The sequence below is a fragment of the Anarhichas minor genome, unplaced genomic scaffold, assembly GCF_050575085.1.
Source record: "Anarhichas minor isolate MPS153535 unplaced genomic scaffold, ASM5057508v1 ptg000073l, whole genome shotgun sequence".
Lineage (NCBI taxonomy): Eukaryota > Metazoa > Chordata > Actinopteri > Perciformes > Anarhichadidae > Anarhichas > Anarhichas minor.
Window position 1 is genome coordinate 7,876,518 of NW_027466519.1, and position 128,496 is coordinate 8,005,013.

The 128,496-nt window shown below is 42.5% G+C and overlaps 4 protein-coding genes across 15 annotated transcripts; 2 read left to right on the forward strand and 2 right to left on the reverse strand.

Annotated features, from left to right (window-relative positions):
* Window positions 1–63,365: 63,365 nt before the first annotated feature.
* LOC142935379 (lysozyme C-like) lies at window positions 63,366–66,586 on the forward strand. Its single transcript, XM_076079720.1, has 4 exons — window positions 63,366–63,492; window positions 63,914–64,069; window positions 66,355–66,433; window positions 66,520–66,586. The coding sequence occupies exons 1-4, from the start codon at window positions 63,366–63,368 to the stop codon at window positions 66,584–66,586; spliced, it is 429 nt and encodes a 142-aa protein (XP_075935835.1).
* A 3,912-nt stretch (window positions 66,587–70,498) lies between these two features.
* On the reverse strand, window positions 70,499–97,245 carry mbd2 (methyl-CpG binding domain protein 2). Of its 5 annotated transcripts, none has more exons than XR_012947849.1 (9): window positions 96,747–97,245; window positions 95,063–95,116; window positions 93,054–93,213; window positions 88,440–88,580; window positions 85,952–86,042; window positions 85,684–85,861; window positions 80,728–80,855; window positions 78,438–78,487; window positions 70,499–71,258 (listed from the first exon to the last, which is right to left on the reverse strand). XR_012947849.1 is itself a non-coding variant. In XM_076079676.1 (9 exons), exons 3-8 carry the CDS (start codon window positions 94,819–94,821, stop codon window positions 80,738–80,740), a joined length of 723 nt encoding a protein of 240 aa, XP_075935791.1. In that variant the 5' UTR covers window positions 94,822–94,845; window positions 95,063–95,116; window positions 96,747–96,833; the 3' UTR covers window positions 70,499–71,258; window positions 80,728–80,737. The 5 variants fall into 5 exon arrangements, 4 of the variants coding, with proteins under 4 accessions (XP_075935791.1, XP_075935788.1, XP_075935792.1 ...); XM_076079676.1 differs by lacking the exon at window positions 78,438–78,487 and adding an exon at window positions 94,787–94,845 and having other exon boundaries at window positions 96,747–96,833; XM_076079673.1 differs by lacking the exon at window positions 78,438–78,487 and having other exon boundaries at window positions 96,747–97,243.
* A 6,603-nt stretch (window positions 97,246–103,848) lies between these two features.
* Window positions 103,849–115,428, forward strand: cunh18orf54 (chromosome unknown C18orf54 homolog). 8 transcript variants are annotated; one of them, XM_076079752.1, is made up of 15 exons: window positions 103,849–103,936; window positions 104,868–105,003; window positions 105,390–105,546; window positions 105,634–105,801; window positions 106,026–106,173; window positions 106,288–106,357; window positions 106,570–106,768; window positions 109,090–109,178; window positions 109,375–109,489; window positions 109,799–109,891; window positions 111,317–111,410; window positions 111,505–111,562; window positions 111,698–111,856; window positions 113,031–113,122; window positions 113,450–115,428. In XM_076079752.1, exons 2-15 carry the CDS (start codon window positions 104,869–104,871, stop codon window positions 113,598–113,600), a joined length of 1,728 nt encoding a protein of 575 aa, XP_075935867.1. In that variant the 5' UTR covers window positions 103,849–103,936; window position 104,868; the 3' UTR covers window positions 113,601–115,428. The 8 variants fall into 8 exon arrangements, with proteins under 8 accessions (XP_075935867.1, XP_075935866.1, XP_075935873.1 ...); XM_076079751.1 differs by having other exon boundaries at window positions 103,867–104,196; XM_076079758.1 differs by having other exon boundaries at window positions 103,867–104,196; window positions 113,067–113,122.
* Window positions 115,429–116,316: 888 nt separating this feature from the next.
* spag16 (sperm associated antigen 16) lies at window positions 116,317–119,303 on the reverse strand. The gene is made up of 3 exons (XM_076079469.1): window positions 118,392–119,303; window positions 117,060–117,164; window positions 116,317–116,982 (listed from the first exon to the last, which is right to left on the reverse strand). Exons 1-3 carry the CDS (start codon window positions 119,301–119,303, stop codon window positions 116,317–116,319), a joined length of 1,683 nt encoding a protein of 560 aa, XP_075935584.1.
* Between the last annotated feature and the right edge of the window lie 9,193 nt (window positions 119,304–128,496).

The following is a 128,496-nucleotide window of genomic DNA, read 5'->3' on the forward strand; positions in this document are numbered from 1 at the left end:
CAGTTCGCAGAGCCCTGATGCCCCGCCCCCTCTACTGCATAGAGCATTATTGAATGTGTCGTGTGTCCAAATTACATCAACCTCAACAGTGCACATTGTTGGGTCTCTTGCAATACACCCGCCAAGTGTGAAGTCAATCGGAGAAAAAGTTCTGTAGATATTCAAAGGACACACACAGACACATGCACACAGCCTGACAGATCCCTTGCTTTATAACTACATGTTGGATGATAAAGCTGGCTCTCACCTCTCCGTCGGGTGTTGGATGGGGTTGAGGTCAAGGCTCTGCAGGCCAGTCAAGTTCTTCCACACTAGACTGTGAAAACCATTTCTTCATGGACCTGACTTTGGGTATGAAGGTGTTGTCCTGTTGAAACAGAGTTAAACACAAACTGTTACAAAGTTTGAAGCACACTGATGACCAACAGATCACTGTGAAAATGTAGCAAAGACTTAATTACAACAAAGGCTACATCCACACTACTACATTTCCATTTTAAAATGTATACCTTTTGCTAATTTTACACTGAGCGTACACACTACGGAGTTTTAGAGCACTGAAAACTAAGGAGTTTCGAAACGCTACCAAAAGGCAGGTTTTAAAACTCCGGGGTTACCTCGTAGTGTGGACAGACGGACCCGTAGCAGTTTGAAAATGATGATGTAGAAACCCGCGTTCGCTACTTGATTGGGTCTTAGCAGTAACGACGTGTCCTTCCCTGATTCGTCACGCCCCAATCATATGACCTTTTTCCAGAAGAAAACAAACAGCCAGGTCTACCAGTGATTCGTTTCAACATGGATAAAGGATTACAAGCATTTCTGGCCTTGTTGTCTATGCTAGCAGCTGTTGTGCAGTTAAATTCTGCATTTTATAATTCTACCTCTGCCGACCTGTGGGGGAAGCAAGTTGTTAGTTGAGTGATTAGCGAGTGGCGTGTCCAGCGCCATTATCAGACGTACGGAGCGGACATCTGAAGTCACGTTTTTTTACTTTTCAGAGAGATGATATTAGTGGAACAGAGGCTAATCTAACCAAGAAGTGAGGCTGGAGCTTTTTTCAACTCGTATAAAAGCACTTACTGACCAATCAAAGCTCGGTTTATGGATCGTTAGATATTATGACATTAATACGAAGATAATATCACCGTCTCATCTAGAGCACAACAGATCTGACTCTAATTACATCTGTGTATTATATTATGTGTTGCAGATGTATTCTGATGTGTGTGTCAATATTTTAGCCTAATTGTTTCAGCTGCAACTCCAGTGGTGTGAAATAGACCTGGGAGAAAATAAAAACAATCAGAATATTGTCTCATCATATATTCACTCATGTGCATCAGCTTCTTGAGCCGTGTTTTACAGTGCGACATGTCGGAGTCATGTCTTACACGAAACTTCTTATCGTGAATTGTGGTTTTATATTTATTCTTATTTACACTCCTGTGACGACTCCAGGGCCTCTGCCAGGAATTGTCTGTCTTTCAGTGTCCCTGGGTCCTGGATCGTTGGAGAGTGAGGCCATCAAGAAGATCGGAGGCAGCTGGCCACTGACTTCGTCTATAAGACCCGCCCCATCCTGAGGGAGAGTTGGCTTCTTCCCCCCTGACACACCTGGTGTGCTGCACAGAATGTATGGCAGCAGTATTACCTGAGTTGAACTGGCGGCACGTTTTTGCCTACCAGCGTTCGCTATGAGAATGCTCATTTTTGTTGCAATTTGAAATGTCCTGGCCTTTGTGGAATACAGGTCTTGGTTTGGTTAACTCCTTGCCTGAGTTTTCATGATAATTTGCTATGGTTTTAGAGCCAGACCATAACACTCCCAAGTCCGTTTCACACTGTCATGTCCATGTTTGTGATTGGTCATATGCTGCAAACCCCGCCCCTCTATGTGAATGCGCTCACAGCCAGAAAATCCCTGGGTTGATTTACCGAGTTGATAACCACCTCCGTAGGAACGTTTAGCTGGATCACGGTTGTTAAGGTTAGTTAAACCAGAAAACCAAAAGATACCCTGGGTATGTTGAACTTGCTTTGTAGTACAGGCTACAGCTCGTTCAGTGTTACATGAGACGTTCAGAGGATTATCTGCAAAACACCAACGAAAGGTGACATGAAGTTCAACGACAAGATCAACATCAGCTCAGGAGGTTAACCGCCAGTCGAGATAATCAGGAGACTCGCACATCTGCCACATAGCGCAGCATCACAGACAGACGGACACACAGAGACACAAAGACAGTTAGTAAGAGGAGATAAATCAGAGTGAGACAGTTGTAGTCAGCAGGTGGAATGATGGAGAGGAAACTAACGGTCAACTTCCCTTCAGTGTGTGTGTGTGTGTGTGTGTGTGCATGACCCCTCAGGTCAGATCTATAATGAAAGATCCTCTCCTCCATCTCACTGCTCTGCCCTTTGCACTGCTCCTGACACACACACACACACGCCAAAATAGAAAAGAAACAGCATGTGTGCATTTCCTCACACAGTAGATCCCAGAGAATCACACATGTGCACACATTTTGTTTACAGTACCATATTCACATACATTAATATAGGGCAGCAACAACATAGATTAGAGTGATTAAAATCCATTTACAAAATAGTCTGCAACGAATGTCATCATGGATTAGTTGGGTCTATATCATGATGCACGGCACACGATGTGGCTACGGATAAAGCTTTGTTTATATGCACTAGTGCATGGCACCATAGCGTGACCCTCCGCAGATGGCGCGTTAATGCCCAACGCAGTGTTCGTTGCATTATTCTCTAAAACGCCAAACTGAAATGAACTGTTGAGTCAAAAAGATAACGAGTGGAACCGGCAAAACGTCATAAATCAACCTCCACAATGCTGAGGAGGGATTGTAATTATCTATCAACTCATATCTCATATTCATGGACTACTTTGTATCCTTTATAAAAGCCCTGTAAAGAAAGTAGTAAAGTATTACATGCATTATAAAGAATCCATAGATGAAAATAAGGAGTGGACATAGTAACTTGTTTTTTTTGCAACCAGTGAAGGGAAGTGACCATATTTGGACTGTGGAGTAGTGACGTAGAGACGCTCTGGTAGCGACCTGTCAATCACAAGGTAGCCCCGCCCTGAAGCACACTCTGGTTTATGGTCTGTTTGACTCTGAATGGACCATCATTTCCAAAATGAACATCATGCTGTATTGAAGAAGACTTGAAACTAGAGATTGAGACCATAAACTCATGTTTACAATGTTTACTGAGGTAATAAATCAAGAGAGAAGTTTGTTATAGACTTCCATACAATCTGACTTCCTTTAGCAACCTGAAGGAGTTGCCACCTGCTGGCAGAATGTTTAAGTTTAAGGCACTTCAGCATTGGCTTCATATTTTAGAACCGGATGTTGCCGCCTGAACATGTAAATAGTGCTTTTATTGGTGAACTATTTGCTTACGCAGGCTGAGATTCCGTCATTTTCTGGCACTTGCACCGGCTAAACTGTGGCGACCAGAAACTAATGTTAATCCTGCCACACAAGGTTTAACTGACATAATCTGGTCTGTTATGTTTTCCCTTTGTTGGATCCGTGTCATTTATTCAGTCTGTTTTCTGTTGTTTCTCTCCTCTCCTCTCCGATCACATCACTTCACTTCCTGCCTCTATCTTCTTCTTCTTCTTCTTCTTCTTCTGTGGTGTTTAACGGCAGCTTGCATCCTTTTTGTTGCATTACTGCCATCTTCCGGTTTCAGTTAGTTCCTATGTTCCCAACTACTAAACTTTGCCCATCAGTCCCGTTGCTCGCAAAAAGTTTGTAAAGCACCTTCCTCCCAGATTACTAGATCCCCACTCTGTTATATTATTCAGCTCTCTTCCTCTCATCCCTGCATGGTCTTTGCATTTCTCCCAGCATGCCCCTCCTTATTCCTGCCTCTATGTGTTTTCCCGCCAGTTTGGATTTGTGGCCCCGCCCTGATTAGTTTCACCTGTCCCTCGTTAGCACTTCAGTCACCAGGCCTCCTGCTCACCTGTCCCCACTTCCCCCATGTGTCACTTATTCTTAAACAAGCAGCTCCTTTGTGCTTTTGGTTTTAGTTGTTGTTTTTTAAGTTTTTAGGTCTGCCAGCTGTACCTGCTTGCCTTCTGGACTGTGTACCTGTAAGACTTTTCTTCTTTATTAAAGTGTCGTCATTGTATCTGCTCAACTCAGAGTCTGCATTTAGGTCCTTCCTGCCTGTCCTGCTCTCCAAATCGTGACGTTAACTCTATTTAACCAGGAAAGTGATTAAAAACCTCTTTAACAGCAGTGTGCTGGTCAAATAGCATCAGCATGAGAGTCGGACTGACACTAGGGAGTTTGGCAGGTGTCATGGAAGATAAAAAAAATAGCTTGATTTGTGCTTTCAAATAAATATTTTGTCAGCATGAATTAACAAAGCATAACAATATATTTAAACAGAATTTATTTTTGGTGAAAAATGATTCTCCATCCAAAATCAAAACAAAACTGCATTGGAACGATCGTATCAATCTACTGTTGACTCTAGTTGGTGTTGCAGTCAGTTAAGGGAGGAGCACTCAAGAGTGCTAGCAGCAGGTCAATAGCTGTGTTTTATTATTAATGTGCCTAATACTTAATATCTAAGTGAGCCACCTTTATTTATCGGAGCTATCCATGGATATACTTCATATTTTGCAGGTGACATTTGTGATCTTTGAAATCCCTTAATGTCAAAACGTCAGCCATTGTTTTTACAGTTTTTTGTTCATTTGTTCCCCTATAAATTTGAGATTTAAACTTTGAGCGATTTACGTGACTCGTGTTCATTGCTGATGTAAAATATCGAAGAGAGCAGCCTTAAGTGATTAGCGACAACGAATTTTACAAATATTGTAATAAGTCTGTTTACAGCAGACGCTGCAGACGTTTGATTGGACATCAGAGCCGGGAGGTCGGATTTCCTCACATGTACGTCATATCCTGTTACAACACACACCTTATCTTCCAATCCTTCCATATAAAATTTTTGTGTTGGGCTCCGGTTCTGCAGAGTGAAGCCAATGCAAAGGTTTCTTCAACCTGCGTTCTCTCTACTGACTAGCAGGGGGCGACTCCTCTGGTTGTATAGAAGTCTATGAGAAAATGACTCTACTTCTCTCTTGATTTATTACCTCAGTAAACATTGTAAACATGAGTTTATGATCTCAATCTCTCGTTTCAAGTCTTCTTCAATACAGCATGATGTTCATTTAGTAAATGATGGTCCATTTAGAGTCAAACAGACCATAAAGCAGGGGATGCTTTGTGCGGGCGGGGTTACCTTGTGATTGACAGGTTGCTACCCTACCAGAGCCATATACGGTGTCTCTACGTTACTCCTCCGCCATCCAAATATGGTCACTTCCATTCATTTGTTGCAAAAAAGCCAAAATGGCGACAGCCAAAACGTCGACCTCAAGGCTTTAAAACGCCAGTCCACAAACCAATGGCTGACATCACGATGACTATATCCACTTTTTAGTCTATGGTTTGGCCAAACTTACATGGAAATTTTGAATCACAGACATCAAATACATCAAAGACATGCTTTGTTTAATCCAACGCAGGGCTGTGTCATCACAGTACTCCACATGCCCAGTGTGTTCACACAGAGAACGTCAGATGTTTGCTTTATTATTAAAGTGAACAGCAGCAGTATGTTGTTTCAGTCGAAGAGGAAAGGATTCATTATTGATCAGATTGGTTTGGATCTAACAGCATAAACAGAATCAGAGCAGCTTAAAAAGTGTATTCTGTCTGATACATTTATCCTCTTTCATCTTTACAGCTCTAAGCCACTGTCAAACCACTAAAACGCATTGAGCCCCATTGAGAACAGGAATACTGCTCATACGTTAATTGCATATATCGTATTGAGTGCTGCTAATTGTTTACGAGCTCATTGCTGGTTTGTTTCCGATGTTTTCTGACATCAGACGGTACCGCAACAGTTTATTTCCTCCAGCAGCTCTCCGTGTTGCCGGAGACCAAACTCAAGCAGCGCGACATGTCTGGTGTCTCGTGTAAGGCTTCATCTTCAGTTTCAAAGCTGGATGTGAAGCAGGAAGCGCGGTGGAGGGGGTGCGTTCGGTGAACAAGCCTTATCTAATCTCTTCTGATCTGGGTTCATCTGCAGATCAATGTAGATTAAGCCTTCACATGTGGGCAGATTAGCTCTCACAGCGGCAGCTTTTACAGTTCAAACTCACCCCCGGCTGCGTCACAGATACAGTAGAGCTGCAGATAGGCGGTAATAAATCCTGCAAGGGACATATGCAGGGGGAAATGAGAGATGTAAAGCGTGGAAAATCGACCAGAAAAGCGAATGAAGAGATTCCTGCAGTCATTACAGCGACGGCAGCAGGACGTTGCGCTAATATGAAGATTTAATGGAGAGCCTGGGGGGCTGCATGTAGTCATGAGGCAGAGAGAGCGTGGAGGACAATGACAGATGGAGAGAGAGAACGACAGTGATGGAGTGAAGGGGGGAGACGTGAAACTAACCGAATCAAAAAGAGAGGTATAACCAACAGTTGTTTCACTCTGCTTTGGGTTACTTTGGTATTTTTCATCCTGGACCCTATTTGACCATGTGTTTGTGTCTAAGTGACTAATAGGGACGACAGTTTTTGAAATTGGTCCGTTATTGAGGGAGTACGCTGTAACCCGGAGCCACGGAGCGAGCTGTGAGCACAATTGCGCAGCGTCAGTGTAACGTTGCGTGGTTGCTTTAGACACTGACAGACTCAGATTGGTACTTTATAAGTGTCTGACAACATTATCGAACAAACCCAAAATAAAACGTTTTAACCAGTCTGTCTGTAATTGTGTCCAAGTCCAACTGAAGGAGAATTCTCATTGGGAAATCTGAATATTGCGCAGCAACAGGTCCAACTCTTTACTGCATTCTTCCTCCATATATGTCCGGCTGTCTCCCGTGTTTCCCCGTTGTCTTCCAGCAACATCAGTCAATCAATCAAGTTTTATTGGCAACATGTCATCTTGTGAGATTTCAGAACAAGACCTCTCATTCCATGATGTCAGACACTCGTAACAACAATCACAGCCTGTCAGTAACAAAAACAAGCACTTTTAGTGGAATGGCGGTGCCAGTTTACCCCGTAGCAGATTACATCTGGACCAATTTCAAAAGTTGTTGTCCCTATTAATCAGTCTGACACAAAAAAGTCCCGGTTGAAAAATACCGAACTTATCATTTGTAACAAAGTTAAGTGTGATACATGGTAAATGGTAAATGGACTGTACTTGTACAGCGCTTTCACACTACATGTCATCATTTATCCACTCACACCCATTCATACACTGATGGCAGGGGCTACCATGCAAGGTGCCCCCGGCCTTCTGAACAATCTAACCATTCATACCCAAACACACACCGAAGGCACAGCATTTGGGAGCAATTTGGGGTTAAGTGTCTTGCCTAAGTGCACATCGACATGGACTAGTGGAGCCGGAGATCGTTCTGCCGATCTTCTGAAATCTACTTCCCGGGTGCTGCATATTAGCTGCCTACTGCTCCTAATACAAGGATGGGTTAAATGCAGAAAGCATATTTCACAGTGTGCTGTGTGTACATGTGTGACAATTTAAAAAGAGTGGGTGTGTGTGCATTTCGCAGGAAACATGAATGCCCTCGTTAATGTGACAGATTGCCACAAAGAGCTAAGAGCTCCAATTCAGTGTCGATGTGGATTCTTTTAGTGTTTGATAAGGCCGAGGACTTCATAGGTCATATCTCACTGACGGAGACACTGATCTGACAATGCCCAGTCACGGCTGAAACGCTGGTGTTTTTATGTAAAAGCTGCTGTTTGTTCTTTCTGTTGTTATGGGTTCACTGGTAGAAGCTGTCTTTTTGCCATGCTTGTATATCTGAGTGTTCGCTACGTGCTGTAAACTGTCGATAAAGAAATTACTTTTGTGAAAACAAAACTTGTCTCCAGTCAGATAAAAATAAATGGAAAACAGCAGCAGCGTCACACTGCGTCGCCACCGGGCGCACAGTCTGATAACTAATGTAGCCATTGAATTTCAATGAGTCCCTCTGAGGAGAGAATATTCTGAATAACTCAGCCTGACTGACAGCTAAAATCCATTTTATGGCGCAGATTCACTTCCTACCAATCACATATGATCTGTCCTGTGATGTTCACGGCCTTGTTACAAAATATATCAGTACACAATATAACATCATTCCAAGAACAGGAAAATTAGCAGCATTGTATAGAATAAAATAAGCTGAAAATACCTGGTCAGTTTAAATATATAAATATATGTACGTCTGTAAACACTCACGGAACACATTCCAATTACAATGTGATCAGATTGTTAAGACCACATCTGGGTGTGGCCAAAAGCTGATTATGCTTTATGAATATTCAGTATAACACCTAAACATCTCGTACTCTAATTGTAGCTGTTCCTATTTAAGCAACAAAATCAAGTAATCCACAAAATCATGAACCAGAAAGTGTAAAGAGCGGCGAATTCTGTGTAGGGGTGAGGTCAGGGTGCATAACGGTCCAAAAACCCGGACCGTCACTCAGGAGACCCCTGTTGGTGTTCCAAGTGAAACCAGAAGTCTAGTTATTTGTCACGTTACTGCCGTAGTTCTTTTAACACAAACGCTGACGCCACTTAACTTCCGTACTTAAGTAACGCCACTTATTTAACTTAAACCCCAATCTTTTCTTAAACCAAACCTAAAACAGTTTTTGTTGCCCAAACCTAACCAAGTTGTGAAGACCTTTGCCGAACATTTGTAGGAAAACGCAGGCGGGATCACTTTCCGTAAAACACCATACGAACCATTGTATGAGGATACATTGTTACATTATAAGTAACGTTTGATAGTTTATTGACATCATACCAGCAACATTACTACGGTTTCAATGTCTATATCTGTACAGTATGTCACAGACATGAAGAAAACTCATATTTACACTTCACACTTTCAAAATAAGAGCCCTTATTGGACACGATCCCAATTCATTTGCAAGATCAATCTATTATAGCTAGTGTTGCTGTTATTATTATTATTATTATTATTATTCTATTATATTCACCACTACTATTTTTTTTTTATTAGTCCTCATTCTATTATTTTATAGCTGTTCTGCTATTATGTTATTGCTGTCTCTTTCTTCCTCTCCCCCCCCCTCTCTCTCTCTTCCTTCCTCTCTCTCTCCCCCCCTCTCTCTCTTCCTTCCTCTCTCTCTCTTTCTCTCTGTCTCTCAATTCAATTCCAACTTAACTTCCATGGGAAACCTACGTTTACATGGCCAATGCAGGTGTGAAATCAAGACAAAAAAATCTCTCTCTCTCTCTCTCTCTCTCTCTCTCTCTTTCAACCCAACAGGTCCAGGCAGATTGCCACCCACCCAGATCCCGGTTCTGCTCATTGTTTCTACGCGTTAAAGGGGAGTTTTCTTCTTGCCACTGTCGCCTCAGTGCTCGCTCACGAGGGAATGTTGGGTCTCTGTAAATTAAAGAGTATCGTCTAGACCTGTTTGAAAAGTGTCTTGAGATAACTTCTGTTATCATTTGACACTATTTCATTGAATTGAATTGAATAGACTGTGGAAAATGCATTGACTTGGACGCCTCCATAAATTAGTGGAGTACAGGCTTTTAATTATGGATTGTTTTATTTACAAATGAGCACATGCTTCTTAACCTTTTTCTTTCTAAAATAAATATAAATGACACTTATAATAAATGAAAGACTCTTGCCATTATTAAAGGAAAACTATGTACAAAGAAGGGTCGATCCTCTGATTGAAGGGCGACCTGGTCTACCTCTGAGCCACAGTCCTCCTTTGGCTCCGTGGTGGTGATGTGAAGTCATGTGACCATAGTGTGTATATAGCCTAACATGAGCTTTTTACTTATGCCGAGTGCATTTCAACTTAAAATAATTAGGTGGTGTTTATCTAGAAAGATTATTTTGCTGAAAAAAACGTGTACCTATTATGTTTGTTTGCCACAGAGCTTATTTTACAATAAATCCAATTGAAAAATCCCAGTCTTTTTGTCGAGAGAACCAGTCCAAAGCTAACTTCCTCATGGGCCTACAAAAATCTCTTTCCTGAAGCGCTCTGCTACCATGACCAACGGACTTTGGCCAACTTGAGGCTTCCATATTCTTTTTTTCTGTCACAATCAGGCTTTGCCTTATGTGTTATGTGTGTGTGTGTGTGTATTTCTGTAGCTCCTCACTCTTCTACTCAGCCACTCCCTCAGCACCAGTCTAACTCCCTTCACCTGTCCCTTATCAGTAATCAAGCACTCCCTCATCAGCACAACTCTCCTCACCTGTTCTAGTCATTATTTAAACCCCTGTCTTTCACTCACTCACTGCCAGGTCATTGTTTGTGTTTCGCCCGCCCGTTTGTGTCGTCCTGTTCCCGGTTTCCCCGTCTGCCTGCCTTGCCTCGTTTCCCACTGGATTTCCCCCCCTCGTCTCTTGTTTTTTGCTTGGACTCCTTGTTGTATGGTAATTATTTCCTTTTTGTGTGGAATAAAATGCCTTTTTTCATTTCACCTGACTGTCTGCTCTTGAGTCTGCATGATGTCCCGTGACATTTTCAGGCATTTCCATACTATTAGGCTTCAGGTCAAGTCAAAGCTTCCAGTCGAAATGATCACTTGGATGCTGACGTGGACACTATTTACATGTCAGTTATTATGGTAATGCTATAATTCAGATCAACTCAGCGCCACTTATTTGCTCTCATCTTATTTCAGTAGGCAATCATCTGCAAGTGAACACATTTGGACACCGAAGGATGGGGAATTATTTGTGTTATTTATGTTTCTATCTCATCTCGTCCTAAATAGTGTGGTAAACTTATACAAAACATTGTGTATAGCAATAGATTTGGGTGTTCTAATGAAACTAAATAACCAACTTGTTCCTAACTCAACCATAGACTCTATATAATAAGTGGACATAGTCATCGGGACGTCACCCATTGGTTTGTGGACCGCTGTTTTGAGGCCTGGAGTTTGCCATCGCCATCTTGGATTACGACTATCGCCATGTTGTTTTTTTTGCAGCCAGTTAACGGACGTTACCATATTTGGAATGCTAAGGAGGGACGTATATGGCTTTGGTAGCAACCTGTCAATCGCAAGGTAGCCCCGCCCTAAAACATATTCTGCTTTATAGTCTATTTGACTCTAAATGGACCATTTACTAAATGAACATCATGCTGTATTGAAGACTTGAATCTAGAGATTGAGACCATAAACTCATGTTTATAATGTTTACTGAGGTAATAAATCAAGAGAGAAGTTGAGCCATTTTCTCATAGACTTCTATACAATCAGACTTCTTTTTGCATCCGGAGGAGTCGCCCCCTGCTGGTCAGTAGAATGAATGCAGGTTTTAAGACACTTCTGCATTGGCCTGACTCAGCAGGTTGCCGCTTAAACTCAACTCATTGTGCTCGTCTCATCTACTCTCTGGATCACAATATTAGCAGACTGCATTTTCAACCGCAGCAGAACCCTTACAGCTTTTGATTGTCAGTCTGTCAAGCATTTTCTTTAATTCCAGGGCAGACTTAATATTTCATGTTTGACTGTCAAATTAGCATGTTTTCTCTCTGCGAGTCCAGCTGTGCCTTGTATGCCTGATGAGATTCTGGTGTGATTTGTTGCCCCATCGGTTTCTTACTTTGTCCTTGTGGGAGGCAGTCGATATTACACACTCTGGGACTCAAATTAAGTTTTCATATTGTTTCTTGTTGTCAGATCCATACTCCAGTAGCTGTGACTCTGCAGCCGGGCCGGGCCACGTTCAATACCAATCGTTCTCCCACACATGGTTGATCACCCACAAAAGTGTGTGTCACAAATTTAACCTCTGGAGAGTTTTTCAGTCTGTTTTTTGTTTTGTTTTTAAAGCCACAAACATCCAATGGATGAGACCCCTGACGGTACACGCATCAGCTGTAACAAGCCACTACAACTCCCATGAGGCTCCGACGAATGGTCAGGATTAATGGGATATGAAGCTGTCAAATGCTAACAACATAATCAACATTTAGGGATTCCATTTAGTTTCATTGGCTATGCCAATATATTACAAGCTAGCCAGTAGACAATATTGCAATGTGTTGGCCCCAGCCATGTGTCCCCTCAGGTGGCAGCAGTATCAGTTCATGGCGGCTCAGCTGAGACGGTAGGCCTGCTGCTGGATTTTCAGCCCGTAAAAGAAAGCAATGTAAAATGATTGTTGCCTGTACGTGGTCTGGGCTTGCATTGAACAACAGTGGATATAATAACGGCATAGACATAGCCTCCTGTGTATTGTGTGACGTTAGTAACAATTATCATATGAACATGTATGTGCTCTTCTAGCCTGCCTGCAGTCACAACATTTCTGAAGCCCGTTTAATAATCACTGCATATTTATATATTTATACTGCCTATATAAATATATAAATATGCAGTGATTTATTAATATTACACATATTTAAAAGCATGTGGAATGCTTTACATTAAACATGGGTATGAATATGTATATTTACACCCATGTTTAATGTAAAGCATTTTGTATCATATTAGGACATCATTCAAGTAGTTTTTATTACCGAATGTAAGAGCAGAATGGCGCATCAAAGTCGAGCTGTCTGGTGCTGGTAAATTCCTGACAAGCCTGATGAACATATGCGCACATTTATCAATCAGTTTGCACGAACTCTTTCCACTGACGTTACATGCAATCACACCACCTCTGAAATTTGATTTGCATTTGTTCTGAACACACTCTTAGGTCTGCTGCCGGACGGGTCAGTAGCACTCGTCCCGGAGCTTTTGTAATGCTTTAGTCTTGTGTCGGATTCAGGTTTGCTTATTTTCAAATGCAGTACCCAGAGAAGAGTGGAATGGTGTAGTCATTGTGTTGCAATCGTCTTGTTTTTGTCAGTAATGATAGAACAAAGCAGAGATAGAAATGCTGGTCTCAAAAGATCTCAAATGTAGCAGGACCATTCAGGTTCGGCCAGGTTTGAGGTCCATGCAGCTCCCATGTGTGTGAGCGTGCCATTTACATGAATGTTTCTTGCTATGTCAGTGTACTTCTCTTAGTCCTGAAGCTGTGTTGTAAATCTCTCTCCCTCTCGGCTGAGGAGAATGTACCACATTCAATACTCTGTAATAAAACACTCTGTCAATACGCTTGTGTGTGTGTGTGTGTGTGTGTGTGTGTGTGTGTGTGTGTATATATATATATATATATATATATAGATAAGTAAATCATTGCATTGATTTGTTCACAAAACCTACCCCTCTGGAGACCCTCTCCAATGATTACACCTCTCTTTCCCTCTTTGTAAGTAGTGGTATATTAGATTTTTTTTTTTGTGTCATTTCTTGCTTTCATCAGCATCCTGGAGGAAGCCAACCTACAAAGTAGGCCATATAATCCATACGACAAACTCCCATTTCCCGAAAAATATGGCCCAACTTAGGGAGGGGAAACGTTATCTTGCTCGCTCAACTGGATTCTCAAGAAACATATCGCACAAAAATCAAGTAATGCGTTTGTGTCGAGCTAGCCAGTGCACGGACCAAAAGTTGCGACTCTTCGTTCCAAACATCAACACCTAAAGAGGTTTGAGTAATAGCGTCAGATATCAGAACTGGAGTGTTTCTTCATTGAAAGAAGAGCAAAGAACGGAACTGTAGGCTTTTGTCGATGGAAAAGATGATTTCGCTCTTCTCCCGAACGGCTTCGGCCAAAGTGGGATTGACAGACGGTTTATCCAATCACCAGAACCAAGTATTGAGTATTGAGAGTGCTTGAGCTTTTTCAAATTCCAAAGTTTCCAATGATGGCTTCTCAGACGGTCCCCTAACCTCGTTATGGGTTAACAAAAAAGGCGGCACTAGGATAACCTTATATTCCACCTTTGGAGAACGAGAATTTATGAGGGCACAACAGGAAAAAGGACTCCGCCGTACCATGGAAGCAAAGATAAACAACATAGACAACAAAGACACCACCCAAACTCCTCCTCCACCTACAAACACCACATCTGCCAAACTTTTTTTGAAATACCGGCCCCATGAAGACCCACTAACAATCCATTTCACTAACATCTTACATAACGACTGTCATCCCTCTGCGTCCGTCTTCTTCTTTCTCTGTGGAGACAGGGCTCCTTTATTTGTATTATTAATGATACAGAGAGCCTCCTGCTGACTACTGATCTGCCTCACATGCTTTCAAAACACATTTATAAGGTGGCTGAACACCTGCAAACACAAGATGAGATGAGATGGGGATCAAAGATGAGGTCCTGTACAATTAAGCGATGTGAGGCCATACAAAATTGGACTTAAATGAGCTGGAATAGAGTGGGTGAGAGTACAACCTAACATGAGGGGAAGTGAGAACAGGACAGATATAATAGATGAGATGTGGTCTGACAATTATAATTTAAACTAAGAAGCAAGAGTCAAGAGAATTCAGATGAGGTCAAGATGAGATGAGGTCAGATCTCATGTGGCACGAGGTTAGATAACATGAGATGAAATAAACACAAGATGAGAGCTGATCAGTTTAAGTGAGTTGAGACAGCCAAAGACAAGTAATGAGACAAGACAGGAAGAGATGGGAAATATCAGGTGTGATGAGGACAGACAAGGTGAGACAAGATCAAATAAGACAACATGAGATTAGACATCATCGGATCAGACCAGCACAAATATAATTGTGTGTAATGTTCATTCAATTTATATTTATATATTTTTTTTTCTGGAAAAAAACATTCTAGAGCTGTAAATATTACTCCCAGCCTCTAAAATTTGAATATTTGGATTGGTGACCCAGAGCCCTAGAGACCGCTGTTTGTGTCCCGATGTCAACTTTTACTTTTTTTATGCTAGTCGTGTTCAGTAATTTGCATATTTTACTAACACCAAGGCTGCCAGACAGACATGTTTATCCAAACGTACAGTGAGGGTGAACTTGGAACGTCTGGCTGAGGCCCCCTTTCAACAAGGTCTTCAACCCCCACCTCCAGCAAGGGAGTTTAGGGGTCTTGTTCACGAGTGAGAGTCAGTCTTGATGCGGGCTTGGGCTACCCTCTACCATCTGAAAACTGATGGTAGAGGGGTACCTAGCGTCATACTTTGAAGCGTATGGCCACTGAACGAGCTTCGGTATTTGACGAGTTGGGAGTGAGAACGTGATGTTCATTACAGACGTGCACAATATACAGAGAGAGTAAAGCTACGAATTTAATTTGAATAAACTGATAACACAAAATAAAGAGTGCACAATATAACACTTCTGTGACCCCTGGGGACAGCTTTATGTTTACAAATTCACCATATATCTACAGGAAGGATGGCAGTCTATCTAAATGTAAAACCACAGCAGTGTTAGGATCGTCACAAGCATTTGGCCTACGGGCGTGTGTCACTTCGCTAAATGAATTCTCCTGCTTCACCACAGAGACCCGTTCTGTGCAGCGCCTGCCGCTTCATTTGGCCGTAAAAGCCATAATCATGCCCATCAATAACGCTCCGTTTCAGCGCGGCACTTTATTTCTGTTAAAGGGGACCTCTGCGTGAGCAGGACTGTATTTCTACTCGGGTTTACTCTATGGATCCAGAACGGCAAGCCTTGTCTGATCGCGGCACAGCAGACAAATGGAGGGTTTACATTCTCGTACAGTTAACTGTAATGGTTCACCCAGACATCTGTGATGGAAGCCTACTGATTGACAACCCACAGGTCTTCAGTGTCCCAGTGGATCAGCAAAAAGCCTCACCTTGTTATTCTCTCTCTGTGGATCAGCTTGACTGTGACAGACGTAAATCTGTATCTGTGATCCCTACTTTTTTTACGTGAAACACAAACACCGAATGTTTGTGTCCACCAGTTCATTTAAAACGTCACATATCTCTGTGTTCTGCTTTGTTGATCAAAATTTGCACAATGTCGTGTGCCGTGACAGAGACACAAAACAACAATCTTAAAAAAATTTAAATTCGCCCCATTTACGCCGCTGGTTCAGAACAATGTAACATTATATTGCTATGTTGTATTCTTCACCTTGATTTGGTTACAAATTGGAATGGGCAATTATCGTGTCGAAAAATATGGATTTCAAAGTCAGAAAGCGAACGCTGCTCTTTAAATCCAATGCTTTCAGGATTGCTGTGTGTTTTGTGCTCAGCTCTGTAAAATCAGTTTTCCTGCCAGAGAAAGTCAGGCAGCAGAATATTAAAAAGAACAGAAAACAACAGACCCAACAAAAAGGAAAAGTTTCTCTTTCTCTTTTATTGCACATAAATCACTGTTTGAATCAGTCTCAGCGCTCTAACCTTAGCAACCCTGTTTTTCGACGTGGTAATGGAGTGTGTCAAGCGATGGCGATGTCGGCATGTCGGTCAGTCACAACAATCGTTGGATGAATTGACATTATGTTTTTTCACACACATTCATAGTTGCCAAAGGCGGAGTCCTAGCGACTTAGGTGAGTTCTCCTCTAGCACCATCAGCAGGTCAAAGTGCCAGCTGTCTACTGTTTTTTATTTATGAGCAAATACCTGCAAAGCCAATGGCAAAGCAGCCTCAGCTGTGCTTTGTGTTTAGAGCTAATTAGCAAATGTTAGCATGCTAGCACGGTGAACTGAGGTCATCGTGGTAAAATTAGTCATTGGAGCTTTATATTTCTACTATATTTTTATATTTTGAATTGTCACCTGCCGCCTGAATTTTGTGTTTTCCTTACCAAAAATAGATACATTTCCACCATAATTTGGTGCAAACAAATTCACCAGAATGCAGGAAATGAGGTGTTTGACGCTTCAAATCACGCCCTGATTACTGAAATGACACTTGCACCTTCAAAGTTGTTTTCTGATTGGCTGCTGTTTGTGATCAGAACAATATGACAGAGTAATCATAACAGCATTACTATTCAGGGGAGACAAGTATCGTACATTTTAATTGATGGGAAGCAGTAAGATAGGCAGATAAGGGATATGGGGCGCTGGCCCACAAAAGGTTGCGAACGACTTGTCTAAACAATCCCCCAAAATCTATTTCTGAAAACATTTGAGGTGAGAAATGGAAATGCCACTGCTGAATCATGATTCATTTTAAATTACGCCAACCCGTAGTCTGACTGCTTGGTCCAGGTTTCTTGAGCCTGGCGCGTAGTGCTGGACAATCTCATTTGCATAAAGTTGAGTCTAGTCTACTGTATGCAAATACAGACCACCATACAGCAGCCAAACTTGCCACAACACCGCTTCTATTCAGTGCATGACTGCTACTCCTGCTCACGTTAGGATGGGATATGAATAGAAAGTGTGTCTGCTGAATTATACTTTCAATCCAACTGATGCAATTTGCATCAAAAATGTCAGACAAGAGTCACAACCTGGTCCACTGTGAGCAGCCAGGAGGTGGGGGGTGCAACATGAGGGGCAGACAGAGTGTGGAGCATCTCAGGACCTGGTCAGCATGATGGAGAAACTGGGATGCCGTTGGACTGTTTGACCATCAAACCTGTTAAGGAGCTGATCGATTCGGAAGCCAGAGGCTCATTACCTCGTCCACTCAATACGGAGACTGGCTCTGACATTTACTGTGTGGACCCTGCAGGAAATTACCTGCACAGCCTGTGATTAGACACGAGCCAAAAATAACAATTTTCTTATTTTTCTACGTTCATGTAGGAAAATAGTTTATTATTCCTAATTTCACTCCTTTTATTTCCTCCTTTTTGAACAAATCCCTGATAATCTTTCAAAATCCCAAAAGATCAGCATCAACAAAAGAAACAACTAAGCTTTTTTTGCATTGTGCAGCAGATGGAATATATGCTGCACAATGAAAAAAGTTATGATACAAGTAGAATGCACTGGAGTTTACTGGGATTAACCATACAGTCACCAAGGTTTAAAGTAGACTCTACTAGGGAACCTACTAAAGTCTCCGGGGATTAAATCAAACTATGGAATTCAAATCAGATTTAAACCGACTCTTGTGGCATTAATCTCAGCTCGATTTGTCTAAAGCAGACAGGCGTTAAACTAGGCTTTACTGGGGTGGAACTAGATTCCACGGGGATAACCGGTGGGTTTATACTAGACTCTAGTGTGGTTAAACTACACTCTCAGGGGATTAAACTTAATGCTGATTGGTTTAAGACAACCGTTGTCAAACTATATTCTCGTGGGATTGAAGGTTGTGTTTGTTTGTGCAGATCAGACATGAGTCTGTCTGCAGGTTGGCGTCTGGTTTACAGCTGAGCGGCCATGTTGATACAGAGCTCAGCTGACAGAGCACTTGTCAGTGATGGTTGCCATGGTCAGACGACCTCATCGCGTCGCAGTCAGGGAGTGAGCGGGAGGAGGATGATGAAGGAGAGAGGGGGGTGGGGGGGTACGGGTGCTGTGCTTTATTTACATCCGCCAAATTATCCGTTCATCAAATATTAAATGGACTAAAACAGATGTGAAGTAATGACTCGGAGAGAGGGACACATGTGGGGGAGGGCAGTGGGATGAAGAGAAGAAAACACCCAGTTAAGACAATTCAGTACAAGAGATTTGAAGTATTTACCAACACAGACCTGACTTCATTGTAGATTTGGATTCTTCCATATTGATCAAGGACTTAGATAGTAGAGATATATTATAGTAAGAGAAAATATGCAGACAACTATCAAGATCTTCCAATGACATTTCTGGATAGGCAGGAAAAAATGTTTCATACTTGATTTTAATTTACCATAAATGTACCTTATGATCAGAATGAAGACAATGGAGAAACAGCTGCAACGTGTTGAGTCAAACTGTTGATGCATTCCCTCAATTCTGCCAACAGCAATGATTCTTTTACCAATAGACTATTTTTCATGGCAGACGTTTTAGGCTTGTCAATAGAAACATAGACGTAATTGATTGTTAATCATTTCACAGTCCTGGTGTTTCTACCAACCAACGCATGCTGTTTATACTCACTCACAGTGCTGATTTTTTTTATACAGGGAGAATATTTTCTATATTTCTTTTTTTGGGGGGAGGAGGGTTTAAGAGTGACTTTTTCTACTCTTATCGATGAGCTATTTTCACCCATAGTGAGGAGTGTGTGTAGCCCTGAAATAGCATTTCTACCCCAACAAATGTGTTTTATTGACAGTAAAATACCTTTCTGCAGCAGCATCGTTTACCTGAAGTGGATTTGATTATGATGATGATGATGATGGTGCCCGTGGTGAGGACATATCATCTGTCCAAGCAGATTGTTATTTTTTTTCAACTGAGCTCTCCTTGTTTCCTTCATTCTTTGGAACCTGGAGTTTTTCTGTCTCCTCTCTCTGCTGTCGGAGCGAACGAGGCCCAGAGGAGCTCTATCAATTAGCAGCCTGTGTTCAGCACTCTCCAGCAATCCTGCTTTGACAGGAGTGATCAATCTGCAGTCTACATGCACGCACACACACACACACACACACACACACATTGCATCAACCCCCCAAGACAGAAGCAGCCAGCAGTCAGAGAAAGGCAGACAAAGCTGTTGGTAGCTTTGAATTTCAGAGCAAAAAGTCCCAGATTCTTGCATTAGAGCGAAAGTGGTGACGAGAAACATCTCTACAATAATACAAATTTTTGCTTAGTAGTGTTGAAAAACAATGTTTTTATCAGTTGGCCTCATTCATAAACGTTTTTACGCACAAATCCAGGATTCATGAATATATCATTCCGTGAATTAGTTCTTACTCAGCAAACAAATTCAGAACTGCCTCAGACCATGCGTATGCACAAATGATGGAGGCTCGGCCGGGTGTCTTAATGTAAGCACACACCCTAAACTAAACCTTATATGAAAACCGCATTCCTCGCCAAATGTTTAAAATGACTACGCCTAAGTAGCTGACCTTTTAACCTCATCGATTATTGCCATAATTAAAATATATAATATATTTCAAAGCTTCTGTTGAGCTTTCCGAATGAAGCTTCAAATCCCTGTCGCCATATTTTATGACACTATCACACACAAAGGAAAAGTATGATTTCATGTTATTGTTGTTATGTAAATGTCATTTATAGTGATGTTAGATTACTCCCTAAAAAAGACAATCTCCACTCATGCCTCTCCTATTCCTTCTCCACCTGTTTCCTTGTGTTTATTCTGGTCTGTTATTCTTTCTTTTCTTCTTTGCATCGACCATACCCACTGTGGTAAGAACACAATTGGCAGTGCAAACATGTCATGAATCCGACGCTAATTTTGCGTTTGCAATTATTTGTTGTGCAAAGTAACATTTCTAGGCACATGTTAGAGAATCTGTCCACAGCTATGATGTTTCTTTCAACAGCTACAGTGCCTTCTACCAACCGGGACAATGTTTCTCCAACAGCTACGATCTTTCTATCTTCCAAAAGCAACAATGTTTCTATTAACAGCTAAACTGTTTCTATCTACGAAGAGCGACAATGTTTCTATCAACAGCTACAATGTGTATGGCCAAAGCTACAATATGCACGACCACCAACAGTGCCAATGTTTCTATGTGAGCTGTATTGTTTCCTCAATTGAGCATAAAAGTTTCTAACAGCAGTTTTATTGTTTCTCTTCAAGCAACAATATTTCCATCAACAGTGACATCATTTCTATCCACAGGAACCGCGTTTCTATGTCTGTTTAGGCTTTGCCCCGTGTTCCTGTGTGTGTGTGTGTGTGTGTGTGTGTGTGTGTGTGTGTGTGTGTGTGTGTGTGTGTGTGTGTGTGTGTGTGTGTGTGTGTGTGTGTGTGTGTGTGTGTGTGTGTGTGTGTGTGTGTGTGTGTGTGTGTGTGTGTGTGTGTGTTTCCCCTGATTACACTCATCCTACTCACCTGCCCAGTCCACCCAGCTGCCTTCTATCTCCTCATCACCCCACACATACAGGTGCTGGTCATATAATTAGAATATCATCAAAAAGTTGATTTATTTCACTAATTCCATTCAAAAAGTGAAACTTGTCTATTATATTCATTCATTACACACAGACTGATATATTTCAAATGTTTATTTCTTTTAATTTTGATGATTATAACTGACAACTAAGGAAAATCCCAAATTCAGTATCTCAGAAAATTAGAATATTGTGAAAAGGTTCAATATTGAAGACACCTGGTGCCACACTCTAATCAGCTAATTAACTCTAAACACCTGCAAAGGCCTTTAAATGGTCTCTCAGTCTAGTTCTGTAGGCTACACAATCATGGGGAAAACTGCTGACTTGACAGTTGTCCAAAAGACGAGCATTGACACCTTGCACAAGGAGGGCAAGACACAAAAGGTCATTGCAAAAGAGGCTGGCTGTTCACAGAGCTTTGTGTCCAAGCACATTAATAGAGAGGCGAAGGGAAGGAAAAGATGTGGTAGAAAAAAGTGTACAAGCAATAGGGATAACCACACCCTGGAGAGGATTGTGAAACAAAACCGATTCAAAAATGTGGGGGAGATTCAGAAAGAGTGGACTGCAGCTGGAGTCAGTGCTTCAAGAACCACTACGCACAGACGTATGCAAGACATGGGTTTCAGCTGTAGCATTCCTTGTGTCAACCCACTCTTGAACAACAGACAGCGTCAGAAGCGTCTCGCCTGGGCTAAAGACAAAAAGGACTGGACTGCTGCTGAGTGGTCCAAAGTTATGTTCTCTGATGAAAGTAAATTTTGCATTTCCTTTGGAAATCAGGGTCCCAGAGTCTGGAGGAAGAGAGGAGAGACACACAATCCACGTTGCTTGAGGTCCAGTGTAAAGTTTCCACAGTCAGTGATGGTTTGGGGTGCCATGTCATCTGCTGGTGTTGGTCCACTGTGTTTTCTGAGGTCCAAGGTCAACGCAGCCGTATACCAGGAAGTTTTAGAGCACTTCATGCTTCCTGCTGCTGACCAACTTTATGGAGATGCAGATTTCATTTTCCAACAGGACTTGGCACCTGCACACAGTGCCAAAGCAACCAGTACCTGGTTTAAGGACCATGGTATCCCTGTTCTTAATTGGCCAGCAAACTCGCCTGACCTTAACCCCATAGAAAATCTATGGGGTATTGTGAAGAGGATGATGCGAAATGCCAGACCCAACAATGCAGAAGAGCTGAAGGCCACTATCAGAGCAACCTGGGCTCTCATAACACCTGAGCAGTGCCACAGACTGATCGACTCCATGCCACGCCGCATTGCTGCAGTAATTCAGGCAAAAGGAGCCCCAACTAAGTATTGAGTGCTGTACATGCTCATACTTTTCATGTTCATACTTTTCAGTTGGCCAAGATTTCTAAAAATCCTTTCTTTGTATTGGTCTTAAGTAATATTCTAATTTTCTGAGATACTGAATTTGGGATTTTCCTTAGTTGTCAGTTATAATCATCAAAATTAAAAGAAATAAACATTTGAAATATATCAGTCTGTGTGTAATGAATGAATATAATAGACAAGTTTCACTTTTTGAATGGAATTAGTGAAATAAATCAACTTTTTGATGATATTCTAATTATATGACCAGCACCTGTATATACTCCCCTGCTTTCCCTGTTCTGGTGGTCAGATTCGTTCCCCTGTCTGTTCCCGTATTGTGTCTCCCTCGTGTTTGCTCCGTGCTCCAGCATTTGCTCCTGGTTTGTACCTTTGCCTTTTTTTTGGATTTTTGCCCGCTCCCTGTTAGAGCCGCTTTGAGTTTTTGTTTGTGACTATTTTAAGTAAAGAACCTTATTTTTTCAACTTCACCTCGTCTCTAGTGTCTGTGTCTGCGCTTGGGTCTCAGATCTGCCCCTCGGACGTGACAGAACGATCTGACCATGACAGACTCAGCAGACTAGTATTGGGGAACCTGCTTGGCCAGGGGAGGACCCTTGAGCGTCCAGAAGGCTAACCGCGAGCTAAGCCGCCTTTCCACCCCTAAGAGGACCCAAATGGACTCAAATGACCACCCTGAGTGGTATGAACAGTTTATGGGATACCGCCTTGTCCAGACAGCGAATCGGGACTTGTTGGACTCAGCGGACCAACGTTTTGAGCGCTTTTCTGCTGAGTGGTATGAACAGTTTACGGGAACCTACCTGGCCTTGGGAGGGCCTCGGAGTGTCCAGAAGGCAAACCATGAACAGGTGGACTGCTCTTTCAACCCTCGTAGGAGGCAGAGGCCGAGGGGCCGCAGCGACTCCCTGCTCCCGCTGGGCAGCAGCGACTCCCCGCTCCCGCTGGGCCACAGCGACTCCCCGTGTCCCGTCGGCGGTCCGGCTGACTCCCAGCTCTCCGTGTCCCGACGCCGGTCTGGCCGCCTCCAGCCGCCGCCTCAGAGCCGCACCTATCCCCGGACCCGGCCGCTGTTGCCTCAGAGTGGCAGCTATCCCCGGACCCGGCCGCTGTCCCCTCAGAGCCGCAGCTGCTCCCAGTCCCTGCCGCCGCTGTCTCCGAGCCGCAGCCGCTCCCAGTTCCTGCCGATACCGCCTACGCGCTGCAACGACCTCCAATTCCTGCTGCCGCTGCCTCCGACCCGCGGCGACCTCCTGTGCCTGGAGCAACTTCGGCAGTCGGGCCGTCCCCCCGAGCTCCTGTGCCCGGAGCAACTTCGGCAGTCGGGCCGTCCCCCCGAGCTCCTGTGCCCGGAGCAACTTCGGCAGTCCGGCCGTCCCCCCGAGATCCCGTGTCCGGAGCAACTCCGGCAGTCCGGCCGTCCCCCCGAGCACTGAGAAGCTGCCATAAAATGCTCCATTTCGGTGGTATCAGGACAATTCATTCCAAACATTTACCCAATTCAGGGCATTTTAAGATTTTTCTAGGGCTTGCAGATTGCTTGAATAAAGAAAACACAGACATACGGCTTACAGAATGATCGTCTGCCTCAATCTCGTCTTTTTCTCATTCTTTAGTTGAAGAGCAGATAAATTAACTGCTTGTCTCTTGTCATCTGTGTTTTTCTCTAAATAATCCTCTTGAGATGATGAGATTCTCTGAGTCTCTCGATTGAAAACATCAGAAAATTACCTGCAAAACTCATTTCGAGGCCACTTGTGCAATGATTATAGAGGGCTGAGTAAAATAAGTGAACGCTGCATTTCTGGGGCAAACTATTTTGATATGCTGTGTGATGAATCAGATTTAAAGAAAGAAGTTTATCTACTGGCTTTGGTTTTACCCTGCAGGAGGACAGATGGGTTTTCTCAGACATAACTGAGACATGGACGTTCAAAAGACAAAAAGGAGGGGGGGAAGCAATGCAAAACCATTCATTTTGAGTTTGAAAAATTTAAAAAAAAATGTCCACATGAAGGTAGGAAGAGACTCAGCAGTGCTGTAACGCAAATGAAACTGAATCAGCCATGATTTAGAGTTTTCAATTGGAATGAAATGTTGGTTATTGAGCGTTTCTGGATTGAAAATCTTGGAAGTATTTGTTAGAAATGTTGAAGAAAATGTTGACTGTTTTCTTGCGTTGGTATGGACGAGTTGTTTCAGGTTCCAGTGAGTCATGAAATACCTTCTCTGAACTGATGGCTTCTCAGCTGAATCTCCCCTGATGGAAAAAAGCAAAACACCATTCAATAATTACTGATGGGAGGAGGTAACAACATATCTCAACATCAGGAACAATCAGGAATGTTTCAAGGCAACATTCCGTCTCATTTTTAAAACTGGACAAATATCCAATAATGTGTGTAACAGGTATACATTTTATATTGTAAGCATTATCTTCTGTCTTTTAAGTTTTTATTAATTTACCTAATTACTTATTATCTTTTAACGACTTACTCTTTCTTTCTCCTTGATATTTAATCATGGCATGATGTAAACATCCAATTTGAATGGTTTGTTTGATTTATATTTTGAAGACTTAATATAAATATTTTAATATAAAACTCACCAGTTCTCTCTGTCCTACAATTTTGTATTGCTACTTTGTTTGTACTTTTAATCTGAAGTTGAAATGACAGTATAACAGCCCTCTGCTGGAAGAAACAAATGTATGAAAAATGTGAAATTCAAATAAGAATGCATGGTGACTCTTTCTGCAGAGTGGGGAAGGGATGGAGAGAGAACGGATGAGTGGTCAAAGAGATGGATTAAGGGGAGGAGAGTATACGGGGAGGAAGAGAAGACAGATGAAGGAAGGAGGGAGGGAGACAGGGAAGGTGGAAGGAAACAAGGATGGAAAGAATGATGGAGCAAAATCCCTACTTACATCAATACAGTAAAGGGTATAATTCATGTGAAAATCATGTGTATTACAGAGAACCAATTGTATAGAGCATAAACTCTGAGGCTGTCACAGGTGAGCTGAATGTTGATAGAGGCACGGGGAGGATTTCTGATGAAATGTTTATGGATAATAAAATGACTTTGAATGACAACCCAATTTAAGCAGTTTTCTCCGTGTGGGGGGGGGGGGGTGAAACCTTTCTTTCCACAGTATTTTATTCAACTAAAGTCCATTACTATTTATTTCTGTATCTTTACTTTTGTAACAGCATCTTCCCTTTTTTGTTGAACTGCAAGGCTGCCACCTCAGGGGATTTATATGTTCTCCCTATACAGCAAGAGGCTCTCATTGATTATATGGTCTGCACATTGCTGATATGGACTCCGTGAAATACAGCGATAGAGTTATCGAAGTCAATGTAAATTTGGAAAGAATCAACAGTGTCAGCCTTTTTTCTACAGTCGACCGCGTCCTCCACGACGCAGCAGAGCACGCATGAAGCAGGTGCAAAGAGCACAATTCTGAGCGCGACTCGGAAAGGTGTTCGAACACCAGCGATTTCAGTGCGTGCTGGTGAGTGTACACTCAAACAGACACTTTCAGGGCCGATGCTCACAGTACAATACTATGCTATTACTGTCAACTGCTCTGATCGTTATTCTTTCTACCAGAATCATCCAGCCTCCAAAATAATAAAGACTTTCCCTTGCAAGTTAGGTTACAATATCATACCCTCAAGTCTATTCAACCAGCCACTACTGACACCCTGTGGTTGAAGGTGTAAATACCAACTTAGTCATCACATCCCCCTTTCTTTGAGGCAAATGCTGCATATCGTTCAGGCTTTCTGATTTCTCTTGCAGATCGCCTGTGTGTCGGTGTTGCAGTCTGAGTTGAAGAGGTGGATTCAGACTGAGGCTTCACTGAGCTCTCAAACAGTCCCTTGAGTTTTTAGAAGACTACGGCGATAATGCCTGAAGATCTGTCCTCCCTCTGTCCACACAGTGAATCACCATGTAGCTACAACTTAAAGAACAGTGGCTTGATTGTCTCCCGTAAATCAGGATCCTCAGTCATGACCGTGTTGTTGCTCAACACCAGAGGAAGCTGATTGGCTGTCTCGTCGACTTCTGCTTCTTCTTCTTGTAGCTTTTGTTCCAGCTTTGGATGTTCTTTTTTTTTTGCATTGAGCAGCTCGGCAGTGTGGTGCGCAGCTTTTGATTCATCATCAGTTCAGCGGGTGACAGTCCGTAGCTGAGTGGGTTGAGATCTTGAGTCTCTGTCAGCAGCTCTTCTTTAAGGAAGTTGAAGAGCGTTTCAGATTTTGAAAATGGGGACTCCTTTTTTATCGCTTTCGATTTTACAATACGTCGTATTGTGCTGCAAAATTTCTGCCACTCTCTCGTTGAAGCACAGTCCGTTGTCACTCAGCATTGTGTTCGGTATGCCGTGTCTGGAAAAGATGGATTTCGCATGTGTTTTGACACGGGTGGACGTTGTGTTTGATAGAAGTGTCATTTCAGGGAAATTTGAGTCATAGTCAATCACTACTAAATAGTCTTTGCCCTTGAGATTAATTCATATTGTCAAGAAGAGTTGAGTTGAGCTCCCATGAAAGCTGCCTAAAATGAAGGAATACATGTTCGGTATGTGAATCAGGCTAAAGGGACATATAAGTTTAAAGGATGAAATCTAATAATCATGTTAAAAAGGTATATAGAATAACAAATATGAAGCGATTTAACAAATGTAAAACTGATCATAATAATGTATGTGTATCTGAGTAAAGTGAAGTCTGTGTGTGTGTGGAAAGAGCTGGGTGTGGGCCTGCAAGGGTGAGATCATAACAGATGTTGGGTGTTGTCTGTAGGAAATTTGGGGTTTAGAAGTATGTTTTAAGAAATTATAATAGAAGTGTTTAATGATTCATAATTAAGAAATCATAATTAGAAGTATGTTGGAATACATAATTAGAAGATTCATAATTAGAAGTGTTTTAGAATTTGTAGTTAGAAGTGTATCTTAGTAGAATTGTAGCACCTTAATATTTGCTTGTGAAACTTGTGAAGGTTTTTGCCAAAAGTTGCAAATCCTAATCTTTATATAGAATGTTTACCAAAGAAGTGTTAAGCCATAAAAGACAGTCATTGAATGTATTAAACTGTGAAGAATAGCCAAGGGAAAGTCAGACTTCTAGACAGACATTTGCAGGTTGTGCCCGCGCGAGGGTTTTCGGAAGCCTGACGCCAGGAGGAGGCAACCGAAATTAGCCAATAGGAATTAAGATGGCCAAAAGGGAGGGGATTTCAAACTGTAAGAGGAAGTGCTGGAAAGGTATTCACTCTCTTCCTACTCGGCTCTCAGCGTGGAAGCATTTGTGTTTTCAGGCTGAGTCGCGAGTGAATAGCTTTTCCGCGCGGATCATATTATTATATATTTTGTTAGTAGTGTACTTCATTCTGTAATTGTATTAGCTTCAGTAGGATTAAATACTTTTAATTGTAAACCAGTTTATGGTAGATTTATTAAGAAGCAACTCTACTGTAAAATAACAGTGGAGCGTGCTCTCCGGCCTTCTCTCGGTGGGGGAGATTCAACTCTCCACATGTCCGGGAGAAACCGGACACACGCGCGGAGCTTGATTAAGTTTAATAGAAGGGAACTTCAGCTTCATGGCAAAATTTAACATGGGGCTTGATGGGCCGTTGGCCCTTTGTCTACACGACGTCAATGTTTTTGCCGTTTCAACTGCATTGCATGGGGCCATTCGGGGGAAAAAGTGGGGGGCAGGGGCAAAGTGTACCGGACCCCCAAATACCATCGGGGACTCTAGTGTACTGTTGGGATACAGTTGGGGTCTACAGTGGCCGATTGGGGGGTATTGTGCCTTCTGGGTAGAATTCCTTGGGGAACATGGGAATGCTATTGATGTGTGTTGGGGTTAACTGGAAAACATGGAAATGGATCGGCCAAATGAGGGGAATGGGCCTTTCGGGTCAAAAACCTTGGAAAACCATGGAAAGTGACCATTTATGCTTTTGGACCTCTTTTCCCATGAATTTTTTTTAAAATCAAACGTAGGGGACAACAGAGGACACTCTTTAAGAATCAGTCAGAATTACATCAATACGATGTTCCTGAAAAAAGATAGTTTTTACCAAAGGTCTACAGAATTCTCCTTCGGCATGCTGAATTGAGTTATCAGAGGGAGTGTGTGATGCAAAATTCAGGCAGTTTCAACCTTCTTTCCCCAATTTTTGGTCAATTTTTATGCATTGCACCAATTGCACCAATTTCGGCCCCTGATCCTGCTTTTGGGCACCTTAACTTGGACCTACGAACTCTAAATTTGGGTCATTTAACCTAAACGACCCTCCATTTACAAAAAGAATGTATTCCTCTATCTTGCTTTAAAGTATTTTTAATAAATTAAAAGACTGTTAATGATGTGTACATGTTGCTGTTTCTGTTGGGTGCAATAAAAACTCTTGTAAATGGCTTTTTATTCTAAAGTTGACATATGATGGAGACAAGAGGACCCTCTTCAAGGTACAATTGGATTCAAGTCATTAGCATGCTGCTAACAGGAGATAATTTTCCAGAGGGTCTGCAGACTTGCTGCTCCATGTGCTCATTCAAGTCATCAAGGCGAGTGTCCCGTTCAATTACAACACAGTTACATCCCTTTTCTGAGAAGTTATGGCATTTTGTAGGACGGCCCATCTGGCAAAATCCCCCAATCAAAAGTAGTCGGAATGGCCCTTGGATTCGCCAAAAAAATCTATTTTCAGTCTTTGAAGTCGAGAGAGTTTTTCTCCGGTCCTATAAAAGCACGAATAAAAGACATTTTTGGTATAACATTGACAATTGTTGGACACCAGAGGGCACTCTACTAGGATCAAGTGATTTGATCCCATCAGCATGCTGCTGACAGAAGATGGCTTTCCAGAGGGTCTGCAGGTTTCTCTGCACCATTTCCCTATTCACGTCATCAAGGGGAATGTTGTCAAGCAATTTCCCGTCAAATTCAACCATGTTGTGAGAAGTTATGACTATTTGAAGGATGGCTCATTTGGTCATCATTTCCCATTCATTTTACCCTAGCAAAATCCCCCATTCAAATGTAGGCCAATTCCCCCTCCTCCCGCGCAGGCATGCTAAGTGCTAGGGAGTTCCATCCAACTTGAATGTGCCTCATTGGGGCGTGTCTACAACATATTAAAAAAGCAGGGCTCTGACATCTTTAGAAGTAAAAGTTGGTCTGATCTCACCAAGAGTATGACAGGGTGTACGCCTTAGGGATGTGTACCCCATGCTGAAGTCAGAGTGTGATACAGGCAAAAATCCTTTCTAGATAATCTAGAGGGATTTTGTCCAGGTGATTTTATTGTAGGCCTAGTCCACAATGTGTGTCAACAATCTGTGGGTCCTGCGACCCATATTTGAGAGATTATGGCCATTCTTGCATATGTCAAAAGATTCACTAATATAAGGGAATAAGGCCCCAATTAAGCCCCTTGAGGCTGTTTTTGGGGACCTTAACTTGCAGCTAGGACGTCCAGATTATAGGTATGTAATGGTGACGAGCCCCTCTTTGAAGGAGAAAAGGATTCAAAACTCTACCCCGTTTTAAAGTGTAAAAAGTAGGAGAAAAGACTGGTGAAAACTGGCTTTCGGCCACTTGGGAACATAAGTGCCTTTTGGTTCGAATCCTTTAATTTTGGTCAATTTTCAAACACTTGTAAATGGCTTTCTTTCATGAACTTGACATATGATGGACAAAAGAGGACCCTCTTCAAGCCTCAATTGGATTCAAGTCATTAGCATGCTGCTAACAGAAGTTAGCTTTTCCAAGGGTCTACAGAGATCTTGCTTTAGATCCTGCATCATGTTATCACAGCGGAAGTATTTATGCAAAATCCAGGCAGTTTCAACCTTTCACTCAGATTTAATGGCCCGTTTCTCACTTGCCAAAACAGGCCGAAATATACAGCAATATGCCTCAATTTTGACCTTTGGGGTTGTGTTTGGGTACCTTAAGTTGCAGCTACGACCACAAAATTTAGGAAAATTCATATTCACTAGCCCCTCTTTAAGGAGGAAAAGGATTCAAATCTCTACTTAGATTTAAAGTGTAAAAATTGAGAGAAAAGACTGGTGAAGGCCATTTCAGAACATAAGTGCCATTTGGTTAGAATCCTTTCTGTTGGGTGAAATAAACAGTCTATTTCCAATTGATATTCGCACCATTAAATCTGTGGGCAAAGGTGGAATGACTGAAAATTTCAGCCTCCTAGCCCATTCTTTTCTGGCTTATTTAGGCCAAATAAAGTCAAAATATAGTCAAAATGCCATAAATTACTACGGGAAAAGTGTACGGAATTTCCCATTGATATTCACACCATTTAATCTTAGGGCAAAGGTTGAATTACAGTGGAAATTTCAGCATGCTAGCCCATTGTTTTCTAGGGGTATTAACTGAACGTCTATTTAAGCCAAATAAATGCAAAATGCCATAAATCACTACGGAAAAAGTATACAGAATTTCCCATTGATATTGACGCCATTTAATCTTGGGCCAAAGGTTGAATTACTGTGAAAAGTTCAGCCTCCTAGCCCATTGTTTTCTGGCTTATTTAGGCCAAATAAAGTCAAAATAAAGTCAAAATGCCATAAATTATTCCGGGAAAAGTGTGCGGAATTTCCCATTGATATTTATACCATTTAATCTATGGTATGATGGGGTATCCCAACCCAAATTGCACAAATTGCCACTAAAGGCATTGGGGACATTCGGGACAATTAGTGCCTTTTGGGTTGGGATTTTTGGACTAAACGAGATCTCAATCAAATGTAGTTGCAATGGCCCTTTTTGAGTTATAAGGAAACTTACCCTTATGACTCAAAAAGGGCCATCTCAACTACATTTGATAGGGCTCTCGTGTCAGCCTAAAATCCCAACCCGAGTGGCCCTTTTGTTCTCATTCCTCCCAAACAATATCTCCAATTGCTTTGTGCTAGGAGGCTGAAACCTATGAGGGGCATACCTGGGAACAGCCAAACGGGTGTGCAAAGTTTCAAGCAAATCAGATGAGTTTGATCTATGAAGCCACAGACCCTGTGTACCAAGCCCCACAAAACTTCCTGTATGTTCCTATGGAGCCACAGACCCTGTGTACCAAGTTTGGTGGCTGTAGCCCATTTACATCCAATTGCACCATATATGATGAAGTAGCTGAAATGGCACATATTAACCCGAAAGGCATTGGGGAAACCCGGGACAATTAGTGTCATTTGGGCTGAAACGAGAGTCCAATCAAATGTAGTTGAAATGACACTTTTTCAGTTATAAGGGTATTTTTTTAAGGGTCATTTCAACTACATTTGATGGGGCTCTCATGTAGGCCACAAATCCCAACCCGAATGGCATGAATTGTCCCTAAAGGCATTGGGGGACCCCGGGACAATTAGTGCCATTTGGGCTGGGATTTTTGGCTGAAACGACAGTCCAATCAAATGTAGTTGAAATGACACTTAGTTATAAGGGAACTCCCATTTCCAAGACAAAAAGTGCCTCGAAATGTCCCTTTTTGAATTATAAGGGAACTTATAGCCCTTATAACTCAAAAAGGGCCATTTCAACTACAGGTGATGGGCTGACCATGTAGGCCAATAATCCCAACCAATATGACATAAAATATACCCATCTCTCCCAAACAATATCTCCAATTGCTTTGTGCTAGGAGGCTGAAACTTATGTGGGGGCATACCTGGGAACAGCCCACCAGGTGTGCAAAGTTTCAATCAAATTGGACGAGTTTGACATTTGGGCAACATCAATGCCATTGCCTGACTTTGCCTGAGATTTGAAAGAATTCCAGTTGTTCCAATCATTTTCATTGTCATACCACTGGATCTATCCTTTAGGATGATAGTACAGTCCGAATTTCAGCTTCCTAGCCCAAAGGGTTGTGGAGATCTTCCAGGTCAAATGTCAGTTTATTTAGCACTGGAAGAATTGGGGAAACTCGAGACAATTGCTGCCATTTGGGTTGGGATTTTTGGCTGGCACGAGAGCCCCATCAAATGTAGTTGTAATGGCCCTTTTTAGTTATAAGGGAACTGCCATTTCCAAGACAAAAAGCGCCTCGAAATGGCCCTTTTTCAATTAGTACAGTCCAAAGGTCATCTTCCAAGCCCAGTGTTGTGGAGACTTCCAGGTCAAATGTCAGTTTATTTACAACTCAGAAAGTGTCATTCCGGCTACATTATAATGAAATTTTCATGTGTCCCAACCATACTGCCCAAATGGCAATTTTTTTCCCAAACCATTGTTTCCGTACAATTTAACGCTGGTCCAAGATATCTACGTTTGAGGGCGGGAAATTGAACGGTTGAGAAGTTACGGCAGTTTAAAATGTCAATCCTGAACCCATCGCAGATGGCCATGAATTGTCCCTAATCTTCCCATTCGTCCCGGCAAATGGCCCTTTTCCTCCCAAAAATCCCACCATATGGCACTTTTCAGCCCATTTGTCCCCACCAAATGGCACTTTTATCCCGATTTGGCCCGGGAGGTTTGGGAGAAAAAGGGCCATTTAAGGGACAGCATTTTGTGGGGCGCCCAAATGTCCCTTTTTGGGCCAAATGTCAGTTTCAAATGGCCCTTTTTCTCCCGAACGTCCCTGGGGTTTTGCCCCCTGGTGGACACAAGCGGAAAAGGGCCAATTGGGAAAACTCTTCCAAAACTTTGGAAAATCATTCCTCGGCGACCGACGGTCCGAACGGAGCGCCATTTTCCCACATGGAATGTGGGCAAATATGTTATATTCCCTAGGGGTCTCACTATTTTTAAGGGCGCTCCTTATACCCGGAAGGTTTAGCCGAAAACCGACCGATATGGCCCACCGGTGTAATACAAATGTAGGCGAAAATTTTGCCCGAGTGTTAACGCCGGTAAGAGCACCCATATAGGGAAGTTGGGGTGGTTTCCGCAAGCGCACACACACGAAAGTTAGGTACTTTCTGAAGCACATACACAAAATCAATGATGTCATGAAAATCATATGCTGAGGGAGGGAGTGTTGGGGAAGGGGGGGGGGGCGGCAACAGCCCAAAAGTGTTATAAAAAAGAGTGTCTTGCAAGCAGCAAGCTGGGATTCAACGCGGGAGCCGCCCAAGTGCTCCATGGAGAAACACTGGACCTCGCTTGACAGACGCATCGGAGGACTTCGTCTCGGTTCACAGAAAGAAGACAGCCGTTTCGTGGACAAAGATTGAAAGACGGAGATTTTCCTCTCCCCCCTGTTTGACTTTAACAACCGGACAACAGATGAACGCAGCCGCCCTAAAGACTTTGTACTGAGCCTGAGGGATCGCTGAACGGACTTCGTTGGCCACGCAGGAGGAGCCGAAGGGTCCGGCCGGACCTTCGCTCCTGAAAACCCCAAAAGGACTTTTTATCACATCGAGAATTCAGCTCCACCGAGCCACCTCGGCATCGAATCAAATGAGTATAATCAAAGAATTAAAGGTATCGAATTAAGTATGGTATGATTTTATGTGAGCTGTTGCTGTGCCCCTGCTAATATATCCTGCAATAAATATCTAATCTGCATTTAAACTAAATTTCTCAAGAGAATTCATTTGCTGAAGTAGTAAAAGTTCCTCGTGGTTGTAAAAGGTTAAATCTATTGTATGTTTAACAACAAGAGTTCTTAATGGTTATCCTAGTGACCGGTCCACTTAACAGTCCCTTACGGTTTTAGTTGTAATCTTAGCCATTAAAATCTAACCTGACAATTTACCAAGAGCCCGGATCCAGAAGAGGAAAGCTGCCATAACTGACGCGACTGGTAGAAGCGCCCGGCCAGGGTGGCCCCTCGGCTGAGTGCACGTTACCGGTGGAAGCAGGGTAGACGTCAGGAGTAACGGTAGTTAGCAGAGCCAGGTGACTTTCCTCACAGAACACCAGCTCGCCAATCTTTTAATAGAGAGCTGAGTCAGTAGGTAGCCCCGTATCGGGCCAGAGAACCCCCGGATCTAACAATATGTATAAATAGTGTTTCAATAGTGTTTCAATACAATTTTTGTTGATGAAGATGGGTGTAATCTGATGAAGAGGAGAAGGTGAATCGGGAACATAACTGACCAGTTTGCCATTGTGGAAGTCCCTGGTCAGTTAGTTGGTTAGTAGCAACGTGACCCTTTGTGTAGCCAGAAGTAATACTAGGGTTTTCCACCGTCACCTGTGTGTGTGTGTGTGTGTGTGTGTGTGTGTGTGTGTGTGTGTGTGTGTGTGTGTGTGTGAGCGTGTGTGTTTGTGTGCATATTCATTTCCAGAAATGCACAAACCTGAGAAGAGGAGATGAGAATATAAAAAGGTAACACGGTAATCAGAGAAAATAAGAAGAGGAGAAGAAAGGAAACAAGGAGAGGAGAGGAGGTGATTTTAGTAAAGGAATCAAGGAGAGGAGAGGAATGGAACTAACGAGAAGAGGGGAAAGGAAAGGTACTAAGGAGAGGAGAGGAGAGAAAAGGAAACGAGGAGTGGAGTAGAAACAAGGAGAGGATATGAGACAGTTAAAAGAAGTAGAGTCCAGTGAGCAGCAGGCTGTTGTTTTACTAACATCTCTTCATTTTTCTTTTAGCTGGATACATTGTGTTTCTCAGTGTGCACATTTTCAGAAAAGCGAGCACATGCTGTCCCACTTCAAAGGGTTTGGTTTTAAGGTCAAAGGGTCTAGGTCTAGGAAATGGACTGTCTTCCCACAACTATAGAAGGACACACATGTGTATGGCCTCAGTATGTGTCTTGTGAACATTTCCAGAGAGATTTCAGATTTTTAGTAGAGAGACTTTAAACATTCATGTGCACACATTACTCATTTTAAACACAGCCGGCATAGGTGAGATTGAGGCATGAAATGGGTGGGGGTGGGGGGGGGGGGGTAAAAACATTAAAAAAGGAGAGCATCCTCTGGCTCACCTTCACATCAAACTGTGATTTAAAGGTTCAGTCAACCCAAATTACACACAAAACGCACAACAATTGCACACTGACATCTGTTGTGTAGTCAGGAAGGTAGCAAGTTCAATAGTTTTTAATATTTACCACCAACAGAAGAAGTAGTCCCTAGTGTGTCTCTAGTGTGTTCTGATTATCCAGTGTAACAGGACACCCACCGTATCCAGACAGACATGGTGTTGAGAGACACAATTCTGAAAACCTTAACAACTAAAATCCAAAATATATGCAGTTGGTTTGAGTATGAGTATGTGGTCGTCCCCTCTTTGATAGTTAAACATCACTCAAGGATGCAAGTCTCCTTTTAAAAGTGAAATAAAAACTTTTGCAGTAAAGTTCTGGGAAAAGACCTAAAATGTTCTATTCTATTTTTTATTTTTTTTTCAAACAACCAGAGACAGAGGTTCACACTTGGTTGGAGTAGCATGATAGTCCACTGTTGGTCATGTAGGAGCATATGTGTGTGAGTGTGTGTTTTCAGATCGCTGAGTGTTGCTTTAATTCTTCTGCAGCAGCTGCTCTAACCTCTGTTAGCTCAAGTCTCACACTGTCTGTAATTACATTTCTAACTTCTACCAGCTTAACACACACACACACACACACACACACACACAACTGTATGCCCCCGGGAACAGCACTGCCCCCCTGAAGCCGCTAAGCTACTTTTAATCATCTTTGCAATTGTCAAGAAGGACTATTATGATGGAGGGAAGATGATTATTTTAGAGCTAGTTAACACTGGTTCACCCCCTACTGGGAGGACTGGGAGGGAGGGAGGAGATGTTATAGAGGGAGGGGGGTGAAAAGGAACAGGAAGAGATAGAGGGTGAGTCTGACTGTCTGTGAATATGAATGAATGAGTAAAGATGTGTTCACATACAGATACGAAGAGGCCGGTTTCTCTCTTCTCTCACAAACAGCTTGTGGAAGCAATTTACATCCTCAGATCTGATTGGAAAACTATTTTCAGGTGCAGTCAGAAGTGTTCTTTGTTACCCCAATACCAACACCCAACAGTGACATCACACTGCACTGATACACCCTGTGGTACACGTATACATCACTGCAGCGAGATGAGAAGTTGTTGTTAATTTGCTCTTTAAACCGCAACATTAAATAATAAGACTGGTAATATTCTGTTTTATAGATCTTCTTCTGAACCCGGAACAATAACAAAAAACAGCTGAGGCCCCGCGTGTGTTCAGGGAGGCTAAGCTAAACTAGCTTAGCGGGGAAACAACAGCAGTTAGCTGTTCCCTACTGATTCAAACAGAGAATCAAATGTCCAAAATAACCCCACGATGACGGGATGCTTCGTCATTAACGGACAAGTCAGAATCAATGTAATTAACACAATGACAAGAACAAATTCACAAGAACCAGTCACATATATTTATATGACAACATAAAATGTCAAGTATGACAAATCAATCCAGCAACGCTGCAGCGTTAGAGCACGAGCCATTGATATTATTCATAAAAATGACACAATAGACAAATGAACACAGTAGTAACGCTACTGCAGATGTAAAAAAACAAAAGCAGTTCACTTACCAAAGCTGCCTTCACTTAAAGACAAAGTCCATCCTCCTTTCTTGTAAACAAAGTCAATAACTCCCAAATCCATTTCTCCACCTTCAGCCACTGAGTGTTAAAAAAACAAAGCTAGGTAAAAAAAAAAAAAAATCTACACCAAGCAAAACGCTAAAAATGTCATAACGTCTCTTACACATGTTTCAACCTGAACTCTTACGAAATACTAACATCTGCTAGCTAGCTTTCTGTTTGACAAAAGTCACGCTGGCCCACTGACCAATCACAGCGCACGTTAATGCAGACGTACTTAGCAGGCTACCTGAGTAGCACTGGCACATCAAAGAATATGCCCAACATGTCAAACGAAAGATCTGATTGGTTGAAGACTATGACAATCAACAATATCGTCCCCATTCACTTAAGCAAAGGCTCTCTAGCGGGTATCGGGCCTCTCTCCTTACCTAGATACATAGTGGCTGAATCTGATTGGATAAAAGCTCTCCTTAAAACAAGCTGCACTGAAAGCAGAGCAACTGAGGAAGACAGAAGCTGTGCAATGAGAAAATAAGATAATGGGAAAATAATTATAATACATGTAGTGTATTTGTGAAAAATTATTAAATTATAAAATAGCTATAACTCTGTGATTCTGTTTAGGCCAGCAGAGAAGGCTTAGCTGGCCCTGACGGTCCACCACTGATGAAAAGTCAGAGACTGACAGCAGGTGGGCCTGTCAGCAAGAACAAGCTACTCACACGCACACACACACACACGACACACAGACAGAGTGCTTCATAGTTACACACAGTCTCATTCTCTCTCTCTCTGTCAGTGTCAGTCACACTAATATGGTGCTGTCAGAGCGTCCGAGCATGAGACAGACAGAAAGAAAGAAAGAGAGAGAGAGAGAGAGAGGGTGGATGAGTGTGGTGTCACTCTGTTGTTTACTTGATTGATTTCTACCAACAGACACCCCCGCCCAAACCCCCCACCGGTCCTCTAAGCTCAGTGCTCGGATGCTGACTGTCTCAACATTGTCCTGAAGTTTAATGAAGATAAATCTGGCTGAACTGATAAGCCCCACCCCTTCCAAATGGCCCTGTCTCCCTCCTGGTTGGTCCCTGGCTGCTGCCCCATGGATCTATTCTTATTTCTGTCGTGATCGCCTGAGAATAATAATGTTCAAACAACACTCAAATGTTGTCAAAAAGATTTGAAGTACAATAACAAAAGACATTTCCACCCTTATCTTTAATGGTGTCTATCAAAGCAGATAATATGACATGCAGCTGCCCTTGGAATTGGTATTCACAGCCACAGCTGTTTTTGTGTGTGTGTGTGTGTGTGTGTGTGTGTGTGTGTGTGTGTGTGTGAGAGAGAGTGCATGTGTGAGCAGGTGTAGCAGTGGAAGATGTTTTGTCGACAGGAAGTGAGTCATTACAGTGTCGGGTCGTCACCCTCGGCAGTCGAGGCCTCACAAGTTAACGAACAGATGATGTGACGGGTTTTAACCACGTACACAACCACACACACACATACACACAAACAATTGGGTTTCCATCACTTTAGAAGCCATTAACTTACATTCACCTACCCTAGCCCTACTTGACTAACCCTTACCCTAACCTTAACCAGTGGTGGGCCGTCAGGGCAAGCAAGGCCTTCTCTGCTGGCCTAGACAGAATCAGAAAGTTATAGCTATTTTATAATTTAATATTTTTTCTTAAATACAATACATGTATTGTAATTTTTTTCCCATTATCTTATTTTCTCATTGCACAGCTACTGTCTTCCTCAGTTGCTCTGCTTCCAGTGCAGCTTGTTTTAAGTAGAGCTTTTATCCAATCAGATTTCACCTCTGTGTCTCTAGGTAAGGAGAGAGGCCCGAGGCCTGCAGACTCACAAGTGCATCCCTTTGCAGTTTAAGTGAATGGGGACGATATTGTTGATTGCTAGTGTTCAACCAATCAGATCTTTAGTTTGACATGTTGGGCATATTCTTTGACGTGTCAGAGCCTGCTAGCTGGCCTACAACTACGTGATTGGTCAGTGGGCTAGCCTGACATGTCGGGCGGTGACAATCCCAATATCTGCTGCCTCTGTCGAGCGGACATTTTCAGCCCTCAAACCCATTAAAACGTATTCAAGAAATACAACTGGGGAGGCTCGACTGTCTTCACTGGCGTCCATGAATTGAGAAGGACTGGAACTAAAACGCACGGATGTACTGAACAACCGTGAGATTAAACTCATTAAATAGTGAACAGCAGCTTTGGTAAGTGAACTGCTTTTGTTTTTACATCTCTAGTAGCTTTAATATGCTTGTTTATATATTATTATTTGTACAACTTATTTTATGAATATGGATTTTTGTTTGATTTTATATGTGATAGGAACTATTGTTACGTCCAATGTTGCTCTGGGGACACATTTAGTCGGTGCACAGCAACAAGAAGACACGTGTAGCGGCAGAAGTCTATGTAAAGTCTATGCAAGGTGTTAAAGTTAAAGTGTTAAAGTTAAGTTTAAGTGTTTAAGTGATCATCTTTGAAGATTCATGTATTTTCAAGTGGACTCATTTTCTCTCTCGGTGTTGACAGACGAATAAATCCGTCAGTAACAAGAACTACGGTTTTGTGTATTTCCTGGAGGGAGTGATCGTAGCGTTACTACTGTGTTCATTTGTCTTTGGTGTATATTGTTCCCTCTGATGTGAATAATATTTGAATGGCCCGTGCTCTTCAGTGTGCGGTGGAATGCGTGTTTTAGCTCCGCAGTTTTTTTAATGCATTGTCCATTAATGACGCAGCATCCCGTGCGCGTATTCATGTAACGTTATCTGCACTCTGCATTTAGTGTATTTATAGGTGTTGAGCTTCATTTTTACACAAATCAAATAATAACCGTAGTTGTGGCGTCATAATGAGGACAGCAGTGAAGGCCCAGGTATAAAATGCACGGCCCGCCACTGCCTTAACGTAACCATACTGTAAACTTCATCCAAGTCTTCACCCTAAATAGTAATGCTTTACCTTATTGGGACTGGCATTTTGTCCCCATAAGGAAAGCGAGTTTCCACAGTGTCACTGTGTAAACAGTTTTATATCCCTACAAGTGTAGTACATGTCCACGCACACACACACACACACACACACACACACACACACACACATAGGTAAAGTGGTTTTGAGGAGATATAACAGAAGCCAGTACTGTACATAACAGGGGTCTGAGAACCAGTCAATGATTGCAGTTTAAAGACATAGCATGTCCCTATATTTACTTAGATCTAGTATTTCAGAATTATACAATACTATCCATAAATTATGAAATGAGAAATAACCTAGATTCAATATCCAAACAGGAGTGTCTATATGGTCCGATGAGGGTCCAACAACTGACATTTCTGCTCTATGGACTCTCATGCAATAGTTTCAAAGTTATCTATCTCACTAGCATGGGTGAACGGTGAGGTTGGAAGGAAATATATGTTTCTAAAACATTGCGTTTCTACATAAACACCTGTAGAGCTAACGTAAGCAGAGCATGTTAGTGAGTCAGTTTGACATCCTGGATATGTCCTTTAATCACACATTGTAGACCCTTTGTCTCCTTCTCTCTACCACTTTTTTTGTTTTGTTTTTTTCAAAAATGAGATCATGTTTGAGTGCAGTTAGTGACAGTGTGGGCTCCATGGTAGCTCCGACAGCTTGATGGAGTAGCAACGTGGGGCGTTGCTTAGCGAAGGGACAATGAGGACTGAAGTGCAACACATTAATAGCTTTTCTTGACAAAGAGAATATGTTTACTGCACATTTATGTTTGATTCAGCTTTTAAAAATGTCTGTCAGTGCTTAATGCAATTGTTCTATTAGTATTATAGTAATCATTACACAAGGAAGTCTTTCTGTATGAGTAGAGAGTTGCATCCACACTGTCTACTCAGACACTGAACAGAGAAACAGGGATTCAACTGATGGAGACCAGGAGGTTGAAGTTCAGCATCATCTCCTGCATGTAGGTGTTCTTTTTGATCATTCCCTGGAACAAACTTTGACCCTGACCGTACTTCTGAAGCACACAGAGAATACAGTCAAAACTCCCCAGGAGGGTTTTTTTATTTACTCCTGGAGGAGACTGAAGGTACCACTGACCTTTGTTGTTGCAGCCATGAGGATGCTACAGATGAAGTTGCAGAGTTGAATTATCTGCTAAAGTTAAAGGATAACTTTGGTATTTTTCAACGTGGACACATAGTCCTGATAGTGACTGATGGGGACAACCTTTTTTGAAACTGGTCCAGTATCTAGAGATTACACTGCAACTGGCAGCGACCTGCACTGGCAATTTGCAGCGTCAGTGTAACATTACGTCCAATGAAAGTGTTTTGGTTGTTATAAGTGTCTGACAACACGATGTCCGGGATTCTCCCAATTACATCCAGGATAGCACTGCTCGTTTTCAATTCCTTCACGTGTTAAGTGCAGAAGATTTGACATGTTAACGTCAACTTCACAGACTAACAAAACAAGTTCCTTTACTCAGCCTGTTGTCACTTCCAAATCTAACACTGCTGCTTGGAGGGTGGACCCACGCATGAAAAACGTGAAGTAAAGGAGGAAGTTTGTGTCTCATGTGAAACGTGACGTATTTTATGTATTAACATAGACAGGACAACGTTCTGCTGTTGCTGGATCGATCCTCATAGCAGAATTTTATTTGTGTTTTCATAAGTAAGACAGCTATATAGTTACCTCTTAACAATAACGATATGAAAATACATTAACTCTCTCACATGTTACCATAAGCAATTTCAAGCTTTAACCAGGTGTTAACAAATGTAAATGTATAAACCAAACATGAACGTAAACATAAACATAAATTCAGTCTAGAGGTGGTGAACTTAATGTGCGATATAATTCGGGTTCCTGGAGCACTTTGGTTTTCAGCCCAAATAAGCGAGGAGCACACAAAGTCAGCTAAACAAACTTGTTGACCCGCCATGAAGGTGGACCTACGTATGGCCTAAAGTTCAGAGACATAAAACTGAATAAAACACAACTCTAAACGTACTATATTTGTGAAGCCATGCCCTCAAACTACTCCTTAAACTAATTGCTTTGTTCCAGGACATTTTGAGCATTTTAAAGGACGTTTCCATGAGCTGCTTTGAAGTATCCCAGGTTTTCCAGGTTGTGTGGGAACCCTGGTAAATAAAAGGTTTATAAACTGATTTGCAAAATGCTCCAGCAGCCTGGAACTCCTGGACCCTTTGATTTCCTCTGTTCGGGCAGGAAAAGGGACTCTTTGGTCTGAATGATGTTCAAACACACTCGTAAGCTGTTGTTTTCTCTCAGTGACTGCGAAAGCCTTCCGCTGCAGGATGAAGAGCGGAAAATGAAGTTCAGACGTCTAATTGATGTTTTAATTAACTTATTAACCAAACGGCTCTTTGTAATTCCAGGAGGCCGACTTTGACTGTGTGACGACAATGTTGGAGTGAAAAGAGCCACACTAGCAGCTCAGTGAGGCTGTTCGGCTTCCGCTAAAGAAAACTGCAAGATGAAAAAAGGTTCATGTCCGACGTTTGCTTCTAATCCTAAGCAATCATGGTGAAATAAATGTTAAGAATAATTTCATTATGCTGTTAAATGATTTATCATGTTTTACAATATGAAAGTACTTAGAGATGTATGTGGGCAACTGTGTCTCCTCAAAACTTTTAGAGGAAGGGTTTAGATGAAATGTAATGGATTACGTTCTCTGGTCATGTTTTCACCACTCCAGGAAATGCTACATGCTTGTATAAAGCTCGGGACACTGGAGAGCACTTATTTTTCAGTTTAGGCTTCTTAACAAAAATAAATGTGATAAAATTGTGGTTAAATATTGAAAATGTTCTGACTTGTCAGCAATGGCTTTTTCAATATTCAACCAAGATTACTCAGAGCTGCATGAATATGAACTATTAAAATATCCATCAAGCTGTAGGAGGGGAAAAGGGAAAAAGAGGAGAGGAACAAACTAAATAAGTTATCAGTAAAAGTTGTTTGGATAAATTTAGTTTCAACACATGCAGAAACATTCATCGAATGTTTTCTGTGTAGAATCGTGGTGGGACCGTGTGGCAGCGTTAAGCTAACCTGACCCGCCTGACAGTTTGTTACACAGAACCATCTGAGAAGACATTATAATATTTCAAAGGTCAGTGGATAAACCATCTGTCAATCAATCTCTCTGCCAAAGCCGGGACATGCCGAACTCAAATAGTAAGTCGACCAGAAAAGGTAATAAGGGTTTTTAATAAAGTGTGTACATTACATATTTGCATACAGTTGAAACGTTTTCATTGATGTTTGGCATTGTCTTCTTTGTATCAGACATGACGTTACTGACCCTAGAAAATCCCCGGGGGTTTGTGGGCCACACGGAATATTTTTTATCAATTAATGGCTACAAATATCTCTTACAGTATGGTAATACATATAGTACTACATGGAATAAAGTAGTTACGCACTTTTGTCCAATTTGCTCTAGAATTTGCAATTTTAAGAACTTTATGACTCTTTGGCCCGCCAGCCGAGAACGCGATGTGTTGCAGCCAATCACAGCACATAGGTGCGTAACGTGACCTAAAGAAGTATCCCACACATGCCAGCCTGATTTGCAGGAGGCTTCTTGGGGCCATAGAAAGATTCAAAAGGGACATATATTTGTAAGCACTATATAAATGTAGCCATTTAGAAGGAAACAGATCTTAATAAAATACCCAACATGTACCATCAGTATGATGTTTTTCCTCTGCTCTGACATGGGACATCGTTTGATAAACCTAAGCAGAGTGTCAGCTGTTGAACCTGGCCGGCATCTCGCCCGTCGCCATGAAAACCTATATTACCTAAACTTTCTCCTGCAAGCCCCTGGGAGAGAGAGAGGGCAGGGTTGCCTGGGTACCATGCAAACACACATACACACACACACACTGTAGCCTGTGTGTGCAGATGTCCAGCATGATTCACCACACTTCAGATCAGCACACACTCTCAGTGACATTCCCTCTGTCTGAGTTCACATCAGAGTGTGAATGTTACACAATCCACGGCCCCGTCAGCTCTGAGTTGGATCTCTGTTATATCACTAAAGACTTACAATCCTACACATCATTAAAGGATGTAATGTCCTCGGATGTGCTCCAGACTGTTCCTTCAGCACCAAGGACAGAGACTGGTCAATCAGTCCAACGTTTTTTGTGTGTTTTGTTTGTACATGGAGACAACGGGTGTTGTGGAAAACTACTGTATGTGTGATAAAATAATCTCAATCTTTTTTCTCTGAGCTTTCTATCACATATCACAGCCCTCATCAGTCTATGGGGATCCTCAGGTTTGCTCCTGTTGTCCACAAGTTTTAGTCTGAAAGGAGATGTAAAACAAAAACATATCTTTCACACAATATTTAGCCAGCTTAGTCTCAGATGAAGAGGCTGAAAGCAGTAATAGACTACTCCGGTTTTGAAAAGGAGTGATCAGTTTTCTTGCAAATGTATGTCATCTGAATTTGACAGACAACTGGTATTAATACTCTAAAGTTAGAGAACGTACTGTACGTCAGACATTTTAAATCGTTCTGGTGACTGCTAATGTCAATGGGTTGACCGTTTCCTCTCAGAGTACAGTAACCAGAAACAAAGCGGATGTAAGATATCCTGCCTGTTTGATCACAGTGACACTGATGACATGATGATTACTTGTGAACACTGTTGATCGTACCACTAGAGCTGCGGCTCTGCACCCCACTGTTACTCTCTGCTCTCCGTCTGTTTGCTTTATTTTTTCAGTTTGATGTTTTGAGCATTTCTGATTTTGATGTTGTTTTTCCTCGTTATTTTGCTTTGGTTTGAGGGCCGAGTTATATTTAGAAAGATTCCTCCAGACCCCGTCTATCGCCTCTCAAAGCTCTTATCATCTGTTAACGTGAACCAAACAAAGTTTCATAATAACATGATGCTCACTGGCTTCTGCAGGAGTATTCGATCCAGATTTCCAGATTTGAGTCGGTGACTGTTGAGCCCACATCTTCACAGAGACCTGGATCCATCGTGGGCCAGGATCAAGCTGCACATGACGGGCAGACATCAGGAAAGAGAGCAGGACTCTGGTGGACCAGAGGAGGAGGATTGTTTACATCATGATGCTTGGTGCTCAAACAGTCAAAGTTGATGGACAATGTTTTGGACATGTGGAATTTTTTATGTGAAGATGTCGGCCATATTATCTGCCCAGAGGATTGTTTCGGTTAATGCTGTTTAATGTACTACAGGAATGTGCTGCCATTTTTGTTCCGTTTGTTTGTTGCGTTACAAATGGGCTACTACTGAATGTCACTGTGCATCTGTGTTTTATGACAATAAAAGATCCTTCAATCCTTAGTAAGTGTATCACACATAGTCATAGCATATTATGTTGCTATGTAATGTTTTGTCACATTGTTACTGCTATACCATGATATGTGATCCCCACCACATCACACACTGTGATGTTATGTACTATTCAATCGACAGTTACATTACATAGCATGACATGCATCATGTTGTACTGTTCTATTATTTCATGGTTAGTTACTATGTCACCATATGTTACTTTGTGTTGTTGTTAAGCCAGGTGTTGTAAAGTTGTTTTTGTCACGTTTAAGTTCATTTGTTGAATTCCTTCACGTCACCTTACATTATGCTACTTTGTGTCATGTGGAATGACAAGTTACAATAGAGTGCTGCAGGAATGAGTCCGAACACCCAGAAATGAGTCGGCTTTTATGCACTTCAGGTTCCCTCATCTCAAAATCAAAGAGTTTTTTTGGATGTTTTTTTTTTAGGTCTGAAGCTGAAGAGATTTAAACGTTTTCTTCTACGACACAACATAAGTCGAAACACCCCTCTCGTGAATTTTAAAAGTTTTGCAAATCCTAACAAAGGTGGTTACTGACAAGAAGCTCCATGAGATGACTAAACGTCCTCACTAGTCCTCCTTTAGCTTAGTGGTGGTGACGTGAAGTCATGTGACCGTGGTGGAGTTCCTTTGTAGCCTAACATTAGCTGTGTACTGCCGTGGTTTGTATTCACGCTTCAAAAATCATAAAAGTGGTGTTCATTTGATTATCTTGCTGAACAAAATGGGTAAGTGTTATAAATGTTCGTTTGCCACAGAGACTGTTTCCTGCAGTAATCTAAATCCAATGGAAAACTCCCATTGTGTTTTGTTAAGGGTGGTGGTGCTAACTTGCTGGTTGGCCTACAAAAAAAACGCCATCCCTGCAACACTCTATATGTTACTTTCTTTTGCTATGTTACTTTGTTACATTAAATTATAGGAAGTTACTTCATGTTCCGTGACATTACATTTGGGTTATTTTATGTTAAGTTACGTTTATGTTTACATACACACATTTTTTGCCCATATTCAAAATAAAACCAAACGTGACAATCACACCAATGTACTTGCTGTTTGGTTATGTTATGTTACATTTTATTACTTTATGTCACGTTTTGTGTTAGGTTGCCAAACATTACATTACAATAAGTCACGTTGGTTTGTTATGTCATATTTCAAGTTACTTTGTTGCATTACATACAGGCTTCTACATGTTGGATTACAGTAATTTGTCGTATTATGTTATATAACATTTTGTTACAAGAGGTTACAAGAGGTTACCTTGATTCCTTATGTTCTGTGAAGTTTTGTTATATTGTTTCATGTTAAGATACTTTGTGTTAAATTACATGAAGTTACTACTTTATGTAGCATAGTGCATGTCACTTTGTGTCATGTTATCAATATTGCCATGTTATTTGTGTAAGTTACATTACATCTCATCACATCTCACGTGAAACTATTACGCCGTGTTCTGGACGAGACAATATTTCGTCGTCATATTACAGAATATCATCTGGTTGTAGATGCAAATGTGGTATGAAATTCAGGCAAAAGCCGAGAATTTAACGGTTTACAGACAACAGCTTAAACTGTAACCACCCCCACCCCACCCTCCATTAGTGTGTGTCCCAGGGTCAGGCTGTCTATTTCAGTATGAAAGTCCTGCAGGCAGCCTTGTGACCCTGGAGGTTCTGCTGCCTCTGAGATACCAGCCCTGAAATTAACAAACCTGCCCTCCTCATCCTTCACCCCTCCACTTCCACCATGCTCCTCTTTTATCTGTTTTATCTTTCCTTCTTTCTGTCTTCTCTCCTCTGTCCTCTTCCCTTCCTCGTCATGTTTTGATGACTTGTTTGTCCTTCTAATCCTTCTGTCTTCCTTTTTCTTCCTCATCACTTTTTTCGTGGACCTCCTGCTCTCATCTCTGCTCCTTCAGATGATTCATCTTCAGCTATAAACAAGGAGGGTTCTCTCCTGCTTTAAGCACCTCGTCTGGCTGTCATGTTGTGTGCAGTGGAAGAAATGTTGAATACCCTCTCTACATGAGATAAGTGTTGGATTAATCAACTGAAAACTAGTAGGGGACTTTGAAAGTTGAACTGAAATGTTTGACTCTGGCCAAAATTACATTTTTTTGTTGTAAATGTAGAACCATGATATATTATTTTTAGTTCATAGTATTAAATTAAAGGTTTGTGAGATAATAGATAATATATTCTTCATGTTTGGTGAGGGACTAAAACTTGGAGTGATTGCTTAGGAACATCAGCCAAGAAACAAGGTATGCTTAAGCAGGACAGAGATGTTTTTAAATAGGTTTTTAGTCCCCTTAAATATTAATATGGTTCTTTATAAGTATAAATTCCAGTGACCTGCATGTCTTCAACTGGGGGAGGGGACTGCTTTTACATTGCAAAATGTTTCCTTTTGTATATTAATGTGTTCTTGTTTCTTTTAGCTTCTAAACAAAGACACTAGAGGAGCCAACCACTGTTTTTCCCAGACTTGTTTGATTTTAGTGTGCCTTTTAACTAATCAATTGAATTTGCCATTTTCTGTGTTATTTTTCTGTGTTTGCTTTGTGCTGTGCTGAAGGGGGTACAGCGTAGCCATGTTACATGTGTATCTTATTGTGTGGTTTGAGTCACCTTAGCTTGCTGCGAGTAGTTCAATTTGATTGGGTTCGTGTGCAGTGGTGGTTTATTCATAATTTGCCTCCATATTTTGTGACAATTTCCTCTTTTTACGCATAACTCTACACTGACCTCCCTGATGGTGCAGTTTAGCTCCACGTTGTTTATTTTCTTTACTGGTTCATTTGTTGATTTGATTTATGTATTAATTGTATAATTTACTCCAACCCTCCTTTATTATGACCTGCAAATAGGCCTTCTATTGAAACTCGCTTGTTGAGTGGAGACAAGTCTTCTATTCCATGCATTGTCAATATAAGCTATATTTTCGGTATTGTAGTTTCTGGCTCCAATTTATTCTGGGCCTTGTGCATTGAGTATCACCGGGTCACATAAGCATGGTGTTCTTCAGAGATTGGGAATCTTTGGCAATCTCTGAACTCTATTTATTAGTACAATATCTGTCAGAGGGGAATAAACAATGACAATATCATAATTCAGATGCAGCTACCCAGCTATGAGACAACTTTGTTTACGTTGTTTTTTGTCCCATCTGTTATTTGGTTTCTCCGTACGTTACTCCAAGATTCTATACTTTACTCCGTGTCATGATTGGAATCGGGGTAACATTGGGTCAATCTCTGTAAAAAAAAACAAACAGATATGAACGCAGAATCTGTGGGCAACGGGACAAGAGTTTGGTATCGGCAGTGTTCTGGATTCCGTATTTAGTTTGTGTGGTATTGACCAATTATTTTTGAGCAGGCTTTGGTTGAATGCAGGTAAACAGTAACAGTGTGGAGAGTAAAGGAGGCTGAACGCATTGGCTGAAACGCATCTCAGAACCCAGCGGCTATCATCTGATTATGATTTGGATTTTTATTAGCCTGGCTAATAAGCTACTTGTAAAAATACGGTCGTTGGCGTCATCTCTCAATTCCAACTACATTGATACGTCTCAAGTTGCTAATCGGCCTGTAAGCAGAGGAAGTCTTGGTCTGGATATCCCCAGAAATATTGGTTGTTTCCCCCAGAGACTGAATCGTCGTCCGACCAATAGCCAATGCGTTCCGAGATTGACATTGGAGTAATATTACTGTGGTCACGGGACTCCTCATTGCTGTAAATTACCATGTCACATTACGTTTCTTTGTGTTGTTTTGTTTTGCAGTTGCTCTGAACATCTAATATTGCTGCAGACGGGTTTTCATTGGAGTTAGTCAGGCTGGTCTTATCCGGCATTCGTAGATATGCCTTCTTTTTTTAAAGTGCCGTAACTTGTAGATATCCCACAGAATTGTTTTCTATGTTACCCAGGTAATCATGAACGAGGAAGTATAAAGACTGGAAATGCCAACACAAGGAGGGCGGGAGCCAAGTTGGATGGGTCCAACAACCAGCAATCTTTCAGGCAGGAGAGCACTGTTCGATCACATAACTTGCGTACTTTAGTAACGGACCTTCGCTAGTTTTTTTAACCCAAACAAAACGATTTCACGATCTTTTTCTAAACCTAACTATTTCAAAATATTTTCCTTAACCTAACCAAGTAGTTGTATTTCCTAAACCTAACTAAGTATTTCACAATCGTTTCCTTAACCTACCAAAGTAGTTTTGTTGCCTTACCCTAAATAAGTTGTTTCCTGTGAAGACGGAAGTTTAATTTGAAAATACTTTTTGCGTGAAACGAGCGGAAGTTGAAACATGTTGCTGGCTTTCGTGGGAAAACGTAGGAAAAATGAAGAGTAACTTTTCATAAAGATACAGTATCAAAGATTCAAGGCTCATTTATTGTCATTATGCAACAATGATGCTCAATGGAATTCAGTTGTAGCCCATTTTTAACACAACAAACACATGATGAATATAACAAAAACAGTACTACTTTCCTGTTGTGCATTTTTAAAATTTGCATCATAAGGAATGTAAACAGCAACAACAGAAACAATTCTCTGGTCAGATTACATGGCCGACATCTTCACATTAAAAATTCAACATGAGGAAGACATTGTCCATCAACTTTGACTGTTTGAGCACCAAGCATCATGATGTAGACACAGAGTCCTCCTCTGGTCCACCAGAGTCCTGCTCTCAGTCCTGATGTCCACCTGTCCACCTCCTCTCTCTCCTCTCTGGGGCAGTTTGGTGGCGTTTGGTCCAGCAGGTCTGTCTGGTTGGTCGGCCGTGGGCACCGATCGTCTCAAAGTCCGCTGCACTTATTCCCCACGCTCCTTTTTCAGATGTTGATGAATGTCTTCTGTCATAGGCCATGACTGATAAACACGAAAAAAACGAATAAAGACAAAAATGTGAGAAATTCATGGGATCTACCGGCCGCAGCATGTACATGCGCCTCATACCAACCGCTGTATGAGGATACGTTGAGTTTGTTGACATCCTGTTGTGTCTCATTCAGATGCCAAAAGGATTCCTTGTGCATCCGTATCAGACACCAAGGAGCCGTGACAAAACGTTGGCATTCGTCGGCCCCGCAATGAGACCGCTAATAGCAGTATTACCAGCAGAGGCCATTCAGAAAAGGTTCTAATGAAGAGCTGTATTGACACACACACACACACACACACACACTCAGATGAGCTGTGGGAGTTGAATTGCACTTTTTCAGCTCAGCACTCTGGAACAAAACTCATCATCCCAGACATCATTTCTCTCCAGCCTCGCTCTCTCTCCCTCTTCATCCTCTCTACTCGAACCAATCAGTGACACAGAGAGGGAGGTCATCGTGTGTCTCTGCTGAATACTGGAGTCATTATTCAAACTTTCATATGTCTGTATAAAGTCAGGGACGACCTCACATACTGACTATAAATAAAACTTCTCTGGGTGTAAATTCAGCCCGAGGTGTCTGCGAGTTATCACTCACATTCATGGTGTCAATCTTGCTGTGAACCTGAACATATAATTCACTCAATAAATGAGTCACACCGCATATAATTGGTTTTAATGTGTTTCCAGGTTGTGTAGTGGATGGATTCCTGTTTGCTGTCTGACACCTTGTCTCACTGTCTTCCTCTTTGTTATTGATTTCATGTTCAAGTGTGTACGTTGGGTTCTTGTAAATAAACAAAAGGTTCTATTTTTATTCAGTATTTCTCACCAAAACCATGTATTTGCGTGAGCGCTGGTATGGACTCCTGGTGAACTGTGACAAACCACCACATGCTGCAGTATTCAAGCCCTGCACTCCCACACAGGTGTTGCCACTTATTCTGGCTCATTAGGCCTCTGCTCAGGTTGATGGGCGGGTGGAGTTATGAAGGGGAATTGTGTGAGGTCGCCAAAACTTCATGAACCAATAAGACCCGGGAAACATCGCAGAACCTCTTTGGCCCAAATCCTTGAAGGCCTTGAACCTTGAACCCTCGGGGACTTCAACTGATGCCACCTGTTAAATGGTTGAGTGTGAGAGACTGCAAGGGCTTGAAATAGTGTAAATAGGATCTAGACAGCACTTTGCAGCGACATATCACATCACCTTGACAACGTAATAACATGTTATGCACAAATGTGGTTTTATTTTATATTTTTGACTCACTGATTTGAACGTCTTCCATGCTCCAGTGTGCATAAAGGGCTCATGATGTCGGTGGGAGAGCCCTCAAACACCTGATGATTTGACTGTGGGACAGTCCTAAACCCTTACGGACTTTGCTTGAACACGCATCAAAGTCCGTAATTCCTTCAGTGCGGACATCGGGATTGGACATTGCTTTTATTTCAGCGCCAATGTTAGATCAGAGATTGAGACCATAAACTCATGTTTACAATGTTTACTGAGGTAATAAATCAAGAGAGAAATAGAGTCATTTTCTCATTGACTTCTATACAATCAGAGGAGTCACCTGATGGTCACTAGAGAGAATGTAAATTTAAGGCAACCCGCATTGGCTTCACTTTTCAGAACTGGAGGTTGCCGTCTGGTCTGAAACAACTTTAGTGCAGACTTCAGTAAGCCTGATGTGCTCAGTTCTGCCACCAACAGTGTTGTATTGTCTGTACTGTTAGCACCCTTAGCTGCTAGCTCAGCCATCTCCATGTCGAGAGCCGTGTGCAGACTAACGCCCCCCCGGCTGCATGGGTTGTAGCTGCTGCGGTAGTGGGTCAATCACATGTAGCATACAACAGTTTATACTCCAAACTTTGTGAATATTCCAGGTGGTTTGTGAATACAGCAGCCCTCAGGTGTTCTGAAACCAAAAACACAATCTAACACAAGAATCAATCAGTTTAAAGAATGACTGAGCAGCGACTCTCAGTCACACACATTCAAAATCTCTCTCCAGACTACAGATAAAGAATAACAACAAACACAAAGGTTTTAGATGTAACCAGCGTATGTTTCAGCACATATCAGTGTTTACTTCACAATCTGCGATTAACAGGACTGTTGGCTCACTAACCAATCACAGCCCAGCCTGGATGATGGCCAATAATGTCCTGATTTAGGAATATAATGGATGAGGTTAAACCAACTTCATTACTCTTGGAAAGTCTCATCTTGATTTATCTCTGTCTGTTACTAAAGATTTTTAAAAAAGAAAAAAGAAAAGAAATTGAAGACCATTAAAAAAATAAATATTTGGCTAATGACGTAAGAAACCATCCATTAGTTCAGCTGCAAGTGAGTTGAACCTTCAAACCAACACTGGGGTTCAGTACATGTTAAGCATAGCTAAGCACAAAGTCTGGAATCAGTTTTCCATTCTGGGCTACTGTAGAAACATGGCGGTTCAACATAGAAAAAGACCATATGTAAATATGAAGTGCTCCAAGCACTCCAAACCATAGACTGTATAAAAGAAGTGGACGTAGGCACCCATTGGTTTGTGGACTGCCGTTTTGACGCCTCAACTTCAGTGTTTTGGCGATCGCCATCTTGGTTTATTGCAACCAGTGAACGGAAGTGACATTTGGGCTGCTGAGGAGTTACGCCGGGGTAGAGACTTCGGGAATAAAACAATAGGCTCATGTTTACAATGTTTACCCACGTAATAAATCAAGTGATAAGTAGTGTCATTTTCGTCAAAGACTCCTATACAACCAGACTAACCGGAGGAGTCGCTCCCTGATGGTTATTAGAGAGAATGCAAGTTTTAGAAACTTACACATTGGCTTCACTTTTCAGAAGCGAAGGTTGCCGCCTGCTCGAAACCAAACAGTGAAGTGGTTCAACTAATAGAATTGCAAAACTAAGACAACAACTTCTATATTCTATGTTATTACTTCCTTACTTACTAAATAAAACTTGACTTGTTCTATTTGTACGGATAACTAAATGAAATGAGATGAATTAAATTAGAGAGAAACATAATGAGTCAACAGCACCTCAACAGTAGAAGCATTTCCTTTGCTGCATAAAGTTTTAGAAATTCACAGCTGTATCTGGAACGGGCTCCATGATTGTTTACACTGTTTTCAACATCTCCTCAGGCTCCCTCTCTTTCCCTCTCAGACAAATCCATTCTCGTCTCCCCACTCCGTGTGCAGCTTAATTGATCCGACTGCCTTCGCTCGCCCGGCTGATTAATTGCGCTCTGTGCCAGTGTTTTCGGATTTTGAGATGAGACCGAGAGAGAGGAGAGCGAGCGAGGGCGTTTTGATGAAGAGCAGTCTGAAAACACAGCGCGACGAGAGAATAGAGAAAGTTAGTGCCGTAAATGGAGTTCAGGAACTCCATTATGAGCGTGATTACAGCTCCGTATGATAAAATGTCTCAGAATGGAACCAGCAGTGACAGACAGCTCCTCTTCTTTTCTCACTTTCTGTAAAGTATTGGTGTCATTAGGCGCTTAGGAGAACGAGCAACTCCTAAATAATACAACTTTAGTTTGCACTTTAAACTAAAGTTCAACTGAGTTTGATTCAGTAAACACTGACATCACTTTGTACAGTGTTTGACATTCAATGTTTGCACAGACACGCACACACTTCTGTACTTCTCCGTGCAAAGTCTAACTCCTCACACTCTTTGAAGAGGTCAGGACCAGACAACCCTCATTTTTCAAAAATATTTTGCACCTTCTAAAAATCCAACTACAAAATGTCGCCAACATTAAAACAGAACTTTCAAGAGAATGTGCTCTTTAGTCTTCACTCACCAACATATTTTCTAAAATCACTGTACTTTCTACAGAAAATTAAAAAAACATTTCAAAATGTCTTCGATTTTTTTAAAAGCTGTCCCAAAATGTCCTGCCTTTTCAAAAAGGCCTCTCTTATCATTACTGTTCTCACTTTTAAAAAAATCTTACTTCCACAAAAATGTCCTCATTCTGCTTTTTTTCAAAATGTTGTCTCTGTTGAAAAATGTCCTCACACACACACACACCACATTTTTCCCAAACACTAACTTCTTCTAACTTTTATAAATGTTGTCAGTCACTTTCATTAAATGTCCCCTACATGACAAAAACATTTCCTCAATTAAAAAAAGTATTTACACTTTTCCATTGTTTTCATTATCTGAAAGTGTCCACCATTCGAGATCTAAAACTGGTCCTCACAAAGCTGCAGGCACTCTCATAGCCACAAGATGCTGCTCCAAGAAAGAACAAGAAAACTTCTCTCTGCAAATAGAAAATCAATAGAGTATACACATCTCTCCGTAGATTATGTATATTAGTAAAAAGTCTGAGGAGAGATGTTCAGTATTAAGGGTAAATTAAAGGAGAATGTTGGATTTTGTTTTTTTTAGGTTTTCAATGAATTTATCCTGCTACTAACTACTACTGTGCACTCCCACATGGCTCGATGCCATAGAACTTCTCAGAAACACATTAAAGAGACTTAATGGTAACTGTGCACAGTTCAGGTATAGAGCTCACTTGAAATGCTTTGTATTTTTATCATATTTATTCAGTCTGCTGCTGTTGGTTTTGACTGTCGGCCAGTATGAGCAAACATTACGAAACAGTGGAGTTTTCTCTTTTCTGTCAGTATCAATCTGAGTCACTGTGGTTTCACCATTCAACAGCTGCTCTGTTTTGAGTTTAGCCATAACAACCTGACAAAACAATGTGCTACTTCAGCAAGATAGTAAAGTTTAAAGGGTGTTTCTGTGTATGCTTAGCCCATATGCTATCAATCCTGTAAACCTCAGTTTTAATGACGCAAAGTAAACTTTTTGCATGGCACGGTCAAATCAAAAATACGAAAAGGCGCAAATTTGTGCCAGGCAATTCGAAATGGCATGTTCAAGTACTTGACAATGACCCTCCTCCCTCCTTGATTTATTACCTCAGTAAACATTGTAAACAGGAGTTTATGGTCTCAATCTCCAGTTCCAAGTCTTCTTCAATACAGCATGATGTTCATTTACTAAATTATACTCCATGTTACGCCCCCTGACTTAACTATGCCTCTCTTTAGAAGAGAGCTGTGTTTTTGTTTCAGGTCAGCCTGAATCAAAAAAACTTTCGTTAAACATTTATATGATCCTTCGTACAACTCGACGTCGCTTTGTGATCACTGAAGCACCCACAGCTGAGAGTCCTCAGTTCATCAGTGGAGCTGAATATCAACCCCCAAATCCAGTGCTTTCCCTCTTTGTTCTCTCTTGCCTCAGAAGAAGGACTGTGTGGATAGTATAGGTGCAGCTACCTCTTACATCCAAAGATTCTGACATATATGCTTTTGTCACAGCTGATCATTTTCTCCTTTTGGGATGCGCAATGCCCCAGCCACTTTTCAAAGGCTCATAAATCTGGTGTTAGGTGACATTCCTAACTGTAATGTGTACTTGGATGACGTAGTGTACTCCTCCTACTGGTCTGATCACATAACCACATTAACAACTGTGTTTGCCCGTTTAGCTCAAGCATCTCTGACTTTGAATCTGGCGAAATGTGATTTCGGAAAGGCTGTCGTGACCTATCTGCGGAAGCAAGTTGGCCTTGGGCAAGTGCGTCCTGTGACTGCAAAGGTGGATGCTATTCTGTCCTACCCTGTACCCACCACTGGACTGGAACTCCGGCGGTTCCTAGGACTAGCTGGGTATTATCGGTGTTATCGGGTTGACAACATTATTGCCGATACGTTATCCAGGTTGTAATTCTCACACAATGTGTATCTTGGTGTAAAGTGTGACATAATATTAAATGTTATGCATATTTTATGGAAGGGGGTGTTACGCCCCCTGACTTAACAATGCCTCTTTTTAGAAGAGAGCTGTGTTTGTGTTTCAGGTCTGCCACGCCCCTTTGTGAAGCACCCACAGCTAAGATTCCTCAGTTCATCAGAGCTAAATATCAACCCCCAAATCCAGTGCTTTCCCTCTTTGCCGGTGGAGCTGTTGGTTCGCTGCTGCTGCTGCCAAGAGCATTTGTGCTGCCGTACCTGGGGTTCTGGATTGTTCATGACGACTGAACTATGAGGTTCTAACTTAATGGAAGCTGTGTAGGGGTTCTCTTCCATTTATTTTGTAATTCCTGTTTTCTCCTGTTATGTGGCTAGTTGGGGAGCTCAGTATTGTTTTTCTGTTTGTTTCCGTAGGCCAGCTGAACTCTTCTTTTGTAGTTAGCGTTGGGGTTTTGTTCATTATTTTGTCCATAGAGACCCTGACGTTCATGCTTACACTTTAGTTGTTTGTTTCTGTTCATCGATACTGTTAATAAATATAACTGATTGCAGCTGCCTTATCCTCTCATTTTGTTAAACCTGCCAAGGTTTTCTATCACCTTTTGTTACTTCCTGTGTACCCCTAGCACACTTTATAGGCCGTAACAAGTCAAATAGACCATAAAGCAGGGTATGCTTTAGGGCGGGCTTACTGTGATTGACAGTTTTCTGCCGCTACCAGAGACGTACACTGCATTCCTACGTCACTCCTCCGCATTCGAAATATGGTCACCGGAATCACATCCAGCACCCGGACTATCAGCACTGGTGCCCCCCAGGGATGTGTGCTCTCCCCACTGCTCTTCTCCCTCTACACCAACGACTGCACCTCAGAGGACCCGTCTGTTAAACTCCTGAAGTTCGCAGACGACACAACGGTCATCGGCCTCATCAGGGACGGTGAACAGCTGGTCCTCTAGTGGTCAGAACAACCTGGAGCTGAACAAGCTCAAAACTGTGGAGATGACAGTGGACTTCAGGAGGAGCCCCCCCCCCCCCTCCCCCCTCACCATACTCAACAACAGTGTCTGCTGTGGAGACCTTCAGGTTTCTGGGATCCACAATCTCCCAGGACCTAAGTGGTCGACACCATCAGGAAAAAGGCCCAGCAGAGGTTGTACTTCCTGCGCCAGCTCAGGCATTTAGCTCAGTATTAACGTGCGGTGTGATTGGTTAGTGGGCTAGCGTGACTGTTGTGACGCTGAAGCAGCTAGCAGAACTTAGTAGTAGTAAGAGTTCAAGTTGAAAGATATGTAAGAAGTTATGACATTGACATGACATTTTTTGCGTTTTGCTTGGTGTAGATCCTTTTTTTTACCTAGATTTGTTTTTTAACACTCAATGGCTGAAGGAGGAATGGATTTCTCGAGAAGGACATTTCAAGAAAAGCTGGACATCGTAAGAAAGAGTCTGCTAACCCCACAGCTAGCAGCCCTGACCCAGCCAGGAAAAGGATTTGTACGAACAGTATTCCTGGCTAACAGCGTCAGGAGAAGCGCTGCACATGTTCTGGCTAAGAATGCGTTTCATTTGCAACAGAGCGTCTTGGTGTTTGGAGCTGTTTGGAGCTACGCAAACCTGAGTTGACTAACCAAGGGAGCAACACGACACCATAGCACGGCAGGACAATTACAAGCTACGGTGCTTTTGAAAACTTTTGGAGAGACCCGAGTGGATCTACAACTCAACGAACACGTTCACAGGAGGACCTCTGGCTGGAACTGAACCGCACCGATGTTCTGTACAACCGCGTCATTGAACTCTTTGTTAACAAAGAAAGGAGGACATACAGTCGGGGCCATAAGTATTTGGACTGACACAACTGTTCTAATTTTGCCTCTGTACACGACTCCAATGGATTTGAAAGGAAGCAGTCAATATGTGGTTGAAGTGTAGACTTTCAGCTTTAATTAAATGGGTAAAACACAAATATTACATGAACCGTTATGGAATTATTCTGTCATTACTTCATGAAAAATGATGCAGATAATAGGATTCAAAATGTTAAATTAGCAGCTGGTCCTTGGAACTCTCAGCATGCGGACCAAAAAGGTGTCCATTCAAGTGAAGGAGGCCATTATTAGGCTAAAAACACTTAACAAACCAGAAAAATCATCAGAAAAATAGCAGAAACATTAGGATTGACTAAATCAACAATTTAATACATTCTTAAAAAGAAGGAATGCACTGGCAAGCTAACCAACACCAAAAGGCCCAGAAGATATCTAAAGTGGATGATCGCAGAATTCTTTCCTTGGTGAAGAAAAAACCCTTCATAACATCTACTGAAGTCAAGAACACTGGAGGATGTAGGCGTGTCAGTTTTAAAGTCTACAATCAAGAGACGCCTTCATGAATCTAAATACAGAGGGTTTACAACAAGGCGCAAACCACTGGTTACACTGAAGAACAGGAAGGCCAGATTAGACTTTGCCAGAAAACATCTGAAAAAGACTGACCAGTTTGGGAAAAAGATTCTTTGGACAGATGAAACCAAGATTGACTTGTACCAGAATGATGGGAAGAGAAAAGTGTGGAGAAGGAAAAGAATGGCTCATGATCCGAAACAAACCACATCATCTGTTTAACATGGTGGAGGCAGTGCTATGACATGGGCATGTATGACTGCCAATGGAACTGGGTCACTGGTGTTTATTGGTGATTCACAGCTGAGGTGTTTAGCGCTATACTATCTGCTCAGATCCAGCCTAATACTACAAAACTGTTTGGATGGCGCCTCACAGTGCAGATGGATAATGACCCAAAAGATAATGTGAACACAATCCAAGAGCTTCTCAAGGCAAAGGAATGGAATATTCTTTAATTGGCGAAGTCAGTCACCTGATCTAAACCCAAGCGAGCAGGCTTTTCACTTTCTCAAGATAAAACTAAAGGCAGGAAGACCCACAAACAAGCAGAAACTGAAGGAGGCTGCAGTAAAAGGTCTGGCAAAGCATCTCCAGGGGGAAAAAACACATCGTTTTTGGTTATGTCTATGGGTGCCAGACTTCAGGCAATCATTGACTGTAAAGGATTTTCCTCCAAGTATTAAAAATAATGATTATATTCACAATTAAAGCTGCGAGCAGCGATGAACGGGCCCTCCCAATCTGCAGCGCGTCGGGGGTGCCGGCGGGACTCCAGCCTGCGCGTCCGAAAACGTCCGCGACCGTCGAACAGCGCGTCCGCGAGCGAGACGTTTTTAATCCCGCGTGGACCGCCTGATGCTGGAAATGATGCTTTGCAAATAGTCCGATGCTTCCTGTATCCGCTGCCTGGCGCTACAGAATGTGTGCAAACATGCATCATGTGTCAAATGTAAACCACATTGTGTAAAAGTCATGTAAATCGGAGGTGTTTATCACAAAATGCAGATTTCCTTTCGCCAGCAGGTGGCGCTGTGAGTATTAGTGGAAATTAGCTTGCAGACATCCTCAGGCCATGAGTGTTACCAAGCATGAGAAGTTTGAGACTGTTTGGAACAAGTCCAGCTGAGTTACATCAGCTTTTTTCATGGGGAATCACGTAAAGTAGCCGCCCGCTACGGCTAAACGATTCCGTCAAACATAAATCTTTTGATAACTTTTAATCACAACGGTCTTGACATGGTACTGACAAAATTTAAAGTGGATCTGATGAAGTCCCTAGGAGGAGTTCGTTAAAGTATAGCGACTAGAAATAGGCCAAAATCTATTGAAAAATGACACATAAATGAAGCTGGACGACTTCCGGTAGGGTTTAGAGCAGGGTCCCAAGAGACTTATATTTAAGTCTCCATAGGATACATGTGCCTATCAAGTTTCATACATGTAGCTGAAACTTTTGAAATCTTGTAGGGGGTGCTATAGAGGCAATCTAAAACGGCCAAGCCCAAAACCCATATACACTATGTCTTCCTATGACCTAGGACACATGTAAAAAGTTCCATGAGTTTTTGAGCATCTCAACCCATTAAACCATCAGCTTCCTTTTTCATGGCGAATGATGCGTCGCCACGGCAACAGCGTTCAACAAAAACTCACAATATTCATGATGATGCATCATCAATGTCTTATGGCTATCCTTAACACATTTGAGACTCATCAGGTCAGCTGGCTAGGAGGAATAAATAAAAGTATAAAATAAGACATTTCCTTTAGCCAGTAGGCGGCGCTACGAGTTATTGAATTTTTTTTGAAGTGAAGTATGTTCAAGCTTGAAGTAGCATCATGCATAAGAAGTTTTTTGCAGATTGGATAATGTACCTTGGAGTTATATCAACTTCTTTTTTCATAAACAATGAGGCAAAATGGCCGCCACGCCACGTCAAGGTTCTTCGATGAAAACTCTCGATTTTGATAACTTTTAATCACAAAAGTCTTAAGAGCATCCTGAAAGTAGAAGTTGATCGCTTAAAATCTCTAGGAGGAGTTCGTTAAAGTAGGAAGGCTAAAATCTGCAAAAAGTGACAAAAAGCACAACTTCGCGGGTTTGCTGTAGCGCCCCCTAGTGGTTGAATGCAAAACAAATCTCAGGGTATGTTACAGCATGCGATGTGCACATATGCTGCAAATTATGGAATTTTAGGACAAACGGTTGAGAAGTTATGTGTATTGATATTAAGCCACGCCCTTAAGAAGTTTATTGGTCCATATCTTGTAAACGCTAAGAGCTATCAAAAAGCTTTTGATAACTTTTGATGATCTAGATCCAATAATGATCCACCGCAGATTTGGTAGCAATCGGACCCAGCATGTAGGAGGAGCTTGAAAAAATGGGTTTTTCACTAAATTCAATATGTAAATATATATATATATATAAATTCTAAGTAGGCGGAGCTTAGGGGTCTGAGAGGCCTTTTTTTAGATCTAGCGGATTGGGACATGTGTGTCGAATTTCAAGTCAATCGGACATACTGGCCGAGGGGCGTCGCCGGTCCGACTTGTAGGGGGCGCTAGAGAGCCATTTTTTTACACATATGCAAATTAGGGCAGCAGAGTTTCTACACCAGATCTGATAGGGGTGCAAAATTGGTGAGTTTTCATGCATGGCAAGTACCCCTACAAGCTCCATCCCCACAAAAATAAGAATCACAAATAATAATACCCCTTACAATATCAATAGGGCCTTCGCGGCCCGACGTTGTCGGTTGCTCGGGCCCTAATTATGTTAGTTTGTCCAATTATTTTTGAGCCTCTGAAAATGTGGGGGACTGTGTAAAAATGGCTGTAATTCCTAAACAGTTAATGTGATATTTTTGTTTTATCCATTGAATTAAAGCTGAAAGTCTAAACTTCAACCACATATTGACTGCTTCATTTCAAATCCACTGGAGTCGTGTAAAGAGGCAAAATTTGAAAAATTGTGTCACAGTCCAAATACTTATGGCCCTGACTCTACTTTGTCTTTAAGTGAACAGCAGCTTTGGTAAGTGAAGTGCTTTTGTGTTTTTACATCTGCAGTAGCGTTACTACTGTGTTCATTTGTCTATGGTGTCGTTTTTATGATATGGTTAATATTGTTCCCTCTGATGTGAATAATATTTGAATGGCTCGTGCTCTTGAGTGTGAGGCAGAATACGTGTTTTAGCGCCGCAGTGTTGCTGGATTGATTTGTCATGCTTTGTTGTCATAAATACATGTGACTGGTTCTTGTGAGTTTGTTCTTGTCATTGTGTTAATTATATTGATTTTGACTATATGCATTGTCCGTTAATGACGAAGCATCCCGTCATGTGCGGGATTAGGGTCGGACATGATGATCTGTTTGGGGTTTTGTTTTCTTTTACAAAGCAATAATTATGGTCTGGAGAAATGGGGATTGTGTGGCGATTGCTTTATCCCTGTTTGGATCAGTAGGGAACAGCTAAACACTGCGGGGAGAGTTTGTAGCTTGTGAGCTGCTGTTGGTTTCCTGCTAAGCTAGTTTAGCATATTGTGCCTCCCAGAACACACGCGCCTCACCAGAGTACAATGTTTTGTTTCCAGGGTCAGAGTGTCTCCTACGTGGTGGGTTGCCATGTTGAGCGAAGTCCACCGAAAACATTATATTTCCCACAATTTAAGCTTCTGCATTTTCCAAATGCACTAGTATTATTCAAACGTATTGTTCGGTTCGTAAGCCTCGTACCGAACGGTTTGATACGAATACGTGTATTGTTACATCCCTAGAAACAAATAATAACCCATAGCTGTGGCGTCATAATGAGGTTATTAGGAGGTGGTTCAACTGTAGTAGGACAGCACTGAAGGCCCAGGTATAAAATGCACGGCCCACCACTGACACTGATGCTAACGTACTTGTAGGCCACCTAGACAGCTCTGACATGCAAAGAATACGCCCAACATGTTAAACTAAAGATTTGATTGGTTGAAGACTATAACAAACAACAATATCGTCCCCATTTACTTAAACTGCAACGGCGTCCAAGCGGGCCTCGAGCCTCTCTTCTTACCGAGAGAAATAGGGGTGAAATCTGATTGGATAAAAACTCTACTTAAATCAAGCTGCACTGGAAGCAGCGCTGCAGGCTGGAAGCAGAGCAACTGAAGAAGAGAGTAGCTGTGCAATGAGAAAACCTTACTAACCAAGCTTGTTGGCTAGTGCTAGCTGGTGACTTGTGCTAACGGTACATGGTTCCAGCAGGTCTCCGGCCCCACCCTCCATGGTCACTTCTGGCTCCAAAAAACCAAGATGTTGACGGCCAAAATGCCAAAACCACCAATGGGTGATGTTCCGGTGACTATGTTGACTTCTTATATACAGTCTATGGCAAGTACACTGGCAACATGATACACATTACTCACCATTTCATGTTATGTGCCACTGATTTACAGAAGGTGACACAAAAAAGGTCGTATTGTGGCAACAAAGGCAGTCAAGACAAAGACTGCTTGCTAGTGAACATGGATGTGAACAAACTTAAACTTTTGATGAGAAATACTGAAAGTGAACATTACTTTGTTCTTTTGTTAAGTCAGGTTGGACACTTATTAGACCGAGAATCATTTTTTGAATGGTTGGCATAAGAGTTTAACTTTCATTGACAGATGAATTTGTGTCAGATTTCCAATTTATCCTTGCCTTTCACATCAGTCTTTCTTATCACACTGATAACACAGTAAACCTGAAAACAAACAGCTGATCAAAGTCGAAACACAAAAACACGGATTCCAACTGAGTGGAAAGTGGAATCTCCACCTCTTTCAAAAGCTCTGTTGGAATTGGACGAAGTTCAAAGAAAACAAAGAGCTAGTGTGCAATAAAGCAGCCACAGTGGTTTCAGCTGAGCTTCTTGTTTATAAAAAGGACGTTTAGCAGCAGCAGTGAAAATATTCAGTCCAGCAGAGAGTCAAATATGAGGGGTCTAGTGTTTCTGCTCTTGGTGGCTGTGGCCAGCGCTAAGGTCTTCGACCGCTGTGAATGGGCCCGAGTGCTGAAGGCTAATGGGATGGACGGCTACCGAGGCATCAGCCTGGCTAACTGTGAGTATTAGACCGACAGTCTGCACATACTGTGTCTGGAACAGAAGAATATTATAAATTTTCTGTACATTTTTATTATTTTGCAAGATAACATCAGTTAAGACCATACCAGCCTACTCACTACAATTCACATGTACTTTTAGCATATGCGTGTACTTCAAATCTGAAAAGCTTTTCAAATTTCAAAATATGTTTTCCACCGTAAGAGCTAGCCATTGATTTCCATTCATTTTGATACAGTATGAAAATCAATCTCAAAATCTTTATTAGTGGGCAAGTTGTCATGGAGTTGGCTGGATCTTCCCAAATGGGTTTTGATGCCCTGCTTTGACCTTTCTAACAAGGCTCGTCTGTGGGTTTCCATGCCCGATATTGAGTTTTCAAGGGGTTTCCATGTGCACCTGTTCTGTTTCCTCTTCAGGGGTTTGTCTGAGCAAGTGGGAGTCAAGTTACAACACCGGGGCCACCAACCACAACACCGACGGATCAACTGATTACGGCATCTTCCAGATCAACAGCCGCTGGTGGTGTAATAATGGCCAGACCACATCGAATGCCTGTAACATCAGGTGCAGCGGTCAGTGATAAACCACCACACCCAAAACTTTAACATCAGGGGGACATCCTCCTATTTTTGTACATGCCATGTTGTCATGCAAGTTTTTGTCACCATTGTGTCTGATCATCCACCAAGCTTTAAAGTTGCAATAATCAGCATTATGTTTCTACTATTATCAGTAAATCAAAATGTTCCGCATTATGTAAGTGTCTCCCATGGATAATTCTGACCAACTCTGCAGCTCTAATGGCCTTTATGTGGTATAATGACCTTGTACAGCACTTTGGTAATAATGTCTGTAAAAAGCACTATAGAAATAAATTGAACTTACTTACTAACACTTTTAAAAGGACAGTGCCAAAGATTTGGTGGCATCTAGCAATGTGGGTGCAGATTGCAACCAACTGAACCCCTCCGCTCGTTAATCCATTTCCAAGTATGCGGTAACACGAGCCACCGAGGGCCTTGGTAACACTACTCGTTTCATTTAGAGAGCATCCTTACCACAATAAGACTACTTTAGATGACTGCTTTAGATCAGACAGCCAGCTATTTCCCTCAGGAGCTGGTGGACACCAAATCTCAGCTAAAAAGAGTGAATATTGGACTCTTCTTCATAACATGGACACGAACAACTCCAATGGGATGATACGTAGCACTGCTGTTTGTCAGATGATTTTCAGCTTGTTGTGGAGTTCCCTTTTCCCCAAAAGGACAAAAAGAACAATTGGCTTCAACATCCTCCTATTTAAACTTTTGTTATCAAAATGTCCTTGGGTAGAGTGGCTTGTGTCCTTGAACAAGATATGAACCTCAAATTCTCCCGATAGGCCACTAGTGGTATGTTAGTGTATGCAAACAAATTCCACTGGGAATGGGAGGGCTCGTTTCAGGTTTGATTCTTTTTGCTAAAATATTCCTGAACATTGTTCTCTTAACGACCAGCCACCACAGTCCAAATTAGAGAAGATCTGAGTTGATAAAAATGTTGATTGTATTGATTTGCCTTTAGTTATTGGTGCAGTGCCATTGTTTCGACATCACAATTTTCCAAAATCACAATAGGACCGAAAGCCCATTTGTCCGACAGCCCGCTATCTCGAAAAACAAACAGCCATTCATCCGAAGGCCCATTGCTCAGAATATACACACTCTCCCTGCAATGAACAGAAGCTCGTGGGTCATTATTATGCAGAATGATGTCATCAGAACTTACCGATCGCAACATTTTTTGCACATAGTAGAAGTTAGTCTAGACCAGGGGTCTTCAATGTTTTTCAGACCAAGGACCCCCAAACTGATAGAGAGATGGAGCAGGGACCCCGACTATATATATATTGTATAAAATTGTGTTTTATATTAAACTGGGCCTAGTGCCATGTATAAACATACCTCTTTATTGTGCATTCAATACTAAGCTATTAAAATAATACACAGGTTCATATATCCATGTTTTTATTTTAAACATGTGCAAGGTACAGTGAGTAGGGAGGCCGTGCCACTGCCATTGAGAAACATACCTTGTCAGCTGATACCAATGCCAATATCAACATTGTCTGTCAATTGCATGATAATCATGCATACAAGCTATTCAAATTGATGTTTTCATTTTAAACATAAATGTGGAAATGAAAATGAGTGATGGCCTAATTAGTGACACTGCCATGCATAAACATACCTGTTATCTTAAATACAATACTGAACTATTAAAATAATGGACGGATTCATGTTTGGGAAAATTAAAAAAAAAATTAAAATTCTCTAATCATCCAGAAATTTTGCGGACCCCCTGCAGTACCTCAGCGGACCCCCTAGGGGTCACGGACCCCCTATTGAAGACCTCTGTCGATGGACGTTTATTTTATCCGGGCAAATGGGCTTTTTGTCCAATGGCATTTTTCAGATTATTGGGGTTTCGGAACGATGGATCATCCAAACAATGTCCCCCAATTGTTACTATGTCGCGATAAACAAGCATCAGCGAGAGCCGATTTTGCCCTGGGTTTCTCTTCTACTACACGGATGCACAGTCCTTTTGATGGAGGTTGTTGGGTCCTTATGCAGCGCAAAAGAAAGATCTCAAAGAAGCACTGTCAACTTGTTTAGCACAGAGCTCTTTGTAGTAAAGTGCTTTGGATAAAAGCACTATATAAATGCAGTCCATTTACCAGTTAAATTATTATTACTGACCTTTGGAGAGGCTGGTTTCTTCACTCATTACGTAGCACATTCTGTACTTGCAGTGACGTTAATGTCCACTTTTTGAATTACCATTCAAATCCTGATTTTTCTTTTCATCACAGAGCTTCTGACTGATAATGTCAGTGTGGCGATCAATTGTGCCAAGCGCGTCGTTCGGGATCCCAATGGCATCAGAGCCTGGTAAGATCTGATCATGTGACTGATGCGTTCACAACGCAAACTTCCACATGTGGAGAGATGAGTTATGTCCCTCTGTCTGTTTTCAGGGTGGCCTGGCGCAATAACTGCGCGAACCGTGACCTGAGCTCCTATGTGGCAGGATGCGGTGTTTAATCAACATGTGGAACCGAGAAGCTGTCATCGACATAATCAAAGTCTCCCATCTTTGGAGTGAAATGCAGAGATACTGAAGCTACAGATTATTCTTTTCAAAGACAGACAATTAAAGTCTTTACTGTCTAAACACTTGATGTATTTAGTCTATAATTTACATAATGTCAAAAATCGAATCAGTGAAGAGAAATGTGGTGATTTCTGCTTGTATCTGTTGTTGGACTCATTTCAAAACCAGATTAAAATGTTAACTCTCTCTTATGACAGTTGTTAATTAAACATGAATGTAAAACAATGAAGAAATGTTTTTCATTTTTGTGAGGCATGAGGACTGAGATGTAAATGAATCTACTTCTCTGTGCATGTTTTTGTTTTTAAAGAAAACAAGTTCATTCCAGAGGCCTCATGCATGAACCACTCGTACAAACAGATTTGTTCTTAAATGGCATGTGCGTCATGATTTAGAGAACTTTGCACATTCACATGTCTTCTCTAAAGTACAAATGATGAAATTCTTGTGTGTACCAGACCTGTCACGGGAGTCTTGTACAGATAGTCTGCCTCTCTGTCGGAAAAACACGTGTGTTTTTGGGAGAAACCCCTTGGACATCCACAGAAGTCTGGGCTAAGCCCAGAATGTCCTCAAATTCTGGAAATGTCCCTGTTCTTTGAGTGTCTTTTAGTAGAACCAAACACTGACCGTGTTATTTCTAAAACCTTGCACAGCCAAGCTTATTTGAATCATGTTTTACTATCTAGTATAAGACCAAGACCTCCATGCAGGAGTTCAACTCTTGGAAAGCCTTTGAGGACTCGGACAGATGACTTAAAGGCATTGCCGAGGTGCCTTAAACCTGCATTCTTCTTAATGACATCATGGACGTCTGATTGTATAGAAGTCTATGAGAAAATGACTCTACTTCTCACTTGATTTATTACCTCAGTAGACATTGTAAACATGAGTTTATGGTCTCACTCTCTAGTTTCAAGTCTTCTTCAATACAGCATGATGTTCATTATGTACATTATGGTCCATTTAGAGTCAAATAGACCATAAAGCAGGGTATGCTTTAGGGCGGAGCTACCTGTGATTGACAGGTTGCTACGACGACGTTGTACCGTCTGGGAGTTGTCCGTGTTTTCTTGTTAGAACTTAAACCAGTGTGTTTTCAGTTCATGAAAGTTATTTGTATCATTTTGATCGCAATAACATTTCCTTTTACAATCAACACTTGAAATGATGAAGGCACTTGCAATTGAGGTAGTACAACATGTAATCCATACTTTGGTGTTTGGTATTTTGGAAGACATCCTATAATATATTATAGTGTGATACTAAAAGCTACAAACAATAGTAAAGGCTACAAATAACACAGGTTAATAGAATTTAAAGATTAACACTATGGTAAATATACAAACACACCACAATAAACCTATTAGATAGAATATTATTGGAGTATTACAGGGCTAGTATGGAAGACGCATAGCCCAAGTATAATAATAATATCACAAAACCTGCTTAAAGAATAAAAAAATAGGAATAAGCAGCTAAGCTACAGATGCTCCGCCATCCAAAACCACCTAAAACCAAGTTTTAGCAGCTTTTTGAAGAAGTACGAATTGGTCAAAATGTCCTCACGTCCTTGGGTGTATTTGGAAAAAGAAAAAAAAAAGGTTACTAGCCTAATCCAGAGCTTTCAACTACACCTCACGGTTCGGTGGATACAGGTTTTCCCAGTCGTCACAAGAATTACATGTATATAGACTTTGAGGAAGGCCCTTCCCTGACAAGACAATGCCCCCATGGACAGTATAACCTGCCACTTAATACTGACTACTCTACTGATATGCTCATACGAGCAAAGTTGCTTGCGTGACCTCCCCAAACTCGTCCTTATGTACTGAGCGTTTGGTATTTTTTGCTGTATGAGCTCCCTCAAAGAGCAGAGCCTTTCAACCAAATTGAACTGTAAGACCATTTTCTATAACTTGTCAGTTCCTTGATGTGATTCCCCACAGCCAGGTTCCAAAATCTGATGGAAACCCTAAAAAACCCATGGTTGTGGAATGACACGTTCATGGCTGCAATGATTGAGCATAAATTGATATCATGACCAACTAAGACATCATTATTAGCGGCAGCTTCATGTCTCCTGTTTAACCTCAGCAAGTGTTTTCTGATGCAGCTCACGATCGGAGCTGCTGTTACCGGATGGAAACAGGAATCCCTGGACGAGAGAGAAAGAGAGAGAGAGTGTGAGAGAGAGCGAGAGAGAGAGGAGCATCTGGCAATGAAGCAGGAATTTAAATGTGTAGTTGCAGTGATCAGAAACTGGCATCATAGAGCCATTAGCAGATGCAAATGAGGGCAGAGCTGGCAGGCTGGTTTGTCTTTAACACATAAGCACCACACACAGCTCATAGTCACAGACAAAGTCCAACATCTGGACTGGGAACAGTTTATGCCAGGAATCTGACAGAAGCAACAACACACTGATGATTTAGATATTTTTACAGCCTAGCCAGTAATGGAGCTAAAAATGTAAAAATGAGTCCTAAGGGTGGAGCTAGAAGAAAGGTCATGGGGTCATTAAAGGGTTCGTCCTCTGGGGAACATGAATGTGATCAGGAAATGTAAGTACACTCAAACATTTCAGCTAGATGTGACTGTTGAACAAGTCATTTCAAAACCATAGGCATTGATCTGCTGCTATTAACAACCAAGCAAACTTTAATTATACAGCGCAGAAGTAATAAAGTGCTGTGTTGGACAACACATTCTCATTCCAACTCATCAAATACTGATGCTTGGTCAGTGGCCCCAGGCTTCAAACCATGATGCTCTCGGTTTCCCTCTAGAGTCAGTTTTGGACGTGTCAGGGACAAAGTGTCAGTTTACACTCGTTACATAGTGTCTTTTCAAAATAAACTTCCGTGTTCACAGGAAACGTACAGTTTCCAATGTAGATTTACTCAGATTTTAGGGTTACAGCACTTTATTACCTACTTGGTTAGGTTTGAGAAAAAAAATCATGGTTTGGGTTAAAATAAGTTTGCTATGTAACTGCATAGCAAACTTAAATAACAAACAAAAGTAAGGTCAAATAAGGTAAGATAACGTTGACTTGGTTTCAAGGTACACAAACAGTGGTGTCCTGTGTTTGACCGAACCTTCCACCCCGAGCTCCTCACTAAGCAGACTTTCTTGCTTTTACACTGCATCAGTTGTTCTGACCTTCTAATAATCCCGTCTGATACAGATGCTAACGGGTGCCTCGGTATCAAACAGCGAGGGCCGCTGACCAAGTGGTGGTATTAGACGAGTTGGGAGTGAGAACGGGTTGTGTTGTTGGAGGAGGATAAGAGATAGGCAGGTAGTAGAGAGAGAAGACAACCTATGAAGACAAGGAGAGAGAGTGTATAACCAACAATAGTCCAACAATCGACAAGAGTCATCACAAAGTCACTGCACCTGGTTATTGTTCACAAAAAATAGTTCCAGCACGTAAACCCCAACAAACCACAAAATGTTGTTTTTACTTGTCCGTCCATGCACAGAAAGAAATAAAATGAGATACAAAGAATGTTCATGAACTGTAGAGGTCTTGGTAGGCGTATTATTTTTAAACTTTGGATAAAACCAGACGAGCGATCTCCCCTTTCTTTCAGTATTTATACTAAGCTAGGCTAACCACAGCCTGACTCCAGCTCTGCACTTAACTCACAAACATGAAGTTATTATCGATCTTCTCATCGCACTCTCAGAAAGAAAGGAAGGTGGTGTATTTCCCAAAATGTTGCCCCATTCCTTTAAAGATTGAGCTGTCTGCAGGGTGGAGAATATTGATTGTCAACGTCATTAGAAACACAGTCCTTTGTCAGCAGAATTTAAAAGAACACCGACAAGCAATGGTGAATATAATCATTTATTTACTCCATTCCAAGAAATGTACACATATGTTCTCTCAAGGTATAAAATTTGTCTTAAATAAGCAATTGTTCCATTTCATATTCATGTAAATTCTCATTATTTTAATAAAAACCCAGAAAACTGACAACAATCTGACACCACAAACAACCAAAATCATCAGAGAGCGCAAGAAGAGTTAGTAGAGTTAGCAAAAGCTGTCCAGCAGTTTGCAATCTGACTTTGGGTTTGTTGAGGGCGTGGCTCTTCAGCATTTCTTTAAAATCATTTTCATCAGCTTTATATCAAAAAGCAAGAAAAGTAATATCTGAATCCGAAAAGTGAGTCAAGGTAAGCACTTGTTGTAAAGTTTGTACAGATGATAAAACACAGAGAGGATTAGAGGCTTCGGTTGTTGCTTGAGATAATCCACTTATTGCTGCTGTTGCTCATTCCTATGTTGCTGTTTCATGTTGCTGCAACTTTTAACGCTGCGGCTGTTTGTTGTCCTTTTGTAGTCGCAGCCGGTGTTGCTGGTGTTGCTGATGCCGTTATTGCTGTGGTTGCTCTGGAAAAAATCACTGTAGTTTCCAGACGTCAATAGATCCTGAAAATTGTTTCCTTAACGGGAAGGTTGAAGCAATCACCTACTGAGACAACAGATCAGTGCAGGTGGGTTTTAGTCTGTGGGTGGTCTGTTTTTGGTCTGTTGTCTGGATGAAGAGGAAGTTGATTATAAACCTGAGGCTGGTGAACAGAGGAACTCTGGAGAGAGAAACAGAGAGACAAAGAGTTATTGTCACTGGTAGCAGTTTAGTTGACAGATTTTGTAGTCATTTGTTGCCACAGTGATCACAGGAAACTATTATAAGCACATCATGTTGGCTCTATTTTTGCCTGACTGTCTGAAGTAGTTTTTGTTTTAGTTTGAGAAAAAAAAATCCTAACTCAAGGGCCACTTACAATCTTGTTCTGGAACTTTCAACCGCATTATTTTGAGTTTGTCACTGAGATAAATCTGTTGACATGCAAGCTCAGCTGCTATTGTGATTTAATCCGGAGCACTTTCAGAGCTTCTCGTCTGTGTGGGCTTAAAAGGTAAACTCCATCGGCCAATCAAGATTATGTGACATAGTTGATAGCTCCGGATACTGTAAAGCGAGTAAGTGGACCTTGAGTTGAGGTTTCTGTTGGGTTTTGATCATAAAGTTCACTGCAATTAGTTTTTGTGTTTTTCTTTCTGCATGTATGTGTCCTGTCTCTGATGGAAAGGCAAGTCAATAAAGTGTGAATCTCACTGAAATGAGAATGTGAAAGTGGCATCTTGAAAATGAAGTTTGGTGACACAGCAAAACCTGGGCCTGTCAATGTGTTTGATACTCAAGACAAAGTGTCCCAAAACAATACTTTTTATATTAACGTATCAACTTGCTGAATATAAACGTACTAAATGTACTATAATAGTGTTTTGCTTTCATGAAAAACAAAAAGCCAAACACAAGCAGGATTTTAGACAAATAAAACAGGGTATGGCATGAACAAATTAAGTTATACTTTACATATACAAGACTACGCAAAGAACACTATGATTATGGATTATTAAGTGCTTTTGGAATGTGCGGACCATTTTGTAAAGTGAGGACATGATTGGTAAGCAAAGACATATTTGTCGAGTGGGGACATTTTTCTGGCCATTTTTGTGAATGGGCAAATGTTTCAGTGGCGATATTTTTTGAAAGAGGGAAATCATTTTCCCAAAGGTAGGACTATTTTTGGAAAGCTTGGACAATTTCCAGGACATTTTTGGAAGGTAGGGAGTTTTTTTGTGAATCGGGCAAAGTGAAGACGTTTCTGTAGGGTCATCTTGGGGTGGGTATCGTTTTTCCTTAGTGAGGAATTTTGGGGGAAGTGGGGACATTTTGAGGAAACGTTTGGACAGTGAGGTAATGTTTGAAGATATTTTAAGGGAAGTGTTAACATTTTATAAATTGAGGACGCCCTCCCTGGACAGGACACCGTGGAGAATTCAGCTCACTTGCTCGAAGAGCAACTCTATAAAATTGTCCAACCTTTAGGTGTTGTTGCGTTTGGTTTGTCTTACTTTAACTTCTTTCATGTTCATGTAAAATAAACCTCGTGGTGGTCTTACCTCTTTTGTCCAACCTTGAGTCAGGTTATGATTACATTTATGGAAAAAGAGAACAAATTTTAGGGTTAAGAAGACCTGGTTTTAGGATTGAGGTTAGAATAAGCTTTAGGTTAGAGTTCTGGGGAATGTTTTATGTGAGAGAGGACCCTCTCATGTATAGAAGGACCAACACGCGTTTGTGTGTTAATGAGCACTCAGGTCTATACTGATGTCGTTTCGAACAGTGTGTAATTGAGGCTCCCTGCAGAGACTTCTAAACAAAACTCCGCCTCCTACCTCCTTCCTCCATTAGAGCCAAATTGACTCGTTAAGCTTGTCTTAATAAAACCCACTTAATAAAAACATTCTACAGAACAAACAGTCTCTGCCGCCTTTCTTCCACCTCCTGCTAAAAAAAAAGTCCAATTAATGTGGAGAGCCTCCATGCTAATCATTAGCTTTTCCATTAACCCCTCGACACCTCCTCTCTCCTGCTGCATTAATGAGGGGGGCGGGGCTACAACCAGGACCCCCGGCCTGCAGAGGCCTTTTCCCTGCACAGAAGAATGTTTTAATTATACATGAAACACCAGAGTGAGGCGCTCACACAGGAGGAGAGGAGTGATATCAAATAGTACCATGTTCTCCTCCTTCTGTTGCGCCTCCATGTCCTTTCCTCAGCTGTACAGCCCATTCTGACTCCCAGATTTAGAGCAAGTCCCGCCATGATGAAAATGTCAGAACTGACATAACAAACAACTAAAGTTGCCTTCAGACTACTGGGGAATCCTGGTTTTCCAGCAGTCCATTAAGATGTCATGAACCAATCTTTCCGTTTTCATTTTACCATTTTGGATCCCGCCCTTTTTGGTCCCGCCTTTTCATTTTTATGACATTGAAATGATGACATTTTTAATCCATAATTGTGCCATTTCAATCCCTCCTTATAATTGCAATTCCTCAATTCAAATCAAAACCTCTTCCAGTTGTTTCCATTTGAATCCTATGTTGTGCCATTTTTGAATATTTACTCTTTTCTATTTTAAATCTTTATTATTTTATTTGAATTTCAAATTTCCTGTTGAGCCATTTTGAATCCTTTTTTTCAATTCTGATTATTTCATTTAGTCCTTCCATTTGTAACCATTTTGAATCCTTCATTGTCATGTTTTGAATACCTCCTTTCCATTTTGAATCTTATATTGTGCCACTTTAGTCCCGCTCTTTCCATCTAGAGCAGGGGTGGGCAAACTTTTTGGCTCGGGGGCCACATTGAGTTTTAAAATTTGACAGACGGGCCGGCCAGTTGCAGATGAATGGAGTGTTTGTGTGAACTAATATAAATTACAAGTACAATTTAATTTCAGCGGGAACAGTGTTGTTGGTCACCCTTTTTAACCAGTGCGTCAACGTTTGGTGTCAGTTTGGTTGTGGCAATTCTCAGAACAGATCTGAGGTGTTCATCAGTTAGCTGGGATCTTACACGGTATTTATTTTTTTATCGCATTAATGCATATTTTATCGTGCACTTAATTATTAAGCAGTCATTTTCGACACAGTGTTTTTAGTGTAAAGGTTAATGACTGTGGTCTTTTTAGCAGTTTGAGTCTTTGACCGGATCATACAAATGTTTGACTGTCACATCTAACATTATCAGAGTTCTGCTCTGTAATGTCTTTCCTTGTCTCTCCCCCCTGTGTCACGGTGTGGGTACATCTCACTGGCGTCAGTAAACGTATCAGAATACCCTTATTTTATTGGCTAAACTGCATCACGTGATGTGATTTACAATGCATTGGTCGGTGTTTTTCCTGCACCGCTGAACAAGTGCCGTAAATGCTGAAAAGGAGCGTGAATAACTCCGCTGCATAAAGCAAAGGCCCGCGACCCACTGAAAACGGGTCCGCGACGAACCACCAGTTGAGAATCACTGGTCTACAGGATCGTGACGAGCGGTGAACAGCTGTTTGTGTGGCGTGTCTTACGTCTCTTCCTGTTTCCTTCACCTACATTCCCCTGGGTCCTAAGCCCCTCCACGTACAGCTTATTATCACCCTCTTTGCACCAATGTACATTTATAACAAATACCACACATATTACACGGTAATCAGCGTTGCATATGTGTCAAACTCTATCGGTGCATCTCCGGTTCTTTAATGTAACGTAAGTGGAGCGACGAGCCTCTCCCAGCAGACTGTTGTGCTAGCAAGCAGGCTCGCTCGCGAGCTGTACCCAGCATGCAGTTCGGCGGTGAAATTTTATAAATGTACAATTATTAGTGTTACAAATTGTTTATGTGTCACAGACTGTTGTGTGCTGTGGTGTTTTTCTCTGTTAAAGAGCGTTAGTTGTGGGTTGTTAATTGTTGCGTTATAAAGTTATGACCATGACTAGGGTTCCCTCTCAATACATATAAGACAACTAGCGCTGACCGCTGTACAGAAGCGGCAAAGAATACATTTAGCTGCCTGTTGAAAGCAGACAGCAGTTGTTTCGGATATGCACCGGTATAATGGTGTGTGAAGAATTCATATCATACGGGAAATTAAAACCGGTATACCACCCAGCCCTAGTCTTAATTATAATATGGACAATTTTGTACCAATATTTGACGGGCCGGATTAAAACGCCCAACGGGCCGGCCGTATCCGGCCCGCGGGCCGTAGTTTGCCCATGCCTGATCTAGAGTCACTTTTTTCTCCCCTCATCCCTTCCTTATTGACATTTTGATTACCTCATTCTTGCCATTCTGAATCCCTCAGTGTTCCACTACGAAAATGCAAGTGTTGCCAAATCCACCAAACAGACTATAGGATAAACTCTTTGTTTCACTGTTTTACTGTTTCATTGTTTCACTGTTTCAGCATATGAATGTGTCCGTATCTGAAAGTGTTCTTCCTTCAGTGTTTCGGAATTTTCATGTTTCAGTCTGATAATCCTCAGCTCAGTCTTAATTACTCCCTAATAATTAGAAAATCCTGATAATCTGCCGCTTAATCGAGGCAATTCAGCTGACTGACAGCGCACACACACACACACACACACACACACACACACACACTCACACACACACACACACACACACACACTCAGCAGTTATCAGCCTTGTGAATGACTTTGAAGCAGATAATTCTCTGTGTCTCAACATCCACTAATTACCAGCAGCTGAAAAATGCTGCAGGAGTCTGAATCAGCTCCTCTGGAAATTACAAGATACATAGCTAATAATCACACACACACACACACAGGCCAGTGCGTTTGTGTGTCCGTATCAAACTGTAACAGTCTCTTCTCAGTCAGCATTGTGAATCTTTCGTCTCGATCAGATAAAAATACCAGTCTGCACATTTAATTAAAGGAACAGTGCATCATGTAGTGAAATCCATATCATCGCCAGAATCAGTTGAGCGGATTGGATGTCGGTTTCATCTCTGTGTTTGTCTAATAAAACAGAAGAGTGGTGGGAAAAGGTTTTAGAACCAAACCTTTTATTTCTCTTTTTGCACTCGTCTTCAGCCACAGAATGTAACGGGGGTCAACCACGCTATTTTTCTAAACCTATCTAAGTGGTTTTGTTGCCTAAATCTAACTCCCTGTGTAGAAGGAAGTTTATTTTTAGAAGACACAATGCTTGTCCAAAAGTGTCTCTAGAGGGGTACCTACCTATAGTTTGAAGCGTAGGGACACTGACCAAGCATCAATTTTAGCTTTGAGTTGGGAGTGAGAACATGTTGGATGACGGCACTAGACGAAGGATTCATCCTCTGGGGACCATGAGTGTTTGTCCAAATTTCCATAATCCTATACTCTGATATTTCATTCTGGACCGAAGTGGTGGACCGACCACCCAGCATTGCCATTCCTAGAGCCATGCCACTAAAATGGCCAGACATTTGGCAACTTTTATTATGAGCATGCGGGTTCAAGGCCCTGATTGGGCTATTGTGTACATTGAAAAAGTACATTTACTCAAGTACTGTACTTATGTAGTGTTTTGAAATATGTATTTGACAGTCAACACTGTACTTTTATTCCTCAACAGCTTCTGTTGTAAAACTTACTAGAAAAATATTCAGCATACAAGAGAAGATACATTGAACATTTGTATCTGTTAGTATCCTTTTTTATTTTATGTTTGTTTATGCTGTGTCAAAAATAAATGTCTATTTTTGGAATAATGTGCTTAAAGTACTTTTGTATTTACATTTAAAGCAACGTTTTGAAAGCAGGACATTTACGAGTCATGGAGTATTTCAACACTGTGGTACTGCTACTACTACTACTGAAAGGATCTGAACACTTCTTCTACTACTGAAAGACATTTTAACAACAAAGTAATGGTGTTTGACTTGTTTCCCCTTCCTGTTGTATTCCTGCAGTGTAAGCAGCATTGGTGTGTGACTGCTGCCTAGTGTACCATGTTTCCAAGACTGAGCAGAGCGCGAGGAGCCACGGAGGAGGAAAAGAACGGAAGACACCAACTCAGCCATAAAACCAACATAAATAAATTAGCAAGAAGCAGCAATAACAGTCACTGCAGCAGGAAACGAACGGAAAGGACTGAGGTTTCTGCAAAGATTTAAAATGGTTGTTTCAACAGCTGGAAAGCAGCCCGGGAGACACGGAAGCACACACACACACACACGCACTGGCTGGCCGCTGCCCTCTCTCTCTGGTCCAGCTATAAAAACCCATTAGTAATCACTCCTCGACTCTCAGCGGCTCTTTTTGCCCAAACGACTTCCATCCAGCCAATCTGCATAAATCTGCATTAATGGTCGATTTTCCCTCCGCAGAAAACAAATGTGCTTTAAAAAAAACAAAACGCCTCCTTATCTGTCGGCTTTTAGAGGAAACATCACAGAGCAGGGACACACACTATCCATCTCACCACACACACACACACACACACACACACACACACACCCTTGCAGCTTCTATTAACAACCGATGTATCACGACAGCCGTATCACTAAAGTAACACTCACAAAGGAGACATAATGTGAGTGTTGAACTTGACAAACAAATGCTGTTGATTTAACTATTCTTATGCTGTGTTCACATCAAACGTGAAATGAATTATGTAGTTATTTCGGCATCCTCTTTATCCATTTATTGCAATTAAATCACAGCAAAATAGTATCATTTTTGAAAATTGTGAAAATTCGATTCACATTTGGTGTGAATACAGCATTAGAGCCAGTAGAGGAACTAGAAGTTCAAACCACTACCACAACCTTCCATCGACACTGCTGATTGGTGAGAGCAAATAACCTTTGACACAGAAAACGGCTAACAGGAACACAGGTTCAGATTGACTAATTCACTAAAAATGAGGCTTATTCACCGTTGAAGTCATTTTCAGATACAAGCAACTCAACATTTTGCCTTTATTTCAAAATAATATTGTTCTGTTTGTTAAGGAAACGTCAGCCACGATGAACAAATTAGTCCTTCAGTTGTGTTTGAAGAGCCAAGTTAGCCGAATGAGAATGAAGAGCATTTCTTTAGCTCTATAAAATAATGTATATTCATTTAAGGAACATTTGAATTTTCAGATTTACATTGAAATGTTCCCCAGAGGATGAACCTCTGTTATTTAACTCCCCCATCAGGACGAACTGCACTCTGATGTTAAATGCTCTGACAGCAAAATCTGGACCTAATTAATAAGAGTTGGAGTCAGCAGACTTTTCTCCTTTCTCTGGTAAAAAGATTAAAAAAAACTCTCCAGATCTTAAAGTCTGCTGCAAACATTTTTACACTGAAAGCAGTCTCTGGTCTGCTATCTGCCCTGTTGCCACGGCGACCCTGACCTGGATAAGCAGCTGGGAAGCGGAGGGATGATGGATGGATGTGTAAACTTCTGAAAGTAAATGTTTTTTAATTTGGTTTTGTTTACAGGCTCTGCAGAGTGAAATATAACCAATAACCAAACAAACTGTAATATAACACACACACACGTATCACATTAACCATTAACACACACTCCAACAACAAGCCCACGGCCCATCAATCACACTCACATTCACACACACTCATGAACGCACACAAACACACACACACAATGTCGGCTGCATGGCTGAGTTTCAATCAGATGCCAAGAATCCCATCAGCATTCACAAGTCTCCACACACACACACACACACACACACACACACAGAGCCAGATAGGGTTTCTGACAGAGCAGATTGGTTCTGCTTCTGCATTGTTCAAGACATTTAAAGCTGCGATCTGCAACTTTCCTCACGTTTAAACTGCAGCACAGAGTCATTCATATCTTGTCGGAAATAATACTTAAGTATTATTCATTTTCTAATTTTGTAGTTCTGTACTTAAGTAATTCAGTTAGTTACTTTAGCCGTTTCTTTAGTAGTTGTTTGGTGAATCACATTTAGTTTTCAGGGTAGTTAACAATAGTTTAGGTGTTCGGTAGATTGATAGTTCAGTATTTTACCAGTTCAGTGTTTAAGTACTTTGCTGGATTGTTTGTTTATTAGTTGAGTAGTTTATAGTTCAGTAATGAAACACTTTAGTAGTTTAGTTGTTAAGTAGTTCAATAGTTTAGTAGCTAAGTAGTTTGATAGTTTTGTAGTGGTTTAGATGTTTAGTGTATCTGTAGTTTAGTAGTTCTGCAGCATGTTGCACGTAAGTTCTCTCTTAAGTTAGTCTGCAAAGTTCACACTAGTCCAGGGGTCGGCAACCTTTACTATCCAAAGAGCCAGTTTGCTCTATTTTTCACCAAATAAAATTTGTCTGGAGCTGCAAAAGCTATTTGATATCACAGCTTATAAAGTTTTATATATAGTTATATTATTTATACAAAAACTATAGTTTGTTGTATTTATGAAATTATAGAACTAGAATAAAGACAATTCTTGACATTTTATTGCCATTTTACCTGTTAAAACAATATCAAACTCTTATGAAGAGGAGAGTTTGCTGCAGCAGTTGAGAAATCGCTCTTTTTCGCTCATCTCCAGCGTGATACTTTGCAGCAAATGCTGTATACAGAGGGGCTGAAGCGCCGCATGCAGCTCCAGAGCCGCAGGTTGCCGAGCCCTGCACTAGACGATACATTTAAACTAGTAAGTTTGATACTAAAGCTGCGTCGATGTTTGGTTGCACCACGGAGACGTATGGCCCATCTTAGTTACTCTGGCACAAAGTCTACACAAACGACACAGAAAATATTTGTTGACATCTTTTTCTGTGACCAATCAGTGAAAAACACTATTCTTTTTGCAGTTTAGCGAAAAAGTTAAAAATAGCAAACTTTAATCACCGAACACCAAAAACAAGGTACATTGTTTAGTAAGTTGTTTATCAGATCAATAGTTTAGTAGTTTTGTGTTTCTGTACATTAACAGTTCTTTAGTAAAGTACTTTGGTAGATTTGTTGTTTAGTGATTCAATAGTTACGTAGTTTAGTAGTTCGATAGTAAAGTCATTTAGTAGTTTAGTTGTTAAGCAGTTCAAAAGTTTTGTTGTGTAGTTTAACAGTTCGGGAAGTACTTTAGTAGTTTAACAGTTCGTCTTGTTGTGGTCAGCCATGAAAGTGGACCATTTTCAGGGACTCAATCTGTGTGAACAGGAAGCTGCTTTGTGTGGAGATTGAGGAGATTTGAGTGGTGTGTGACTGTGATAATGATGTACAAATATATATAAAATGTACACTGTGTTACATTTTTTCATCATATGATGATGTTCGCAGACTTTAAACCATCTCTCCTCACCTCACTGTGACTTTTCTTTTCCCTCTTTACCCTGACAGATATTTCATCTCTTTTTCCCATATTCTGCTTCTGACTGATGTGCACATCATCTTGCCTGCCTGAAAGCAGGTTGTGTTACTATGACAACTGGCTAATGTTGGAGATCTCCTCGCCAATCCTATTTGCAGCTCATCTGCACATTTGAGACAGGGTCTTTAACACTTTTAATACTAATATATTCAACTCAGACATGCTGGGAATTGTAATACAAACACTTGTTTTTTTAGATGTTTTAAAATCTCATCTCAAGCAAAACAAATATATATATATATATATATATCTGCTGCTTATTATAGACACGATTATAAATAACATGCTTCATCTGCCTCACCTGTCCGTCTTCAGGCCGTCTTACCCTCCAGCTGCTCTCGGGTGTTTTCGGCGGCCCGCGCCAAACCGTCAGCCATCAGTGCATCTTCCAGACTCCTCCTGGCCTGGTAAACTTTCAACTCCTGCTCCCTGCACACACACACACACACACACACACACACAGATGGGAGAGGATGTCTTATTATGGCTCCTCTTTATGCACCTGAAACATAAAATCTTCCTGAACAGCCAGTGGACTGCGACCCTTAAACTCCAGAGGGAAACACATAAACCCCAACAATGACGCCTTTCTATATAGTCTTAATCACTTTGCATGTAGTTGTTTAAGTTATTTAGTCTGTCAAATGTTAGGTTTATTCAGAGGGGGGTGCTCGTGGAAAGATTATGGTGTCATTTAAATCTAAAATGTTCATCCTCTGGGGAGCAGGAATGGGATCAGGCAATTGCATGACTATCCAGCCAGTTGTCTTTGAGATACATATGAACAGGACTGTCAATATACTTTAATGTACTTTGGGCCCCTTTGGTTCCAGTGAAGGGAAATATTATCCTACATCATACAATGATATTTCAGACAAAAGTGTGCCCCCAACTTTGTGTTTGACCCTCTCCTGTTTCAACGTAATTATGCCCAAAACCAGGTCCATAAAGAAATGTTTTTTCCCAGTTTGTGCAGACTGAATCTGGATTAATAAACAGCCAAAGGTACAATGAGACACCATGCAATACAATGCTATCTGCTTCTGTCTAAGAAGGGACCGTTTTAAAGATGAACCAAGAAAAAATATGCAGTTCAATATTTTTATTAAAAACAAAATTAGAAAAATTGAAGGAATGCAAAGAGATAAAACAAAAAAATAAAAAATAGAGTTTGATGTAGAAGAGGAGATAGAGGAAATAAGCGCAAGAGAGGGAGGAGGGAGAGGAGAGGAATGAGAGCGATTTAGGATGACAAGCACATTCAACTGAGGAGAGAGAGGAGGGAAGAGGGAGAGAATTGGAAATTAATGGAGGGGAGAGATAAGAAAAGAAGGAGGAGAAGAGGGAGGGGGGCTGAAGGGAGGGACGGAGGGGAAATAAGAGGAGAGGAGCGACCGGAGGAAGGGGAGGAGGGGATGAAATGGAAAAAGAGAGAAAGATGGAGGAATGGAAAAACAAAGGGAGGAGAAAGACAAGAATGTATTGTTGGAGGGAAAAGGATGATGAGAACGGAGGGAAGATAGGAAACATTCAAGAAAGGAGGAAAGTAATGAAATTTAATTTATGAAAGAAAAACAAGGAAGGAGGAAAGAAAATAACAGGAGGTAAGGTGAAAAGAAATGACTGAAGAGAGGATGGACGTCACAAAGAAGGAGAGGAGATTAAATTATTAATATTAAGGTAAAGGATGATAAAGGAATAAGATAAGGAAGGAGGGAGGGAAGGAAGGAAATAATGGGAGAGAAGAAAAAAGGAAGGGCAGAATAAATAAGGAGATGAGAAAATGTGAAAGGATGCTGAGAAGGATGGAGGGAAGCAGTGAAATAAGGAAAATGTCAGGAAGGAGAGAAGGAAAGGGAAGGGTGGAAGGAGGGAGAAAGAGAGCCAGAGTAAAGAAGGAGATAAGGAAATATAAGGAGGGACCAAAGAGGACAGGGAGTACGTAGTGATGTATTCCAGTGATTCTGCTGTAATGGCTTTGGCCAGCTGTTCTCTGCTCTGTTTTCAACTGGACACACACACACACACACACACACACACACACACACACACACAGTCGGTCGGTGTGTGCCCCCACAGTGCCCCCTCCTGTCAGCTTGCATTAATTGTCTATGTGGTTTACAGGGACTCTGATCTGAAGACTTATCGTATCCCCTTTCTTTTTAAAATGTATAAGCATTGATTTATTTTCTTGCAATATATAATTGTCACAACAGGGTGATGAAATATATATATATATATAGTATTTGTCCTTCTGCAAGTCCCATGGCTGCGAATAAAAATGAAATTGAATAAAGGAAGAACGAGACTTGACAGTCCGAATCCCCCGAGCTGTCCAAAGAAACAAACTTCATTTTTCTTCCATCAATCATTCATCCATTTTTGGATTGACTTCCTCCCTTCATGCACCCATTGGTCTCAGTTCATTTCTGTGAAAACTTGCAGTATAGCGAGTTACAGACAATATTTCAGTCAATCTGAAACCTCAGATGTTGAAGTGTCTTTGAATGCAAACACGACAAAAGACGGTCAGCATCACCAAACAGCAAGCAACACTGGAACAAACATTTTGACATTACTTAAACCTGCATGAAAACAAGACAACACTGACATATCATCACCTTTTAAGTTGATATAGTGAACGTGTTAGCAAACAGTTGCTTATTTACACATCCAGCAGTTACAGAAAAACGTCACCATCACTTTTTCAGTCACTCTCTTGAAGCTCTGTGTTTGGTCCCCACCAGCTCCTGAGTCTCTTTAGCTGCTCAATGCGCCACAGTGCTCACCAGCTAGTCCCTAACTGCGTCTGTCCGTTTGGTCCCGAGCAGCTATTGCACAGTCAACTTTTAGAGATTCTTTGAGCGACGGCTTTCACATGCATTCAACGCCTACGTCATTTGATGCATCGTATACTTTGCTCACTCTTTTTGTACATACCGTAGTAGAATTGTTGGAGGAAGCCTTAGAACAAGAATGTCATTGCTTACAACTGCTCCACCTTGTTGTTCCGCATGTGGAAACTAAAGACTTGAAACACTTTTACTATAAAAACAATGATCATACAATCTTTAACTCAGTAGTTGTAAATCTAAAAAGCAAAAAAGTACTGCTACAATCTGTTGTTAATTTCCCCTTCTTCCCATCAGTGGCCTGATGGGAATGAATCTCAAAGCTGATTTGATGGTGGAGGTAAATGTGACCTGTAGCTAATGTGCTAATTTGCTTGTCCTTTAACAGTTTAGGCAGGTGAAATGGATGCACCTACAGATGATCAGTTTCAGATGACAACTGATTTCGGTCCACCTGGATGTGATTCTGAATCACAGCTTTGGCGTTAATTCCCCAGCATGACTGTAGTGGTGGCTGCTTTTCTTCTTCCTCCTCCTCCTCATTCATGCTTCATTACTTCTCATCTCTCATCGCCCATCCTCCCTCTCATCACCGTCCCATCCTCCTTTCTCACTATACAACTTATTACTCCCACAACCCAGCATGCATCAGTAATCTGCACTCATTTAATCGCTCTCCGGCTGTAGAGGAAGACGCTGGCTTCCCCCTCTTCAAGGTTTTATGAGACGGTTGGAAATAATAAATGGCGTTTATACACGGCTGACATGTGTTTTGTGATACTAAAACAGTTTTTTGACACACAACATTGCACTGCACACACATTTCATCACTTTTGAAAGAACACGCCCAAATTCAACAATGATAACGGAAACAAAAATATTTGTTTAGGTGGATACCCTAAAAGTCCATAAGAAAAATAATGACACTCAGAAATGATGTTCGGGGTCATTACAGTAACGTTCCAGCTATTTCAGTAAAAAAAAGCTAAAACAAAAAATGCATAAACTGCTCACAAATACTGCATAACTATCCATATGTCTGTGTGTAAAGGAATGGGATAACTGCCTCGCCGTACGCAGTTCAGCTTGTGATGTTAGCAGCTAAAATCAATCTCATCTCTACCGAAGTCTGTGATTGAGAAGTTAAGGTGTCGATGTTGAGTCGTTTCTGGTATTGGAGGCGTTGCTCAGCCTTGGTGGACTGGCCCCTGGTAGTCTTTGTTATATTTTTACAGATAGCTTACTGAACACACGGATAGCCGATGTTGCTACGAACACAAAACGTATGAAGCGAAAACAACCACAAAATAAAGAAAAAGCAAAGTTAACAACAAAGGTTTTATGGCTTTCCCTCCAACATTTTGTGGGACTCAAAGCCTCAGAGTGATTTGTTTACTGGACTGTTGAAAACAGCCGTTCAGCTGGTACCTGCTCTTCAAAAGAGACAGGCTGACTGTTCTGTATGCACTGCTGGTACAAGATACGCAACTGCAAAACATTGGGGATTTTAACATGGTTTAAGCTGATAAGAGTCACGGTGCTCTGAATAGTGTGGAAGAAAAGGTTGGTCTCGATATCTGCTGTGCCGTTACTTTGCTGAGGCCTCAAGTGGCAATAACAGGATATTCCTAAATGCTAAAGCATCACGCAACAGTAGCATTGACTCAGTGATGACTCTAGTGTGAGTTACACAGCAATATAATTGGTCTGGGATGACCAGTAAGCTACTGGTCATCCCAGACCAATCCAGCTTGGGCAGCGAAACCTGAGTGTATTAAATTTAATTAAAAAATATTACTCATTCTTCATTCAAAAGTTACATAGTCTCACTTTAACAGCTCAAACGTTTAAGAAACTGTGAGCTCCAAAGACACCTGATGCAATGCGATGAAATGTATCAGCATGAAACAGCATCTTATCGGTGAAGATTTCCCCCGATCATAATACAGCTCGCAAAGGTTCAAGTTTCACAATAAGAATGTAACATAGTTCCTGCTATATGAATCATCTAAGAGAAAACAACAAAAGACGTACAGCCTGTTCTTTCATGTACAAAAAAGAAAGATGTGCAGCGGGACTACTGAAGAAAACCTAAAAACCTGATGATTCTCAGGCAAGTTCTGGAGCAAAGAACTGTGCGAGGGAGATTTATAGACGGGTGTTTATTCGTGAAAGCTATCTGAAATATCCCCTAAAAGTGTGAGTCAGACTGAATATATAGATATGTGCATCATGTCTGTGTTCAGATTTGACTGACTCCAAGAAGTACAAATTTCGACTCATGTTGGCGCAATCGGACACAAACCTTCATTGCATCTATGAGCAGTGTGTCTCTACACTTTGCTACCTGTCGGACAGTGGGAATAAGAACGAGTATGGGACAAGATGAAGACGGCGTCTCTCACCGTATCTGTTCGTCGGTGACGGTGAAGGCCCTGCAGAGCGGCTGGGACGTGTTGAGCCAGATGGCCGGGTTCTTCTCGGCAGCCACAGTCGTCTGTCCCGTTATCGGAGTGGAGCTCATGTGCAGGGCGCTGGCGATGGCCGACAGCAGAGTGTGATCGCTGGAGTCCGGCCCGACGCCTGCAGAGAGAGAGAGAGAGAAGGAAAACTCAGAGGTCAGAGGTCGGGACTGGAGCACGGTGCGTGTTCAGGTCCATGGTGGAGACTTACTCTGCAGGCCTTTGGGCAGGTCCATGGTCCGCAGGACTTCCTCTGTGACGTCTGATGAGTGCAGGCCTTTCAACCTCCTCTCCCAGAACAGCTGCAGGCAGACAGACGGCAGACAGAGTTGAGAGTCTGCAGCGGGCCGTTCGGATCTCTGCAGTTTCAGTTTAGTTCCCTTCATTGTTTTCTGATCGGCTCCATGCTCCGAGTCTGCTGCCGTGTTCAGACTCTGTTAATGCCAACCAAACACTTCCTGCCGCTGCTTCACATTAACAGCTTTTTTCAATGGTAACCACTTGAAGGCTTTTACTGTGAAGCAGCTATAGAAAGTTTTTTCAGTGGATCAGTATTAAGTGAAGGATGCAAGGATGAACAGGAGTCAAATACAACCACAACACCTTTACTGACAATCCTACAGAGTCAACCCAACAATATACTACATATTATACTACTTACAGGAACTCTAACGTGAGAACAACCACTCGGATGTTACTCGACAGTGTAGCTGAAATATGCCTCCTCAGAAACGCAACGACGTGTTCAGGCAACAGCAGTTATAGAGATGTGGGAATAACAAGCTCTGTGATTGGTCAGCTGGGGTCTGCATGTGTGGCCTTATGCTTCAAACTGTGACGCTCTAGGTTTCCCTCTAGCGTTAGCTTGAGACGGGTCAGGGGCGGTGTACATACATAGTGTTTCTTTCATAATAAACTTCAAAGTTGGATTACTTAGTTTAAGTCTACAAAGAAGGTTTAGGAAAAGATCGTGGTTTGGGTTAAAATAAGTATGTTTTGTGAATGGGCTTAATAAGTCAACGTTGACTTGGTTTCACTTAGGACAAAAACAACGGTCTCCTGTGTCAAAGTCCTGTGTTTGTTTGACCCATGAAATCTCCATATCCCTCTTTATAGCGCGTCAGCTGCTCTGAGCGTCTTAACCCAGCAATTACCTCTCCTGTTTAGTCACAAGACAAAGTGAACTAACGTTATGATGTAATTGCAAGTATGCGTGTGGCCCACGGTCGCTTTGTATTACACAATGAATGAAAGACTGTGGGGAATATAAGTAAAACACTATACAGCCTGATTATGTACAATACATGTCCTTGAGGGGGTTAATTATATATAGAGTTGTTCTCCAACTGTCTTCATCATTCTGTAACCATAACACACCATAAAATGTTGAGGACGCCTCATTTTAACTCCCGCCCCCTAAATAGAGGCAACCATTGACTGATGTTACTATTTAAAGTTACATAATATACTCAACACATTCTCACACCAACGCGTCAAATAACGCAGCTTGGTCGGCGGCAATAAACCTAAAACTACGACTCTTCGTACCCTTCGTGTCAGTGACAGCATGTGAGTATACGCTTGTTATAACTCAAAGCGTCTTTTCAAAATAAACTTCCGTCATTACAGGAAGTTAAGTTTAGCCAACAAAACCCTCTAAGGGGCAGATCACAGCGAGACGCGTCGCAACAGGCGCGGACAATTCAAAAACGCCCCTATGGAAGAGCAAGTCGGGCAAAACAGCTGATGAGCCAGTGGAGATTCTCTCGGGGAGAAGATGATTCAATGCAGACATGGAGCTCTTGCTGCTGCTTTGCTGTTGGTTGAGGAGGACGAGGGGGAAATTATATAGTTCATTGACATTAACTATCGCTAATGTCAACGTCCGTTCCAACCACATCTACCGGCATCAAAACAGGAAGACAGTGGTAAAGTAGTAAAACTTCTTGCTTGATTTGATTGGCAGCCTCGGGCGAATGTGACATTGACCAGAGTAAAGAGTTAAGAAAATTTGAACTTTTTCAAAAAACTGCCAGAAAAACGCGGCACTTGGTGGAAGAAAGGAGCGCACGGCAGACGCCATAGGAAAACAATTTTTTTTACAGGTGACGCGTTTTTAGCGACGCTACGTGATCGGCCCCTTAGTCAGGTTTATGTACGTGATACAGTCACGGAACGTTTTGCTCCATTGATTTGCCGGTGCGGGGAAATCTAAAAAGGGGAGGGGAAATGACACAAAGTTTGGGTGGGAAGGTTGAAAGTTTTCCACTTGATACTCTTCAAAAGTAACAGCCTTACTACGTGTACTACACTGCTCTGTTAAAAACTACATTAGTACACTATATACTGCACTTGAATTAAAGGCAACACATAAAAGATTCCCCACTACGCTTCCTTCTCTCCTTCTCAATCCTTCTATCTTCTCTCTCTTCTCATTGTTCTTTCCTCCTATTCCACACTTTCATCCCTCCTTCTCTGCCAGTCATCCCACCATCCTTCATTCCCTCTGCCAAACACACTGTGTGAGAGCCACGCTGCTTTTCCCACGACACCTCAGCACCCTCTAGTGGCCCCAGTCACCATGACAACCTGCTTTTCCCCCACCGTCTCTTACGTAACAGCCTGACCTCGCCCTCGGGCATTACCATGGCGACACCAGAATGTGTGTGTGTGTGTGTGTGTGTGTGTCAGCCTCTCACCTGTCTGGGCTGCTCACTAGCTCTCTGCAGGTCTGCCTTCACCTTGTTGCCGGGGTGACTCGTAACCTTGGTAACGGGCTGTTTAAAGATGGATGCCGTCTGTCTGATTGGCAGGGCTGTGTTCAGGTCCGGTTTACCTCCCTGGATGAGACGGAGACAGAGTCTGTGTGTTGGTGACATGTTTCCTTTCCCCTCGTTCCCAATGTCTTTCTTTTTACCGACCTTCCCTCATTCACACCCTTCTCTCCTTTCTACCTTCCTACCTTCCTTTCCTTTTACCTTCCGAATTAAAAGTATTGAGAGTAATCTGTGTGCTTGTTTACGTGTGTGTGTATTAAAGGGTTAACTCTCAGTTGAGGTTTCACAGACAACAACAGGAAGTGTGTGTGCGTGTGTGCGTGTATGTGTGTGCGTGTGTGTGCGTGTATGTATGTATGTATGTATGTATGTATGTGCGTGCGTGTGTGCGTGCGTGTGTGTGTGTGCGTGTACTCCCAAGTAATGAGTGTGAAGAGCAGCAGCAGAAAGTTACAAACCGTGTCAATAAAGCTCACACACACACACACACATTATTTCTGCCCTGCTGAAGGATGTTAATGTTGGTTGCTTGTATTGAAAACACCATACCTCAACACCTACTGTTCTGGGGGGGCTGATTTGGTTAGTTAGGTTTTAGAATAAAAAGACATGACAGGAGGGAAAGCACGGGTGTAAATAATCAAATGAATGGCGATTGAATTCCATTAACACATTATGCTTTTGATGCTGTGACGTTAGTCAAAATGTCTGCTGTGGAAAAGGCCTACTGGTATCGATCTACTTATTTCCCAAATTGTCGAATGATCGCCTTCAAACCAGGACCAAAACCAGCCCGAATTCAACGGAGGGCATAGTTCTGCGTGAAGCTTTCCACATCGACGTTCAGCAGGCGTCGCCGTTTCAGCTACACAGTAGAACTAATGATGACATGTTGTGGTTTTCCTGACAATTGCAGTGTGTATTAAAAATAATAGGTAAAAAAAATAGCACCACCTTTTATGGGAGGGCTTTGTGTATAAAGGCAAATAATACAAATGATCTAGGTTTTATATGCAAAGATGTGAAAATAGACACAGTCAGTCACTGTCTACAAAATATCTCACTTTGCATCGTTAGGAAAAGTATTGAACATGCCATGTACGTTTCTAAACTCTCAGCCACTCTACGTTACAGTGCAAGATATAGTAAATAGTGCGTATCCAGAGCACCGTCTTTGAATTCCTCCTCATTTTCCAAGGTTCTCTTGAACCAGTTGCACTAAAATCATCAGCTTGATTTTAGTGGAATGTGATAATAAGCAAGCAAACAGGAAACATGCCTCCTGGTGAGCTATGGTGCGTTTTACTTCTTGTTTTACTTTTGTGTAAAAAACCTGTGCCACAAGTGACGGATGGACATTAAGTCATCATGTCAGTAAAGAACATTTGAGCATGGGAGATCATGTCAATCGCGAGTCTCAAGTCAATGTCCACTTCCTAGCTTTTATGAACTTTTAGCCGTACCTTAGGGTCCTCATCAGCAGCATTTTACCAACAGTAGCCGACATAAGCTTCTGGTCATAACAGAACAAGTAATGCCGCAGCAGCAGAATCCCTGAATGTGCTGAACTGAGCAAAGATGCATTTCGTTGCTTGGGAATTCATCCTCAAAGAACCCATGAGCTGATTTACAAACAACAAATGAAACCAAAGTCGAAGAATCCAGCTTTTCCCTTGTCGGAAGAATGTGCTATTTTGTTCTTTCAAAAGTTTCACACTTTTTGTTTGAATCTCATAAGAATATTTAATATTGTGGTTGTAATGAACACTGGAGCCTCAATATACTACTATGGGACACCAGCAGGACTTTCCACTGGTTTTAAAAGGTTACTATTGGTCATGATGGTCACATGATGTCTATAAAGAGGAAATCTGTGCCTGATGGTCAAACTCTGCTTTTTCCTACTTTCCTTCCTTCACTCCGTTATGTCCCTACTTTCTTCCTTTGTTATTATCTCCGCCAGGAAATAATAAGATTGACTGCATGAGTGTGCATCTGCGTCTGTCCACCGTTAATCTCGCACACTGCTGTACTAAACTACAGTATATATATATATATATATATATATATATTAGGGGTGTAACAATACACGTATTCGTGAATATTACATATTATTAATATAACAGCTCGTGGTTACGAACCGAATAATACGTTTGAATCATACTATTGCATTTGGAAAATGCAGAAGCTTAAATTGTGGGAAATATAATGCGCTCAACATGGCAACCCACCCGACGTAACAGACAACGTGCTGTCCGACCATCCTACCACGGAAGAAAAACATTCTACACGCTACGCTAAACTAGCTTAGCAGGAAAACCAACAGCAGCACACACGCTACAAATTCTCCCTGCAGCGTTTAGGCAGCTGTTCCCTACTGATTCAAACAGGGCTAAAGGTATATTTATAGCCGCGGATATGAGACCCTACTCTGGAGTAGAAAACCAGGCTGTACTAGCATGCTTAATGCTATTGAGAATCAAATGTCCGAAGCAGCGTTCACACTGACTCAAGCGATGGTCGAGCAAGGCACCCCGCCATCAGCCCGCCATCAGCCCGCCATCAGCCCGCCATCAGCCCGGTCACATCTCTGAAAACGACGCAGCAAATTTCCAAACAAGCAATATTTGGGTAATCTGACCACATATTGGAAATCGAAACGTCTACCTCCTCGTAACATATTAACACTTAATAAAGTGACATATTAACAACTGTGAGCCTTGCTTGAAATCGCAAAACTGACGGCCAGTCTCAAGGCCCCCCAACGCAATGCATTGTGGGGCAGTTGAGTTTGCACAGTAAGCTCACGTCACATACAAAGAAATTCTTGCCAATGTATTATACATCTGGACATTTCTCGCGTACACAAAATCCACATAAGTGCGAGTGCTCTACACAAACAATTTTACCTCACACTTAGTGTGACTTAATATAATAGTATGTTAGTGTGTGATTTTGAACACAGCCACAGTGGGGGAAAACACTTTGCTCACTTTTATTGTTTTGGATGCTGTGTTTGGCTATCAGCGAAAATAACTTCACAAAACCGCTGACTGCATCGCCACAGCCAACAGGTAACGAAAAACACACTGCTGACTGCATCACCGCCACTGCTGAGCAGACACACCTGGAGGAGATCTACACTCTACTGAGTGCACCTTTCTACTTGTCCCTGGTTTTTGTCACTGTGTGTGTTCATGAGAAGTTTCTTTTTTCTACACACTGCGAAAGGAGTCAGTGCTGCTGTTGTCTTTGGTACAAAGACTGCACGACACAGACACAAAACAACACACAGATGTGCATACATGCACGCATAGAGACATGACAGCACAAATGACCTTGACCTCTCACACACACAGTCATACAAACACACACACAAGCGGATCTGTGTGGGTGGGGCTTATTATTGCAGTAACACTGGTCTGTCGGCTAGCTTAGCCTAAACCACAGCCACGGAAATTGGAAAGTCAGAGCTACTGATGCTTTTGAGATTTGTTAGTATCAGTTAGTATCGGGGAGGATTTATTCTCTCTTTGTCAGATTTGATCCTGTGTGTGTATGTGTGGAGGAGAGTGTGTGTCAGCTGACCAAAATGCAATACACCCACAAGGCTAAGACAAGTCAGAGTCAAAACACTCACGAGATGGAGACAAGTCAGAGTCAGAACACTCACGAGATGGAGACAAGTCAAAGTCAGAACACTCACGAGATCGAGACAAGTCAAAGTCAGAACACTCATGAGATGGAGACAAGTCAGAGTCAAAACACTCACGAGATGGAGACAAGTCAAAGTCAGAACACTCATGAGATGGAGACAAGTCAGAGTCAAAACACTCACGAGATCGAGACAAGTCAAAGTCAGAACACCCACGAGATGGAGACAAGTCAGAGTCAAAACACCCACGAGACCTAAACAGGTCAGAGTCAAAACACCCACGAGACCTAAACAGGTCAAAGTCAAAACACCCACGAGACCTAAACAGGTCAAAGTCAAAACACCCACGAGACCTAAACAGGTCAAAGTCAAAACACCCACGAGACCTAAACAGGTCAGAGTCAAAACACCCACGAGACCTAAACAGGTCAAAGTCAAAACACCCACGAGACCTAAACAGGTCAAAGTCAAAACACCCACGAGACCTAAACAGGTCAGAGTCAAAACACCCACGAGACCTAAACAGGTCAGAGTCAAAACACCCACGAGACCTAAACAGGTCAAAGTCAAAACACCCACGAGACCTAAACAGTTCAAAGTCAAAACATCCACGAGACCGAGACAAGTCAGAGATCATAGACTGGATTTGAGTACTACAGCCCTGGTACTGTCACATGAATGATGAGAGAAGTGGACAGACAGAAAGTTCAGCAGTCAGTGGATTTCACCCACACGTCACACTCTTCCTCTGTGGTGAGGAAGTGATGAGTGCTTGTCAACTGACTTGCTGGACTGTCAACCTGTTGCAGGACAAACTGTTAATCTGATAATCTGACAACACAACCACAGCCACCTCCCCCACAGTGACTCATCAGTGTTACCTTGGCCAAGCTGAGCGGGTCGTGTCGGAGTCTCTGTTTGTTCTTCTGCAGTTTTCCGGGCATCATCTTCCCCGTCCGGAAGTCGAAACATCCCAGATCCACTTTGTTTCCAAGGTAACGGGACAACTGAGGCTTACTCCGGAACTTCTTTCCTGAAGGACTGAAAGAAGGAAGAAATGAGGGAAGGAGGAGAGAGTCAGACAGAAAGATTGTGTGATTAAAGATATTAATATCTTAGTGTTGGATATCCAAAAAGGATAATTTGCATTATTTTAATTGTCAGGAATTAAAGTTATCTAACTGGCATTGTGACTAGTCAGAACAAAAGTGGAGCTTGAATTTGAGACTGAATTAGAGAAGTGTCTTTGGAGTTGTCGTATTATCAGTGAGAGAGGTATCTGGAATTCATGTTTCACACAGACCAAACTGAACTGTCGAAATCTCTACAGTCTCATTTTATTATCAAATCATCAGCTTTACTCTTCATCCAGCATGGAATTTACGTTCCTCATTATCAATGACGGCAGCTGCCATCTTCACTTGTCTGATGGTGCGACCATAGAAATGCGTCCCACGGCACCCGAACGCAGCTCGAGACGTTAGGCCTTTCTCAATCTGCGTTCTCATCAGTCCGCGTGTCACATTTAGTCAAGTACTATCCAACCACCCAGACGTTCATGCTCCACCAGCTACCCTGGATCTGGTGAACCTCAACCTCAGTCTTATTCTAACCTTAACTCTAAAACTAAACCTTAAAAGGCTTTTACACACCAGGGGCATGATAAATAACCGACACAAAAATGCAAAATACTTGCGAATGATATATGTTTCAAACTTCGTCATTTTGGTTCCGACTACGGAGTCTTGTTTTTGTTGTTTTATAAATATAGGCGCAACTCAACTCCACACAACTTGATTGGTTAATGCCTTTATTCACAATGTAAAAGCTCAGACAATTGTCCATGTTCAAAAATATATATTTAACATGGCTTTTTCACCACGTAATGTTCGCATTTTGTGTGAAAGTATTCATGACAAAAACTTCAGTTTGAATAAATATATTGAAGTGCGAATTAATCGATCAAACAATCCCCCCCCCCCTCTTTCAAAAAATGTCCTCACTTTCCCAAAACGTCCTGAAAGGTCCTAAAGGGTAATTGGTCCTCACATAGACTGAAGTACAAGAGCAGACACACAGTCACTCAGCTGCGTCTGACATGTAGGTCAGCAGCAACAAAGCAGAGATCAGAAGCTGTGTGTGTGTGTGTGTGTGTGTGTGTGTGTGTGTGTGTGTGTGTGTGTGTGTGTGTGTGTCTGACAGTATCACAGATATTGTGTTTCATCTTGCTACAGCTCTTTACAGAAGCTTTAGGCCGCTATAACGGAGCGAAATAGTCAAAACAGACAATATACCCGAGTATTCTAATGTGAAAGAACTAAAAATAAAACGTTGCTTCTAAATAATTTCCTGTTAAGCAGCATGGGTTTGTAGAGATGGAGCCATCAGAGGCCCCGGCAGGCTGTTACTGCTCTTCCAGTAACACGACCTGCTGACTGGTTTCCTAACTGGAACCGATGAGTCACGTCACACAGTAAACTGAAAGCAAAGGCAGGCCTCAGCTCCGGACGGCAGATCTCCTCTGCGTTAAAGGCTTCAGGGTGTGACGGAGCCCGCCGATAAACAGGAAGTGAGCTGCCGACGGCTGCGCGGGCGTCACGGCCTAACCACAGACCTGCACTGTAGGAGAGACATCATTTCCTCTGCCATCTTGTGCAGCTGTAGCTGGTGAAGCTACGGAAACGGGAAAATGTAACAATCTCAGACTGAACTTGGGTCCACTTTAGAAGAAGAGTTGAGCTTAAATGTGATGGGGATGGAGGCGGAGGAACACAGGGACAGGCGGGAGCTCTTGATCATCTGAATGCACTCATTGTTGGTGTTGTCGGGCGAAATGTAATGTGCAGGAAAAGTGCGTGAAGGACGAAACAGAGCTGACGCAGCAACTTACTCATTACTGATTTTCTTTTCTTTTTTTGGATTGCGCTTCCATAGAGTTGGGGGACTTGTGAGAGAGAGATTGATTGACAAAAAAAAAAAAAAGGTCAGAATTTCGGCAGGAGGGGCTGAGATATCCTGACTGTTTGTAATACGGATTGCAAGTGACATTAAGGTTTGCTTACATTGCTAAATGCAATCTTTTCATATATCATATAGTGATATTTTTTGCTTAAAAACAAGAAAAAGAATGCTATAAATAGGGTGGACAAAATAATAGAAACACATAAGTATGACACCATACCGTGACACAAACTACAGCCTCTGAAACGAGCATACAGTTAAATCAACACCTCGCTCCCAACAATGAAATCTTCTTCTTCTTCAAAAAAAAAAGTGTACTGAAGTAGCATATCATGGTTACGCTACATCTGAGTGAATAATTGAGGACTATGACTGTCAAAGCATCCTAAAGGATGTAGTTGAGGACTGTTTGTGTCTCTTCATTTTGAAATAGGAACAGCCAATGGGGAAACTCCCAACACTCGACCGACCAATGGTGTTACTTCCATCAGTCGCTGAGGAAGTCTGGTACATACTTTCACTTTTACAGGGCTAGCCCCGCTAGCTAAAGGGGCTAATGTATTCAGAATCAGAATATTTATAGTAGTAATAATACCAAAAAAGAAAAGTGAATTACTTTAATTTAATACTTCAGCTGTAATAAAGCTATAATGCTTGTGCTATGCAATAACCTACATGTATTGGTATTCTGTAATAAGCTCTCTATAAAGTAGTTCTCATCATAGGTGGCAGAGTCCGCCACTCACAATGCTAATTGTTGACTTACTCCTTTAACAAAACAGCAGGAGTTGCTATCAATACAATCGATTACTATGAAACAATTTGTTGATTCCATCGATAGTCCATCTAATCATTTAGCACATTATAGTTAAACAGCCCCACTAGATTAGCAACCATTTGATTTTTGATTGATATTTTATTTATCTTGTACGTGGCATTCAGCAGAGCGGTCTGTACAAATAGAGGCGAGATATCAAAAGTCAAAGGGGGCATAAGTTCTTAAAAAAACCAACACATGACACTGGAACAAGAGTGGTGCATCATAAATATAGTGCATCATAAATATAGTGCATCATAAATATAGCCATAAGTGGCATATGATCAATAGATCAGCGGAGGAATACCAGGGATTTTTACATGACACTTATGCATCACATCATTAGCCAGCTCATCTACCACTCTCAGCTCACTTTTAGGGCCAATAAAGAAATAAGTGACTTATGATGGAAAATGAAACTTACTATGGCCTTAATAAACACTCAAATCAAAAGTGAAAAATCCAATCCATTATTTTTTTGGTGGGACTCATGACTTCAGTAGTTCAAATCTAACCGCCAGTGTGTTCAAACCCCGCACAGGAATAGTATTTAAATATGTATGGTATGTTATAGAGGAACAGGAACAGGAACGTGTCATAATAAGCGCTACACTGTAACTCCTCTCTGACAGCAACTAAGTCATCTCACACTTTCTGATCAACTTGTGTCGGCGCACGTATCGCGCGTTCATAACCGACGCTGACAGTCAAGAGCTAGGACCATTAATCGCGGGGGTCAACCGATCGATCGCCGGTTTACCGCCACCGATCGGTGGCTGATCGATGAGTTGGCTACCTGTAGTAGTAGACGTCGCTCTTTCCAGCGCTCAGTCCGGACTTCCTGATCACTTCTTCTTTCTTCCAGCCGGGAGGCAGAGCGGGGCAGTCCGACCTCTTCTTCTCCATCATCGCGCACTTATCTATCCCGCGGTTGCGCTCCGATCGGACCGATCGATCGCTCGGTACACACCGATAAAGGGACCCTCCAGACGAGCAGCGTGGTTGTAAACCCCTAGCGGGAGCAGCAGCCCGGGCGGACCGACGTCACGGGCGTTACGTTAACGGCGGCTCTCCCTCCCTCCGCCCCGGCTGTTTATGCTGCTTATTTCGGGTTAAGGACAAATAAAAAAGTGTCCCGGTTCAGAGCGTGAGCTGGGATGTCTCGGGTTAAACTGCCTTCAGCTCCGGATTTAGTTCTATTTAGCCCAACTGCTACCTCCGGAGGGAACCAACCGATGATCTGAACTGAACTGGACCAACGGCAGGCTGTGACGTCTGCGAGATCACACACACACACACACACACACACACACACACACACACACACACACACACACACACACATAGGCGCGCTCTCAGAGATCGTCTATTGAGACAAATGAATGACTCAGTGGGAAAATAACTACCCATTAAAGGGCCAGTGTGTAGCATTTGTTTCCCCGTTTATCTTAAAATCATAAGTCAACCAATGATAGGCTATGTTGTTATTAAATTGGTTTATATGAAATTCGAAATTAAAAAAATTCTATAAAATTGATAAAAAACGAATTGCAAATATAAATAAATAGCCAACATAAACAGAGTAGACTACAACAATTATATGTTATTTTTAAGAGCAAGATAATATGTTGCTCTTATCTTTGAAATACTTCACACTTGGACATGCATGTGTTGACCAGGCAGCAACCTCCGGTTCTGCAGAGTGAAGCCGATGCTGAAGTGCCTTAAACCTGCATTCTCTCTACTGACCATCAGGGGGTGACTCCTCCGGTTGCAAAAGAAGTCTGATTGTATAGAAGTCTATGAGAAAATGGCTCTACTTCTCTCTTGATTTATTACCTCAGTAAACATTGTAAACATGAGTTTATGGTCTCAATCTCTAGTTTCAAGTCTTCTTCAATACAGCATGATGTTCATTTTGTAAATTATGGTCCATTTAGAGTCAAATAGACCATAAAGCAGAGTATGCTTTAGGGCGGGACTACTGACAGGTTCCTGCCGCTACCAGAGCCGTATACGTCACTCCTCCAGATTCCGAATATGTCAACTTCCATTCATTGACTGCATAAAAAATAACATGGCGATGGCAGTAATCCAAGAGGGCGACGGCGAAATCTCCAAACTCGAAGCTTCAAGATGGTGCTCCACAAACCAATGGGTGATATCACAATGATTACATCCACTATTTTATAAACAGTCTATGGTCTTGACCAAAGCGGAAAGCTCTGGTGCTGAGAAAAGCTGACATGGAAATGCCAAAAACTGCAGTTCTTCAAATGGCCACTTGAGGCTGGCGAGTGACCCAATCCCCATAGACCGCCATGTTAAAATGCCCAACTTTACTGCAGATAATAATAATCATGTTTACATTCTGGTCTCTATAGATAATGTCACCGGGACACTGTCTGACAACTGTAGATTATTTTAAGGCTTAAAGTAAGGCATAATTAAGGGCGTGGCCGCTTTGAGTGACAGGTGAGGCTGTCTCAGGTTGCTAGCTGCTAGCTGTCTGCTCTGCTCAACCAGCGGATCCAACTCTTTGCCCATTTTTGGATTTAGTTAGGAGTTAGTCTGTGTAGGAGCCACCCACTTTGAGCTTCACAAAGGGCTCTTAGGAACAGTATATGGTCTCCACTTACTGTTTTTTTTCACCAAATACTGTTAGTAACATAAGAAGAAAATTCTTAAGACAAAAAAAGAAGTTGAACTGATAAAAAAGTCATATAAAGTTAAATAATACATGTAAACATCCGTGGAATTACTGGAGATTCTAGTTAAAGGTGTGCTCACCTTTACCCGTGCAGTGAAACTCCATAGGAGAGGAAAACGAGCCGTTGCGCTTGTGCGTCTCTGCCAACGTGGATTTTGTACACCGCTGCAGGGGATATTTCTTTCCAAGGTTTGCTCACTGTGTAACAAACTGGACGAACTTCAGCTACTGGGGAAAAACAGACACTTTTCTTCATCCTCCGGTTTGTGGTTCACCCTTTTACTCCCCCTGTGAGTTCGCTTCATTCATGCTGGTCGGTACATTCCACCAGAGGCTAATGCGCAGGAGGTACAGCGGACGCTCGCCGAACAGATACTGTGTGTGGAGCAGACCAACCCGGACTCTTTAGTTATTGTCCTTGGTAACTTTAACAAAGAAGTCCTCATACATACAGTTTAATAAATGTTCAACCGGAGAGGAGAACATTTTAGGCCACTGTTACGCCACAATAAGCGAGACCTATCACATCGTCCCTCATGCTGCACTGGGACACTCTGACCACGTCTTGGTCCATCTGATTCCTGCATACAGGCAGAAATTAAAGCTCAGTAAGACAATCAAAGCAGTGGACCAGCGATGGAGGATCTTCGGGCGTGCTTGGACTGCACAGATGGGATGTTTTCAGGACTGCTAACAACACTCTGGATGAGGACACTGAGGCTGTGACGAAAACTACTCTGAGAAACTGTAACACCAGCTCTCAGCAAGTGACTCTGCTTCTCTCCGGAGAGGCTTCAGACAGATCAACTACAAGCCTAAAGCTCCCATTCCAAGAATGACCTTCGCCTGGCAAATGAGCTGGACGAGTTTTAGTGTCGCTTTGAATGACAATGGGACCGTCCCGACCCCATCCCCCATGACCCCATCCACCCATCCACCAGCTCCAGACCACCAGGTCCCCCTTCCCCCAGCTCAGCAGGGGCCCATGCCTCACAACCACCCATCCCAGAGCCTCCCCAGCCCCCACCACAATGATGACTCTCTCTATTCTGGAGAGAGACGTCAACCGGCTGTTTAAATGTCAGAACCCTGCAAAGCAGCTGGCCCAGACTGATCAGCTGTCTCCGGTGTTCACAGACATCTTCAACACCTCACTGGAGACATACCACGTACCAGCCTACTTCGAGGCCTCCACCATCATCCCCATCCCTCAAAAAAAATCAAGGATCCCAGAACTTAATGACTACCCGTCACCCTAAACTCTGTGGTCATGAAGTCTTTTGAGCACCTTGTCCTGTCCCACCTCATAACCCTCAGCGACCCACTCCTGGACCCCCTGCAGTTCGCCTACAGAGCCAACAGGTCTGTAGACGATGCAATCAATATGGCCCTCCACTTCATCCTCCAGCATCTGGACTCCCCAGGAACCTACACCAGGATACTGTTTGTGGACTTCAGCTCTGCCATCAACACCATCATGCCGTCTCTGCAGCAGGACAAGCTCTCCCCGCTGCAGGGTGCCTGACTCCACCTGCAAGTGGATCACACATCCTGTCTGACAAGAAGCAGCATGTGAAGCTGGGGAAACATGTCTCAGTCTCTCGGACCATCAGCACCGGTTCCCCCTAAGGCTGCGTTTTTTCCCCTCTGCTCTTGTATACCAGCAGCTGCACCGCCAGTCACCAGTCCATCAAGCTCCTGAAGTTCACGGATGACACCACCCTCATTGGACTCATCTCTGGTGAGGATGAGTGCTAAATCGGAGTTAATTGGGAGCTTAACATCAGCTCCATCACAAAGGCAGTTCAACCTGCCAAAGACAATGATGGTGCACTTCTACACTGCCATCATTGAGTCCATCCTCTCCTCCTCCATCCCCGTCAGCATATCATTCGCTCTGCTGAGAGGGTGATTGGCTGCAATCTGCCGTCCCTCCACGACTTGTTCGCCTCCAGAACCCTGAGACGGGCAAGAATGATTGTAGCCGACACCTCTCACCATGGACACAAACTCTGTGAGTCCCTTCCCTCTGTCAAGAGGCTGCGGTCCATCAGGACCAAGACCTCACGCCACAAAAACAATTCCTGCCCTTTTGCAGTTGGGTTAATCAATAAAGCCTGGGACCCCCGCTGACTCTGACACTTACATCCCCAGGACAATTTGTTATTGTTACACACCCTTGAACATTTTTTTCTGTATTAACATACACATGACACTTTAATAATATATTTTTTTAACGTACACTTATTTGTTTACCATATTTTACTGTAAATGTTCCTATTTTCTATATTTAAATTATGATTTATACGATTGCACTTTGTTTACTGTTACGCACCCATCATCTAGCTGAATTCCTTGTATGTGTAACATTGCTGATTCTGAAACTGGCCATTTATTAAAAAGAATATATAAATGATGAATGAATTAATCAATACAGTACAACAAATTTGACTCATGTCAGGTACATGCACATGTAGCCTATCGCTGCTTTTCATGGCGAGGCTGCTCTGATGGGAGAACTCCTTGTGACAGTGTCTGTTGTGTTACCGGGGCGGAGTGAGACCTCCCTACGTTCTCCCCCCCCCCCCCCCCCCCCCCCCACCTCTCTGTTTCAATCCCCCCCCCCCCTCTCACAGGCTCTAAAGGGGCCTGATGCAACCAAGAACACTGGAGGGAGGGACCATGGATCGTGGAAGTGGACATTGTGCCGGAAGTTTTGAATTGTTTTCTGTTGCTGAGCTGGTTTTTGACTTTGATTAAACAACTTTGACTTTGACATGGACACAGGGACTTAATAGTTATAGGACAGGGTACTGAGGAACATTGGGTACAGGGATATCAACCACTGTAGGTCTGACAGTATGGCAGGGAGGGAGACAGATGGTGAGCAACACCATGGATTCTAGTGAGGAAGAGGGAAACTGATAAGAGGAGGGAAACTGTAGCGATGAGAGGAGGGAAACTGAAGCGATGAGAGGAGGGAAACTGAAGCGATGAGAGGAGGGAAACTGAAGCGATGAGAGGAGGGAAACTGAAGCGATGAGAGGAGGGAAACTGTGGTGATGAGAGGAGGGAAACTGTGGTGATGAGAGGAGGGAAACAGAAGCGATGAGAGGAGGGAAACTGTGGTGATGAGAGGAGGGAACCTGTAGTGATGAGAGGAGGGAAGCTGTGGTGTAGAGAGGAGGGAAACTGTGGTGATGAGAGGAGGGAAACTGTGGTGATGAGAGGAGGGAAACTGTGGTGATGAGAGGAGGGAAACTGTAGGGATGAGAGGAGTGAGAGTGTAGGGATGAGAGGAGGGAAACTGTGGTGATGAGAGGAGGGAAACTGTGGTGATGAGAGGAGGGAAACTGTAGTGATGAGAGGAGGGAAACTGTGGTGATGAGAGGAGTGAGAGTGTAGGGATGAGAGGAGGGAAACTGTGGTGATGAGAGGAGGGAAACTGTAGGGATGAGAGGAGGGAAACTGTGGTGATGAGAGGAGTGAGAGTGTAGGGATGAGAGGAGGGAAACTGTGGTGATGAGAGGAGGAAAACTGTAGTGATGAGAGGAGGGAAACTGTAGTGATGAGAGGAGGGAAACTGTGGTGATGAGAGGAGGGAAACTGTAGTGATGAGAGGAGGGAAACTGTGGTGATGAGAGGAGGGAAACTGTGGTGATGAGAGGAGGGAGAGTGTAGTGATGAGAGGAGGGAGAGGGAGCCGGAAGAGGTAGTGAGAGGGAGTAGATCCATGAGGACAATAGCCAAGAAAAAGAAAAGAACGCAGTTAACGAAGGTGGTACAGAGAGTGAGGCGAAAGATTGCCCAATGTAGTGGTAAGAATTATGGAGAGAGGAAAGTGGTTCCGCTAAAACTGACAAAAAATCATTAGATGGCAAGTTGGAGAAGTGATATTTATGAGTTTGGGGATGGAAACTTGCTTGTTACACTGAAGTGCAGAGACGGCACATCTAGTTAAAGTAGTAAGGGTGGGTGGGGGGGGGGGGGGGGCAGAGGTTCTCCCAAAGGAGCTACATTTTGGATTGGTGAAATACAGGGTGAGAGAGTATACATAGAAAAGCCTGAAGGGTTTTTAATTGCAATGCATTTGTGCAATGTAGCTGTCGTATGCAAATCAGATATCACAGTGTTGCTTATTGAGGACTGTGAAGTGTAAAGATGAGAGGTGGAGGTGGACCAGATAAGAGGGAAGGAAAAGGTCTCTTATGCAGAGGCAGCACAGAAAAACAGATAAAGGATGTAGAATCATAGACTGCCCATAAGAAGTGTCAATGTACGTCACTCATTGGTTTTGAAGACTCGAGTTCGCCATCTTAGTTTTTTTTGCAACCGGAAGGGACAGGACAGGGTGGAGCTAAGAACAACCCAATGCCTAATCAGACATTTTTTAAGCGACCAAAATGTTACATTTAACATCCCACAGGTCACTGTGATCAGCGTCAGGAGCATGGTAACGCGCAGAAAATAGCCTATATAGCCTGAAACAGGGCATGTAGAAATCAGTGTAAGAGTGGCTACTGGACTTATAACACAACTTTAAAAAAGGACTGTGAAGTAGAACATAACTAGGAGGAGGCAGTAATGCAACATTAATGATGCAAGCTGCCAAAACCTCAAAAAAGAAGATGAACACTTGGAAAACAATATGTAGTGTCACCATGTTTTCACAGGTTCTGGGAAATAACTCTGTGTCCCAGCTGTCCTGTGTTTTGATTTACAGTTGAAGAGGAACGCCTTTTCTTACATAAACTAAACGGAGAAATAACAGTGTAAAAGTCCTCCATGACAAGTAAAAGTATTCAAAGTTGTTCTCAAGAAAAATAAACTATCATCAGCTAAATGTAACCTAATGTGAAAAAAATAAGTACAAAATGATTGTTTGGAGTTCATATAGAAAAGCAGTGCTCAATATACATAGTTATATAAATATATGTAGTAAGTGACTCTATATACATACACAGGCTACAAGAAAAGGGTCGGGTGTCAATGGCATAGTAGACTACAGCCTATGGATCTATTGACAGTTTAAAAACCTCTGGACCTAACATTAATTATATTATTGTCCTAATCCGGGAGAGTGCATCCTTTAATTCCGCATGAGTCTCATACAGCAAAAAGACTTCCACAGGACCGTCGGTTCCACTCGTGAACAGACTAAAGCTAGCTCCAACCTATAGGGGGCGGTAGCGTTAGTTTACAGCAGCAGCCGGGTTGGTAAAGTTGAGCTCTGGATGCTTCGAACGTTTCCGAAGGTCTCCGAAAGACCGTAAAATGTAACGTGAATGCTTGCTGTACCAGCCGTGGGTGTCTCCGCTGATGACTATGAATAGAGTTAATTGCCAGCTTTTTTTTACGGTGTTTGGTCGTAACTTCCCTGGGCGGAAGCCATCAGAACTAAACTGATTCCAGACCAGCTAAGCTAACTGAGTTAGCTTTACCCGCGAGCCTTGAATCTTAAGTTGTCAACATTGGTCACTCACTGTACGCAAAGGTCTGGACACGAAATATAAGGGAACTATTTTGGAGTTAAGTTGTAAGTGTAATATGTTCCTTTGATGCAGAAGCATGGATTTAATTACTACGTTTGGATTCGTATTCATGTTTAAGTGCTGCTAAGTTTAATTGTAATGTCAGTTGTATATAAATGCTATTTCTATGGCCAGTTCCACGTTAGCTAGCCTAACTAGTTAACGTTAACTACCCAACGTTAACTTTGAGATTCTGTCACGTTAGCTAAGGCAGCACACTGAACGGTCTCACACACACTGTAGAGTCGTTTAGCAGCACTGACCCACCGTGACATAACACCCCTACTATTTTATGGATGTAATGTGTTTGTGTTTTGCATGTTGTTCAGCTGTTATCTATCGTGAGCTGTTTGCTAGGCTAAAGCCAAGTTAGCAAGCTAACGTCCGCCAGTTTTTCTAATACTAAAACAATATGAGCTCGAGGCTGTCAACATTTTTTAAGGCAAGACGAGCTTTCGGACCACAGTGACTTGACAACACTGACTCTATTCTGAGTTATTGTCAGTTCATTTTTAACTCGCTGAGGTTAAGATCTCTGTGTGTCATAATTTCTGTCTGACCAGATTTGGAATGCTGGTTGTAGGATCACAAAGTTTGTTAGCTGTTCTCCGGAAGTTGTGACCCCCATCGACCTATTGATAGGATCACTACTCTGTGCTTTTGTTGTTTTTGTCAGCATGGAGGCCAGCGGCTTGGTGGGTGACTGTCTGTCTCCTGAGTCCACGGTGACCTCCCTGCTGTCCAGCTCAGGTCACCTGAGGAGCAGCTTGCTGGCTCCTGAACACAACACCACCTTCAGATACAGAGACCAGGTTCGCTCTGCTTCTACTGTTACAATAGTAATGAGGCACTGTGGAGGAAGTCTGCCCGTCTGTATCCTCTGTCCTGTTAACTGAGCCAACTTGGAGGTTAATTCCTCAGAGCTCAAACAATAGATTCTAGATGGATGTTCTGCACAGGATTTTAAATACAGAAAATTAGCATTTCAAAGCTCAAAGGAGGGTGTTACCATTAAATGTCTGTTCATTTCTGAATGATCTCAGTGCTTCAAATTAAAAGCCCTCCAGCCTTTTCACAGTAAAAGCCCGTCAATAGTCTCTCTGATGTCGGTAATAAAACTCAAGACAAGCTGTTTGCTGAAAAGATTTTCCTGTGGCTGGGCTTACTAAAATCCATCACTCATGCTTATTGATTGCAGAACTATTACTCGGCCTCAGCGGCGTTGGACGCCTACATCACAGACTTTGAGAGGAGTCGGCAGGACAGCGCGTCGTTGACCGGAAGGCTTCTTCTGCCTCACAGTTTGCCCTCCACACTGAGCAGACCCAGAGTGAGCGCGCTCAGAAACAAAGATGGTAGGTCACCACGTTCATCAGGGAAACGCGTTTGTTTCAGGACCGTTTGTATCAGTTGTCTTTATGTGTTTGTTTTTCGTCTCATAGTTCTCAGGGAGCGTTTGACCGACAGGGAGCTGGACTTCCTGAACCTCCCCGTCAGCTCTCTCCATCACCGCGGCAACCGAGACAGACTCTCCATGACGACGGACGAGCTGCTGTCCATCCCTTACGACGGCTCGATGCCTGTCACTCACACCTCCGCCTTCATCCAAGGTCTCTAAACGCATCACCCTCAACTCCGCCCACACCAGCAGTTTCTTTAAAGGCATCGCCCACAGCTTCTTCAAATGCCTCATTCTGCGATGAGGCATTTTTCTGTATTTCAGATATTGTTTAGTTAAATGGTAAATGGGTTGATAGAATAAATTGATTAGTTGGAGTTTTTGTGTCCGTCTGCATGTCTCGGTTCTTCTGACATGTCTCGTCTGCTGATCCAGGTTTCCTGTCCCAGTCTGGACCCTCAGAGCCCCCCTTTTCCTCCTCCAGACCAGCACACAGAACCTGGGACAGACTCAGCAGCAGCCATGGTGCCCCCCAGCTGAACCACCACCACCTTCATCCAACCAGGATGCCCAGGAGCTCCAGGTTCAAGCTGCTGCCACTAATCCATCTCATTTGGGATGTTTGCTGAAAGATATCTGTTCTGTCCTGTCAAAGGTCGACCTCACATCTGACCTTTCTTTACTTTCCTCTCTCCAGGTACAGAGAGAGACCAGGGGCAGCCATGTTGAATCCACATGTGGACGTCTCCTCAGCCAGCTGCCATAGGGTGACTACATTACATTACAGTCATTTAGCAGACGCTTTTATCCAAAGCGACTTACAATAAGTGTATTCAACATAGCTATTCAAGAGAACTACTAGTCACCAGCAGTCATAAGTGCATCTCCTTGTTCATCATTCACATTTTTATTTGTGCTTCTGGATTTGATTCTGAGTAGGACTGTAGTGAATGTCTTTCTTCCCTGTTTCTGTCTGCAGCAGTCTGCACACAGAGCAGCAAGGTCAGAGTGGGCGTCTCCGTCCCTCCACCTCCCTCACTGGTTCACCAGTAACAGGCCTGACATGGACTGCTCTGGGATCACCAGCGTGCCGGACATAAAGTACCCCGCTTGGGTCCAACGCTGTGACCTCAGTGAGACGCCTCCGCCCACAGAGTCAGAGCTGTGGGATGACCCCGGTACAGCACCACCTGCACGGCACCAACACCTCCAGAGTCCACGGCTCAGTACACATAACATACATCGCAAGTCCCTGGTGTTACTGAACCCACTCTGCACTACACAGTCACTGCTTAGTCTAAGAGAGAGAGTTTCAAAACCCAAATGGTAGAGCTGCTTTCAGGATGAAGTCACTGATAAATAATACTTTATTCAGTTTTAGGTGATTGAATCAAAGTTTCATTGTCACTTTTGAAACGCCTCTGAAAGCGTTTCGACCGTCATGAAACACTAAATTACACGTATTCAAATTCAGACTAATTAGTTAACAGCCTGCACAGTGGATGACAGCTCGATGTCTTCTTCCCTCAACAGTGTTTATCGGCTTTAATGTAAACTGCAATAGTCGGCATGTCCAGCTATGTAACTTACTACCAACAGTAGTTAGTGAGCGTTACTTCTAAGGCCAAAGATGTGTGTTCAGCTCACACAAAGTGGTGTGTCCCCACTTTGTGTGAGCTGGTCCCGCTATCTGTCCTTAGAAGAACCCTTTTCTCCAGATTAGGATGTTGATATGAGTCTGGATTTAGTTTTTTCAAAGCTGATTTAAAAAAAAATCAATCTGGAACTGTACAGTTAGCTGGATCATCAGTTCAGTCCAGTCATTCTATTATCCCATACGAGGAATTTTGGATTTGCAGTCGGGTGCACAATATACAAAAGGAAGATAACAGTTTGAAACCAAATGTACAACAATGTGTTCTGTACATACATCATGTACAGAACACAGTAATACAAAGAATCACAAGAATCCAATCCATCATGACCAAGACATGTTACTTTGAACCACAGACATGAAGTTATTGTTGGATACAAATGGCTCGCTTTAATGTCTGTTAATATATTTATGACTTTGGATGAGAACATGCAGGTTGTTGTGGAATCACTGTGATGAGTCAGTGTAATTAGCACACTTTAGTTAGTGCAAGAAATAGCTATATTTATACATGGTAGAATATACAAAACACTAAAAAAAAGAACCAATCCAAATGTATTTTGAGATTCTGTGTGCAGAAAGTCAACGCAAAGATTCTAACTGTTTAAAAGACTAATGGAGACAGAATATTAGGAGTTTAATCAAAAAAAAAAAAGTGAATTTAATCATTTGAGTACTAAAGCTTTGAATTAAATGATTCATTTCAGAACTCGCGTATCTTGAAATTGTTTCTGCAGCTGAAGCTGCTTTTTGAGAGATTTAATGAGGTTTCCTCTTCATAGGCTTATGATCACTGAAAGTCTTGTACTTCCATTTGAGAGGTTATGGACCAGCTGTTGTGTTAGGAAGAAGAAGAAATGTGTAGAAGTGTGAGCTGTGGACCACACATTTGAACCCTCCTATAGGACTCCCTGTGTGTGTCCAGCAGGTGGCAGCAACACAACTCTGAGAACACACGACACTCCTCTATTTTGTCTTTATTCATTTTTGTTCGATTAACTATCGATCTTTTATTATAATCCTTTGAGCTATTACCTCATCTCAATTTAAACAAACAATGTATCACTTCAAACAGAAAAATGCTTTTGTTAGATTCTTCCTGTTCAGCCGAATAGCATTTTAATTACACAACAACCAGTTATCAAAGTCCTCAGGTACCTCTGAGGGGCTCTCTGCTGCTGTAATGTCTCACAACACCTCTTGAGGTCTGCCCACATTCACTGGTGGTGTCTAATATCTTAGCTAGTGGTTTAAGTGTGGGAACAGTAGATATCATTTAATGGAAAACAAAATGACAGCAGTAACGACACGTGAACATGTAAAATTAGACTTTTATTTTGTAACGTGAAACAGTGTTGATGGTATGTGAGCTATGCAGCCGAACCGCCTCAGTCTCGTTCTTTTAGCTCAATCATTTGTGTAGCCATCAAGAGCCCCAATGTGGACTAGGACTGAGAAGCGGCTCTGGTCTGCTGTGTAATAACAATGGATTAGAATTTAAAAATAAATGCATAATGTGAATATTCAGGAAACACAATGGACTCCCTTTTATTAAAAAATATATTAACGAGATAGAAATTCTGAGAAAAGTTCTTTTAAACTAAACATGTGGGACGTGTTTGCTTCCATGAAATTCGGCTCTCAGGTAAATGAGATCTGGAATCTGGATTTTAAAGTATTTAGTTAATTCAGAAAAATGGCAGATTATTTTTTTTTCCATGAAAACTTCTCTCATAATTACCAAGATAATAATCTTAATATTCAGATAAACACCATGTAGAAATGATGTCTCATGTGGAATCTTTAGCATCACATAATCATGCTTTTCTGCTGTCGCTCTTCCAGGTGTTCTTCCGCCTGCAGCTCCCAGAAACAAGGCTCCGTCCTGGGTGGCAGAGCTGGAGGTTGATGATCCTGACCAGACACCTGATCAGGTGAGAGAACCGCATCTGTCAATACCATCAGCAGCTCACGTTAAACTGTATCTGACAGGAAAAAGGATGGCAGAATGGTCCATACCCAGTTGTGTTAGTGTGTGTGTGTGTGTGTGTGTGTGTGTGTGTGTGTGTGTGTGTGTGTGTGTGTGTGTGTGTGTGTGTGTGTGTGTGTGTGTGTGTGTGTGTGTGTGAGAGAGATCAGGTTGACCAGCGGACTCTCAGAGACCTCAGGCTTCAGTTTGCTGAACAGATTTCTGTCCTCGCCGCAGAGAGACACAGCTCTGACGTCATGGAGACTCTGTTCAGAGGTGAGAAGCTTCTTGATGTAACACTATCTCAGGTGTGTTACAGACGTGTGGTTCTCAGTCTTTTATTCAATATTGTACCACCTTACCAGTGGATCATTTCTGTAAGGAAAACAAATGTTGACCGTTTACAAAATAAATAGAAATATTTTATATAACTTGGGTTTATCAAACGCATGACTGATATCTTTTTAAATTAACATTTGTAAAAAAACTCTCATCCCCCTGCAGTACTCCTCAGTACACTGTTGGGTACTAGTACCCCCTTTTAAGAAGCACTGTTCTAAAGCAATGTGTGTTTCCTCCTGCCAGACAACAGGATGGAGTCTCTGATCCAGAAGGCCGACCAGGTGTTGAACAGCCTGTCTCACAGCTCTGGAGAAGCAGACGGTCCTGCAGATCCAGGTCAGACCAGTTTCTCCTCCTGTTGAAAGCAGCGATGCTAATGCTAATGCTAATGAGTTATCATTCACACAGCTCAGATAACACAAACAAATCAGTTTAGTTGTTATGTGTGTGTGCTCCACATATTTAGACCAGTTTCCGATTTATAACTGAAAAAATTAGCATGACAACAGTGTTGCCACGGGAAACAACATCAATCCTCAGAAACAGAAATGTTTTTCTCTGATCAACCTGATGTGTCTCTTTGCAGCATTAACATGTTCAGAGGAGCTGCTCATTGCTCTCAATCGACTGGTTCTCTGTGAAGCAAAACAATTAACACAGTTCAGGACCAGCATATTGAGCAACCAGTTAAAGTAACAACCCTCTAGCCCAGGTGATGTGAGGAAGCAAAGATGCATCACTGTGTGGCTTTCACTAGTTTTATTAATATATTTGTTTGCCATTTTCCCTTTTATTAGACGGGAACCATTATACTATATACAAAGAGAAAACATAAAGAGAGACGTGCAACAAAATTCCCTGTCCACAGTCCAAATGTGTGTGTTGCTGTTGTACAGGAAAGAACACCATCAAAGCTTGATTTACAGCTCTGCACTAAAGGAATACGTCACTGCCAAAATGGCCATTTGTACATCAGTTACTCACCCTGTGTTCTTGTAGAAAACATAGTTTTTCTCTCACGCCTCCACGGTTAATGGAGAAAAGTCTTGATGGATTTACGTCAATGGGGGCCGCGTTTAAATCCAGCAAAACTACATCAAAACATCCTTTTCACAAACTCCAGGTCTCCTTCATCCAGTCGTATGTGCACTACTTCACAAACGCATCCTCACTGAAACCTGACTATTTCTAACACCTCCACAGAAACAGTCTCACTCCTGTGCAGGCGCGCTACTCGTCCTGTTAGTGCAGATGTTTTTGAAGATGCATGTGTTCGGGGAGTAGGGAGCACACAAATGGATAAATGAGACTCTGATTATACTGCATGAGTTGTGTAAGAGTTTGCTGTTAAATGTGGCTCAAACACTGTGGCGTCAGCTGCAGAGATACCGAAAGAGATAGCAAAAGGCTGTGATTGGCCAGTTTGAGCTGCTTGTGTTTGCTCCTACACGTTTCTGATGCTCGTCAGGGTTGTTGATGGCGTGGGGCCGGTTGAAGAAAGTCTGCGATCTTATCAATTTGTCGCACACATCTAGCTATGAAATGTGAATGAAAGGATGTAAACAGTGCATTACTGTGAAGCAGCTGAGGGCAGGATGCACAAACAGATGTCTGTTGTGTCTTGATGTGACTATTGTTGTGATCCGCCACAATCACACAGACGGAAACAGTAAAATCTTTATCACCATATCAAAAAGGTTGAGCACATATTTAGTCCACACAATGCTGCCTTTTCTCATTGAATAACTGTTGTTGTTGTAGTAGTCAGTCCTACTGATTGTGTGGAAGAAGCAGTCAGTCCAGTGAACACAGAGGAGCTGCTGCTCTGTTCTTCTCACCGTCGTCCCTTCGCTTGGTAAGAGTTACTCACACTCCCTTTATCCTTAGCTCTGCTGCACCGTGCCTGAACCACACACTGAATGATACAGGATTGTATGTTGTACCTGCAGGGACTCAGAGGCAGCATCAGGGAGCATCACAGAGGCTCCGCCCCATCGAGGAGCTCAGGTAGGAGTCTGTGTGTCCTGGTCCACTCCTTACCTGTTTAATGATCCACTGCACAACCAGTCCCACTCTCTCTACTCCATACACATGGTTCCTATGACTCTCCAAATGATCCCCCCCCCCTTCTGTGTCCCCCAGGCTCTGGTCTCCGGTCTCCACGGTAACAGCATCTTTAAGCAGCCTGGTCCAGTGGAGGCTCTGAAACAGATGTTGTTCAGACTGCAGGCGGTGGAGGCGGAGCTTCAGCGACAACAACATGCACGGGTAGCTAAGACGGAGGAGGCTCCAGTGAAGCAGGTATGAACACACCTCAGGACTCAACATTCGGCTGTGTTTTGATGCCCCCAATCAATATTTATTTTTTTTCACCATGTTGGCTGATACTCAGCTAATACCTTCTTTGTTTCGTTATAGCAGCTGGTTCAGCAGTATTATAGGTCTGTTTGACTGCTTTCTATGGTATTGGGAGTCCAGTTGTAGTGAGATATTACCAAAACAGAGTACGCTAGTCGCTTATTCCCCCCGCAAACTAGAAAGCATTAATCCTGATCGCATATTGTTCTGGAAAACCTTCGGTGGCCTATCGATCTGTGCATATCTAGAACAAACCTAACTCATACAGAACCAACAGATCCACAGAGGATGCATCTCCACAGCCCTCCACTCAGCTGAGGGATGAGCATTTCAATAACACTGGGAACTATTGGATCATTCTTCAACGATGACAACCTGGCAGAGTGGTGCTCAGAGAACAACCTGCTGCTCAACGTCAGTAAAACAAAGGAGCTGATTTTAGAGAGAAATGGCGAAGACGCATCCCTGTCTACATCAATGGAGCTGAGGTGGAGCAAGTTAACAGCTTTAAGTTCCTGGGAACCAGCATCATCACAAACAAGCTGACATGGTCCTCACACATCTCCATCCTGGTGAAGAAAGCTCATAAACAGCTGTGTTTCTTTAGGAAACTTAAGAAGGCTAAATTCCTGTGCCAAGTTATTTTTAACTTTTACAAAGGAACAATAGAAAGCTTCCTGACTGGAGACATAACAAACTAACATGTGATGTTCCAGGACAGGAGGCTCTACAGCAGGTGATAGAAACCACCAGGAACATCACTGGTTTACTGAGCATCAGTGATATTGGTGAGAAGAGGAGCCTGAGAAGAGCTCAAAGGATATTAAACGACTAAACCCACCCAGACACAACCTGTTCACCTGCTGCTATCTGCAGAGAGATACAGAAGTATCAGCTGATGAACCATCGGACTTCAGAACAGCTTCTTTCCTCTGGCTGTTAACTCATCCTCTGTACTCTATCATAAAGAAATCTATATATTTAGTTTTTGTTGTATTTCCTGCTTGTGTACCATAAAAGGACTGTAACTCACATTTGGTTGTCAACCGTGTGTTGTAGAGTGACAGTAAACGGACCTAGTCACCTTGTACTGTTGCATGTTGTGTGCTGTATGTAGACGGTTTCAGGTCACATGGAGTTGTTTGTGTTCCAGAGGCCTGAAGGTGATGCGGAGCTGGAGAGATTTCCTGGTGGACCGTCGCTACAGAGGTAACTGACACTAACGCATCAGGATCATCATGTGAGTTACTGTGCTGTTGTCCTCATCCTGTGAAATAGCTCAACATATTTTAAAGGGATTGCCACCACATTATATACAGCCTCAGTCGTCACAGCTAATTATTAAGTTATGAAATCCAAAATGCTTGGCTTCTTTGATGAGCTACAAGAGAACTCTGTGGTTCTGTGCTGTATGCCGTCCAGATGCTGCTCTGTGTGCTCCTGAAGATGAAGTAGTTTGTACCTGAAGTGTTCACTCACTCACACACACAGTTGTGAGTTCAGAGCAATATTTTTGACGAATGTTTCCCTCCTCAGAGCGATGCATCACCTGAGCCGTCTGAAGGTGTTGGTGGAAGAACCCAGAGAGAAACACCCGGAGGAAGAGGGGGAGAGGGACGAAGATGAAGGACGCTACTCTTCTTCCTCTGCTGACGGACTCATCTGTAGTCAGCAGAAACCCTCCTGAAGCTACCGGCCTGTTCACCAGAGCAAGAGACTTCCTGTCAGTGTCTCCATCCGTCAGTCCTCACGTCACCGTGTCCAGCAGCACCAGGAAACAGCAGATGATTCTAGATGAAGTCTGCTCTGGATATGTATTTTAAAGGAAAAGGTGTAATTTATTTGGACAATAACACAGAGACCAAACCAGACTCTTCTGGAAATCCATGAAATGTGTATTAAAGAGCAGTCTGACCTTTTGGAAAATCCTCTTGTTAGATGAGAGGATGGTTTCAATAGCTAAGTTGCTAACATCCTTCTTTTTTACATTTCTATTTGGAAAAAAAAATCTCACACTGCTGCTCATTAAATTCTGGATGAGAATGAAGCTCTGCAATGTTGAGGACACTCGATGTAAGAGAAGAAATGACAAGACGGACACAAATATTAACATCTTTTTAGTTATTGCAAGCATCTGTTCAGCTGCTGAGACACTAAAAGTGTCAACTTAATATGTAAATGTGCCAATATGAATGAGGGATATAATGTCTAGTGGTTTGTTACTGCACTGACAATTTAATTTAAATGTAAAATGTATCTATTTGTAGCCAGGCTAGCAGCAAGACTGGAGAAAACAGTGTCACAATGTGTTAGCATGCTGTCAACCAGACATGCAATATAGTAAACCTAGCTAACTTGCTAAACATGTTAAAATATTAATGTTAACATGTCGACTGTATCTGTAGCCATATTAATATGCTAACATCAGCATTTCTACATTGTAATGCAAAATGTGACTTGTTTATGTTAGCATGTTTTCATGCTAAACACTCAATCTTACAAGCTTAACCTCAGCATGTTAGCTACTAAGCTACACATTAGTGGCCATATTAGAATGATAAATGCTACCTGCTGAAGTTTTAAAATATTCCCAGGCTGAAACCTAAAACATCACATGTTAAACGTCCGATGTTGTGATCTAAATGAGGAAACTTCTGTTAGTACACCGTTATTTATTTAGGCAAAGTTCTTCATGTCACACTGATGTAATGAGCTGGATTAGCTAAATGAAAAATGGGTTAAGACATGTTTATATTTATTTGATCCGCGCTGCCTAGTTTTGTTTGAAATTCACAAGCGACGATTTTATAAAAAAATATTAAATAACAGTTACTAACAGAACTTTATTATATTTGCAAAAAGTTACCAACTGGAGCTTTGAGCCTTCAGTCCAGTCTTAACCTGATGAAAGTAACAATGAAGAGCTGAGTCTGAGATGTCCTAAATGGCCCCTACGATACAAATCATGCTGCGTTCATTGTGTGAGAGTTACCACCTTCTCAATTTTAAAAGCAATATTAAAAGCAAATCGTCGATTTGTTATTACGAGTGGAAAAAGCTTATGTGTGTCCAGTGTGGAGCTTATTAATACAGATGAGCCTGAGAAACAGGTTGTGAACACGGAATCTTTCCATCTCTACCATCCATCCCATATGATTGAACGCAACAGAAACACTTTGATTTGGTAACAAAAGTGACCTCAGGATGAACCTCAACCAGGTAATGAACTTACCCTGTATGATTTGGACGGGAAACGGGACGACAGTTCATTGATTCATTAGTATTTGTATCACTTTTTCTCTTTCAGAAGGCACACTGTCAGTGTTTTCTGTCTTGCTTCACAGGCCGAACCATTATTAAAGTGCCAAATCAGCATGCAGGCAGACAGGTGACCTGAACATGAAAACATGTATGTTTTGTAACAGATCTGTGCTTTTATTCCTGTAATGTCTCCAGCTGGTCTGTCTGAGACGGTTTGTCTTCAAACGGTTCACATTAAAACATTTCTTGGTTTATTTCCGTCATGGTGTCGTCATTTTTATAAGGAGCATTCCTCTTTCACAGCTTTCCTTAAACCTGATATCTTTTAAAAACATTCCAAACTGACAAATATATATATATTTATCAAACCTCATTGAAGCGTGTTGAAAGTTGTGTGTAGAATTAGTGGGATCCCAAAGAGGACATGCATCTCCTGTGACTTTTAGTGTATGTTCTATAAAGCTGGGATACTTGTGAAAGCAGCAGAGAGTTCCTGTCCCTGAGTCCCCAGAATGAGTCAAGCTCCATAAGCACTGGATTCTGCACTTTTTATTTTCCTCCAGCATCTTTTTGTGTAAAATCTGTGGAGGGCCCCTTTGATTGATTCTCAACTTTTTATAACATGAAAACTGAAGCTTCTTTCTGTTGTGACAATATTACAAATTTCAAGTTTTTGCTAAATTCCATGTGTGAGTCCACATGGTTGACATAAACACGGTATGGTGCCAAACAGATGTTTTAATTGTTGTGAATTTCCTCAGAAGTCAAGATCCAACAGAAATCTGTGATCATTAGAAAAGTCCTTATGTCGACAGGAGCTGGGTATCAAACCTCAATACTTTACGAGTAAAAAAGATTCATAATTGGATTCATAATCTTGTTTATTCTTTGATAAAATAGTTCCTAATTTAAATTATAATAAGGTCAAAGATCTTAAACTGCTGCTTGTGTGAAGACAAACTTTAACATTCAGGAATCTTTGCTTCTATTGTTCAAGGTTTTCATGGTACAGTTTTTTTTAAACGTTTATTTATTAAAGTATGAAAGCTATGAATTCTGAAACTTGGGTTCTAGTATCAAACATTTAGGTCCCCACAATAAAACAAACACTTCAGGTGAACTCTGACCATCATCAGCTGGTTTCACTTCAGGTTTTCTCTTCCCGCCCAAACGATAATCACCCCGTCGCTCCCCGCTGACATCACCGTCTCCCCCTCGTGGTCGAACGTCACGCTCTGCACGCCGTCGCCGTGTCCCGACAGGCTGCTCGCCACGCCGGTATCCACCTCCACCACCCTGACCAGACCGTCGGTGCTGGCCACGGCCAGCGTCTTCCCCGACGGGCTGAACGCCACCTGGTTGGCGGCCATCGGCCCGCCGTCGACCGTCGCCGTCGCCAACGCGGGTTTCCTGATGTCCCACAGGTTGACGACGCCTCGCGTGTCGCAGGAGGCCACGACGTCACCCGCCGGGCTGAAGGCGGCGTGGTTGCAAGGGTGCTGGTGTCCATGGAAGTCGGCGGTGCAGACGCCCAGTCTGGCGTCCCACGTGGCGAGGGTTTTGTCAGCCGAGCACGTGAGGAGCAGGTCGGAGGAGGGCAGGAAGCAGACGCTGTTGACGGAGGCCGCGTGGCGCCGCAGTTTGAGCCGGCAGCGCTGGCTGTTCAGGTCCCACAGCTTGGCGGTTCGGTCGGCGGAGCAGGAGGCCAGGAAGTGACCGCAGGAGTGGAAGGAGCAACCCCATGTGGGCTGGCAATGACCGGGCAGCGACAACACGCAGCACCCACGGGAGAAATCCCAGAGCCGCACCTGCAGGGGGGGGTGGGGGACTAAAATGATGTCGGGTTGACCTTTAACCTTTGACCTGTACACTAAGATAATCTTACCATAGAGTCTCCGCTGGTCGTTGCCAGTTTTGCTCCATCAGGGTGAAAGCTGCAGCCAGACAGCCAATCCGAGTGACCCTCACCCGTCAGCACCATCTGACCAACCTGGCAACACACATTACATTTCAGTACATAGCCCAACACACAATAGGATTTCATTGACTTGTCTCTCTTTTTTCTCATCTTACGACATTTAGTTTATTATCTTATCGTTTCACTTCACTGCGTCTCATTGTGACGTCTTCCTGTCGTGTCATTCTGCTTGTTCTCTTGTTGGTCAGTTTCTTTTAGCGCCTGTGATGTGTGAGCTATCAGTGTATCTAATCCTACGGTTTGTCTCAGTTATCTCAACGTGACGGATTTCACCTCATGGCGATTCCTCCCTGATCTTCTTTCTCTCATTTTGTCTCATCCTGTCATCTCATATCTCAACTTGTCTTAATTCCTTCTCATTTCCATTTCATGTCATAGTAAATCTACTCTCTAGTCTGCCGTTTCTAATTTGATATTATTTATCTGATTTAGATCTCATCTTATCTCATTTCCCAACTAATCTCATGGTATCTCCGCTGGTTTGATCTCATCAAATTTCATCCCGTTCTTGTCTCATGTCATCTCGAGTCGTATCTCGCCTGCTCTCAATTTGACTGACTCACCTTATAAATAATGCTCTCTAGTTTTTGAATCAGTTTGTCTTGTTTCATCTTAATAGCATATTGTCTAGTATATCATCTTATTAGATATTTTGTCTCATCTCATACCTCATTTTAGTATATTATCTCATCTCATTGTTTTATCTCAAGGAATGATTCCTAGTTTAAAAAAGGTTCCATATCAAATCATTTAACAGCTAATTTTGACACCGATGTAAAATCACATTTCATTGGACATTTCCGTCTCTTATGTCTCATCTTATGTCATGGTTTGCTTTTTAAAAGATCTCTCAACATTAATTCTCATCATTATTCATAAAATTGTCTTGTCATTATACAGTATAGGATTGCACAATGAAATACAGTTAAAACCCCTCCATGCTACACACAGACAATGTATAGATATTCAAATTAGATTATTTTATAATCAATAAAACAGGGAATTAAGTAGAACAAACTATATGAAGGTAGTTTGATTTATCTTGGTTTCTTGTCTCATCTCAAATGTCATCCCATCCAATATTATCTCATCTCTTGTGTAAACTCATCTAATCTCATCTCATATCACAGTGATTCTATCTCATCTCATAAATCATATGTGATTCTATCATCTAAACTCATCTCATATGTGATCTTATCTCATCTCCCTCCCAGCTTTGAATGAACTTCTTCCTCTCACCTTCTCTCCGTTGGGTAGCAGCTCCCACAGCCTCCAGCTGCGGTCATCACTGGCGGTGGCGAGGATCAGTTTTCGTGGATGGAGGTCAATGCAGCTGATGGGAAGCTTATGGGCTCTGAAGGAGTAGGACAGGCTGAAGGAATTGGGGCTTTTCCTTTTTTCAAATGCCCCCTGAGCCCGCTGAGGGTCCAGCAGCCTGCTGCAGACAGGGAACTGTGTGTCCTCTGGGTGTCTGGTCACGGTGCTGTTGGCTGGAGATTTACCTGCGCTGTCGCTCCTCTTGATGCTGCTCTCTCTCTTGATGAGGGCTTTCTCCTCATTCAGTCTAGCGTCGGTGGTGTTTTGAACTCGGTCCTTTTCCAAACTGATGAGCGTTTTTCGGCTCAGAGCTGCTTGATATTTGTCCTCCAGCTGCCTCCGCGCCGGCTCGTAGGACTCCAGGTGTTCCTTCAGCTGTTTGAAGTCCTCGATGAGCCGGTTCTTCTCCTCAGCGACTCGTCGGTACTGGAGCCGGTGGAAGTCCCTCTCCCTCTGCGTCCTCACCAGGCTCTCCACTGCCACCAGCACGTCCCGTTGGAGCAGGTCCGTCTCCACGCGGACCGTCTCCAGCTCACTCCGGAGCAGCTGCCCGTGTGTAAGAGCATCGGGCATGAAGACGCCCGTCCACGCCGTCCTCGGAGCTTCAGTCCGGAGTTTCTGCGCCAAGCCGTACCACTCTGCCTCAAAGAGGTTCAGAGTGCGGCTCAGACCGGCCCTCCGGAGGAAGTTCCTCAGGAAGTCGTCCACCGCCTCCGGGATCTTGGGGACGGTGTGTAGTTTGGACGGTGCACGTGTCCCTCTGGAAGCAGCGGAGAGAGCCGCCTCCTCCTCTGAGGAAACCTCCTGGTTCTCCTCGTCTGCTCCTTCTTTCATTTTCTATCCTGTGTCGCTGAGCTCTTCGTTTACCTGTTGCCGTGGTAACTAGCAGCCTACCTTCACTGTGTTGTTTACCCATGCTGCCATAGCAACTCTATGTAATCGCAATTATGAGTTATATTATCTGATCTGAAATCTGTTTATACTGTGTGTGTGTGTGTGTGTGTGTATATATGTGTGTATATATATATATATACTGTGTATATACTGTGTATATGCTGTTTTAAATGTTTGTTTCTGCTTTAAGTTTTTTGAATCTACTTTAAAGCACTTTGTAATTACAAAAGTTGTCTGTTTTTATTTTTGTTATTTAATTTAGCCTTTTAATGCATATTTCAAATGTCAGATACCAGCCATCAATCACTTTGGATTGTTTTCTGTCTATGAATATATATTCTGAGGTACACAAGCAAAATTAATGTCCTCCACGCTGTCCTCATGAATCAGTATTTCGAGACCTCATTCACATCACTGCACACTGCTGGGTTCACCAGAGGCCACTAGAGGACAGCACGAGACATAAAACCAGCACGAGGAAGCTGTGGAGCAGAGGGACGATTCCACAATATGAAAGCATGTCCTGATCAATACATGATCAGATGACAACTGCACTACAGTACAACAAATACCTCATCACTTTATTTTTATAGTGTTTATCTGATAACTGTAGATAATAACTAAAAAGATCTGGAGTATTAAAATGTATTTGATTTATCACATCAAGATGGCGCCGCGGACGGCTGCCTCGACGTGTTGGTGCGCATTGTTTTGTGTTGTTTTCGTCGTTAATTCAGTTTTATGCTGCGATACCCGGAGCTCTTTCACCAGCTCATGAACATCAGGGGTAGGCCTACAACTACAGCGGACTTAGTCCCAATTTTTCTGCTAACTTCTGTGGAATTACTGGACATTCTAGTCAAAGGTGCGCTCACCTTAGCCCATGCAGTGAGACGCCGTAGGAGAGGGAAACGAGCCGGCGTGCTCGTGCGTCTTCGCACACGTGGATTCCGCACACCGCTGCCGGGCATATTTCTCTCAAACGTCCGCTCACTGTGAAACAAACTGGACGAACTTCAGCTACTGGTGAGGAGAGACAGAGACTTTTATTCATCCTCCGTTTTGTGCTTCACTGAGACCTGGCTCTGTGGATCGATACCCGACTCTGCGCTCCAGCTGGCTGGCTTCCAGCTGTTCAGAGCGGATCGCGATACGGAGCTCTCCGGCAAATCGAAGGGTGGAGGAATCTGTTTCTACTCCAACAGTGGCTGGTGCAACGATGTGACAGTGATTCTCCAGCACTGTTCTCCTGATCTGGAATATTTTATCATTAACTGCAAACCCTTCTACTCCCCCCGTGAGTTCGCTTCATTTATACTGGTCGGTGTTTACATGCCGCCGCAGGGCAACGTGCAGGAGGCACAGCGCGCGCTCGCCGACCAGATACTGTGTGTGGAGCGGACCTACCCGGACTCTCTAGTTATTGTCCTTGGTGACTTTAACAACGGAAACCTCAGCCATGAACTCCCCAAATACAGTTTATTAAATATCCGACCAGAGAGGAGAACATTCTGGACCACTGTTACACCACAATCAGCAGGGCCTATCACGCCGTCCCTCGTGCTGCACTGGGTCTCTCTGACCACGTCATGGTCCATCTGATTCCTTCATACAAGCAGAAACTCAAACTCTGTAAACCGGTGGTGAGGAAATTCAAGAAGTGGACCAGTGAAGCCTTCGGGCGTGCTTCGACTGCACAGACTGGGATGTATTCAGGACTGCTACCAACAGTCTGGATGAGTACACAGAGGCTGTGACTTCATATATCAGCTTCTGTGAGGACAGCTGTGTTCCATCAAGCACCAGGGTGTGTTACAACAACGACAAACCCTGGTTTACAGCAGAACTCAGACAGCTAAGACTGCAAAAGGATCAGGCTTTTAGGAGTGGGGACAAGGACTTGTACAAAGAGTCAAAGTACAGGTTTAGTAAGGCGGTGAGAGATGCTAAACGTCTGTACTCTGAGAAACTTCTGTCCACACTACTCCGTTTTTACTCTGTATATTTGCTACGTTTACACTGAGCAGCCACACTACGCCGGAGTTTTGGAGCACCCTAAACGGAGGAATCGGAAAACTCCGCCGAGGTTGGAGGTATTTGAGAACTCCGGGGTTGCGTTTGCGTGTGGACGGTCGGATACGGATGTGCTTAGAAAAAATTACGCCCACACCCGTGTTCGCTACTGGATTGGTTCTTGGTAACCATGACGTCTCCGTCCCTGATTCGTCACACTCACACAACTGTGCAGTAAAAGTCTGCATTTCTGTGGAGGAAGCAGCTTAGACAGATCACCAATTACAAGCCTAAAACCCCCCACTCCATGAACGACCTCCGCCTGGCAGACGAGCTGAACGAGTTCTACTGTCGCTTTGATGGACAATGGGACAGCCCTGACTCCATCCCCCACAGCTCCATCAACCAGCCCCAGACCACCAGGTCCCCCTCCCCCATCCCAGCAGGGGCCCACGCCTCTGTATCACCCATCACAGTGTCCCCCCGACCCCCCTCCCCAGTGACGACTCTCTCTATCCTGGAGAGTGACGTCAACAGGCTCTTTAAAAAACAAAACTCCCGCAAAGCAGCCGGCCCAGACTCTGTCTCCCCCTCCACCCTGAAGCATTGTGCCGATCAGCTGTCTCCGGTGTTTACAGACATCTTCAACACCTCCCTGGAGACATGCCACGTACCAGCCTGCTTCAAGGTCTCCACCATCATCCCCGTCCCCAAAAAAACAAGGATCACAGGACCTAATGACTACAGGCCTGTCGCCCTGACCTCTGTGGTCATGAAGTCTTTTGAGCGCCTTGTCCTGTCTCACCTTAAAACCCTCACTGACCCACTCCTGGACCCCCTGCAGTTCGCCTACAGAGCCAACAGGTCTGTAGACGACGCAGTTAACTTGGCCCTTCATTTCATCCTCCAGCATCTGGACTCCCCAGGAACCTACGCCAGGATCCTGTTTGTGGACTTCAGCTCTGCCTTTAACACCATCATCCCGTCTTTGCTGCAGGACAAGCTCTCCCAGCTGCACGTGCCCGACTCCACCTGCAAGTGGATCACAGACTTCCTGTCTGACAGGAAGCAGCACGTCAAGCTGGGAAAACACGTCTCAGCCTCCCGGACCATCAGCACCGGTTCCCCCCAAGGCTGCATTCTTTCCCCTCTGCTCTTCTCCCTGTACACCAACAGCTGCACCTCCAGTCACCAGTCCGTCAAGCTCCTGAAGTTCGCGGATGACACCACCCTCATTGGACTCATCCCTGGTGGGGATGAGTCCGCCTACAGGTGGGAGACTGACCATCTGGTGACCTGGTGCGGTCTGAACAACTTGGAGCTCAACGCTCGAAAGACAGTGGAGATGGTTGTGGATTTCCGGAAGATTGCAGCCCCACATGTCCCTATCACCCTGTGTGACTCTCCCGTCGACGTGGTGGAGTCCTTCCGCTTCCTGGGCTCCATCATATCCCAGGACCTCAAGTGGGAGCTGAACATCAGCTCCATCACTAAAAAGGCTCAGCAGAGGATGTACTTCCTGAGGCAGCTGAAGAAATTCAACCTGCCAAAGACAATGATGGTGCATTTCTACACAGCCATCATTGAGTCCATCCTCTGCTCCTCCATCACAGTCTGGTACGCTGCAGTCACTGCCAAGGACAAGGGCAGGCTGCAACGCATCATCCGCTCTGCCGAGAGGGTGATTGGCTGCAATCTGCCGTCCCTCCAGGACTTGTTCGCTTCAAGGACCCTGAAGCGAGCAAGGAAGATTGTAGCCGACCCCTCTCACCCTGGACAAAAACTGTTTGTGCCCCTTCCATCTGGTAGGAGGCTGAGGTCCATCAGGACCAAGACCTCACGCCACACGAACAGCTTCTTCCCGTCCGCAGTCGGGCTCATTAACAGAGCCCGGGTCCCCCACTGACTCTGTCACCCCAGGACAAATTCCCACCGGTCACTCCCCTGCATCCCTTCTCTTACACTCGACACTTTACACTACACTTACATCTCACTTGTTTATAGTCCTGTTATCTGTTCGTTTGTGCACTTTATTTTATATTTCATTTATTTTATATCTTACTTTATTTTATATCTCTTGTAAATTTGAATATGTTTCTACTTGCACTGATTGTTGTTGATTGTTAAATGTTTGCACCTCCCGTCACGCCAAATTCCTTGTATGTTCAACATACATGGCAATAAACGGTTCTGATTCTGATTCTGATTCTGAAAAAGTCAGGCATGTCTGATGCATTTTCTGTCACTGTCCATTTGTATAATTTACTGTAATTCATCGGTCCTTGAATGCACCAACAAGTCAGTTTACTTCATTTAGTTATATTCTCTGTAACCATCTGAGAATGAAAACTAATGACAAAGAAATCACTGTCACCATCGGTTGCAGCCAGGTTGCTCTTTATTACCGAACAAAAAGCTGATGCACTGTATAACTGTAGACAATAAACGTGGTATTTATTCAAAAAGGACCAGGGGTCGTGGATATCTGTACAAAAGCAAAATAAAAGATGTGATTCACAGAAATATGTGATTTAAAAATGCGTTCCTTTTTTAATGTAGCATCTGCAGAGTATAACTTTAAAGTATAGCATTCACCTTAATATGTGATTGTGACCTTATGAGTCATGCTCTTTAAGCGTTTATATTTTCTACAAAAAGATTGCAGCAATATTACAGTAAGAACAGAAAACCTGATAGAGCATAGTGGAAATTATTCTGGTTTGAATTTGGATTGAAAAAAATCCATGCAGAGTTTTCTAATGCACTTGCCGCTATAGAGTCGCGTTTATATTTACCGGTCGTACTCCTTGCTTGAGTACGATTTAGGAACATACCACGGACGACCCGTGATGTACGAGCCCACAAGCTGCTCGTGAAGGCGTCATAGATGCACCTGCGTCTCGAGGACGTTAGCTCAGACGCTAGCTCAGAGCGCTCTGATTGGCCCACTGTCACAAGAGGCGGGACCTCCCCGTGGAGCTCAGCGGATGATTAGGCAATACACCTGGCTGTCAAGATAAGTGCGCTCTACCTGTCACTTCCTGCTGTCGGTATTTATTCATTTTCACTTCTTTCTCTACCCCCCCACGACAACAGATAATTTGGCACGTCACAGCCATGTTTGTATGATTTCGGCTGATGTATCCCGCACGGTTCGTGGACCCTGCGGACCAGACGTTACGACCTTGGCTTCATGTTCGACTCAAAAAAGGAGGAGTAACCCCCCGCTGGACACTGCTGGGGAAAACACCGCTCGGGTTTAATCAATCACCGCGGCCGGACTTGTTTTAATGTCGTCTTTTTGAATAGAGCAGTAGCAGCAGCAGCAGCAGCAGCGAGGGACTCTGGCTGGTGGAAAGGTATGTAACGTTAACGCAGAGGCGCTAGCATGCTTTAGCTGCTGGCGGTGAGATGAGAGGAGGCTGTGCAGCGCTGATACACACAGCAGCAGGCCTGGCTGAGGGGGGGTTCATACGGGCTGTAAACGCTGTGTCATACTGCCGTCGTGACAGGACACTATGTGCGGACTGATACACCGTGATTCATGGCGTGTTTACGGGTGTTTTATCTAGCGCGCGCAGACATGTGTCTGACTGCGACACTTGACGTGAATCTCTGCTCGGCTGTCAAAACATGTTTGTGTGTGGCGCAGGGCCGGCTCCAGCGAGTTATTGGGCCGTAGGCGGAATATGACCCTCCCACTCTCCACCCACAAGCTCCCCGTCCCGTAGTGTCACTTACAGACACATGTAAGACACTAATGTCAAATGTTTCCCACACAGTGTTCTGTGATATTAGAATACAATGATATGTAATGATATTATGGAAGGCACAAATAGAGGCCAATCAGTTAATGAAAATCTTCTTGGTCTGTCAAGTGATGCCATTGGGCCCAAAAAGACTTTTCCCCATAGACTTACATGGTTCCCAGTACGAATACATGAATAGCCCTCATTTAAATTATTAGGTCCTAAAAGTTGAAGTGCACTAACGGCTGAATCAAGAGTTATTTTCTTTCCTCCGTTCATGTGAATGAGCCCAAGAACAAGGCTGGACTGAGGGCTGGGGGGCGGGGTGCTCTATGGGCCCCGTGGATGTGGAAGGTCCCGGTAGATCCCGGTGATTTTACACCTGTATGTTGAACTTTTTTGTGCTTCATGCGCCACTGAGCAACTTTCATAGGAATGAACGGCCGTATGCAGTTCTCTTCACACATCCATGCTCCACACAGAGGGGAGGGACGGGTGAAGGGAAGAATACATCAGCGCCGGTTACTAACAGGCTCAAAAACTATTATGCTATTTGTCTAATTAAATACGATGAATCATTTTATTTATTCATTTTTTAGGTTAATGAATAATAAAGTAAAGCTTCATTGGGAAAACCTCCATACAAGCTTTGAATGTAAAAACGTTTGGTACCCGACCGACCTGATGCTATCCTTGAAACTAAATGATGGACAATGTAGCAGCTGATGGTTCTTTTCACCATGATTAGTGTGAAATCACAAGTGAGATTTCAGGCCGATTTTAAAATCTGTGCTTTCTGTAAAACGCCACAGCGGCCATGTTTGTTATCCTCTTCTTAATGAGTCCAGAGGAGGGTAGAAACACACACTGTGGGACACTCTGTCTCCCACTAAGCGGGTAGCATCCATCACCATGGATACTGATGGCTGTGCTGTAAATGCATAACATCCCCCACCTAAAAAACATGATATTATTTCATAGCACAATGACCATGGACTATGAACTGGATGGTAGACCCTTTTTAACATAAAATGGCTGCAGGTTTGTACACCAGACAAACGGTGTATTAACTGTTCTGTGGTTTTTTCTAAACCCACCATGAAAGTCAGTGGGAGGAAGAGGAAGTGAAGCCAAATTGATTTGTGAAGTAGAGATGGAACTTATATTTTTATGGCATTTCCTTAATTATCTTACACGTGGAGTCTGCACACATGATGCACTCGTACAGGTGTTTTCACCTATTTAGCTCCATTCAGTACTACATGTATTTGATTGAAGTCTAATTCTCCTATTGGTTTTGACCTGTGATGGTGGGACAAATGACTCCTTTATTATTCCTCAGAGCGAGGCCTGCCATGCCTCTTAATGTAAGAGATGGTTCCAGACCATTTGTTTCCTTTCTGATTCCGAAAGCTGAACTTCAGTATCGGCCAGCACTTAAAATTAATAAATTAATAATGCTGAAGTAATGGTCTTAAACAGTAGTGCCACAGCAGCTTAAATAATATCTAGGAATAAATAACGATTCCTTTAATAAATTCCAAAAGAAGTGAGATGGTTATCATCGATTTTTTTCCTCTCTGTTGAGAGTTGCACATGCTCAGTATGAATCAGGCTCATCGATACGTGTTGTTGTTGTTCCTGTGTAGAGTAAATGAGCGGATATTGATATGATAACGTAATATCGGGTCCATGCATCAGACTCAAGAAGACCCGATCCAGCATTCTAGGAAGGATTGTAAAACTTGAAGTACTGCGTTGTGATGATCGCAAAGGTTAACAGTTGACTCATTTAAGTTTTAAAGTAAAGTGGGTCTGTGTGTAAGAAAATATCCATACACTGGATTATCACAATATGATGTTTTGTGATACTGTGGTTCTCAAAAACACTGAAAGTAGTGCTACTGTGATGAATGCAAATCTTACTTCTCTGATTACATGACCAAAGTAAACTTTGTTTTTAATTAGATTTAATGCATATGGTGTAATCTTTATGCTTTGACCCTTTTCCTAAAGTAATATTAAAATAGGCAATATATTACTTTGCTTTTAGTATCACGATATATTGAATTGTAACCCCTGTATTATGATGCGTATAGAATTCTTATCAACACACAGCCCAAATCTCAGGCAGCTACATGAGCAATAGCAACCTACAAAGACCTAATCTCCCCCGAGGTTTTGCATTTGAAGTTGCACTGAATTGAATTTGATTGACTGTGGTTTTAAAAGGAGTTCTATGGTTTAAAGATGATGTGCTGCTCTTTATTCTGCACGTTATCATGTGCAAACTATCTGCTCTTGTGCAGTTGGTGTGAAATCGGTGTTAAAGCATCGCTGAATGATTAGTGGGCATGTGTGCGCAGCAGACAACATGTTTTTCATCAGCCAATGAGGCACCTTGGTGAAGGCCCTCAGCACAGTGCTCTCCTTTTTCATGCAGTGCTGCTGTTTGTCTTAACGTGGCCTAATTCCACTTTTACACAGCTGGGGTTTTTACTTTGTTAGATTTGTCCATCATTTCTATCAGAAATAATAACCATGCAGTCTTTTTTTTTTTTATGTTGCTGCGTTTTCAGATCTCAACAATTTATTTGGTTGGTACAAAGATATAACAATCGAAACAATAACCAAAACCTCCAACATGATGGTTCATGGTTTAAAGGTGTGAGGAATTGTCATGGGGCTTTGATAACCGTCAGTGAGCTCGATGGCAGATCCATCAAACCAGTCACTTTTCAGCAGAAGGGGTTGGGCAACAAAACCCACAAAGTGTAGACCAGATCTGTGATTTAGTATGTAGGCCTACCGATAGGTTTCCAGGCTTATGGTGACAGTTCGGTACTGCCTTTGTACATCATACAACAATTTTACTGTAAGATATATTGCACTCAACATTGACATAATGTCATAAACACAGACTATAAGAAGTGGACGTCGTCATCGTGATGTCATCCATTGGTTTGTGGAGCCCCGTTTTCAAGCCTTGAGTTTGGCAATTTAGCTGTCTCCATCTTGGATTAAGGCCGTCGTATACGGCATCTCTACATCACTCCTCCGCATTCCAAATATGGTCACTTCCTTTCATTGATTGCAAAAAACCAAGATGGCGACAGCCAAAAGGCTGAACTCGAGGCTTCGAAACCACAGTCTACAAACCAATGGCTGATGTCACAACGACTGCATCTTTTATGAAGAATGTATGATGATTTACAGACTTCAGAGCAGTTATAATAATCTTTGGGTGGGTGGCAAAAAAAAATCAAAAAAATAGTCTGGATCGTTGTAGACCAGCTGTTCTACTCAAACTACTGCCAATGTGGATCATCAATGATCATCAATTAGTATCGGCGGCAAAAAAACATGATCAA

Excerpts from the sequence above, each read along its gene's own strand:
- cunh18orf54 (XM_076079752.1), top strand. The coding sequence starts at position 104,869 with ATGGAGGCCAGCGGCTTGGTGGGTGACTGTCTGTCTCCTGAGTCCACG. Across the intron at positions 106,769-109,089 it reads AGAGCTGTGGGATGACCCCG|GTGTTCTTCCGCCTGCAGCT; the intron begins GTACAGCACCAC and ends TCGCTCTTCCAG. Across the intron at positions 109,490-109,798 it reads CATGGAGACTCTGTTCAGAG|ACAACAGGATGGAGTCTCTG; the intron begins GTGAGAAGCTTC and ends TCCTCCTGCCAG.
- mbd2 (XM_076079673.1), bottom strand. The coding sequence starts at position 96,859 with ATGATGGAGAAGAAGAGGTCGGACTGCCCCGCTCTGCCTCCCGGCTGG. Across the intron at positions 95,117-96,746 it reads AGCGACGTCTACTACTACAG|TCCCCCAACTCTATGGAAGC; the intron begins GTAGCCAACTCA and ends CTCTCTCACAAG. Across the intron at positions 80,856-85,683 it reads GTCACCGACGAACAGATACG|GGAGCAGGAGTTGAAAGTTT; the intron begins GTGAGAGACGCC and ends GTGTGTGTGCAG.
- LOC142935379 (XM_076079720.1), top strand. The coding sequence starts at position 63,366 with ATGAGGGGTCTAGTGTTTCTGCTCTTGGTGGCTGTGGCCAGCGCTAAG. Across the intron at positions 64,070-66,354 it reads CTGTAACATCAGGTGCAGCG|AGCTTCTGACTGATAATGTC; the intron begins GTCAGTGATAAA and ends TTTTCATCACAG. Across the intron at positions 66,434-66,519 it reads CCCAATGGCATCAGAGCCTG|GGTGGCCTGGCGCAATAACT; the intron begins GTAAGATCTGAT and ends GTCTGTTTTCAG.
- spag16 (XM_076079469.1), bottom strand. The coding sequence starts at position 119,303 with ATGAAAGAAGGAGCAGACGAGGAGAACCAGGAGGTTTCCTCAGAGGAG. Across the intron at positions 117,165-118,391 it reads TGCTACCCAACGGAGAGAAG|GTTGGTCAGATGGTGCTGAC; the intron begins GTGAGAGGAAGA and ends GTGTGTTGCCAG. Across the intron at positions 116,983-117,059 it reads CGACCAGCGGAGACTCTATG|GTGCGGCTCTGGGATTTCTC; the intron begins GTAAGATTATCT and ends CCCCCCCTGCAG.